At 42.8% G+C, this 117,540-nt stretch overlaps 1 protein-coding gene across 3 annotated transcripts; it reads right to left on the bottom strand.

Annotated features, from left to right (window-relative positions):
• Window positions 1–6,599: 6,599 nt before the first annotated feature.
• Window positions 6,600–100,702, bottom strand: LOC141107751 (gap junction delta-2 protein-like). Of its 3 annotated transcripts, XM_073598686.1 has the most exons (3): window positions 22,925–23,035; window positions 13,622–14,372; window positions 6,600–8,629 (listed from the first exon to the last, which is right to left on the bottom strand). In XM_073598686.1, exons 1-3 carry the CDS (start codon window positions 22,999–23,001, stop codon window positions 8,621–8,623), a joined length of 837 nt encoding a protein of 278 aa, XP_073454787.1. In that variant the 5' UTR covers window positions 23,002–23,035; the 3' UTR covers window positions 6,600–8,620. The 3 variants fall into 3 exon arrangements, with proteins under 3 accessions (XP_073454787.1, XP_073454786.1, XP_073454785.1); XM_073598685.1 differs by lacking the exon at window positions 22,925–23,035 and adding an exon at window positions 99,415–100,702 and having other exon boundaries at window positions 6,621–14,372; XM_073598684.1 differs by having other exon boundaries at window positions 6,621–14,372.
• Between the last annotated feature and the right edge of the window lie 16,838 nt (window positions 100,703–117,540).

The raw sequence follows: 117,540 nt of genomic DNA, 5'->3' as shown, positions 1-117,540 counted from the left end.
TCAATTTTTGGTCCAAGAAATTCTCCTCCTCCTCCTGTTCCTGGACTGGACTTGGGTCAAAGCAATAACTCCAAGGCCAATAATAAATAACACATTATCTCCTCCGATTCCGCATAATGGCTGGTTGACGAACGTCCGTTCAGAAACGAACTGAAAAGCGCGAAATGAAAAGCACGAAATGAAAAGCGCATAATGGAAAGTGCGAAATGAAAAGCACGAATCAACACTCACCAAACTTCTACTAACATAAAATTAGCAGAAGGAGCCCAAAGGGTGGCGCTAAAGACCTGAAAAAACACGTAGTACATCACTACGTTCATGTTTGTTGGCCGACAATTGTGTGCCGTTTGTATGCAAGACAAGTTTGGGGCCAACGACCTTCGGACAAAAGTCCGTGGTTTTGTCTGCAGAAAATTGGATCGTGTGTACGAGGCTTTAGTCCATAGGGTTCAATATTGAGTTGACACACCCTTTGCAGCTATAACAGCGTCTCTTCTTCTGGGAAGGCTGTCCACAAGGTTTAGGAGTGTGTATATGGGAATGTTTGACCATTCTTCCAGATGCGCATTTGGGAGGTCAGGCACTGAAGTTGGGCGAGAAGACCTGGCTCGCAGTCTCCGCTCTAATTTATCCCAAAGGTGTTTTTTCGGGTTGAGGTCAGGACTCTGTGTAGGCTGGTAAAGTTCCTCCACCCCAAACTCACCTATCCATATATTTATGGACCTTGCTTTGTGCACTAGTGCGTAGTTACATTGGAACAGGAAGGGGTCATCCCCAAAGTGTTCTCACAAAGTTGGGAGCATGAAGTTGTCCAAAATGTCTTGGTATGCTGACACCTTAAGAGTTCCCTTCACTGGAACTAAGAGGCCAAGCCCAACCCCTGAAAAAAAACACACACCATAATCCCCATCCACCAAATGATTTGAACCAGTGCACAAGGCAAGGTCCTTAAAAACACCTTTGGAGCGGAGACTGCGAGCCAGGCCTTTTTGTCCAACATCAGTGCCTGACCTCACAAATGCGCTTCTGGAAGAATGGTCAAACATTCCCATAGACAAATAACTAAACCTTGTGTACAGCCTTCCCAGAAGAGTTGAATCTGTTATAATTGCAAAGGGTGGGCCAACTCAATATTGAACCCTACGGACTAAGACTGGGTTGCAATTAAAGTTCATGTGGGTTCATGTAACTTTGTAAATAAAGGCAGGTGTCCCAATACTTTTGACAATATAGAGTATCTGCATGATTGTTGCAGGTCAACACAGGTAATGTCACACAGGGAATTTGTAAAGTCAAGCAATGGCATCTTACATATTTCTTAGTACATTTTGCTTTTAAATTAGATTTTCTAGATAACATGACTTTGGGACGCTATACAATATGATGTCACTTCAACTTGTTATATGGGGAGTATTAAGCCTGTAGCTTTAGCCTTGAATATATGTGAAAAAAGGTTTGCTGTCTTTACAGATATTGTATCCTAAAGGCTAAAGTGACCTATACTGTAGACATTGAGTGGCAGATGGCTGGCCATTCATTCAAATCCACTAAACAATCTTTTTAGCCAAACATCATTCAGCTTTGCTTATTCACATCATTCATAGAATGGAATGGTAGAGATTTAAAGACTTTCTTATAGGCCTTAGGTTCAACGCCAAAAATTAAAAATCCCCATGATGATTGCAAAAACTGACAAATATGGAATTTGTCAAATGTGGTGTGTTTGTAGGAGACCTTAATCACAACTGACTACATATTGGGGGAGATTTACTAAAACTGGTGCACACAGAATCTGGTGTAGCTGTGCATAGTAACCAATCAACTTCCAGGTTTTATTGGCAAAGCTTAATTGAACAAGCTGAAGTTAGAAGCTGATTGGCTACCATGCACAGCTACACCAGAATCTGTGCACACCAGTTTCAGTTAATCTCCCCTATTGGGGTTGTTTTGCATATAACAACCAATCAGATTACAACAGTCATTTTTCTGCAAGCTTGAAAGTGAATGGAAAGGAATAGTAGTCGTTATGAGCAGTCATCTTACTTTCATGCATAAGACATGACAGTATATGTGCTCTAAAGAAACAAAAAGAAAAATGTGACAAACAAAACAGGAAATCTTCTAATTAATATACAAGTGTAGTGCTCTTACTGTATACAGTTATATCAGTCCTGCAAAGCGATAATATCCCCCAAAAAGACAAAATGCTTAAATATTAATCTTCACTCATATCTATCACATTTTTAAAATGTATTAGAAGCACTAATCATATTTTGTCACATTTTAGCTGTTATATATTGTGTGACAGCTTTACGATTCACATTATTCACCGCACAGATTTATTGCGTGTTTTTTTAAGGCATGATACCTTTTTCTATCACACAGAGAATTCCTCAGTTCAGCGGTTATAGATTGACTGTCTTATTTCGGTGTTGCCTCTATTAATTACTGTAATGGCTCTGACAAGCTCAGTGTACACAGGTTGAATAATTTAGTTCCTGCATGACTAACCCACAATGAGCTTATAAACATAACATCAACCCTATTTGAGTTTGAATGGGAATTTCCCTGTCAAACAAGTGAAGGGGAAAGTGATCAAACCATAACCATGCCCGAGAAACTTTTGTAACCTCATGAGATCCTACTGAAGGAAGGAGGGACATAGGACTGGGCAATCAAGACAATTCATGGGCAATAAATGACAAGTCATGGTAATACATTGGCAATAAATGACAAGTCATGGTAACACATGGGCAATAAATTACAAGTCATGGTAATACATTGGCAATAAATGACAAGTCATGGTAACACATGGGCAATAAATTACAAGTCATGGTAATACATGGGAAATAAATGGCCAGATGTAATATGTCTGAGGGAAATCAATAGTTGTGGCTGTACATGGGCAACATACAGGCAATCAGTACAATATGTGGGCAAAGGGGACAATTTGTGAGCACCAAATGGGCATAATGACCAAATACATATTAACCAAGTCTAAGTCTTGTGTTGGATTCTGGATTCTTTAATGGCATCTCAGTCTTAGTCCGTAGGGATCAATATTGAGTTGTCCCACCCTTTGCAGCTATAACAGCTTCCACTCTTCTGGGAAGGCTGTCCACAAGGTTTAGGAGTGTGTCTATGGGAATGTTTGACCATTCTTCCAGAAGCGCATTTGTGTGGTCAAGCACTGATGTCGACAAGAAGGCCTGGCTTGCAGTCTCTGCTCGAATTCATTTCAAAGGTGTTCAATCGGGTTGAGGTCAGTCAAGTTCCTCTATCCCAAACTCACTCATCCGTGTCTTTATGAACCTTGTTTGTGCACTGGTGCACAATCATGTTGGAACAGGAAGGGGTCATCCCCAAACTGTTCCCACAAAGTTGGGAACATGAAATTGTCCAAAATGTTTTGGTATGCTGACACCTTAGTCACTGGAGCTAAGGGGCCAAGCCCAACCCCTGAAAAACAACCCCACACCATAATCCCCCCCCTCCACCAAATCATTTGGACCAATGCACAAAGCAAGGTCCATAAAGACATGTATGAGCGAGTTTGTGGTGGAGGAACTTGACTGGCCTGCACAGAGTCCTGACCTCAACCTGATAGAACACCTCTGGGATGAATTAGAGCAGAGACTGCGAGCCTATGCCTTCTCGCCCACATCAGTGTCTGACCTCACAAATGCGCTTCTAGAAGAATGGTCAAACATTCCCATAGACACACTCCTAAACCTTGTGGACAGCCTTCCCAGAAGAGTTGAAGCTATTATAGCTACAATGGGTGGGTCAACTCAATATTGAACCCTACGGACTAAGACTGAGATGCCATTAAAGTTTATGTGTGTGTAAAGGCAGGTGTCCCAATACTTTAGGTAATATAGTGTAACTTAAAATACAGTCTGACAGACAACTAGCATTTTTAAAAACGTGGTTTTCAGTGGTAGCCTAATGCCGCGTACACACGGTCGGACTTTTCGTCTACAAAAGTCCGACAGCCTGTCCGACAGACTTCCGACGTACCTTCGGCGGACTTGCGGCAGACTTTCTTACGAACGGACTTGCCTACACACGACCACACAAAAGTCCGACGGATTCGTACGTGATGACGTACACCGGACTAAAATAAGGAAGTTCATAGCCAGTAGCCAATAGCTGCCCTAGCATGGGTTTTTGTCCGTCGGACTAGCACACAGACGAGCGGATTTCGGGGTCCGTCGTACTTACGACGTAAAGATTTGAAGCATGTTTCAAATCTAAAGTCCGTCGGATTTGAGGCTAAAAAAGTCCGTTGAAAGTCCGGAGAAGCCCACACACGATCGGATTACCAGCCAGCTTTAGTCCGTCAGCGTCCGTTGGACTTTTGTAGACGAAAAGTCCGACCGTGTGTACGCGGCATAATAGTTTAAGGTGGACCTGAACTCAAAAAGAGAAGATTTGCTTTGTTAGAGGAAACATTTAGAAATGTTAAAGTGGTACTAAACCTTAATACAAAAATGGGTTATATTTCAGCTTACCAATTCTTATATGTAGAATTTGAAGAGCAAATATACATGGAATACATGGACTTGCCCAATAATTACAAGTTAAATATAAAACATACAAAATATATAAAAAAACAAGTATCCAAGTATAGATTAAAAAACATTGGTCTCATTGTGGGACCCAGTATTAAAGAACAGACAGTTGCATGTTACACAGATATTGTTAGAATAGCAGATGGAGAGATAATTAATCCTCAGTGAATGGTGAGTCCTCTACATGTTTCACGGATATTTCCACTTTTTCAGGAGGAGTAATAATAGACAAAATCGTTAACAAAAATATGATAACATGGTAACATATGAAAATATATCATAAAATATATACCAAGGAATATGAGGGACCATAATAACAACACTGTCGCTTACTAATGAGGACCGAAAATGGGGGGTAACCAAGACAGCGGCACCATCAAAATCCCCCCCACAGCACGGGGGGCTTGAAGTAAGTATAAGTTAACTGATACCCAAGCCAGAGACTACAAGTAAAAATAATGAAAAGATAAGAGATTGTGTATGCTGTTTATGTCCTATTGGGAAGAGGAAAAGGAGGGGGGAGAGGAAGGGAAAGGGGAAAAGGGAGGGCAATGGTGAGAGGGGACCAGGGAAGGCAGGGGAAAAGGGAGAAAAGAAAAAAGTAGGGAAGGAAGGGGAAAGAGACAGGGAAAAGGGGGGGGATAGGAAATAAAGGGGAGACATTGAGGGGAAAAAAGAAAGGGAGGGAAACAAATGGGATAAACACCAATTTTGGCCATGGTTCCATTGTTGTAATACAATAGTACGCTGACCTGAAATTAATATAAAGTGATTTAAATTACCGGGGGGGGGGGGGGGTAGCGCAATGAAGCCTGCCCCCACTTCAAAAGAGGAGGATGGATCTAATGCTCGAGGGGGTTCAGCTTGGCCAGCTCTCATTCCAAGGCCCAATCACCCCTATATATATAACAAGGGCAGCAAGGTATCCTAAAAGTATAATAAATATCAAATGAGCTAATGGTGCCTCACACAGATCATAGTATAAAATCACCACATCTCTCACATACAGTCCAACAACTCAGTCACATTGATTACTGGTGTGGACACTGCCAAATATATTTTCTGCAGGCCCTTGAACACTAGTATGTAATAAGGCAAAAGAGTATAGACCCACCTCGATAAAATACTGCCTCCAAAAGCCCCCCTGCAAACTCCACAACACAGGGGAATCACCACACCCTCAAGCATTAGATCCAACCTCCTCTTTTGAAGTGGGGGCGGGCTTCATTGCCCTACCCCCCTGGCAATTTAAATCACTTCTTATTAATTTCAGGACAGTGTACTATTGTATTACAACCATGGCTGAGATTGGCTGAGATTGGTTATGATCCCATTTGTTTTTTCCCTCCCTCCCTCCCTTTCTTTTTTCCCCTCCATTTCTTCCCTTTATTTCTCCCCCCCCCCCCCTTTATCTCCCCCCTCTCTTTCCCCTTCCTTCCCTACTTTTTTCTCCCCCCCCCCCCTTTCCCTGGTCCGTCCCTTTTCCCCTTTCTTCGCTTTCCCTTCCTGTTTCCTCCCCTCCCTTATTTCTTCTCACCCCCTCCACTCCCTATATTTCTCCCACTTACCACCCCCAACCCCCCCACTTCCCTTTTTTCAATAGGGCATAAACAGCATACACAATCTCTTATCTTTTCATTATTTTTACTTGTAGTCTCTGCCATGGGTATCAGTTTACATATACTTATTGCAAGCCCCACTAGCTTGCCATGGGGGAATTTTGATGGTGCCACGGTCTTGGTTGTCCCCCATACTCGGTACTTATTGGTAAGCGACAGTGTTGTTAATATGGTCCCCCACATTCCTTGGTATACCATTTATTATATATTTTTATATGTTACCATGTTATCATATTTTGTTAAAGATTTTTTCTATTATTACTCCTCCTGAAGAAGTGAAAATATCTGTCAAACATGTAGAGGACTCACCGTTTACTGAGGATTAATTATCTCTCCATCTTCTATTCTGAAGGGTACCAAGTATCAGTGTAACATGCAACTGTCTGTTCTTTAATACTGGGTCCCACAATGAGTCCGATGTTTTTGATGAAATCTATACTTGGATACTTGTTTTCTATATATTTTGTAGGAATAAAATTTGTTTTCTATTTAACTTGTAATTATTGGGTACCAAGAAAGTCCATTTATTCCAATTATTTGGGGATACAGTATATGGGGGAAACTAAGGAATGGTAAGCTGCAGTATGTTACATTTTTGTTTTTACGTTTATTACTTCCTTAAGTACCCTAAAAATGTCTTATATTTCCTCCTGAGAAATAGCAGTGAACTTTCTGGTATGTAGGAGTTTCTAGACACTCCTATGCCTATACCAACCATATAGCTATTTATCTGCAGCATTAGATCTAAGGCTAGCCATACAAATTTAGGAAATACTTGTTTCCTCACCAATGCTAAACAGTGTCCATGGAGGAATTTCCCCTGCCAGCTGTTGTATCCAGATAGACGTAGCACCTGTGACTGATTGAATACCCGAACAGTGATTGCATCTAATTGAATTCGTATGCACCTGACAAGTTTTTCAGCCAGGTTGTGCAGACAGCCACCCATATCTTTAATTTCTGCTTATTCAGCAAGGGCTAGAATTCGAGCCAGGTATGGCTAGCATTAGGTACGGCTGCCTCTGCCTGCTAGTCTCAGGTGATTTGGAGTGAGATTTGATGTGATGTGACTACTGTGTGCTGTTCACTGTCCTCCTTGCTGGAGGCTCTGACACAAGGAAGCAAAGCCCTGCCTACACCAACCTGGCTGCCTCCACACAGAGACAAAGTGCAGAACAAGGCATTGTAAGTCAGTAATGGGGAAAAATGAGCTGCAGGCAGACTGTGGGTAATACTGGTGACTAGTCTTGTTTTTTTTTTTTTTTTCCTATGGACAGCTTCTAGAGTAAAAGTCTGCTTTAAGTAAAAATTTGAACAATAAAGCCCAATATTATTTAACCTTTATGCCTTTGACATAAATTCATGACATTAAAAAGAGTCTTATCAGCATTTATTTATTCATGTTTTTTTTTTTTTTCCATTGGATGCCTGAGACTTAAGATTCTCTTAATATTGCACCTGTTTGACAGCTGAAACCTGCATTGCATTGTGGGACTTGACATGCGCTGCATCACAACTTCAAACCCTCCCACCCCCTTCCCCGTCAGAAATGTCACTTCTTGAATTCAGCAATTCATTGAGAGTTCTGTACATTTGGTTGATACGAGCACCGTTAATTAGCTTCCTGTTGGCTGTATCCTGAGTCTGACCAAGTGTGCCAGTTTCGTGCCAGGCGGTGACACCACGAAACAGCACTGGTTTGCTGATGAAGGTAGGAATAACGTGAAGCGGACTTTGTGAACTGACTCCGCATGGGAAATACCTCAAGAAATCCATAGTGCCCACTGTCATATCCCTCCAGAGGAAGAATTTGCAAGTTGCAGGCAGTGATTCTTTTTAGGGAACTTTTTTAATTGATCAAAACCCCATTAAATGTCCCCATAGCAGTAGTTCATCAACAAAATAAATAAACTATTATTCTGTTATAGTATTGTCCAACATTTCTTTTTTTTTTTTTTAGAAAACAGGCTAATAAATACATGCTTGCATACCAGGTCATAATAATACAAAAAGTTCAGGTTATGATGAATGTGGAGCCTTTAAATAATAAAAAAAGGACAAATATATATATTTTTATAATCGGAAATATAATAAATCTGGCCAAAATCTACTTTGCCTTCCACTAGAAGGTATTGTTATCTGTATGTTTTATGGATCAGCTGCTAGGTAAAGGTATGTTGCTCATGGGACAGATTGCATTTCTTAAAGCTCAACGCCAGCCAAATCTTTTTTTGTTTCTAGTTTAGAGCATAATAGGGATAGGATAGAACATCTGTAAGGTTTTTACTGCAGTCTGTGACCCCATTGTCAAAACGGGATGAGAGTGCGAGTCCACAGACTGCAACAGCAAAAATGGGGAAGGGTTAGAATCTCCATCAAGTGATTATTGCTGTATGTGTGTTCCTGTCCTGGTGGCAACCATTTCCCTCACTTAACCTGCACAGGAAGTAGGAGAAGAGGGTTACAGACAGCAATACCAACTTGAGAAATATATATATACACTCTTCCTAAGTCTATCCAGAAAAAGGTTTTGGCTGAAGATAGGTTTTAATTGTAACCAAACTGTTGAAGCCCAATTGTAGTTTGATAAAAAAAAAAATCCAATAACAGTACATTGAGGATACAGTAAAATGGTATATGGTTAATATCTTATTAGTTTAATTGCTTTTAATTGATCCCTTGCATCTGTACAACAGTCAGTGCCCTCTGCATGTGAACAGGAGTCTCTCTGCAGAGGTCCAACACAGAGGTCCCTACAGAGTCAGAGCTCTTGCTCTCCAATCAGCAAGGAGTGTGAGCTTCACTGATTGAAAAGTTCTAGCCTGACTTAATAAATGGGGAGGGGTGTTGGATCGATTTAGCAAAACTGCTGCTTCCACGCAGAGAGCACTGACATTTCCAAAGATGTTATTAAAACTAAATTAATACATTGACCATATACCTTTTTGCCATACTCTCAATGGATCGTAATTTTTATTTATTTATTTATTTTGGAAACTACATTTGGGTATTAATCTTAGGGCACCAAATATCATGAGCCCCATGGACGGTTGTTAAAGGGATGGTTCATGTAGAAGTGATATTTGGTTATAGGTAGATGCAAGTGGATCAAACCACTAAGTTCTTGCCCCTCCCAGTACCTTCAAGTTGGATCCTCCTATTACATTTTTTTGCCCTTCTTTTAGCCCATTGTGAAGTCTCTCTCCTCTTGCATCTACCATAATGTACAATAAATGGCGACCCAGGGTTGATTGATAAAATTGTGAAATAGCTGTGGCACATGGGCAGAGATGAGAACTCAATTGCAGATCATCATTGGTATCTTTGAGAGATACAGGGCGCTAGACCAAATCTGTAAGGTGGCTATAGCCTAAAAGTGATGACTACTCACATATTTTTCTTAAATTAAAGTGAACTTGTCATAAAAGTAAATGTTTTATTGATATTATTTTCAAAATGCAGGCACCACAAGGTACTTCCATATTCCTTTAATTGTATACATAAAATGTTTGGTGCAGTCAGTTCTAAACCAACTTTGGAAAGTACCCAAACCAGCATTTTTTACAAATACAAGGGATGTCTACATCCCACTATGCATTTCATATGCATGGAGTAATCATTAAGGTCACTGGAGGTCATGCCAATCGTGTTCAATCTGAATCTGAAAGTCAATTTCTTTCTGCTGTGTGGAGGTATCAAAGGAAATAAAAACGATAAAACTATAACTTTTCTTTTTTTTGGATTGGTTTGTTTCTAGTACCTTATAAATAACTGACACATAGAAGTATTGATCGGCCAGAAATTGAAGTCTAATTTATATGGATCTTACTGCTTGCATGGACCTTGTTGCAGTGATGATGTCAGCTAGGATAACATCATCAGCCAAGCTCAGTTGGAGCCTGTGATCATGTGGAAAGTGCCAATTATGACTTTTACTCAGCTTATCGGTGGAAACCTCAGACCCAACGTCAGGTCTTGTAAACAGGTACTCATAAAAGTATCTAAAAAAGAATAGTTCTTATTGCCCCTAACATAGTTTACTTCTCTTAAAATCCCTTAACGAAAATAGTCATCTGAATGGTTGGTATAAACAACAATAACTTTTACCAGACACTTTAATGCAGTAGGTCTAATACTTGAAGCCACCCAGTTCCCCTTTGGTGGTGGCCGTAGTGGTTGCAGATTGGTCATTATAAAATTCAAGACTTCTCATTTTATGAGTGCTGACACCAAACTCATCAAATTATTTTAATGCATGATCATGCAGTTCTGTTACCACCTCCTGATATGAATGTACAGATTACATGTACAGCTTGGGGGTTATCGAGATCTGTAACATTTTTTGTTTTTTACAATGGAATCTGACAAAAATTGATGGCCATGATGAAGGGTCCCAGTTTATCATGTAGAACTAGATTAAGCTGTAAAGTTCCCAAAACAGAAAATTCAGTAGGTCAGGCCACCATTATGCCATTGTTTGCCAAATGAGGCCTGTCAGATTCCTGGAGTTTGAAGGAATGTAGGAGACATAGCTGCCCATCTGCCCAAGCCATTACAATCTGGTGTGTTCCACATTAAAATTTATATCAATACTCCTTACTCCTGAGTGGGACCAAAATAAAGGATTGTAGAGTGGTGGTCGGACACAGCCAGCCAATCTAACATCTGGAGTCCCTCAGACACATAAGAAGCTGGAATGTTCTTCAACATTCCAGAATCCACCCATATACAAAATATTAGCTGGGTTGATCCCTTAAGAAAACCTATTACAGACCTGTCTCATGCATTATGCTGGTTAGGTTGTGACATCCTGGTCACTTTTATTGGTCAGATATTTTATATAAGATCATGAGCTGTAATGTGTTGAATATGCTGATGGTGATGTATGTAAAACACGTATACTGCATGAAAATGAAAATAGCACCACAACATGCAGACACGACCGCAAATGCACTCCAAGTTTTCTTGGCCCTAAGCCTAGGCTTTCATTATCTCAGAGACTTAACCTCAAAATTTCTTTTTAACATGCAAACATATTTACTTACCTTAATTTACTTATTTTCTTAACCTTTACCGCCGCACTTTTATCAATCCACACTGTATAAAATCTGCTCTGAAGCCTTATCCTCAAACTTTTATTGTAGCAGTGATGTCTCACATTCTTCATGTTGTAAGATTTCCTTGTCTACCTGCTAAGCATTACAACTTTCACCCTTTGCCCTGTACCCCCTCGTCTACTTCCAGAATTATGTAATGTTCCTTTCTTTTCCTGCTGAGTGTTGCAGTATCTATTGAGTTATGTTGTGTTCCGTTATGTTTCTATCCATCTTGTAGGTTTCCCTTCCTTGTTTAGTGTTGTACAATTCCCTTATTTGCCTACTCAGAGTCGTTGTCAGTTGAGTGAGCTGCCGTACTGTTGCCTGAGTGTGAAGAGCTGTACAGCTCTTAACAGTTGCATCCCACTGCCTACTGAACTATGTAGCATTACACTATATGCCCATCTAGAATTACACTTCTGCACATTACCTGCTTGGGGAGTGCTGTTGTGTATTTTTTAAATGATTGTTACATTTTGCGGCATTTCCCTACTTTTCTGTCTTCCTGCTGCCTACATATTCACTGTTGAAATGTGCCCTGCCTACAATGGACATTGCAGTGTTCCCCTCCTTGCATGTTGAACATTGTAATGTGCCCTTCCTGCCTAATGAACACTATAGTGTTCTCCTGCCTACTTATTGAATATTCTAGTGTCCCCTTCTTAGCTAATGAATATTGTAGTGTTCCCCTTGCTTACATGTTTAATGTGTAGTGTGTCCTGACTATTTAATCATGCCTCCCAACTTTCTGAGCTGAGAAAGAGGTACACCTTTAGGCACAAAGTATGTTAGTAAATTACATGCTTCTGCCACAGCCCAAGTTAAGTAGACCGAAGAGAATTAATAAGCAATAAAATCATTGGTTAAACCCAAAGATGATTTTTTTGTCAACATTACCATGATGTTATACTATGTTTAAAAAATAACAACTGCAATAAATCTCCCCTCTCTATATGTTGGAAGCTCTACTGTGCCCTGCCTGCCTGGTGAATGTTGGATTGTTCCCTTTCCTGCCTTCTGTATGTTGAGGTGTACTATTTACTTCCTTATTCAAATTTTTTTTGTGTTCTCCCCAGCTAGAATATTTAACCTTAAGTTCTGTGTCTTAAGAAAGATGTATTCCTATTTCTGCCTTTTGTGTTTGTGTATCCTTGCCTACCTTCTGAAAGTTGTAATGGTTTTTGGTCTTAGTTTTTTACTACCTGGCTTTTTAAGCTTTTCACTGCTTCATTACCTATCTGTTGCCAATTCCAATGTCTTTTTACTGAGTGCTGTAATGTTCCTTAACCTTGCTGGACAAGTGTTCATTGCCGTCTGGGTGTTGTATGGCTCCCAGTCATCCACTGTGTGTAGCAGTGTTCCCTCCTGTAACTAATGAGTATTGAAACATACCCATGCCTTCTAGTGCTGTAGCTTGTTTTCACCCTCTATGCGCTTGTTCTCACTTTGCCCTTCTATGTCTTTTGTCTGCTTTTTGAGTTTGTTTTTTTTTTGTTCCATTTTCTGGCTGCCAGTTTCCTCATCCCAAGAGTTTTCCTCTTTCTACCTAATGGCCTTTTCTCTTTGCCTCACCAGTTTGTTGTTGATGGCATCTGCTTGCCCCTCTAGGTCCTCTGTTATGGTGTTTGAATAAAAAAAAATCTGACTGCTTATCTAGTTTTGAAAGATCATTATGTTTCCATAGCGAGTGAGGTGTGAATGAGGATTTATTTGGCGGGGGGGGGGGAGTTTGCAGCGCATGGGAAGTGAGAGGTATATAACAGTCATGAGAGGCTTCATAAACTCCTCTCTAAAGTACCCCTATTTGCGTTATTTGTTGCTCCTCCCTGCCCAGTTTTTATGGCTTCTGAAGTGTTAGTGCAGATCTTTTAAATTGAAATACCCATCTAAGGACTCCACTCTATCATTACTCCATTTAGCAGCCGGCATAAAAAAATTAATGTAAGGTAAAGGTTACAACAGTACCAAGCAATATTTCTTCACTTTACAGTGACAAAATTGTCTTTATAAATAATGTCCCTATACTTGTGTCCCACCCTTTTCTCAAATATCCCACCCCACTGGAAGCTAGGTTCTGCTTCCTGTAATAAGCCAGCAACTCCAGTTATCAAAAGGCTACTAACAAAGTCTGGAGGGTCTCCACTGATGGTTGGAAGACGGAAGCCAAACGCAGCCATATTTAATAATCCTCCGATTACATTCTCTATAGTATAGAGGGGAGCTCTAAACCATTGGCGTGAACAGAATGGGGTCAAACATAAGCCGATTCACTGGACTGTGTCCTCCCCAATGTTGGCACTTGAGCCAGAGTGGATGGCTCCTTTTTACGCACCTCACACACTGACTTTCTGCGAGCCTGAACTCCCCTCATTGCTGTCTTGATTTTTCTCCAGCCAAGGTGGTTAAGCTCGGCTAAATTGAGAAGGACACAGATGCCGCTTACAGCAAACATGAAAACCAGGAAGACTGTCTTCTCAGTGGGCCGAGATACGTAGCATTCGACTTCCTTTACGCAAGGGTAACGGTCACACTCAAAAATAGGTGGAACACTGAAACCATACAGGAAGTACTGTCCTGCCAGAAAACCAATTTCCAAAGCATTCCGGAAGAAGACCTGGATGATGTAAAAGCGAGAGATGCCTTCCTGTCGCTTGACCTTGGGGCTCTTTGCTGCTTTTTTAGGCGTGCTTGGGATCTCTTTTACTTCCAGGCAGTCTGGCTCATCCTTGGACGAAAGGTCCTGATTCTGCATCAAAATTCCATTGATATTTTTCATCCTTCGGTTCTCTCGTGGCAGTTCCTTCTCTAAAAGGGGATAGAGGAAGGAATATCTCCGGTCCCTCTGCTTGGCAGACTGATGGACAGAATATGTGATAAAACAGAGGCTTGGGGTACACACTAAGATGATCTGGAAGACCCAGTACCGAATGTGGGAGATGGGGAACGCTCGATCGTAGCAGGCTTGGTTACAACCAGGCTGAAGAGTGTTGCACATAAACATGGTCTGTTCATCTTCATAGACTGTCTCCCCAACAATAGCCACAATTAGGATACGAAAAATGACAACCACAGTCAGCAGAATCCTGCCAAAGAGAAGTATATAATGAGTAATCTGTTAGGTAAAAAAATCATACATGCTTTGTAGTTGACCTTTTTTACAAAATTATGGACCACATTTATATACATACAGCTACACACACTGTATATATGACTTTATGGGCTCTGCTATAAATTACCAAGGAACAATTGCGAGCACTTTTTCTTTTTTTTAATATTATACATTTTTATAAGGCCTACAATGAAGATAGGAGTATAAAGGATGATACAGTACAGCAAAGACAAATGTAAGGAAAGCAGAATATGAGGCGAATATGGTTACAGCATTATGTGTTTGGATGTCAGGATATAATTTTTAAATATTATATATTTTTTTTCTAAAGTTCAGGTCCGTCATTCCCGCTTAGGTGAGGATGACACACCTGGACCTGAACGCATGTGCAGAAATGCTGCAGATATCTCCAGGCTCTGTTCCAGGATCTCTGCACATTTATTTATTTATTTCAGGTACTTATATAGCGCCGTCAATTTACGCAGCGCTTTACATATACATTGTACATTCACATCAGTCCCTACCCTCAAGGAGCTTACAATCTAAGGTCCCTAACTCACATTCATACATACTAGGGACAATTTAGACAGGATCTAATTAACCTACCAGCATGTCTTTGGAGTGTGGGAGGAAACCGGAGTACCCGGAGGAAACCCACGCAGGCACAGGGAGAACATGCAAACTCCAAGCAGGTAGTGTCGTGGTTGGGATTCGAACCACATGCATGCTGTCCTGTGAAACTGGCTGCTGGGATTTCTCATCCATAGTTTTCAGTTCTAAGAAAGCAGAGTACCCAGCACCAAATCAGGAGAAACCATAGTTTTCTTTTTTTTATAACTGTTTATTTAAAGAAAAATGTTCAAGTTTTACAAAAAAGAAATAAATTAAAAAAATTGAAAGGCATACCATAGGTACTAGAAATCACTGCAACATGAAATCGCACAGATGACAAAACTTAGAATAGCGAATAAACAGCTTCTCATGTAATGAAAACAGCAACTGGGGTGACCCACTCCGAAGCCACAGCAGTGACAGCAAAGCGGGTCAGCCCCTACAAAAACATGCAGTACTAAATCAAGTTGAAAAAAAAACGTAATGCATAATAGGAATACAATGCAGTAACATGGTACATAAAAGGGATGAAATATATCAAAAGCAAAGAGGATAAACAAAAGAGACAGGGTACCAGACCCCAAAGAGAGAGAGGAAAAGAAGCCACTCAACGTGCCATAGACCAAGATGATTAAGGCGCATTAAGGACTAAGTAATCATCCCAAGCATCCAATACAGCAGTAAACTTAGCTGGGCTATTGCCATAAGGTATTCCATGGATCTCACTTCTCCAACCCACTGTAGAAAGGCAGAAAATGTTGGGGGGGTGTCTGTTTCCACCGGGCAGTAATTAAACATCTAGCGGCTGTGAGAATGTGCTTCATAAATTTTTTAAGGTTTTTCTCTAGCTCTCGCATGGAAAGGCCCAAAAGATGCGTCAGCTGGTCTAGGTGGACGGGCCTGTTAACCACCTTGGAAAGGAGAAAATTAACCTCCACTTAAAAAGTTATAATTTTTTTGGGCAGGTCCATTGATCCCACCACCGAGTGAAACCATAGTTTTCAAATGTATATGTACATAAGGCAGGAATGGAGGAAACATTTAAAGGACAGCTTCACAAAATCTGGAGTTACGCTTTATGCTATATTCTCTCATATGAATATCCAAAAAAAACCCCAAAAAGCTAAAGTTACACTTTAAGCAATATTTCTTCGATTATATTTGCAGTTTCCTGCCTGATTTTCCATACTGCCTAGAAGTGATCTTTACTAAATAGCATTTCACTGTTGCACTTTAATTTTGGCAGCTAGGAATGAAACTACCATAGACAAAGAGATCTTTTTGAATGTGCTGCTTCATGTAATGCAAATACACTTGAACAGCTGGTACTACCCCTGCAGGTGCAGTCACCACACATCAGCAGAGCTGTCTCATGAAATATAACTTTTACTTACACATTAATATGGATTTACCGTTGAATGACATTACAGCATGCTTAATCCTGTTTTATACAACTCACCGAATACATTTTAAATATTTATTTTTCCAGTGAACAAATATGGATGATTATAGGAAGGAAACTATTGTACCAACCGCTGGGAGCAGGTCGTGTAATAACCATGAACCTTGTCCAGGTGTAATCAGAGCCTGTACATCTGTCATGTCCGTATGACGAGGGCTGTGGATATTAATGAAACACTCTCATGTCATTTCTCATTTGTGCTGGGCTGGTAAACACTTATACCAAGCTGATTTGACCAGACAATGCTTTCGTGAGAATGAATATCCATGCATTATGCCCCATACCCAGGATCAGACTTTCCGCCAACAAAACCGTGGATTTTTGTTCGAAGGTTGTTGTCTCAAACTTGTCTTGCATACACACGTTCACTCAAATGTTGGCCAACAATTACAAACGTGGGAACGTGGTGACATACAAGACGTATGACAAGCCGAGAAAAAGGAAGTTCAATAGCCATTTCGGCTCCTTCTGCTTGATTCCGAGCATGCGTGAACTTTTGTGCATCGGACTTGTGTACGCACGATCGGAAATTCCAACAACAAAGTTTTGTTGGCGGAAAATTTGAGGACCTGCTATCAAACATTTGTTGGTGGAAAGTCCGACAGCAAATGTTCGATGGAGCATACACATGGTTGGACTTTCCGACAACAAGCTCACATCCAACATTTCCCATTGGAAAATCCAACCGTGTGTACGCGGCATAAGGCAATATGGGTGAAAGACAGAGACTAAAGAGTAACTTACCCAGTTACAGCAGTTTATGAAAATCATGCTCCAGTAATTATGGAGATGAGTAAAATGACATTACGTTAAAACAGTATTCTGTGTAAAACTGATTTTTTAGAATGGATGAACTAGGACAGACCCCAAGGCCACATCCGGCTGTTTGGCTGTTCCTGTCTGGCCCGTGATGCCTCTACTGTCAGCATGCCTCTGTGAGCCTGTCAGCTTCACTGAACTCAATGGGTGGGTTTGAGAAGTGGTGCCGCTTGTCAAACTCTGCATCCCAAGTTAAAAATGCTGCGGTTGCGAAGCAAAACATCGTGACAGCAGCATGTGAACAGCCCCATCCAGTTGTTATTTTACAGCAAGGGAGGGCACCGGGGAGTGTTAAAACCACAGGTCAGCTGCCCATTTTTACCAAGAGACCTATTTCATGAGCAAATGTACATATTGTTCTTCCTAGCACCAGTTGTTTGTTTTCTACATGTTTACGTACTTATGGACCTTCCCAGGTTCACAATTACCTGGGTAGAACAGCATACGGTACTGAAACTTGAAGGAAGGATGAATGGAAAATTAAGACATTCTTGATAAAAATCTTCTGCCATCTACCAGGATGATGAAGATGAAATAAAGGTGGACATTTCAGCAAGACAATGATCTCAAACACAAAGCCAAGGAAACTTGGTTTCAAAGAAAGAAAATGAAGCTGCTAGAATGGCCCAGCCAGTCACCTGACTTGAATCCAATAGAAAATCTATGTAAAGAACTAAAGATCAGAGTTCATAGAAGAGGCCCACGGACCCTTCAAGATTTGAAGACTGTTTGAGTGGAAGAAGGGGCCAAAATCACCCCTGAGCAATGCATGCCACTAGTTTCTTCATACAGGAGTTATCTTGATGCTGTCATTACCAACAAAGGATTGTACGAAGTATTAAATAGATTTTAGTTAGCGTGTACAATACTTTTTCCCTGTGTCATTCAATTTGATTACATATAACTTAATTTCTAAATGTATTTTTTGGTTTCTTTGTATGCATGGATTGCATGGGTTGTTACCGCCATGTGGTGAAAATTTCAAGTAAATAGCACCTTTAGAAATATATTTATTTGTGTTCAATACTTAATTTACCCACTGTATATATAATACTACAGAAATGCAATTAGAGACTGTAAGTATGTTACAAGTATGGTCAAAGACTGCAAACATACTGTAAGGGTTTTTGGAGCCTGGGTTGTCATAAACTGGAGACCTAATACATAAGATTGCTAGAATTAAGTTGGGCCCTCCATAACAGTCCCAGTTTTCTCATGTGATCCCTTGGGAAAATGAATTACCCACCCTTGAACCAGGATGTACATTGATCTCACTACATCGGCCACTACAGAAGTGAATTCTCAACATTATCCCATCAGCTGCCCATTAGTGGACTTGAAGTCATCTTTAAAAACAAGCTGAGAATCATCTGATCCAAGCAAAATTGGGAAAAAAATCCTAGGTCTATGGGAAAAGCAGACAGCCTTGGCCAAAGACTTTTTTGAAATAAAGATCAATTGGACAGTTTTCAAAATCTTGTTTGGTCACTAGTCCCTGCTGACAGCAGAATGTAAACAAAAGAATTGTAATGTAAACAAAAGAATTGCCTGTATTAAATAAAACAAACCAAAAAAAAAAACAGCGTGGTGGTCCCATGCCGAGATTAAAGAAAACTGGTGTGGGGTCCCCCTAAAAATCTAACCCTGTGGGTGTGTGTGGGGGGGGGTGTTAGCGGCTTATCAGAATCTGGAAGCCTTCTTTAACAAGGAGATACTGCCCCCCCTTATGTGAATGAGTAGGGGGTACCCCTACTCATTCAACAATAAAGTCAAAGTTAATAAAAACACAACAGATTTTGACAAGTCATTTGTTTAAAAAAAAATAAAAATAAATCAAACATGTCCCCTGATGTAAATCCAGCTTCAAACGAGATGAACGTTGACCCGCAAGAAAAAAAAAAACCCTGAGGCCTGCCAAACACAAGTTGTCTCGTCGAGAGACAGTCGCCAAATGACAGCCGCTTACTGGTAAGTAAACATGGGGGTAGGGGTCGCTCGGTGACCACGCCCATGCAGACGTCACTCCTAGACTCCTGTCCATGACCAAAATTTGAGCCATGCACATGTCTATTGTCAAACCCCCAAAACACATTGGCTGGGGAATCTTTGTATTGTTCAGTGTATTGCCCTGTACATGTGCACCTTTCCTGTGCTAGATACAAAGATACATTGAGATTGCTTTACTAAATTGTAGAATAAAATATATTTTTTTATAATAATAATTGCTACAACAGAATCCGAATTCTCCGTGGCCATTTGGAAGAATATGGGTACAGTAAAAAAAAAAAATCAGCGCAGAGCAGGAGTCTCCAAAATTTTCAGTATGAAGACCCATTGTATATTTTACAAATCATCATGGACTGAGAAAAAAAAAACAAAAAAACATCAAGGTCCCTCTGTAGGCAATAAAGTTCTCCTTACGTCAGAGTTCCTCACATATTAGGGCCCCTATCAGAGCTCCCCTTACATCCAATCCCTGTCAGATTCTCCCCTTACATCAGGGTCCCCTCAAAGTCCCATGTTACATCAGAAGTGGAGACAATAGGCAGCGTCTGCTGACCTTAAAGCAGTATTAAACCCACAACCTATAATGTAATATATTGCAGCTTACCAATCATTAGATGTGGTGGCTGCATTTGTTTTCTATTTATAGGCTTCCCCCCTCTGTTTTCACCTGATATATGTATTAGGCTACATGTACACTGGCCTACCCTGACCGTGGCCTTGGGAAAACGCTGTAAAAAAGAAAAACGTGCTTTACCGTAATTTTGTCACAACTTGTGTTTTCCTGTGGTCGGTGTTCAAAGCGTTTTTTTCTTGAACGCAGAAGAATGGTTTAACATGACCTAAATGTGGCAGCTCCTAAACCCTGCTAAAAGCCTATGTGTACATGGACACATAGACTTTTATGGAGTCAAAGTGAATGTAAACCATTAAATTTGATTCATGAAATTTGAGCTGGGCACATATATCTGTAGTGTTTTCTTATCTCTCTCCAAAGCCCTGTCCTGTGGCTTTCTCCTGCTCTGTAGCTCTGTTATAAGCCTGATAACTTCTGACAAGTGCTCCGACACAGGAGATAAAAGCAAATTTGTGTCGTGGGAGGTTGCTATAACTATATAATTAAACTAATTATAACTATAATTAATTAGCAGACAGCTTGACTTGTCAGAGCACATCTCTGCACATTCCTTCCTTACTTTGCCAATGTGGGGTGGGGGTGTGTGCCTTTCCTCCAATCAGCTGTCTTGGCTGTATGCCCAGACTTCACACTCAGTGCTGAACAGGAAGAGAAAATCTGTAACACCTGATGTGAATTTTCTAAAGAATATATAAAGCTGAAGACAGCAGATATACATGTAAAACTTATATAGGGAGATTTGTTTAATCTTTGTGTATCATCTGAGGCTGTTCACTTAACTGGGTATGTGTGAGGGTTTACATCCAAGTTTAGGAAGTTTAGGAAATTTGGCAAATAAACTCAAGTTTAGAAGCTACCAGTGTACTTGAAGCCTAAAGCCTCGTACACACGATTGGACTTTCTGACGGGAAATGTGCGATGACAGACTGTTGGCGGAAAATCCGACCGTCTGTATGCTCCATCGGACAATTGTTGGCGTTCATAATGGAGAATTAACATTCGTGACTCTGCAAATTATGAGATCTCAAAATGCAGCGCACAATTCTCTTCTTCTTTAATGAGATAATAATGAAGCTGCTTTGCTGGTGATACTGATGGAATTATTGCAAATGAATTTTCAAAGGCTTTTTTTTTCTAGTGATAGCAAGAATAATATTATTATGCTTTTTTTTTTCTTTTTCTTTGGGAAAGTTACCACAACACCATTATCCTGTGGTTTTAAGATCAAAGATACAACTATGTTGGTGTCCCTTGTCAATTTTACGTTGTTTTTTTTTTTTAATGTAACTGCCTACTCCAAAACTGTCATTTGAAGTAAAACACAAGCCAAGTATTTTTCTCCACAATTTTTTATTGTGCATTAAAAAAAGAAAACAAATAAAATTAGACATGTTATCTGCCAATAGAACTTAACCAAAAAAGTGCATTCTATGCATCCAAAAATATAGAAAATATAACAAATCAAATCATTATTATTCAACCAAAAGATAAAATAAAAGCCTCATGCATGTGTCCTGCTTCTTAATATAGGGGGTCAACAATGCCAAAAGTTGGTGAAAGCAGGAGTCCGTCATCCGGAGATAATTCCGAAAATCATCCGGATTATTCTCCTGGAGCTCCCGCAGCAAAGGCATATGACATAATTGGTCACCATTAATAAAGAAACCGATTTTTGGTCCAAGAACTCCTCCTGTTCCTGGACTGGACTTGGGTCAAAGCAATAACTCCAAGGCCAATAATAATTGACACGTTATCTCCTCTGATTCCGCCAACATGTCTGGTTGACGAACATCCATTCAGAAACAAACTGAAAAGCACGAACTGAAAAGCGTGAATCAACACTCACCAAACTTCTACTAACATGAAATTAGCAGAAGGCGTAGTACACGTAGTACGTCAGTACGTTCCTGTTTTTTGTCCGACAATTCTTGTCGTTTGTATGCAAGACAAAATCCAGGCACACACCTTCAGACAAAGTCTGAGGTTTTGTCTTTGGAAAATCCGATCGTGTGTACGAGGCTTAAGAGTGTCTCCACTCTGGATAAAGGAGCAGAAGGGGCACCTTTGGACAGCAGCATTGTCAGTCTGGGGGAAGGTGAACGTTAGATGGACTATCAGATTTGGATACACTAACAATTTGAAGCCAAACTCCAGCTCACACTTTATAAGCAGTTACAGCAACATTTTCTTTCTTTTGTGATAAAGGTTTTACATAAATAAATAAATAAAAGCTGATCATTGCAAGCACCCGCATCAGTGGTAAATGGTTTGTCTCATCCCTCTAATTGCAACATCTGCAAGAGAGCTTGTTCTTTTAACAGCAAACCTACTGTCTAGATTACCAGGTATAAAATAAGCAAAGAAAGCCTAAAAAAAAAAATTAATGCAGTCACCACATCTAAGAATTGGTAAGCTGCAATAAAATGTATGTATATTATACAGTAGATGACATAATATTTGCTTTTGGATCTAATACTCCTTTAATCCTTAGTCAGCGCACACCCTACTGACCCTAACTGCAGGCCACATAAAACCTTGTAGCGGGCTGTATGTGGACAACGGGCTGTAGTTTGGAGACCCCTGGCATAGAGTATAAATTCTTACCAGTACGTGTTAATTTATGAAAAGCTGAGCAGCCACATTTGCTCAGCCTTGGGTTTAGTTGTGCTACACGATGATTTACTGCACCTTTTGTAGAGAGGACACAATAAACTCTATGCAGTCTCTAATCATGTGAATCATTTCACAACGCACCTAGTAGGCACAGACCATGTGATCCAGACTGCCTAGACTTTGGCTCACATGATGTTGGGGGCAGTAGTTTGTTTTTCATTCAAGGCAAGAAAATGGTCCTTTTTTTAACCTCAAAGCAATATGTTATTTGGGAATGCTGGCAAATGCCGCATGGATTCATATGAAGTATGAATTTTAATGCAGAAGCTGCCTGCTTGTAATCTATTGTCTTACTGACTGTAGTAAAGTGTGTACTTACGTATCCTTATTCCAGAGCAGCATGTTGGAGTCCACCGCCTCCTTCATCTTCTTTTCCTGTAAGCGGGCAGGTAGCATTGCCAGTTACTAGGCAACTAGTTGCGACACGTCGAAGTGGTGCTGTTCGATGGTGGGAGGACAGCACTGTCTGAGTCTTTAAAGGGGCAGCCCCAGCCCTGTTCTGCTGCACCCACTTCTGTGGTTGCATATCAATGTAGCAAATGTGAGGGGAGATGGATTGAGGAATACAAGGCAATCTTTTGTTGTACATTAGAGAAGAGATCTATCTATGCTATGCAAGCTGCTGTGAAAGTGGACTTCAAGTGTAGTGGCAGGACCAGCTTGCTGAGCATTTATTGGGCTGTAGTTATCTACAATAAGGATTTGCATCTATCACATGCAGAATATCTGATGTATGCACTATTCAAAAACTGCACTTTAGCATATCCACCGAGCCTTTGTACTACATGGTTAAGCATACTGTATATACAGTACATATGTGTATATGTATATATATATATATATATATATATATATATATATATATATAAAATATATATATAAATATATATATATAGAGTCAGAGTCTTCACTTGGAAATGCGATAACCCTAACTACCAAGACCTGAGGTGTGCCTTGGCCTAGCTGGTCAGTATGCCTAAAAGAGGGCATACGCTGAATGAATATGTAATAGATGTAAATGAAATAATGAAAGTATGGGGGAACAGGTGGGAACCCGAATGTGAGCCGATGAAGGATCAGATAGAGGAGGAGGAGGGATATATAGCCCTCAGACTCCTCCTACAAATTCAGGGTAGCCTCTGGCCAGCCTTCTAAAATATACTGTGTGTATATATATATATATATATATATATATATATATACACACACTATATTGCCAAACGTATTGGGACACCCTTCCAAATCATTGGATTCAGCTGTTCCAATCACCTCTCTATGACCACAGGTGTAAAAAATCAAGCCCCTAGGCATGCATACTACTTCTACAAACATTTGTAAAAGAATGGGTAGCTCTCAGGAGCTCAGTGAATTCAAGCGTGGTACCGTGATAGCTTGCCACCTGTGCAATAAGTCCATGCATGGAATTTCCTTGCTACTAAATATTCCACAGTCAACTATTAGTGGTATAATAACAAGGTGGAAGCAACTGGAAACAACAGCAACTCAGCCATGAAGTGGTAGGCCACGTAAAATGACAGAGCGGGGTCATGCTGAAGCGCACAGTGCGCAGAAGTCGTCAACTGTCTGCAGAGTCAACAGCTACAGACCTCCAAACTTTATGTGGCCTTTAGAACATCACAACCACAGTGTGTAGAAAGCTTCATGGAATGAGTTTTCATGGCGCAGCGGCTGCATCCAAGCCTTACATAACCAAGTGCAATACAAAGCGTCAGATACAGTAGTGTAAAGCACGCCACCACTGGACTCTAGGGCAGTGGAGACGTGTTTTCTGGAGTGACAAATCGCGCTTCTCTGTCCGATGGACATGTCTGAGTTTGGCAGTTGCCAGGAGAATGATACTTGCCTGACTGCATTGTGCCAAGTGTAAAATTTGGTGGAGGGGGGATTATGGTGTGGGGTTGTTTTTCAGTGGTTGGGAACTCTTAAGGCATCAGCATACCAAGACATTTTGGACAATTTCATGCTCCCAACTTTGTGCTAACAGTTTGGGGATGGCCCCTTCCTGTTCCAACATGACTGCGCACCAGTGCACAAAGCAAGGTCCATAAAGATATGGATGAGCGAGTTTGGGGTGGAGGAACTTGACTGGCCTGGACAGAGTCCTGACCTCATCCCGATAGAACACCTTTGGGATGAATTGGAGTCAGGCTTTCTCATCCAACATCAGTGCCTAACCTCACAAATGCGCTTCTGGAAGAATGGTTAAACATTCCCATAGACTCACTCCTTAAACCTTATGGACAGCCTTCCCAGAAGAGTTAAAGCTGTTAAAGGTGCAAAGGGTGGGCAACTCAATATTGAACCTTACAGACTTATGCCCTGTACACACGGTCGGATTTTCCGACCGGAAAATGTGTGATAGGACCTTGTTGTCGGAAATTCCTACCGTGTGTATGCTCCATCACACATTTTCCATCGGATTTTCTGACACACAAAGTTTGAGAGCAGGATATAAAATTTTCCGACAACAAAATCCGTTGTCGGAAATTCCGATCGTGTGTACACAAATCCGACGGACAAAGTGCCGCGCATGCTCAGAATAAATAAAGAGATGAAAGCTATTGGCCACTGCACCGTTTATAGTCCCGACGTACGTGTTTTACGTCACCGCGTTTAGAACGATCGGATTTTCCGACAACTTTGTGTGACCGTGTGTATGCAAGACAAGTTTGAGCCAACATCCGTCGGAAAAAATCCTAGGATTTTGTTGTCGGAATGTCCATTAAAGTTCATGTGCGTGTAAAGTCAGGCGTCCCAATACTTAGCAATAGCAATATACTATAGCAATATATATATATATATATATATATATATATATATATATATATATATATATATATATATATATATATATATATATATATATATATATATATATATATATATATATATTTATTTATTTATATATATTTATATTACTGTGCAAACATTTTAGGCAGGTATGAAGAAATTCTGTAAAGTAAGAATGCTGTTAACAATTTGTATTTTAATTGTATATTTTTATCAATTTAGAAAATGCTAATTTAGCAAAGAGAGTAAAAATCTAAATCAATTCAATATTTGGTCTGACTACCCTTTGGCTTCAATCAATTATACCAAGCAGGTGCTAATGATCATCAATTTCATATGTAGATTGAAACACAAACATTAACTGAAACAGAAACAGTTGTGTAGAAGGCATTAAGCTGAAGGAACAGCCAAACTCTGCTACTCTACTAAGGGGAGGTTATGGAAGACAGTTTCATGTCACAGGTTATACACCATGGCAAGACTGAGCACAGGAACAAGACACAAGGTAATTATACTGCATCAGCAAAGTCTCTCCCAGGCAAAGATGTCAAAGCAGACTGGGGTTTCAGGATTTGCTGTTCAAGCTCTTCTGAAGAAGCACAAAGACATGGGCACCGCTGAGGACTGTAGATACGTCAGCCAGCCTTCATGCAGCAGATGAAAGACACATCATGCTTACCTCCCTTCAACAATGGAAGATATCAAGCAGTGCCATCAACATAGAACTGGTGGAAACTAGTGGGACCCAGGTATACTCATCTACTGTTTTGGAGAAGTCTGACCAGAAGTGGTCTTCATGTAAGAATTGCGGCCAAAAAGCCATACCTTCGAAATATGGAAACGAGGCTAACCGACTCAATTATGCAAGACAGCATAGGAACTGGGGTGCAGCTGCTCTGGACTAATGAGTCAAAATTTTAAATATTTGGCTGTAGAAGGAGGCAGTTTGTTCACCGAAGGACTGGAGAGCGGTACAATAATGAATGTCTGCAGGCAACAGTGAAGCCTGGTGGAGGATCCTCGCAAGTATGGGGCTGCATTTCTGCAAATGTTGGAGATTTGGTCATCAATGGTGTCCTCAATGCTGAGAAATACAGGCAGATACTTATCTATCATGCCATACCATCTGGGTGGAGTGTGATTGGCACCAAATTTATTCTGCAGCAGGACAACGACCCCAAACATACAGCCAATGTCATTAAGAATTATCTTCAGTGTAAAGAAGAACAAGGAGCCCTGGAAGTGATGGTTTGGTCCCCACAGAGCCCCGATCTCAACATAATCGAGTCCGTCTGGGATTACATGAGGAGATAGAAAGATTTGAGGTAGCCTACATCTACAGAAAATCTGTGGTTAGTTCTCCAAGATGTTGGAAATAACCCACCTGCCGAGTTCCTTCAAAAACCGTGCAAGTGTACCTAGAAGAATTGAAGCTGTTGTGAAGGCAAAGGGTGGTCACACCAAATATTGATTTGATTTGGATTTCTCTTCTATTTATTTACTTTCCATTTTGTTTACTGATAAAAAATAAACTATTAACACTTCTATTTCTATTTCTAAAAGCATTCTTAATTTACAGCATTTTTCACACCTGCATGCATCATATTACTACTATGTGCTTTGCATGCAGACTTTATCAATCAACTCAAGTGAGAAATCTGGGGAATTTTTCTATCCCCTGTAGTTCTCTTTCTGTACAAACTTATCACTAGTGAAAAAAATAACCAAATCCAAAAAAGTAACTCCAAACTTTAACTTAACCCCTAAATCCAACCTTTACACTTAACCACTTGACCTCCGGAAGTTTTACCCCCCTTTTTGCAATACGGCACTGCATTACTTTAACTGACAATGGCATGGACATGCAATGCTGTACATAACATTTATGCAATTTTTTTCCCCACAAATAGAGCTTTCTTTTGCTGGCATTTGATCGCCTCTGCGTTTTTAATTTTTTGCGCTATAAACAAAAAAAGCCAGACAATTTTGAAAAAAAAAAAAAAAAAAATATATATATATATATATATATATATATATATATATATATATATATATATATATTTTTTTTTTACGTTCTGCAATAAACATATTCAATAAAAAAAATCAAATTTCTTCATAAATTTAGGCCAATATGTATTCTGCTACATAGTTTTGGTTAAAAAATCCCAATAAGGGTATATCGATTGGTTTACCTGAACGTTAAAGCATCTATAGGGCACTTTCACACTTACAGCGCCCGTGCGTCAGCAGTAAACCGGACATCTTGTTACACCCACTGAAGTTTTGCATTTCACACTTATTTTTAACAGTAAACTGAGCTTATATCTATTAGATTGTAAGCTCTTCTGAGCAGGGCCCTCTTTTATTGTATTATAACTGTATTGTCTCCTTTTTATATTGTAAAGCGCTGCGTAAACTGTTGGCGCTATATAAATCCTGAATAATAATGATAATAATAATAATAATATAGTGAAATACAGCATTTTTAAATGCGTCTGACAATTTGGATATTGAATTTTAAAAGCAGTGGCAAGTAGTTTGCTGATCTCACAGGTTTGCTAATCTGACAGAAGACCACTGCTTTGAAAATTCAACATCAAAACAGTCAGACGGATTTCAAAATACTGAATTTCACTATATAAAATGAGTTTACTGTTAAAAATAAATGTGAAATGCAAGACTCCGGTGGGTGTAACAAGATGTCCGCTTGCCGCCTTCTCACTGTATCCTTACTGTGGACAAGTGCGGGGTGTAGCAAGATGGCCACGACGGAACGTCACTTCCGTTACAAAATCTGATGGGTCGCCTAATGTGATGAAACACAGACCACAGGCAGCGAGCATGCGCCCCCCCCTAGGCGGAAGTGCAGAATAACGCATATATACGTGATTCTGCACAGAAGAGCCTCCCTGTCGCAGTAAATCTGCTATGGAGCGGACTGCAAGTGGTTAAAGAGACCCCATCACCAGTTTAAAAAATTGCACATAAACGACACTTACCATACTAGCCCATTATGATATAATATACTTACCTTAGATCGATGCCCCTGCAGCAGTCCCGGCACACCGCTTTGGCTAGTGAAATGTCTCCCGGAGTTATTTCCGGGTATCGTGGGCTCCAGCGCTGTGATTAGTCGGAGCCGCGATGACGTCACTCCCACGCATGCGTAGGAGCCAGCGGTAGCAGCACGTCATCTGAAGCAATGGCATGTGCAATGGCAATGTGCCGTTGCTTCAGCGCACATGTGCCGATGACGTCAGCACATGCTGATACAGGGGATATCTCCTAAACTGGTTTAGGAGATATCCATGGTAGCTACAGGTAAGCCCTATTATAGGATTGCCTGTAGTAAAAAGTGGTTGTAAAGGGTTTACAACCACTTTAAAGCTGCATTAAACCCAAAAACAAAAATGTAATATATTGCAGCATATATTGCATTTTTTTTTTTTTTTTTTTTTTTTTTTTTAGCATTTCCTTTATTTTTACCTGGTTATCCGGCTAGTAATTCTGTTACTTTTCAACTTCCTTTAACAGACCAAGCCATCCAACAAAACTAGCAGTTAGATGGCTGGGACAAACCATTGAACATTGATGGGGGTGCTTATAAATGATCAGCTTTTATTAATTTATGTAAAACCTTTATCCCAAAAAGATAACCGCTGTTGCAGTAACTGCCTAAAAAAGTGTTAGCTGGAGTTCAGCCTTGTTATTCAGAAGTGAATAAGGAGAAGAATCCTGTATTTTTGTAACTGCAGATTACTCTTATATATAACATTTAGCCCAGGTTCACACTGAGCTGCGGCAATGAAGCCGTGCGAGTTCAGCTAAACTCGCACAATTTCACTCCCGTGTGTCAGTCCCGATTTCACAGACATCTGTGCGGATTTCTGCACAAATGTCAATGGAAATTGCAAGCTGAAATCGCAAAAAGTAGTACAGAAACTACTTTTTGAAATCGGTGTGGCGTCGCACCGATTAGGACGGTGCCATTGCCAGCAATTGCCGCCAATTTGACATGTGATTTGAGATGTCAAATCGCACCAGTGTGAACCAGGGCTTAAAGGAGAAGTTGTGCCCCTATTGACCTCTGCAAACAGTAAGCACCCTCTACAAGGAGACATGGTAGTGACGTATTCTTCTGCCTCGTACACACGATCGAACTTTCCGACAACAAAACCGTGGAATTTTGTCCGAAGGGTGTTGGCCCAAACTTGTTTTGCATACACACGGTCACACAAATGTTGGCCAACAATTACGAACGTAGTGACGTACTAGACGCACTACGTGGTTCTTCAGCTCTTTAGCGCCACCCTTTGGGCTCCTTCTGCTAATTTCGTGTTAGTAGAAGTTTGGTGAGTGTTGATTTGTGCTTTTCTTTTCGCGTTTTCATTTCGTGCTTTTCAGTTCGTTTCTGAACGGCCGTTCGTCAACCAGCCATGTTTCGGAATCAGAGGAGATAACGTGTTATTTATTATTGGCCTTGGAGTTATTGCTTTGATATTATTTTTGTTGGTTGAATAATGATTTGATTTGGTATATTTTCTATATAATTTTGGATGCATAGAATGCACTTTTTGGTTAAGTTCTAATAGCAGAGTGTCTAATTTTATTTGTTTTCTTTTTTTAATGCACAATAAAAAAACTGTGTAGAATAATACTTGGCTATGTGTTTTACTTCAAATGACAGTTTGGGAGTAGGCAGTTACATTTAAAAAAATATAATGTAAAATTGACAAGGGACACCAACATAGTTGTATCTTTGTTCTTAAAAACTACGGGATAATGGTGTTGTGGTAACTTGCACAAATAATTTAAAAAAAAGCATAATAATATTATTCTTGATATCACTAGAAAAAAAAAGCCTTTGAAAATTTGTTTGCAATAAATCCATCAATATCACCAGCAAAGCAGCTTCATTATTATCCCATTAAAGAAGAAGAGAATGTGCGCTGCATTTCTGCATTTTGAGCTTTCATAATTTGCCACATCACGAATGTTAATTCTCCATTACGAACGCTAGTTTACAAGACCGACCGATTCTGCTTCCGAGCATGCGTTTATACTTTGGACTTGTGTACACACGCTCGGAAAATCCGACAACAGACATTTGTTGGCGGAAAATTTGAAGACATGCTAGCCAACATTTGTTGGCGGAAAGTCCGACAACAATTGTCCGATGGAGCATACACACGGTCGGATTTTCTGCTAACAGTCTGACATCCAACATTTTCTGTCGGAAAATCCGAGTGTACGGGGCTTTAGTCTGCACGCTTTTTGGTAAAAGATGCCCCTCTCTCTCATCTCAGAAAATTGGTAAGGTATGGTGCAGTATATAATAAAAACATTTCTATATGTTTATATAAGAATTTGTTGTACGCTTGCCACTATTGCTTTTATCACTGTATTGCAGTGATTGATATAAGCTGTCTGTCACATTGTAGACAGTAGAAGGGCAGTAGAAGCAGATGGGGTCCTGAAACGTCCTATACATAATAAAAGAGTACATCTATGACTGGAGGACTGCAGTTCTGTCATGCAGAGAGCGATGGCCGCTTCCTGACTGCGTGCAGCGAGGAGCAGATGGAAAGGCCAGTCACACATGTGCCAGACTGTACCACAGGGCTCTAGACATGCAACGCACACACACAGTGCCACTGACTGCACAATGCCCTAGTGGGAGCGGAGAGGAATTCGCACGAAGATGTGCCGGAGCAGCTGATGTCTGACTTTCCCTCTGCTAGAGATTGCTTGCAAACTTCATCCACGCTAACTTTCCCATGGTCGAGAAGTCACTGACAGGACAGCAAACTATTCGCAGTACTTCACTGACAGCTACTGACGGGACGATTTCAAACCAACCCTCATTTGAAAAAAGGGGTTGATTTATTAAGGCAAGCAGGCTGTTTACTTTGAAAATGAATTTCCCCAGAGCTTAGTGAATGTGGTGAAATTTCACTTTGCAAAGACTACCCAAATCACATGCAAGGAAAAAAAACAAAAAAAAATTTTTTTACGTGCACACCATTGGATGATGGAAGTCAGCAGAGCTTCACCTCATTCACCAAGCTCTAGGGAACATTCCCTTGCAAAATTGCAAGATCCCTTGCAATGTGAGTAGTACATTTGCCTTTAGTAAATAAACCCCACAGGCGTCCTGTCACCAAGTGCAAAGGCTTTATTTCAATACACGTGTGAGGACAATAAAGCCTCACTACGGTACGATTGTTGGACAACCGAGCATCTGATTTTTGTCAAAAGGGCGTGTGCCAGGATCTTGTTTTGCATACTAACGGTACACAATTATCGTGCCACAAACATGAACGTAGTGACGTACTATGAGGAATTTCAGTTCTTGAGCGCAGTGGCGGCTGGTGCTCAAAATGTTTTGAGGGGCACAAAAAAACTGAAAAATTCTGAAAAAAAACCCATCAATTGCAGCCTTATTGTACCATCAATCGCAGCCACTGTGCCATTAATCGCAGCCACTGTGCCAATCAATTGCGGCCACTGTGCCATCAAACGCAGACACTGCCATCAAACACAGCCACTGTGCCCATCAAACGCAGCCACTGTGCCCATCAATTGCCGCCACTGTGCCCATCAAATGCAACCACTGTGCCCATCAATTACCGCCACTATGCCCATCAATTACCGCCACTGTGCCATCAAACACAGCCATGGTGCCATCAAATGCAGCCACTGTGCCCCATAAAATGCAGCCACTGTGTCCCATAAATTGCTGCCACTGTGCCCATCAAACGCAGCCATTGTGCCATCAAGCGCAGCCACTGTGCCATCAAACGCAGCCACTGTGCCCATCAATTGCCACCACTGTGCCCATCAATTGCCACCACTGTGCCATCAAATGCAGCCACTGTGCCCCATAAAATGCAGCCACTATGCCCATCAATTGCTGCCACTGTGCCATCAAACGCAGCCACTGTGTCATCAAACACAGCCACTGTGCCCATCAATTGCCGCCACTGTGCCCATCAATTGCTCCCACTGTGCCCATTAATTGCCGCCACTGTGCCCATCAATTGCTGCCACTGTGCCCATCAATTGCTCCCACTGTGCCCCATCAAACGCAGCCACTGTGCCATATCAAATGCTGCCAGTATGCCCCCCACCGGCCCCCTGTCTGCACTTACCTGTCTCAGTGGGACAGCTCCTCGATGTCTTCTCCCGTCTTCTCTTCCCGTCCTCTGCTATGATTGGACACCTGGCGTCCAATCACAGCGCCTGTGGTTTCAGCCAATCAGGTGACCGGTAACAGATCCGAGCACCTAATTGGCGGAGAGGCGGTTTAGTGTTAGGAAAGCAAATATTCATTCGCTTTTCTAACAGACAGCTGAGTGACCTGCGAGCGCCCAGCATGGTGCTCGCAGGTCACCTGTTTTGACGCCTATTAGAGCCCATGGCTCTAATCAGGTGCTTCAAAATCACCCCCTCCGCTGTAATTCAGGCACCCTGCAACCAAAAAGGGGCTGGGCGCCTGAATAGGGGGTGGCAGCGGCGGCCATAGATAAATTCATGCAATGCACGAATCTATCTAATGGTGAAAGGGGGGGGGGGGTGGCAAGAGAGAGGGGGCGGCGCCCTTATGGACGCACCGCCACTGCTTGTGCGCCACCCTTTGGACCCCTTCTGCTAATTACTTGCTTTGGTGAGCATTGGTTCTGAGCATGCGTGTTTGTACTTTCGACTTTTGTGTGGCGGATTTGTGTACTGACCATCCGAAAATCTGACGTGGAGCTGTCGTTTGACAAATATTTACTACCCTGTCATCCAACATTTGTTGGCCAAAAATTGAAAAGCAATTGTTGAAAGGAGAGTACTAATGGTAAGAACTTCGGACAACCGTCTGTCAAATGACAAACCCCTTCTGATTTTTGTACCGTGTCTACGAGGCTTTAGAAAGAGGAGATTGTTCTGACCTTCTACGGCCGATACATGGGATTTTAAGGCAGCTAAATTAGCATAATTAAGGACTTATATCACAAACTGAGCAGGCCCAGATGACTAATAGGGAGCACGTTAATTAGTTCAGATACTATAAGTTTAAAGGTAAACTCCGGGGGAAACAAAAATATTCCCTTGCACTGGGGCTGTTTCTGCACTGCAAGGGTTAAATGCTCAATTAGGTTCCAGGAAACCACAAGAAGTGCTTTTACTTACCCGATCCTCCAGGCTTTAATTCCAGTCCCCACAGCCTCCTCTCCCCTATGCCCCGGCGGTCGCAGGTCCCCTGATATCATCAAGTCCAATATAGAGCCCATAGCCCTGCATTGGACTTAAAGCGGGGGTCCACCTATCTATCGTTTTTTTTTTTTTTTAGTTCATTCACAAACTTTTCTTCTCAGCATTACATACTCACATATTGTGTGTAATATGTCCGCCTGTGTCAGATTTTGTCGAAAAGAATAACTTATATTATTCACTGCAGGCGGTTTCCATCTTCATTGTGGGCATTTGAAGCCCACAAGCATTTATTTCCTGGATGTGGTGAATGCTGTGCTCCCAGCATTCACCGCTCGTTCCCGCACATGCTCAGTGGCATCCTGGGAAGCCTGAGACTAGCTCCCAGGAGTCTGGGAGAGGCTAGAAACACGCCTACTCCCATGGGAGGAGAACCAGGAAGTGCAAAGAAGAATAGAAAAATAAAAGGTAATTACGGCGATTTAAATTTTTTTAAACAGCATGTCAGCATCTAGGCAAGGAAGAGAATACATACAGATATTGTTCAAAATTTGGGTGGAACCCCGCTTTAAGGACTCTGAGAGGCAGTCCACCACTGGAGTAGTGCAGAGCCCCGGCTGCCAGGGGGAGCAGAGGATCAGGTAAGTTCCCCAGACCCAAATGAACATTTAATCCTTGCAGTGCAGGGGCAGCCCCATTGCAAAGGAGGATTGTTCCTTTCCCCGGAGATGGGCTTTAATCTTCCGATGACTGCAATTTTAAGTAAAGAAGACCTATTCTACAGTCTTGAAAGTATATTCAATGACTTGGAGAATGTTGTTTGGAACTACTTGCTTTTAACATTTGATTTTGGAATGAATGGACTTTACATAATGGAAACCACATTTACTGTTAGAAATTTGTTCGTTCGAGAAAAATTTTCCATCCTGCTACTACCGTAAAAAACAAATGTCAGTTTGACCCCACCAACAATTTAAAAATAGAACAAATGTTCTTAAACCAAAAAAAAAAAATTCTACCAATGTATGTCCAGCTTAAGACCCCTTTCACACTGTGCTGCCACCGGCGTTAGAGGCACCGCTTTACCGTCATTTTAGCGGCACCATTCGGCCGCTAGCGGGGTGGTTTTAACCCCCCACTAGCGGCAGAAAAGGGGTTAAATCCGCCCGAAAAACGGCGGTATCGCAGTGCTGCCCCATTGATTTCAATGGGGAGCAGCGGTGGAAAAGCGGTGAGTTCACCGCTCCTTCACCGCTCCAAAGAAGCTGCTGGCAGGACTTTTTCTGATGCCCTGCCTGTGCACCGCTCCAGTGTGAAAACCCTCGGGCTTTCACACTGGAGTGAATAGAACAGTTGTTTTGGGGCGGTTTGCAGGCGCTATTTTTAACGCTATAGTGCCTGCAAAACGCTCCAGTGTGAAAGGGGTCTTGGTCTAGTTCCAGATATATCTGACATATGATATGTAAATTATGAAGCACAAAACGGTCAAAAATTCAAAAGTATTGGAAGTGGCAGTGGGGTGGATTTACTAAAGGCAAACATGCTGTGGTCTTTGCAAGTGCAGTTGCTGCAGAGCTTAATAAAAAATGCACACACAAAAAAAGAAAAAAATAGCAGGTGAGCTGATCAACAATTTAGAATAGCCCTTCAGCTGGCTATTGATGACAAATAGACAAGTCTGAGGGTGCTGCTGCAATTTTGCCTCCATCTGATATATCTCTTATACAGAGAGAGATATAGATATGCAAGTTGTTCATTATCACAATGGGTTGTTCCTAATCATAGATTATTTCCCCCCCCCCTCTGTTATATTTAAATTTTATTTTTCTATATATCTTCATATGAAATATGAATATGTATTTTATAAGAGAGTAAAAAAAATATATATTTTACATATACATATTTTTTATATATATAGAGTTCCGCTTTGTTTAAAATGGACTATTAGTGAAAATGTGTAATAACGGAGGTCATTTCAGTGATCGAAGCAGTATGCCCTCTGTCTCATGATCAATCACTTAATTAAGCATATTCAAATTATAATTGTTTTATATATTAGTATTCACTGGGAGCAGATACATCTTTATAATAGTTTAACTGTTTTTATTACCACCTGTCAAAGAATTTTTTATGATGTTCGATCAGTTTAGCTACTACGGTCCCAACATTGTAACCAATGCCTACAAGTAAGCCTCTCCTACCCCTGTGTTCTTTTAGGATCCGAGACAGGGGAGGTATCATCGTGAGCGTATCTTCCCCTATAAATTGGCAAGTTACCATTGAGCGAGCGTGATCTGAGGAAGGAGGCCACGACTCTGAAACGCATTGTCATGGCAACGTGCACACTCTTTTCCCCCCCTGTATCCTGCTCGTGTGGGTTTGTGTTCCCTCAGAGCGCAGAGCCGCCTGGACCGGGCGCATGCGCGTTAGGATCTGCACGCTGAGCGTGGTGGTGGTGGACAGCCTTGGAGGTGCTGCCAGGATACGGGCAGCTAGGTTGAGCATCCACGGCTCCCCCCTCCCCTGTCGGGATTTTGAGGTGGTATATAGGAGTGCGACCATGGTTGGATCCTTATGCTGTATGAATCTTCACACAATGTGAGTTTGATCATTGTAGTATTGTTACAATATTAAAGCCGAGTTACACTAGGGCGGCTTTGCGCTCTCTTCTTTTGTGTTTCTATCTAGAGCTTAATAAATGAAGTAAAGCTCTGCTGACTTCCATCATCCAATCATGTACAAGCAAAATTGCTGTTCTTTTTATCTTCTTTGCATGTGATTGGAAATTCTTTGCAAAGTAAAGCTTCATCTCATTTACTAAGTCCTGAAGCAATTGTAATTGCAAAGTGCATTGTCTGTTTGACTTTAGAAAATCCACCCATAGGGGTTGATTTACTAAAACTGAAGAGTGCAAAATCTGGTGCAGCGGTGCATTGTAGCCAATCTTCTAACTTCAGCTTGTTCAATTAGCCCCTTCCCGCCGAGCGTACGCAGATGTGTGTACTCGGCTTTCCGGGGTTATACCGGGATGATGCCTGCAGCTGCAATCATCATCCCGGTACCATTTTGTAGAGCCGGCGATCGGCTATCAATGTATAACAACCGATGCGGCTAAAAGCCGCTCGGCTGTTATACCGGAGAAGCGGGAGGGGATGTCCCCCCCTCCCGCCGCTCTTACCAGGCCTCCTGATCCACCGGGAGGCCCGATCGATGATCCGCCGCCTCCGGCGGCTGCTGACAGTCTGGAACGAAGCTGTTCGGCTTCGTTCCAGACTTCTAATTGTCAACACGGAAGCGATGTCATGACGTCACTTCCCGTTTACTCGACTTAAACGCATACGGAAGTCGCGCCCGCATATGTAAATGGTGTTCAAATCACACATGTGAGGTATCGCCGCGATCGTCAGAGCAAGAGCAATAATTCTATCACTAGACCTCCTCTGTAACTCTAACCTGGTAACCGCAAAAAAAATTTAAAGCGTCGCCTATGGAGATTTTTAGGTACCGTAGTTTGTCGCCATTCCACGAGTGCGTACAATTATAAAGCGTAACATGTTTGGTATCTATTTACTCGGCATATCATCATCTTTCACATTATACAAAAACATTGGGCTAACTTTACTGTTTGATTTTTTTTAAATTCATGAAAGTGTCCCTTTTCCCAAAAAGTTGCGTTTAAAACACCGCTGGATCAATACCGTGTGATAAAAAATATTGCAAAAAACACCATTTTATTCTCTAGATTCTCTGCTAAAAAAATATATATAATGTTTGGGGGCTCTAAGTAATTTTCTAGAAAAAAATACGGATTTTAACTTGTAAACACCAAATGTCAAAAATAGGCTTAGTCATGAAAGGGTTAAGCTTTGACAATAAAACCTGGAAGGTGATTGGTTTCTTTGCAGAGCTGCACCAGATTTTGCACTGTACAGTTTTAGTAAATCAACCTTATAGTGTTGCAGGCTAGCAGAGTATATGATGTTTGAATAAACTGTGTTGAAGACAAAGGGGGTTTGTTTACGAAAGGCAAATCCACTTTGCACTACAAGTGCAAACTACAAGTGCAAAGTGCACTTGAAATTGCACTGAAAGTGCACTTGGAAGTGCAGTTGCTGTAAATCTGAGGGGTAAATCTGAAATTAGGGGAAGCTCTGCTGATTTTAATATTCAATCGTGGCAAGCTAAAATGCTGTTTTTTATTTTCCTTGCATGTCCCCCTCGGATCTACAGCGACTGCACTTCCAAGTGCACTTTCAGTGCAATTTCAAGGGCACTTTGCACTTGTAGTGCAAAGTGGATTTGCCTTTATTAAATAACTCCCAAAGTGTTTCTGAATGTCTCTGTAACAAGATGGTGAATAGAAGTCTGTCATAAAATGAAGATGTAAGCCTTGCAAGTCCAAAACTCCAACACAATACAAGCCAGAGAGTTACAGACAATTTGTTAAAAAAAAGGCAAGCTAATTAAAGATGGACTCCAGGGAAATACATGAAAGCACCTTATCATTCATTAATCTTTTCCATCACAATTCATTTTGCAGTTTTGATCTAAAATCTTGACTTATACTGAACTGTCAAATACAAGAATCCGCAGCTAATGGGCTTCAAGGAAATATAATTAGCAGGTAGGGCTGCCAACCATTCCGAAATGTATTGACCTAAAAATAATTACAAATTGACTAATTGAGGCTGTCCTAAAAAGTATTTTCTGATGCCAACATCCATATGATATAGCGCTGCCCCTATCTTCCCCCACAGGACCAGTTTAATTCTATAAAAGGACGTAAATGGAGACCCTCCCTATGTCTATGTCTCAACATTTTGGGCAGTGCATGCAAGATGTCTTTGGAGACCATCTGCAAAGCAGCAGGCTGGTTATTACAGCGCACCTACTTCAGGTGCTACAAGAAAGAGACGGGGGCTTGTAAGTTAGTGGACTTCGGCTAAATGATGGTTCAGGCTTACATATCCATTGTAATTAAATTTGATTGTGCATTATATCCCTTCCTGTTTAGCTTGTTAGCTATCATATGTATGCTGCCATGTTGGCGTCAGGAAAAATTAAAATTGTATCAAATACCACAATTTTCCTTTCCTGATCCATATCTATAGTAGCATTTGGACCCTCACTTTTGATCTTGTTAATTTTACGGAGAATGGGACGGGTTTCCCTTTACTTCCTTTTATAGATTTAAAGTGGTCCTGTGGGTGGAGATAGAGGCGGAGCTATATCATATGTATGCTGCCATGAATTGGTGTCAGACAAAAGAGGGGAGTTGGGACTTTAAATCAAGCAATGGAATAGTGGAGGTGAATAACAATAAAAATTGTTTATTGGATGACATAAGTCTAGAGACATAAAAGCGTAGTTCATTTCAATACATACAAGAAAACGTGCACAAAGGCTAAGCATGGTAAATGGAGAAATACATGCATAACAACACATGATCAAAGTGCTAGATGTATATAAAAAATGACATGCACGTGCCAATGATAACATGCCCAGGCACCAGCATATGCATCCACATGGTGTATATGTGTCCACCAAATGATATAAAAACATCCTAAAATATAATAGTAGTAAAAATATACTAGTAGCAAATAGATATCTATCAGTCCATATGGGGTGTAACTGTGGCATCGATTAAAGCTCTACGCGTTTCGTGGGTATTCCCACTCGTCAGGAGCAGATGTGACAGACATTCCTATGGAATATAAATATAAAAAAAGATTTGTAGAACCATACTTCTAAAGATGAAAAACTCTCAAAAATTATTATATGTATGTAGATGGTATACCAACAACACTCACCAACCCAGACATAAAATGCAACGCGAGGTAGCCGGCACAGGGCAGGTCGAGAACACTCTCTTCACGATAGCATACACCACTCCCTCTGCCTATGGAGCTCTTACTTTCATCTTGCACGCTCTTGGACTGTTTGATGTTGCATACCTGTGCTATGCCGCCTCAGCTCCCGTGGCGAGGTTGTGTTCTCGACCGGTCCTGTGCTGGCTACCCCGCATTGCATTTTATGTCCGGGTTGGTGAGTGTTGTTGGTATACCATCTACATACATATAATAATTTTTGAGAGTTTTTTATCTTTAGAAGTATGGTTCTACAAATCTTTTTTATATTTATATTCCATAGGAATGTCTGTCGCATCTGCTCCTGACGAGTGGGAATACCCACAAAACGCGTAGAGCTTTACTCGATGCCACAGTTACACCCCATACGGACTGATAGATATCTATTCACTATTAGTATATTTTTACTACTATTACATTTTAGGATGCTTTTATATCATTTGGTGGACACATATACACCATGTGGATGCATATGCTGGTGCCTGGGCATGTTATCATTGGCACGTGCATGTCATTTTTTATATACATCTAGCACTTTGATCATGTGTTGTTATGCATGTATTTCTCCATTTACCATGCTTAGCCTTTGTTCACGTTTTCATGTATGTATTGAAATGAACATCGCTTTTATGTCTCTAGACTTATGTCATCCAATAAACAATTTTTATTGTTAATCACCTCCACTATTCCATTGCTTCATTTAAAGTCCCAACTCGCCTCTTTTTCCGGCATATAGTACCGGGATGGAGGCACCTTAGGGTGCTTCATTTAAAGTCCCAATTCCCCTTTAATATATATATATCGGGATGGAAGCAGTTGAATAAATGGGATGGCAGTGCTCCCCTGCCATCCCTGTGTGAGGCTTTCCCTCATTTATAGGGTATCTTCATTAAGGTGTATTATACTGTTACCAATATTAATTTATACTGTTTATCTACATTCATACTTGTATGCTCTGTACATGGTATTCTCTATATGCAGTGTCCCCTGCACCAGCTTAATGTACCCACATGGATTGTTTCCATCCAGATGTCCAGCGCACTCCCTCTGCCTGATCAGACATCTGCCATGCGTGGATTGGCCGGCACTTGGGTTTGGCTGGGGTCTCTCTTTGTCGCGGGAGCTGCGATGCGCTTAGCGGACCCCCCCTCTCCTCCCTTTACACCCAGCATGTTTGGGAGGACTGGGTGGGTACCCCTTTGCGCATCGGCGCCACACTTGTCACGCCTTATGTGTGATGGCAGTCGCGCTGTACGTGCAACGTCAGTTTTGACGTCAGCGCGCCGGCGCGCGGCCTTACCAACCTGTGTCTCTGCATGGGGGAATTTTCGCACCTGTTGCTGAATGGATGCTCGGTTCAGGTGTGATCCCCTCTCCTCCATTGGTTCACCGGCGTGGCGTTGGCGGCATATACCCACATTCCCCAGTGGGGTGAGCTGTCCCGGGACCGGTCTCCCTCTGGGGGTTACTGCACACCAGCTACATCGATCTGCTGTTTGTGCCTTGTTGCAGCATCGGGGTAGGTCCTTTTCCTGGCTTAGACCTCTTTTCCTTGTTCTTTTTCTTATTTCCTTGGTGGATCAGCTTTTTAGTTTACCACTCGTTTATTTTTCTCACCTGATATCTTTACAGGTCTCTACACCTTTTTGGATCTACCTATTATCCTATACACACACTGGCACATTCTTTGGCACCATCGGTGCCACTTGTCACCTTCCTTGGTAGTGTTGCACTGGGTTCATTCACAAGTATCACTACTAATACATACAATACGTTATCATCAATATCATATTTATACAAATACCCAACATTTTGTTCCCAGATACTCTCGCTTCACGATAGCATACACCACTCCCTCTGCCTATGGAGCTCTTACTTTCATCTTGCACGCTCTTGGATTATCTAATGTTGCATCCCTGTGCTATGCCGCCTCAGCTCCCGTGGCGAGGTTGTGTTCTCGACCGGCCCTGTGCTGGCTACCCCGCGTTGCATTTTATGTCCGGGTTGGTGAGTGTTGTTGGTATACCATCTACATTCATATAATAATTTTTGAGAGTTTTTCATCTTTAGAAGTATGGTTCTACAAATCTTTTTTAAATTTATATTCCATAGGAATGTCTGTCGCATCTGCTCCTGACGAGTGGGAATACCCACGAAACGCGTAGAGCTTTAATCAATGCCATAGTTACACCCCATATGGACTGATAGATATCTATTTACTACTAGTATATTTTTACTACTATTACATTTTAGGATGTTTTTATATCATTTGGTGGACACATATACACCATGTGGATGCATATGCTGGTGCCTGGGCATGTTATCATTGGCACGTGCACGCCATTTTTTATATACCTCTAGCACTTTGATCATGTGTTGTTATGCATGTATTTCTCCATTTACCATGCTTAGCCTTTGTGCACGTTTTCTTGTATGTATTGAAATGAACTACGCTTTTATGTCTCTAGACTTTTGTCATCCAATAAACAATTTTTATTGTTATTCACCTCCACTATTCCATTGCTTGATTTAAAGTCCCAACTCCCCTCTTTTTTCTGCATATAGTACCGGGATGGAGGCACCTTAGGGTGCTTCATTTAAAGTCCCAATTCCCCTTTAATATATGAATTGGTGTCAGGAAAGGAAAATTACAGTAAGCATTTGATACAATTTTCTGTTTTTTTCCTGCATTTAATTATCAGCTAGTAGTACAATTTCTATCACATCTAAACATGACACAACTGAAAGCATTTGTCAAAGTCATAAAGTTCAATCAGTTTGGTTTAAAGCACAAAGGTGTGCTTTGCCCGTTCAAGGCAAAGAAAAAAGTTGGCTTTATTCTCCAAAGTCTGAGGCCGGGCTCACATACTGTATGTCCAAAATGTATGCAGGTTTCCCCACATCCAATTTGTATGACATGTGAGTGTGACCGGCTCTCAATGGAGCCAGCTCATACAGGTCTGGGGCAGCCACGGTCCACATTCCAAAAGGGTCCTGTGCGTGTTTGGGTCTGGTTCAGGTGCAAATTCAGGCAAAAATTTGCACCTCATTCACACCTGAACCGGTGAATAGGAACAAACCAGACCCCATGCTGGGAACCGCGTGCGCACATATGTGAACCTGGCCTTAAACAGCATATCGTCACCCTTCACTCCCTCCACCACTGCCCCATTCAGCGGCAGGAGCTGATAAAAGTACCCCATACAGCACTAGCCAATGAAGGGAGAACATACCCATGTGCAAGCTTCTACTGATGTGGCCTGTAACTTATGAAGAGCTTTCTGTTCACTTCCAGTGGCTAATCAGAGCGCTGGAGGAGTGAAAAGAAGGTAAGTACAGTATATGCTTCTTTGGCAAAGCATCAATTCACTTTATTACTTTTGCTGCCAGGGCTGGTTTTGCATTTTTAAAAATTTTTTTTTTTTGCACACATGTTAAAATAATCAATTTATGCCTAAAGATTATTTAAAACTCCCAAACAATATATTTTCTGAAAGCAGAGACCTGGTAAATAAAATGGCGGCAGTTGTAGTATTGGTGGAGACCAAAAGCTCCCTATGGGATAGCATACTTATGCCCCGTACACACGGTCGGATTTTCCGACAGAAAATGTTCGATGGGAGCTTGTTGGCGGAAATTCTGATCGTGTGTTGTATTTTCCATCGGAATTTCCATGACACAAAATTTGAGATCTGGATCAGATTTTGTTGTCGGAAATTCCGATCGTGTGTACACAATTCCGACGCACAAAGTTCCATGCATGCTCGCACAATCAAGCAGAAGAGCCGCACTGGCTATTGAACTTAATTTTTCTCGGCTTGTCGTACGTGTTGTACGTCACCACGTTCTTGACTTTCAGAATTTCCGACAAGATCTGTGTGACCGTGTGTATGCAAGACAAGTTTGAGCCAACATCCATGGATTTTGTTGTCGGAATGTCCGATCATGTGTACGGGGCATTAGAGTGGCAGGTTCTTTTTCATGTGACATCAGGGGCTATTAGATTCCACTGAGGATTTTGACATGTTTCTGCTGCCACTTTCCCCAGCTGCTGTGAATGGGGACAAAGCTAATGGAACACAGGAGCGGTCCGTCCTTTAAGGGCGCACAGGTGCCTCCTCCCCTTTCTGTCGCCACCTCCACCCCCTAGTCATGCGTCTGGCCCCCTTCAGGATGCATGAATTACAGCGGCAGGGTTTTTTTTCGCTCTGCCCCCAGAGCTTAGTCACTGCAACACTCGTCATGCAGTTTGTGGGCCCACATGTGGTACAGTGGATCCTGTGGAACATGGGGGGGGGGAGGGTGTTGCCTGTTCAGGGGGTCTGCGGAAGCGATATGGTGGCTCTACAGCATTCAATTTCATTTTAATACATCAGCAGTGAAATTGAAATAAAACATTAATTATTTTTGACTTTCAAATATAGCCTTACTTGAAAAATCTCCATCCATATTGTGAGTGCAGCCTGTTTACTGGCCATCACTTTTCACAACTTTCTGGATACTTTGCAGCTTCTCCTCTGCTGTTTACTGATGATTTCTGAGGACTGTATTTCAGAAGGCAGGCTCTATGAAATGTGTGACACAGCAGTGCCTACTCACAGGGCATAGTGAATATGTGTCACAGAATAAAAAAAAAAGTATTAGATTCTTCACAAAGTAAGTTTACAAACTTCAAAATCATTCTAAAGCTGTTCCCAGCTGACATCACAGTCCAGGCTCTGCAGGGATCCCAACAATAATGTTGGGATCCACCCAGATGCCTGGACCGGCAGCTGGATCAGCTTCTCAGCGTACCACTCAGAGCCTGAACCAGCTGCTTCCACCCCCTCTCCTGCCTGGCACTCTAGTGAGTAGTGAAGGGACAGAGCAGGGAGCCGGTGACTGACAGTCACCGCTCTCTGCTCACTGAAGACCGAGTAATGAGCAATTAGTGGTCCCGTGATCGCTCAGTTCCCAGTGATGGAGCTAGCGGGGGACAGCAGCAGCCACACAGGTTAGCATGAATGTTTTTTTTTTTTTATTTAAAGTGACACTAAAGTTAATTTTTTTTTTTAAATAACAAACATGTCATACTTACCTCCACTGTGCAGCTCGTTTTGCACAGAGTGGCCCCGATCCTCGTCTTCTGAGGTCCCTCGACGGCTCTCTCGGCACCTCCCTGAATTAGCTAACCCCCTAGGAGAAGCACTCTCCCGGGGGGTTACCTCCCGAGTCCAGCATTCGGCGTCCATAGACGCCAAATGCAGGACTTGGCCCCGCCCCTCGGGGGCCGCGTCATTAGATTTGATTGACAGCAGCGGGAGCCAATGGATGCGCTGCTATCAATCTATCCAATCAACAGCTGAGTACCCCCTAGCCGACAGACGGCTAGGGGGTTCAAGGGTTCAGGTAAGTAAAACGAGGTGGGGGGGCTGGTCACTGCCAGATGTTTTTTCACCTTAATGCATAGGATGCATTAAGGTGAAAAAAACACTTACCTTTACAACCCCTTTAATCTCGCACTTCTCTTTTAATAGTAGTAGGCTAGAAATAATTGAAACACAATGTGGCAATAAATATACGATTTAAAATTTTGACCAAAGATACACTTTAATGGTGTTTTTTTTTTTAACATCGATGTGCAAGGCAGCAAGAAGGACGTTTCAGCTTGACCAGCAGATGTGTTTCAGGATCATCAGATTGCACAGAGTGATGTGGAATGGTGCAGAACAGATGAAAAAAAAAACCATAGTCAGCGGGTAGACTATGCTCCCTGTATTTACAGTGCTGTGCATAAATGATAACACCCTAACAGATTTGTCAGAAAAGGTTTACTTTCCTTTCAGAATCAACATTTTCTATGGGACACTGTACTACAAAATACTCCCACAAATGCGGGCCATTGATTGCAACCAAGATTTGTTAATTTGCACGTGCAAAAAAGTATTTTTCCTAACAAATTCATGCAGGACCATGTTGCAAAAATGAAAACACCCCAATGAAAGTCTTAGGAGCAAAGCTAAATTTTAGACAACACAATCCTAATTAACAAGAATTCAACTACAGGTGAGTCTAATTATTCTTTAAACAGGTGTCCAGCAGACAGTTGATTATAGAAGGGCGTTGCTTAACAATGAAAACCCCTTCCCATTTCATGCTGTCAGCAATGGCACCACAAGGAAGAGAAATGTCACAAGGCCGGAGAAAGAAAATGATTTCTTTACACAAGAAAGGTGAAGGCTACATGAGGATTAGCAAAGCTTTACTTATCAGTCACAATACTGGAGCAAAAGTGATACAAAAATGTAACAAAGATGGAACTGTAACTATCTCACAGATACATCCAGGCCGTCCACAGAAGTTAACACCTCGACAGGAGCGTCTTCTGATGGAAAGGGTTGAAGAAAATCGCCATGCAAGTTCACTGCAGTTAGTTAAAGAAGTAGAAAGCCAAACTAGAGTGATTGTTTCCCGTGTCTGGGAGCTGGATTTCATTGATGGTATCATGAATTCACAGATGTACTGCTCTATATTGAAAGAGAAGGTGCTACCATCACTCCGTGCCCTTGGTTCTAGTGCACTTTTCCAACATGACAATGATCCAAAACACACATCTAAGGCCTCTGTTGCATTTCTGAAGAAGAACAGGGTAAAAGTGATTCAGTGGCCAAGTATGTCACCGAACACCTATGGGGAATTCTGAAGAGACAAGTTGAGCATCACTCCCCATCCAGCATCCAGACTCTAGGTCGTTCTTGAAGAACGGAAAAAGATAGTTGTTGCAATATGTCACCAACTTGTTCATTCCATGCCTAGAAGACTTGGTGCTGTTCTTACAAACAAAATACTAGATGTAGTAGTTTTTGTTGTGGGGTGTATTCATTTTTTGCATCAACTAATTTGAGTAAAACTGAAGATTTTGAAATTTAACCCCTTCAGATACGCGCTATAGCTGCATGACGGCTACAGCGTGGACCTACTTTGTCAGGAGGCCCTCAATAGACGTTCTCCCCTTTGCACGCTCCACTCGCGTGCCCCCTGCAGGGCGCACGTTGTAATCACTGAGTCAATGAGACTCAGCCCCTTACCACGTCAGCCAAAGACAGCTGTTCACGTGATGTAAACAGAAGATCGGCAATCTTTTTTTTTTTTTTTTACGCTGACAGCATGAGGAGACAAAAAAGCCGATCACCGGCTTCTGTGCAAGGGACATCGGTCCCGAAGAGGAAGATGCGCAGCCATCTCATTTGTGCCCACTAGTGCCCACAGTGCCACGAATCAGTGCCCACCAATGCATAACAGTGCTAGCAATCGGTGCCACCTATCAATGCCCAGGAATGCCAGCTATCAATGCCCACTAGTGGTGACAATCAGTGTCACCTACCAGTGCCGATCAGTGCCCATTATTGCCACCTATCAGTGCCCATCACTGCCAGCTATCAGTGCTACCTATTAGTGCTCTTCAGTGCCACCTATCAATGCCCTTCAGTGCTACCCATCAGTGCCACCCATTAGTGCCACCCATCAGTGCCACCTCTCAGTGCCCACCAATGTCACCTATCAGTGGCCACCAGTGCCACCTCATCAGTGCCCACCAGTGCCGCTTATCAGTGCCCATCAATGCAGCCTATCGCTGCTCATCAGTGCAGCCTATCAGTGCCCATCAGTGCAGCCTCATCAGCGTAAATCAATGAAGGAGAAAAATTACCAGTTTGCAAACTTTAGTAAAAAAATATAAAACGGTTTTGTATTTTTTTTTTTTGTCTTTTTTAATTTTTTTAACAAGAAAAAAAACCCCCAGAGGTGATCAAATACCACCAAAAGAAAGCTCTATTTGTGGGAAAAAATTATAAAAATTTCATTTGTGTACAGTGTTGTATGACCGCGGAATTATCGTTCAAAGAGTGACAGCGCTAAAAGCTGAAAATTGGTCTGGGCAGGAGGGGGATTTAAGTGCCCAGTAAGCAAGTGGTTAAGTTATAATATTAACCTCACTTTTATGTAATGGAGCTAAACAAATGTTCTACGAAACTCTGTTTTGTCAAAATGTTGGAAATTGTTCTTGTGTTCATTGAGATATTGATTAAAATCTTACTTTTTAAAAGGGGTGCACTCATTTATGCTGAGCACTGTATCTCAAAGTTTAATTTTCAGTTTTGACTGGAGTGTACATTTAAAATATATTCAGTATTAACCTACCAAATAGTGGGCACTCGGGGGAGCTCTTTATATCTCACCAAGATCACTACAGAGTAATACCAACCTTCTCAGGCACTGTCACACCTAAAGCCGCGTACACACGATCGGATTGTCCGACAGAAAAAGTCAGACAGAAGCTTTTCATCGTCTATTCCGATCGTGTGTAGGCCTCATCGGACTTTTATTTTTGGAAACTCTTACGGACCTAGAAATAAAACATGTTCTAAATATTTCCGACAGAACCAATTCCTATCGGGAAAACCGATCATCTGTATGCTGTTCCGACGGACCAAAAACAACACTTGCTCTGAAGCAAGTACGAGACGGAAGCTATTGGCTACTGAACTTCCTTTTTCTAGTCCCGTCATACGTGCTGTACATCACCACGTTGTGGATGGTCGGACTTTGGTCGGACTTTGGTTTGACCGTGTGTAGGCAAGACAACTTGAATGGAATTCCGTCAGAGTGCCGTCTGAGGAACCTTCGGAGTTTATTCTGACGACAAAACTGGTTGTGTGTGCGCGGCATAATAGGTACACTTTCGTTGTAGGTAGTTTAGCATTGTTCTGAAGATATATCTGCAAAAGCTTTGAACTGTCCTTGATTTTTTTAGGCCAGTTGTCCATGCAAAAATAAATTCATTTAGAATTATCAGCCTGTTAGGTAAGTTTGCAGGATGGAGACAACTCTTATGCCCTGTACACACGACCGTTTTTTCCGTCGGAATAAACTCTGAAGGTTTTTCCGATGGAGTTCTGATGGAATTCCGCTGAAACTGTCTTGCGTACACACGATCACACCAAAGTCCGACCGTCCAGAACTCGTCCAGAACTCGGTGACGTACAACATGTATGACGGGACTAGAAAAAGAAGGTTCAATAGCCAGTAGCCAATAGCTTCCATCTCGTACTTGCAGAGCATGCATCGTTTTTGGTCCATCGGAACAGCATACAGATGAGCGTTTTTCCCCATAGGAATTGGTCCCGTCGGAAATATTTAGAACATGTTCCATTTCTAGGTCCGTCAGAATTTTCGAAAAAAAAAGTACGATGAGGCACACGATCGGAATATACGATGAAAAGCTTCCGTTGGACTTTTTCTGTTGGACATTCCGCTCGTGTGTACGCGGCAATAGAGTAGAGTTCACCAAGCAGGTGTTGGGACAATTGCAGACATCTGAAAAATACAACGACCTTTCTTGAGTATTATACAGTCATAGAATAAAAAGCGTGGGTGCATCACAAGTCTATAGGTCTTCCTTTATAAATCTTTTAGCAGCTAAAAACAAACCTGTATGTGGATTCTTTACTCTGTTTTGACTGGAGATGTCCTTTAAACATAAACTGCTTCTATGCCCATTCAGGGCAAAGTGACAGTGTTGTCCTATAGCCCTCCCCCCACCCTCCCTCCAGATATGTATACATAAGTCTGGTACATACTATTCGTTTTTTCCATTCAACCCGACAGAACACTCTGGTTGGATGTTGATCGGCTGTCGGCAGACCTTTTTTGGTCAGAACAGCTGACTTCTGTTGGACTAGCTGCCTTTACACACGGGCCGAATGTCGGACGGCTTCTATTGAACCAGCCAATGCCGCCCAATATTCGGCCCGTATTTACTAGGCTTTACCCAGCTACTGTATGCTTCCTTAATGCAGCTTCCCCTCTTGTCTAAGCTCCAGCGTTGATTGGTTTTGGAGCTTAGACAGTGGGAAGATGCCATGGCCCCTTCAACATGACAGTGATTGGCTGCTGAGGCCTGAGCACTGTCACATAGGTGAGGTCACATACTCCCCCATAAATGGAACCCTGCTCTTTACACTCTATTAATTATACATGCCCCTTGACAATGTCTCTTTAAGAAGGTCAATTATTTTCAGTGAATAAGTAAATGTCTGTAGACAATGTATTGATTTTAACTTAAATTGCTAAACTTAATTATTTATTGCGTGGTAAGCGCCAAAATGCTGGGGAGTTCTCTATACGCAGCATTCCGCAGTGTGATGCCAACCAGTCTGAACACAGCATTCGCCGTGTAAACTATATTTATATTTATATTTCCCTGTCATCATATATACATTGCCAAAACTCTGAGCACATATAAAAAACACAAATTCCTGCAGTTTTGCATTCAATATTAAAAAAAAAGAAAAAAAGAGCTCCAAAAACATGTTGGTAAAGTTAATTGGCTCCTGTCTAAATTGTCCCTGTTGCGACTCTCTCCTCTTGTTAACCACTTCAGCCCCGGAAGGATTTACCCCCTTCCTGACCAGAGCACTTTTTACAATTTGGCACTGCGTCGCTTTAACTGCTAATTGCGCGGTCATGCAATGCTGTAACCAAACGAAATTTGCGTCCTTTTCTTCCCACAAATAGAGCTTTCTTTTGATGGTATTTGATCACCTCTGCCGTTTTTATTTTTTGCGCTATACACGGAAAAAGACCGAAAATTTTGAAAAAAAATGATATTTTCTACTTTTTGTTCTAAAAAAAATCCAATAAACTCAATTTTAGTCATACATTTAGGCCAAAATGTATTTGGCCACATGTCTTTGGTAAAAAAAATGTCAATAAGTGTATATTTATTGGTTTGCGCAAAAGTTATAGCGCCTACAAACTAGGGTACATTTTCTGGAATTTACACAGTCTTTAATTTATGACTGCCTATGTCATTTCTTGAGGTGCTAAAATGACAGGGCAGTACAAAACCCCCACAAATGACCCCATTTTGGAAAGTAGACACCCCAAGGAAATTGCTGAGAGGCATGTTGAGCCCATTGAATATTCATTTTTTTTGTCCCAAGTGATTGAATAATGAAAAAAAAAAAAAAAATTACAAAAAGTTGTCACTAAATGATATATTGCTCACACAGGCCATGGGCATATGTGGAATTGCACCCCAAAATACATTTAGCTGCTTCTCCTGAGTATGGGGATACCACATGTGTGGGACTTTTTGGGAGCCTAGCCGCATACGGGGCCCCGAAAACCAATCACTGCCTTCAGGATTTCTAAGGGCGTACATTTTTGATTTTACTCCTCACTACCTATCACAGTTTTGAAGGCCATAAAATGCCCAGATGGCACAAACCCCCCCCAAATGACCCCATTTTGGAAAGTAGACACCCCAAGCTATTTGCTGAGAGGCATGTTGAGTCCATGGAATATTTTATATTTTGACACAAGTTGCGGGAAAGTGACAATTTATTTTTTATTTTTTTTTTTTTTTGCACAAAGTTGTCACTAAATGATATATTGCTCACACAGGTCATGGGCATATGTGGAATTGCACCCCAAAATACATTCTGCTGCTTCTCTTGAGTACGGGGATACCACATGTGTGGGACTTTTTAGGAGCCTAGCCGCGTACGGGACCCCGAAAACCAATCACCGCCTTCAGGATTTCTAAGGGTGTACATTTTTGATTTCACTCTTCACTGCCTATCACAGTTTCGGAGGCCATGGAATGCCCAGGTGGCACAAACCCCCCCCCCAAATGACCCCATTTTGGAAAGTAGACACCCCAAGCTATTTGCTGAGAGGCATGGTGAGTATTTTGCAGCTCTCATTTGTTTTTGAAAATGAAGAAAGACAAAAAAAAAAATTTTTTTTTTCTTTTTTTAATTTTCAAAACTTTGTGACAAAAAGTGAGGTCTGCAAAATACTCACTATACCTCTCAGCAAATAGCTTGGGGTGTCTACTTTCCAAAATGGGGTAATTTGGGGGGGGGGTTGTGCCACCTGGGCATTCCATGGCCTCCGAGACTGTGATAGGCAGTGAAGAGTGAAATCAAAAATTTACGCCCTTAGAAAGCCTGAAGGCGGTGCTTGGTTTTCGGGGTCCCATACGTGGCTAGGCTCCCAAAAAGTCTCACACATGTGGTATCCCCGTACTCAGGAGAAGCAACAGAATGTATTTTGGGGTGTAATTTCACATATTCCCATGGCATGTTTGAGCAATATATCATTTAGTGACAACTTTGTGCAAAAAAAAAAAAAAATAATTTGTCTCTTTCCCGCAACTTGTGTCACAATATAAAATATTCCATGGACTCGACATGCCTCTCAGCAAATAGCTTGGGGTGTCTACTTTCCAAAATGGGGTCATTTGGGGGGGGTTTGAACTGTCCTGGCATTTTATGCACAACATTTAGAAGCTTATGTCACACATCACCCACTCTTCTAACCACTTGAAGACAAAGCCCTTTCTGACACTTTTTGATTACATGAAAAAATTATTTTTTTTTGCAAGAAAATTACTTTGAACCCCCACACATTATATATTTTTTTAAAGCAAATGCCCTACAGATTAAAATGGTGGGTGTTTAATTTTTTTTTTTCACACAGTATTTGCGCAGCGATTTTTCAAACGCATTTTTTGGGGAAAAAACACACTTTTTTACATTTTAATGCACTAAAACACACTATATTGCCCAAATGTTTGATGAAATAAAAAAGATGATCTTAGGCCGAGTACATGGATACCAAACATGACATGCTTTACAATTGCGCACAAACGTGCAGTAACAACAAAATAAATACATTTTTAAAAGCCTTTAAAAGCCTTTACAGGTTACCACTTTAGATTTAAAGAGGAGGTCTACTGCTAAAATTACTGCCCTCGATCTGACCGTCGCGGTGATACCTCACATGCATGGTGCAATTGCTGTTTACATTTGACGCCAGACCGACGCTTGCGTTCGCCTTAGCGCGAGAGCAGGGGGGACAGGGGTGCTTTTTTTTTTTTTTTTTTTTTTCTTTATTATTTTTTTGCTTTTTTATCTTATTTTAAAACTGTTCCTTTCATTTTTTTTTTTTTAATCATTTTTATTGTTATCTCAGGGAATGTAAATATCCCCTATGATAGCAATAGGTAGTGACAGGTACTCTTTTTTGAAAAAATTGGGGTCTATTAGACCCTAGATTTCTCCTCTGCCCTCAAAGCATCTGACCACACCAAGATAGGTATGATAAAATGCTTTCCCAATTTCCCAATGGCGCTATTTACATCCGGCGAAATCTAAGTCATAAAATGCTCGTAGCTTCCGGTTTCTTAGGCCATAGAGATGTTTGGAGCCACTCTGGTCTCTGATCAGCTCTATGGTCAGCTGGCTGAATCACCGGCTGCATTCTCAGGTTCCCTGTTGAGACAGGAGAGCCAGAGAAAAACACGGAAGACGGTGGGGGGGGGGGCATTCTCTCCCACTGCTTGTAAAAGCAGTCTAGAGGCTAATTAGCCGCTAGGATTGCTTCTACATGAAAGCCGACCGCTGGCTGAAAAGAATGATACCAAGATGATACCTAAACCTGCAAGCATAATTCTGGTATAACCACTCAAAGTCGTGAATGCTGTACCTGAAGACAAAAATATGGTTAACAATAAAGCACAGTAAACGGTAAAGTATAAAAAATTGCAGACCTGAAAAGCAAACATGATAAAACATAATAACAATAAAACATTGCAGAATAGAATACAGTAAAAAAGAGCAGAACAATAGAGAGAATAGAGAAAGAGAGAATAGAGAGAGAACAATAAAACGACAACTATTATTTTTTATTTTATATTTTTGTTTGTGTTTTTTTTTTTTTTTTTTTTTACACTTTTTTTGTAACTGTAACTTTTATAACTGTAACCGGTTCCAGGTTCGGGTCTCTCAAAATGCGATGGCATCTTGGGAGACCCTGTGAAAGTGTGCCTAGTCTGTGGAATGCTGTACCCTACGCTAATACTCAGCTAGTGAATGGTAGCGTTCAAAACATTCACCAATGCAAAAACCAGGATTGTCAGGACAGGGGGGACAATAATAGCGGGTGTCACGCCTATATCCGCGCTTGCTGCAGACACAACATCTTTTTTGGGGGGGTTCGTTGGGTAGGGGTACTCGGGAGGACATAAAAATGCCTCTCATGCAGCCGACTGCATTTGGTTGGGGATGTGAATGGGGGAAGTACGGGCGCTGCAGAAGTGGTGGGTTCCCAATTAGGATTGGCGAATGCAGCAGGAAGGGCACTATGGGCATGACGGGCCTGTGTTTGTCTTCTTGGTGGCAGCGGGACACTATTTGTGCTTGCCACCTCACCAGCTTGAACTGCACTTATGGGACTCGCCACGTCACCAAGTGTTACTGCAGTGCTGGTTTGACTACGACCGGGGTGTACTAGGCCGCTGGCGCTTGCCAGTTCACCAAAACGCTACCAAAAAAACTGTTAACGATCGCAGGGATCAGGCCTGACTCTGCGAACGCTGCAGTTATGCATTTAGTGTTTTGTAAGTGACAGTGTTTGATCGATACTGCACTTGGGTGGGCTGGGCTGGGCCGGGCGGAGGGGCAAAACGCAGGTGCTAGCAGGTATCTGGGCTGATCCCGCTAACACTGCGTTTTTGGGAACCCTAAACTGCTGGGGACGCCAGTATAGATCTGATCGGATCAGATATTGATCAGTTCAGATACTATACCACTAAGGGAGGTGTACAGTGCGTGCGTGGGTGTTAGCGCTACTGGCACTAACCTGACGCTGCCTGGGGCTGGTGCTTGCCAGTTCACCAAAACGCTACAAAAAAAACTGTTAGCGATCGCAGGGATCAGGCCTGACTCTGCGAACGCTGCAGTTATGCGTTTAGTGTTTTGTAAGTGACAGTGATCGATCGATACTGCACTTGGGTGGGCTGGGCTGGGCCGGGCGGAGGGGTAAAACGCAGTTGCTAGCAGGTATCTGGGTTGATCCCGCTAACACTGCGTTTTTGGGAACCCTAAACTGCTGGGGACGCTAGTATAGATCTGATCGGATCAGATATTGATGCGTTCAGATACTATACCACTAAGGGAGGTGTACGGTGCGTGCGTGGGTGTTAGCGGTACTGGCACTAACCTGACGCTGCCTGGGGCTGGTGCTTGCCATTTCACCAAAATGCTACCAAAAAAACTGTTAGCGATCGCAGGGATCAGGCCTGACTCTGCGAACGCTGCAGTTATGCGTTTAGTGTTTTGTAAGTGACAGTGATCGATCGATACTGCACTTGGGTGGGCTGGGCCGAGCTGGGCGGAGGGGCAAAACGCAGGTGCTAGCAGGTATCTGGGCTGATCCCGCTAACACTGTGTTTTTGGGAACCCTAAACTGCTGGGGACGCTAGTATAGATCTGATCGGATCAGATATTGATCTGTACAGATACTATACCACTAAGGGAGGCGTATGCTGCGTGCGTGGGTGTTAGCGGTACTGGCGCTTATCTGACGCTGCCTGGGGCGACGCATATCACCGCCGGGCGATCAGGGGGCTAAATCTTTATTCGGTAATAAACGGCGGGTGCCCTGACACTATAAAAAATAAACAAACTAACCAGCGTCACCCGTAACGGTTATACAGTGATCAGTGGTGAAAGGGTTAACTAGGGGGCAATCAAGGGGTTAAAACATTTATTAGATAGTATATGGGGGTCCCTGTCGCTATAAAACTCTGACGGCGAACCTAAATATTTACGTCCCTAACTAGCATCACCAGCGACACTAATACAGCGATCAGAAAAATGATCGCTTAGCGACACTGGTGACAGGGGGTGATCAAGGGGTTAAAACTTTATTAGGGGGGGTTAGGGGGGTACCCTAGACCTACAGGGGGCCTAACACTCACTGCCCTGACACTGTAACTGTCACAAACTGACACCAATGCAGTAATCAGAAAAAAAAAAAAAAAAAAAAAAAACCTGCTTGGTGTCAGTTTGTGACGAGGGGGGGGTGATTGGGGGGCGATCGGGGGGCGATCGGGGGGGGGATCGGGGTGTTTAGTGTGCCTGGCATGTTCTACTGTGTGTAGTGTGTTGGTGCACTTACATTGCAGTCTTCTCTCCTCGGCCCGGAACGGAAAATACCGAGCCGAGGAGAGATGACATCATTTCCTCTGCCTCTGTGTACAATACAGAGGCAGGGAAATGATCCCATTGGCTGAGAGCGATCGCGAGGGGGGGGCCACGAATGGATGGCCTCCCCCTCACCTCCAAACGCCGGGGGAGATTTGCCGACCGCCGCAGGCACCGGGGGGGGGTCCGATCGGACCCCCCACCCGCGGGCAGGCAAGGACGTACATACACGTCCTTTTGCCTGCCCGTGCCGCTCTGTCGACGTATATAGTCGTGCGGCGGTCGGCAAGTGGTTAAGCATGTTTAAAAAGATTTTGTCATGAATGTTTTTATGTGAAAAATATCTTAATAAAAATAATTAAAACTAAATTGTCCCTAATATGTGTATGTATGAATCTGAGTTAGGGACCTTAGATTGTAAGCTCCTTGAAAGCAAGGACTGATGTGATGTACAATATATGTGAAGCTTTGCATAAATTCACAGCACTAAATAAATGCCTGTAATAAATAAATAAATGCAGCTAGCATACATATTTCTAGATTTGGTTTGGCCTGTCATTCACTCTGTAGCAGCACTCTGATTGGAAGAGGGAAGGACAGCACAAGGAGCCAATCAGTTGTTCTGCAATGTGTGCACAGAGGTGACCAGGCTGTATTGCCTATCTGCCGCAGAGAGAAGTCATGTTTTTGCTAGCAGAAATGTAGCACTGGTAGATTTGCAATCTACCGCAGGTCAGGTAAATTTAGTAAATTGTGTGTTAGAAAGGTTAAAAGTTCGCCTCTGTTCCAGCTTGGCTGACGTTGTGTGTGCTTCCATGCTGACCGGTGGGTGTCGCTGTTACCACTGGTCGGTGTTGGAAAGGCAACGTGTCGAAGTGTATAGATGCTCCTCTGTCTTGGAGACAAGCTCAGTGGAGGTGGTCCTCAGAGTTGCATTCTGGGAAGGGGATATTTATGGGACAGACGCCATGTTCTAGGGTTTTTTTACAGCCACCTGCTGGCCCTCCTGGCCGACAAGTATGCGTTAAGGAGCTACCTCGTGGTCCTCCGATCGGGAGGCCCACGATACAGCGGCGCAGAGGTGGGTCCAGAGGCTTGTCTGGGGCCTACCACCGCAGCCGAGGAATGGTCCTGAGCTGTCGGTCCTGTGTGACGAAGCTGGACAACCGAGGAGATCCCAGGGGAGGACCTGTCTTGGAGAGATCACGCGGTGATCTGGTCTATAGAGGGGCCTGGTGACTCAGTTGGAGGACGTATCCAAAAGAAGTAACCATACAGCATAGTGTTGCTGGTTCGGCTTAAAGGTTCAAGCACTGTGACTGACTTTCATTCCAGAAAAATCTGATACATCCTGTGGCAGAGGATCGTACGGATTTACCCTCCAAACAAGTCTGTGGCAGAGACTTTTGATTTGTGCTGCGTGCTGGCTGCTAGGCAAGTGAGAGAGGCCTATCCAGACGAGCAAAGAGTGTGTCCCATGAGGGGAGCGCATTCCGCCTAATTATCTGAATTCTACCAGGACATTTGTCGCTAAGATTCTATAAGAAGATATTTGAGTGTCTCCTGAAAGTTTCCTTTTCTGCCTCTTTCCTGCTACTTCCTAAAGTTTCTTTGTTCAATAAAGCATTAAAAAGTACTCCAGTGTTGGAGCGTGTGTCGTCCAGAAGTAAACTCAACAGAACCCCTAGACCCGGTGCCGGTGAAACCAAGGGAAGCAAAGTGAAGGTAACAGACCCGCTTAAACCAGCAGCTCCACAGAGAGTTAGTGCTACAGAAAGGTTCCTGCTTAATGATCAGTAAAGTACTTGTGTATAAACAGGTACTGATGCGTACGCAGATAAATGCATAAATTCCTCACCCATGTTTGGATGTTATTACTTACATGCTTACGCATGTGCATGTATATATAAATGCATGTAAATTCGTAAGTGTGTTCATCGCATGTACTCAGATTTTATGGTTCTGTGTTACAGATGTGAAGGCATTTTTACACACCTGTGTGAATGGCTGCATTGAAAACAATGCAGCTGCTTTCACATCTGTAATTTAAAAACGCACGTTTATGCTTTTTTTTTTACAGCCATGTGAATGAAGCCTTAAAGGCCAAGTTCAACTTTTGGAGCAAGTTACATGTTACACCCATGTTTAGGGTGTAACATTAGGCCTCATGCACACTGGACGTTTTTACAGCTGCTATTTTTCACTTCAGACGTTTTTTCTGCAGCCAGTAAACTCCTCAGCATGTTAGCCTATGTGTCCATGCACACATAGGCCGTTATCAGCGTTTTTTGGCAGGCGTTTTCTGACTGGAAAAAAACTCCAGAAGTAGTGGGTTTTCAGAGGAGTTTTTCAGCTGTAAAATCGCTCCAAAGCTTCGTACACACGATCGGATTTTCCACAGACAAAACCTCTGACATTTGTCCGAAGGGTGTTGGCCAGGAACTTGTCTTGCATACAAACGGCAAGGAATTGCCGGCCAACAAACAGGAACATAGTGACGTACTATGTGGTTTTTCAGCTCTTTAGAGCCACCCTTTGGGCTCCTTCTGCTAATTTCATGTTAGTAGAAGTTTGGTGAGTATTTCTTCGTGCTTTTCATTTCACGCTTTTCATTTTGCGCTTTTCATTTTGCAAGTTTCAGTTCGTTTCTGAATGGCCGTTCGTCAACCAGCCATGTTGAGGAATCGGAGGAGATAACGTGTTATTTATTATTGGCCTTGGAGTTATTGCTTTGACCCAAGTCCAGTCCAGGAGGAGGAGGAGTTCTTGGACCAAAAAATTGGTTGCTTTATTAATAGTGACCAATTATGCCATATGCCTTTGCTGCGGGAGCTCCAGGAGAATAATCCGGATGATTTTCGGAATTATCTCCGGATTACAGACCCCTGCTTTCACCAACTCTTGGCATTGTTGACCCCCTATATTAAGAAGCAGGACACATGCATGAGGCTTTTATTTTATTTTTTGGTTGAATAATAATGATTTGATTTGGTATATTTTCTATATTTTTGGATGCATAGAATGCACTTTTTGGTTAAGTTCTATTGGCAGATAGCATGTCTAATTTTATTTGTTTTCTTTTTTTAATGCACAATAAAAAAATTGTGGAGAATAATACCTGACTATGTGTTTTACTTCAAATGACAGTTTGGGAGTAGGAAGTTACATTTTAAAAAATTCAATGTAAAATTAACAAGGGACACCAACATAGTTGTATCTTTGATCTTAAAAACTACGGAATAATGGTGTTGTGGTAATTTGCCCAAATTAAAAAATAACAAGCATAATAATATTATTCTTGATATCACTAGAAAAAAAAGCCTTTGAAAATTAGTTTGCCAGAACTCCATCAGTATCACCAGCAAAGCAGCTTCATTATTATCCCATTAAAGAAGAAGAGAATTGTGCGCTGCATTTCGAGATTTAATAATTTGCCGCATCACGAATGTTAATTTTCCATTACGAACGCTAGTTTACAAGACCGACTGCTTCCGGCTCATCCTTGAAGAAGCTTGGCAACAAGCGAAAGCGCTCAGCATTTGACCCATGTGCAGGTGGCACACAGACTCTCAAACTCTAACTACAATATCCTTCCAAATTGGATGTGAACATCCCTAACGATCCTGATCGGATCAATCAAGATTTGGGATATCAGGTGAAACCTCTGCGGTGAACACGGACGCCGAGCGTCTCTCCGGATTGTTTATACCATTGGATATGAGACACTAACAATCTTGACCCTTGTGACTCACCTTACCTTCTGCCGGAGGATACCCGGAAGTAACCCGCTCATGCCCACAACAAGCTAATACCGCATGAACGTGTTTTCAAACCCACACGAACGCGGCCATCAGCAACTCCTTTGGGCTCTACTCCTTCTTCACTGAAGACGTCAGACGGTGAGCTAAAATGTACCCTCACATTCATGAGGCATTTTGTTTATGGCCATTTTCCGTCCATCCTTAAAAGCCCTCTATGTGAGGTTGCTTGAGTTGCAATTGTTCACCACACAATCAGGACACCGTTTCCTTCCTTGGCTCTGGTTGAATGACACATACATATGTCTAACCAGCCATTGGTTCACATCCGAGGGGACTTTTGTTGTGTATTAGCACTTGCACTTTACCTACAAGGACCTAGTCTACCCACTCATGTAGCCAATCCAGCTCTGGAATTCCAGTGAAATAGTATAGACCCGGGTCTCTAGTGACTTTAATTGATGAGTGTGAGTGCATGAATGCATGAGATATATGTGTAATGTCTGTGGTGGCCACCAGCACACAATAGGACTTTTATCTGCCCTATTTTTTAAATACACATGGTTGTTGGATTATGTTTCTACATATTGTGACACAATAAAGTTTTTGTAGGTTCAACTGTTTGTTCTTGAGCGGACCATCTTTTTTTGGGGGGATCTCCTCTTGACCCCTTCCTTCCCTTTCTTACATATGCTTTATGGTCCATTGAACAACCGTTTGACAGCTAGTCAGCTACATACCACTGAGTTATATGATTAATGATACGGGTGACATGAGAGACATATTAATCTGATTAATTACCACAGTGGGAGGGAATTCCCCTCCCCCCGTTTGTCACCCTAGAACCTACTATTGGACGACTTTAAGGTGTCCTTCCCCCCCTTTCTTTTCATAGTTTACAAGACCGACTGCTTCCGGCTCATCCTTGCTTCTGAGCATGCGTGTTTGTACTTTGGACTTTTGTCTGACGGACTTGTGTACACACGCTCAGCAAATCCGACAACAGACATTTGTCCGCTGAAAATTTTAAAGCCTGCCATCCAACATTTGTCCGTGGAAAATCCGACAACAATTGTCTGATGGAGCGTACAAACAGTCAGATTTTCCACAAACAGTCTGTCATCACACAATTTCCGTCAGAAAATCTGATCGTGTGTACGGGGCTTACATCTTAAAAACGCTGGAAAACTTGGCTATTCAGCGTTTATGAGCGTTTTTTGAGCCATAAACTCTTGTGGGAGTATAGCTTTGCTAAAAAACGCAAACGATAAAAACGCTGAAAAACACTACTGCAAAAACGCTGCAAAACTCATTTTACAGCTACATGTTTCTACAGCTAACTCTACTGGTGTTTTTATAATGTCCAGTGTGTATTAGGCCTTAACATGTTATACAGCTCCTCCTCCTGAACCCCTGATCCCCTTCCCCGGATCAACTTCCCGCACCCCCTGTCACATTTCAAAATCGGTGCAGCTGTTAGGAGCTCCAATCGCACTGCTGCATTATTGGTTCACAGATCCTGTGAATGAAGAAATACAAGTCTTGTCTACCACTACGGCAGACGGCTTGTAGTTCTCAATGAACTGGGAGGGTGCTGATGAGCACCCTTGTAGCTCATTCACACTTCCTGCGGCTTTGTATGGAGGGACAGGCACAAAGCTGGAGGATGTGTCTGCAGCAGCCTGATGTTGCACCTGCAATCCACAGACTGCAGGTGCAATGCTTTGCAGGCTCCTGGGGGGGAAATAATACAGGTAAATAGACACCATAACTGCTTTTGCTTAGTTTTAGAAATGATCCTTCTTACCTTTTTTACAAGGTAAAATTTCTGTCATGTGACTAAGCATCTCTTCTTCCTGATAGTAGGGGTGGGGTTACAGGACACCGGGCAGACAAAGAGCGTGCCTGTATTCCATAGTCTGTTCAGCCTAAGGCAAGATGTAGGTTGTTCTTAAGCAGAGGGCATATTGAAGAGGCAGGCTGTGATTGGAAGAGGGGGTGTGCCAGAGTGTCCTGTACCTTTGAATGACCAACCAAAGGATGAAAACTGATCACACTAACACAGATCAGCTTCTGCACTTTGTGTGGTCAGTTTAGAACCAGGAAGAAAGGTGTCTGGCAGGATCAATGAGGTACTTCATATGGAAGAAAAACATGAAAATGATACACTATAATTTATAAAATACACATACACAATATTGCCAAAAATATTGGGACGCCTGCCTTTACACGCACATGAACTTTAATGGCATCCCAGTCTTAGTCCATAGGGTTCAATATTGAGTTGGTCCACACTCTGCAGCTATAACAGCTTCAACTCTTCTGGGAAGGCCGTCCACAAGGTTTAGGAGTGTGTCATTTACCATTCTTCTAAAAGCACACTTGTGAGGTCAGGCACTGATGTTGGACGAGACAATGACCCTTCCAACAAGACAATGACCCTAAGCACACAGCTAAAATAATGAAGGAGTGGCTTCACAACAACTCAGTGACTGTTCTTGAATGGCCCAGCCAGAGCCCTGACTTAAACCCAATTGAGCATCTCTGGAGAGACCTAAAAATGTCTGTCCACCAACGTTTACCATCCAACCTGACAGAACTGGAGAGGATCTGCAAGGAGGAATGGCAGAGGATCCCCAAATCCAGGTATGAACAACTTGTTGCATCTTTCCCAAAAAGACTCATGGCTGTATTAGATCAAAAGGGTGCTTCTACTAAATACTGAGCAAATGGTCTGAATACTTAGGACCATGTGATATTTCAGTTTTTCTTTTTTAATAAATCTGAAAAAATGTCAACAATTCTGTGTTTTTCTGTCAATATGGGGTGCTGTGTGTACATTAATGAGAAATAAAAAATGAACTTAAATGATTTTAGCATATGGCTGCAATATAACAAAGAGTGAAAAATTTAAGGGGGTCTGAATACTTTCCGTCCCCACTGTGTGTGTATATATATATATATATATATATATATATATATGTATGAACTAATATTTTTATACTCATTTATTGTTTACCACCGTGTGCTTCATATAAAGTCCCAATCTCTCGCCCTTTTTTCTCTTGATTAGGGATAGAGGCATAGGACCACAATAGGCCTTGCTTCATTTAGGCTCCATTCACACTAGCGCGTTTTTTGATGCATTTTGCATTTTGCAGAAATGCACGGGAATTTTTTAACATGGGTTCCTATGGAACATGTTCACATCAATGCTTTTTTGTATCTCTGCGTTTTTGGAAAGGGTCGGGGACTTTTTTTCATGCAAAAAGCAGCGTTTTGCATGTAATGGATTTCAATGGACAAGCATCAAAAACGCAAGTGCACCGTTTTTGCAGCGTTTTTGCAGCGTTTTTGGTGCGTTTTTGGTGTGTTTTTACCGTTTTTTTTTTTTTTTTTTTTTGTAATTTTTTTTTAAGACTGTAAAAAAAATGAAAAAAAAAAAAAAAAAAAACGCAAAACGCAAATCGCGGCAAAAACGCGGCAAAAACGCCGCAAAAACGCTACAAAAACGCTGCTCAAAAACGTGCCAAGCATGAAAAAAAAACCTCCAAAAACGCTCAAAAGCAACATGCATAGGTGTGAATGGAGCCTTAGGCTCCATTCACACTAGCGCGTTTTTTTTTTTTTTTTTTTTTTTTACTAGCGCGTTTTTTGATGCATTTTGCATTTTGCAGAAATGCATGGGAATTTTTTAACATGGGTTCCTATGGAACATGTTCACATCAATGCCTTTTTGTACCTCTGCATTTTTGGAAAGGTTCAGGGACTTTTTTTCATGCAAAATGCAGTGTTTTGCATGTAATACAATTCAATGGACCAGCATCAAAAACGCATGTGCACCGTTTTTGCAGCGTTTTTGATGCGTTTTTGGCATTTTTTTTTTGTTTTTTTTAAACTGTAAAAAAAAAAAAAAAAAACCTGCAAAACGCGGCAAAAACGCTGTAAAAACGCTACAAAAATGCTGCTCAAAAACGTGGCAAGCATGACAAAAAAACCTCCAAAAACGCTCAAAAGCAACATGCATAGGTGTGAATCGAGCCTTAGGCTCGATTCACACCTATGCATGTTGCTTTTGAGCGTTTTTGGAGGTTTTTTTTTCATGCTTGGCACGTTTTTGAGCAGCGTTTTTGTAGCGTTTTTGCGGCGTTTTGCCGCGTTTTTGCCGCGATTTGCGTTTTGCGTTTTTTTTTTTTTTTTTTTTCATTTTTTTTTTACAGTCTTAAAAAAAAATTACAAAAAAAAAAACGGCAAAAACGCACCAATAACGCACCAAAAACGCTGCAAAAACGCTGCAAAAACGGTGCACTTGCGTTTTTGATGCTTGTCCATTGAAATCCATTACATGCAAAACGCTGCTTTTTGCATGAAAAAAAGTCCCCGACCCTTTCCAAAAACGCAGAGATACAAAAAAGCATTGATGTGAACATGTTCCATAGGAACCCATGTTAAAAAATTCCCATGCATTTCTGCAAAATGCAAAATGCATCAAAAAACGCGCTAGTGTGAATGGAGCCTCAAAGTCCCATAAACCCTCATCTTTTTAAGGCTGGATTCACACCTATGCATTTTCAGTGCTTTTTGCATTTTGCAGATTTGCACTACATTCCATTTAACATGGTTTCCTATGGGTCAAGTTCTGTAGTTAAATTCTGCAAAATGCAAAAAGCACTGAAAATGCATAGGTGTGAATCCAGCCTAAATGCTCCATACAGATAGTGGAGGCCGGGGTCTCTGTGTGTTATGCAGTGCTCTGCAATGTGATATAACGTTCCCGAGGGTTAATCATCATTGCAGGAATGTTACCAGCACATTATTACTAGTATGATTAGATATGAGATCTCTGTGGGCAGAATAATATTGTTAAGCTTCTGCATCTGTACAAACGCAGAGCTATCCATATTTAAAATTGAATTAGCTATTTAATTTCTTTGGCAGGCCTGCCCAAGCACTGCAAGTTGGTATGCTTTGTAAGTAAGTGATCACTGTACACAATCATTTTCTTTGATCCAATTTTCTATAATTTATATAAAAAAAAAACAGTTACTAACAAAAGACCAAGAAACAATACAAAAACAATAGACTACATTCACAGAGCTGCATAGGTGCAGATAGTTTGCTACATTCAGAGACGGCTGAACACTCTGTGCTATGGATGCATAAACGCTGGCCGATTAGCTGTGGCCAGAACTCTATAGAAACCATAGGTGTGCGCAGCCTATTGCATTAGGCCTGATTCACACCTAGGCATTTTTAGTGCTTTTTGCATTTTGCAGATTTGCACTACAGTCTATTTAACATGGTTTCCTATGGAACACGTTCTGTAGTGCAAATCTGCAAAATGCAAAAAGCACTAAAACTGCATAGGTGTGAATCCAGCCTATTAGGCTGGATTCACACCTATGCATGTTGCTTTTGAGCGTTTTTGGAGGTTTTTTTTCATGCTTGGCACGTTTTTGAGCAGCGTTTTTGTAGCGTTTTTGCGGCGTTTTTGCTGCGTTTTTGCCGCGATTTGCGTTTTGCGTTTTTTTTTTTTTTCTTTTTTTTTTACAGTCTTAAAAAAAAATTACAAAAAAAAAGAATAAAAAAAAAAACTAACGACAAAAACGCACCAAAAACGCACCAAAACGCTGCAAAAACGCTGCAAAAACGGTGCACTTGCGTTTTTGATGCTTGTCCATTGAAATCCATTACATGCAAAACGCTGCTTTTTGCATGAAAAAAAGTCCCCGAACCTTTCCAAAAACGCAGAGATACAAAAAAGCATTGATGTGAACATGTTCCATAGGAACCCATGTTAAAAAATTCACATGCATTTCTGCAAAATGCAAAATGCATCAAAAAACGCGCTAGTGTGAATGGAGCCTTAGGCTCCATTCACACCTATGCATGTTGCTTTTGGGCGTTTTTGGAGGGTTTTTTTTCATGCTTGCCACGTTTTTGAGCAGCGTTTTTGCGGCGTTTTTGCTGCGATTTTGCCGCGATTTGCGTTTTGCGTTTTTTTTTGTTTTTTTGTTTTTTTTTTACAGTTTTTTTTTACAGTCTAAAAAAAAAAAAAAAAAAAAAAAAATGGCAAAAACACATCAAAAACGCTGCAAAAACGCTGCACTTGCGTTTTTGATGCTTGTCCATTGAATTCTATTACATGCAAAACACTGCATTTTGCATGAAAAAAAGTCCCTGACCCTTTCCAAAAATGCAGAGAAACAAAAAGGCATTGATGTGAACATGTTTCATAGGAACCCATGTTAAAAAATTCCCGTGCATTTCTGCAAAATGCATCAAAAAACGCGCTAGTGTGAATGGAGCCTTAGGCTCCATTCACACCTATGTTGCTTTAGAGCGTTTCTGCAGTGTTTTTTGCATTGCTTGCCGCGGTTTGAACATGTGTTTTTGACGCGTTTTTGACGCGTTTTGCGTTTTTTTTTTTTTTTTTTTCGTTTTTTTTTTTTTTTTTTGCTGTACGCAGTGTTTAAAAAAAAGGAATGGAAAAATACACAAAACACGGCAAAAAACGCTGTAAAAACGCGGTAAAAACATGGTACTTGCGTTTTTGGATGCGGGTCCATTGAATTCTATTACATGCAAAACGCTGCATTTTGCATGAAAAAAAGTCCCTGACCCTTTCCAAAAACGGAGAGGCACAAAAATGCATTGATGTGAACATGTTCCATAGGAACCCATGTTAAAAAATTCCCATGCATTTCTTCAAAATGCAAAATGCATCAAAAAACACATTAGTGTGAATCGAGCCTAAGGCCCGTTAATAATATCCCCCAAAAATATATAAAGTTTAGGCCGATACGTATTCTTCTACATATTTTTGGTAAAAAAAATCGCAATAAGCGATTATTGATCGGTTTGCGCAAAAGTTATAGCGTTTACAAAATAGGGGATAGTTTTATGGCATTTTTATTAATTTTTTTTTTTTTTTAAATGCCGGCGATCAGCGATTTTTATCGTGACTGCGACATTATGGCGGACACAATGGACATTTTTGACACATTTTTGGGACCATTGTCATTTATACAGCAAACAGTGCTATACAAATGCACTGATTCCTGTGTAAATGACACTGGCAGTGAAGAGGTTAACCACTAGGGGACGGGGAGGGGTTAAGTACCGTATTTATCGGCGTATAACACGCGCCGGCGTATAACACGCACCCCAAGTTTAGGAGAGAATTTTAATGAAAAAAACTTTTAGGAGGGAAGTTTAAGGAAAAAAAACTTACATTAAAATGCCCATCAATGCAGCCTCATCAGTGTTCATCTGCAGCCTTGTTAGTGTCATTGCAGCCTTTTCAGTGTCAGTGCAGCCTTGACCCAGTGTCCATTGCAGCCTTGTCAGTGCAGCTTTGCCCCAGTGCAGTCTTGTCAGTGCAGCTTTGCCCCAGTGCAGCCTTGTCAGTGCAGCCTTGCCCCCAGTGATCAGTGCAGCCTTGCCCCCAGTGTCCATGCTTGGACAGATCGCCGCCGACATACACATAGCTGCATGTAGTTTTAAATATGGCGCCGCGGAGTTCGGAGAGACTCGGCGGAGCTGAACGAGCGCCGCCAAGATACACATAGTCGAGTGTATTCGGCTCTTTCCGGCGCCGCTCACAGTCCCGCCCTATGATGGACATAACACAGGTCCAATGGCGGGACTGGGCATGACTGTGAGCGGCGCCGGAAAGAGCCGAATACACTCGACTTTGTGTATCTCGGCTCCGCCCAGTCACTGTGATTTCGGCGGCGCTCGTTTAGCTCCGCCGAGTCCCTCCAAACTCCGCGGTGCCATATTTAAAACGACACGCTATGTGAATGTCGGCAGCGATCGCCGCTGATAGATCACAATTAGCGGGGATCGGCGGGGATCGGCGTATAACACGCACCCACGATTTTCCCCTGATTTTAAGGGGAAAAAAGTGCGTGTTATACGCCGATAAATACGGTATGTCCTAAGGAATGTTTCTAACTGTGAGGGGGTTGGGCTGTGTGTGGCACGTCACTGATCTCTGCTCCGATGACAGGGAGCAGAGATCCGTGACACTGTCACTAGGCAGAACGGGGAGATGCTTGTTTACATTAGCATCTCCTCGTTTTTCCTCCCTGTGAGGCGATCGCGGGTATCCCCGCAGCGTTCAAGTCTGCGGGACCCGCGACCCGACTCACGGAGCTTGCCGCGCATGCCGCTGACCGCCTCTTTAAGGGGAACGTACAGGTACGTGATTCTGCCTGTATGAGCCCTTCTGCCGAAGTATATCGTCGTGAGGCGGTCGGCAAGCGGTTAATATTGTAGACTCATGGTGTCACACTCTAATCAGCTAATTAAGCCTTTAAATGGTCTCTCAGTCTGGTTCAGTAGGTTACACAGTCATGGGGAAGACTGCTGACTTGACAGTTGTCCAGAAGACAGTCATTGACACCCTCCACAATGAGGGTATTTTACAAAAGGTCATTGCTAATCAAGATGACTGTTCACAGAGTGCTGTATCCAAGCATATTAATGGAAAGTTGAGTGGAAGGAAAAAGTGTGGTAGAAAAAAGTGCACAAGCAACAGGGATAACCGCAGCCTTAAGAGGATTGTGAAGCAAAGGCTATTCAAGAATTCGAGGGAGATTCACAAGGAGTGGACTACGTCTGGTGTCAGTGCTTCAAAAACCACCACACACAGACGTATCGAGGACATGGGCTACAACTGTCGCATTCCTTGTATCAAGCCACTCCTGAACCAGAGACAACATCAGATGCGTCTTACCTGGGCTAAGGAGAAAAAGAAGTGGACTGTTGCTCAATGGTCCAAAGTCCTCTTTTCGGATGAAAGCAAATTTTGCATTTCATTTGGAAATCAAGGTCCCAGAGTCTGGAGGAAGAGTGGGGAGGCACAGAATCCAAGTTGCATGAGGTCCAGTGTGAAGTTTCCACAGTCAGTGATGATTTGGGGAGCTATGTCATCTGCTGGTGTTGGTCCGCTGTATTTTATCAAGTCCAAAGTCAGTGCAGCCCTCTACCAGGAGATTCTAGAGCACTTCATGCTTCCCTCTGCTGACCAGTTTTATGGAGATGCTGATTTCATTTTCCAGCAGAACTTGGCACCTGCCCACACTGCCAAAAGTACCAATACCTGGTTTAATGATCATGGTATCACTGTGCTTGATTGGCCAGCAAACTCTCCTGACCTAAACCACATCTGTGCGGTATTTTCAAGAGGAAGATGAGAGACACCAGACCCAACAATGCAGATGAGTTGAAGGCCGCTATCAAAGCAACCTGGGCTTCCATAACACCTCAGTAGTGCCACAGGCTGATCACCTCCATGCCACGCCGCATTGATGCAGTAATTCATGCAAAAGGAGCCCCAACCAGGTATTGAGTGCATACTATGGTGTACATGGACATACTTTTCAGTAAGCCAAGATTTCTGTATTAAAAATCTTTTTTGTATTGGTCTAATGCAATATTCTAATTTTCTGGGATACTGAATTTTGGGTTTTCACTAGCTATAAGCCATAATCATCAAAATTAAAAGAAAGAAATGCTTGAAATAAATCACTCTGTGATAATCTATATATTATACGAGTTTCACTTTTTTAATTGCTAAATTATGTATTTGACCTGAGTATATTAGTAAAAGACCTCCTTAACAATTTCACATTAATCTGAAGATTTATTTAAAGTTTAAAAAAGTGCAAAGCACATTAGAGGCTTTTTTAAACAGAAGTATTCTTTAAATGTCTCACTTCCTTGCGTAATCGCAAAGAAAAGACCTCATTTTAAAATAGTGGTTTGAGCTATGTCCCTGGGTTAACTGTACATTCAGGTTCGCTGGTCTACAACACAGATAACGCCTTTTATTATACTGCCATTTATTCTAAACTGCATACAGCTGTTTCAGGCTTTTTGGTTATCAGCACTACAGTGCATGTAAACAATTGCTTCTATGGACTAGGGCTTATGGAGCAATAGGAAAGTATACCCATATGGGTTATGGTGAGATGGCCAAAAATAACTAACAAAATTAACTGAATTGAATTACTGAAATAAATGACCTTTTTCATGATATTCTAATTTTTTGAGATGCACCTGTATATGTCCTCCTTTATATCACACTAGAGGCTACAACTCCTTTTGCAAAAAGGGCTTCATCATACCAGAACTCTTATATTTGCATTGACAGCTATTTCAGAAAGGTTCGCCTTAAAAAGAACCAAGCACAGTTGGTTTTATGAAAGAATCTGAATAGTCAGGCCGAAATTATTGTAACAGTCTAACCCAGTGGTTCTCAACCGGGGTTCCGCGGAACCCTAGTGTTCTGCGAGAAGTCCCCAGGGGTTCTGCCGCGATCTACTCATCAATCACAGACAGCTGACGGGTAGATCTAGTCTCAGCCAACATGCAGTGTAGCACAGTAATAAATCATAGCGCGATCCTTCCCGCCGGCCCCTCCTTTCCTCCCGTCTACCTCAGGTGCTTGTATATGACATCACCTTGGGTGGACGGGAGGAAAGGAGAGTTCGTCGGGAAGGATCACGCTATGAGAGAGGTCTGATTACAGCCGCTTCCTATGCTACTAAAAAAACTCCTGTACCCTGACGTGTGCTCCACTACCTGCACCCTACTGTACCCTGCTATGTGACATTTACCTTGCACCCTCCTGTACCCTGCTATGTGACATTTAACCTGCACCCTCCGGTACCCTGCTATGTGACATTTAACCTGCACCCTCCTGTACCCTGCTATGTGACATTTAACCTGCACCCTCCTGTACCCTGCTATGTGACATTTAACCTGCACCCTCCTGTACCCTGCTATGTGATATTTACCCTGCACCCTCCTGTACCCTGCTATATGACATTTACCCTGCACCCTCCTGTACCCTGCTATGTGACATTTACCCTGTACCCTGCTATGTGCCATTTACCCTGTACCCTGCTATATGACATTTACCCTGCACCCTCCTGTACCGTGCTATGTGAAATTTACCCTGCACCCTCTTGTACCCTGCTATATGACATTTACCCTGCACCCTGCTATGTGACATTTACCCTGCTATGTGACATGTACCCCGCACCCTCCTGTACCCTGCTATGTGACATGTACCCTGCTATGTGACTTGTACCCTGCTATGTGACTTGTACCCTGCTATGTGACATGTACCCTGCTATGTGACATTTACCCTGCTATGTGTCATTTACCCTGCACCCTCCAGTACCCTGCTATGTGACATGTACCCTGCTATGTGACCTTTACTCTGCTGTGTGACCTGTACCATGTTGTGTGCCCTGTACCCTGCTATGTGCCCTGTACTGTACCCTGTTGTGTGCCCTGTAGTGTGTTGTGTGCCATGTATCGTGTTGTGTTTGTGTGTTGTGTGTTTCAGAAGAAAAACTGCACGTTTCACATAAAATAGGTAAGTTGTAATATTTATTTATATTATTTAATGCTATTTCTTAAAATAATTGTTGTTATATCACAGCTCACTAATCACACCAATGTTCCGTGAGCTGTAGATCTGAACGCTATTTTAGAGGTTCCCTGAGATCTCAAACCTTTTGCCAGGGGTTCCTCGACGGTAAAAAGGTTGAGAAACACTGGTCTAACCTATTAAGGATTTACCGTATATTTCCTCCCCCTATTTATCTTTACTTATGATGTCTGAGTCAGTGTGACAATTCAGCTTGGGAGGGAATTCGGAGGTCCTCTGATGTTGCTGCATGTTGACTTCACACACTGCCCACTCAGAAGCTGGGAAACAATGTATGAGGCCAGGCAGTCCATATGGAAGCAACTGTAAGAGAAGACAAATAGAACATCTTTCACAAGTAAGCCCCTAATACTGCAATTCATTAAGACAAATACATTGGGGGGGATTTACTTAAACTGGTGCACACAGAATCTGATACAGCTGTGAATTGCAACCAATCAGCTTCTAGGTTTTATTGTCAAAGTTTAATTGAATAAGCTGAAGTTAGAATCTGATTGGTTACTATGCACAGCTGCGCCACATTCTGTGTGCACCAGCTTTAGAAAATCTTTCCCAAAGTGTCTTAAATACAAAGCTCTATAATGGGCTTTCCTGAATTTTTTAATTGCACAATAGTGATAAATTGAGTATTTGGTACAAATGTAGGTTTAAACCCAACATTTGCTGTTCGAACTTGTAGGGCATTTAGGCATTAGGGATGAACATTACAACTGTCTGCTGACAATGGCTGCTAAGGAAGCAGTGAGTGCCCCCTGCAACCATTGACGTCACCCCCATTTAATTATGTTTTCATTCTTGTTTTAGGATGTATCACAGCACTACTTAAAAAAAAACAAAAAAACAACACTTTTAAGCGCTTAAGGACCAGCTGCCGTCATTATACTGCGGCAGGTTGGCTCTCCTGCGTGAATTGCCATAGGTGTACGTCGACCGCTTTAAGAGCGATCTGGGGTGCGCACGTGTTAGCGACGCTGGAGCCAATGTGCGTGGCCGCCGGGCCACCCACGAACACTCCACAGAGAGCTAGAACGGGGATCTGTCAATGTAAAAAGACAGATCCCCGTTCTGACAGGGGAGTAGAGAGAGATCCGCTGTTCCTAGTGATCAGGAACAGCGATCTCTCTCCTCCAGTCAGTCCCATCCCCCCACAGTCAGAAAAACCTCCCAGGGAACACATTTAACCCCTTGATCACCTCCTAGTGTTAACCCCTTCCTTGCCAGTGACATTTATACAGTAATCAGTGCATTTTTATAGCACTGATCGCTGTATACATTTCAGTGGTCCAAAAAAAGTGTCAGAAGTGTCTGATCTGTCGGCCGCAATGTTGCAGTCCTGCTAAAAATCGCAGATCGCCATTACTAAAAAAAAAATAAAATAAAAAATGCCATAACTCTATCCCCTATTTTGTAGACACTATAACTTTTGCTCAAACCAATCAATATACTCTTATTGCGATTTTTTTAAAATAAAAAATATGTAGAAGAATACATATTGGCCTAAACTAATAAAGAATTTTTTTTTATTTTTTTTAAATAAAAGCTACAGAGGTGATCAAATACCACCAAAACAAAGCTCTATTTGTGGGGAAAAAAAATGACATCAATTTTGTTTGGGTACAACGTCGCACAACCGCAGAATTGTCAGTTAAAGCGACGCAGTGCCGTATCGCAAAAAATAGCCTGGACATTAAGGGGGCAAATCCTTCAAGTCCTTAAGTGGTTAAATTACTGGGAAATTACGTTACCAGAAAGTTTTAGAGATGAGAATGGGGCTTAACTGTTGACTTATGACACCATGCCAAAAATTGCATATTAGTACCAGCGCTGTTTAGTCTGCATAGGGAAATATGTATAAAGCAGTGAATGTCACATTCAGCAAACCATAGGCATGCACACAGGATGTGCCAGGTGTGCCTGGGCACACCCAAATCAGCCTGTGTGCTGCAGACTACCCCTTTTTAAAACGCTAATATTTCACCAAAGCCCCCTAACAGGGCTCATAAAAAAACCAAAAGTAATAAAATATAAAAAATAATAAAAATAAAAACTACTGACACCATCCACTGCCCTACTGACACCATCCACTACTCAACTGACACCGTCAGTATAAATACACATGCACACACATGTATGTGTTTGAGCTTTGAGGTGCACACCCTAATGCAATAGGCTGTGCACATCTATGCAGCAAACATTCACTACAACTGCATGTATTTTAAACTACAGTGATGGATAGCTCCCACAGTAAATGATTGGTGGGTGTCTCATGCACTGCTTTATAAATATGCTCTATTGTGTTGCCATTTAAAAGCCCCCAATTCCAATGACAAAATATAGGAACTAAAATGCATTGAGCTGGACTTTTTTAGAATGCGCTGTACAGAAACAGATTGGTAGGAATGCGAGGAAAATTGTACAACAATGCATCCGAAGATGCCTTGTATCATTAATAACAGCAACAGGATGAGCTATGGCTCGGCCACCTCAACCCTCTTGTAGAGGTGCCAACACGTGGTGAGACTTCTCTCACTAACTAGAAGAGGTGTTGAGTGCCTATATGGTGTTAATGAGCTACAAGCTATTGATAGTAAAAGCCAGCACCTTTTCTATCCTCACCCTGTGATCTGAGAATCAGCGATACAACGCAGGCAGTTGGCTTATCTCCTGTATAACAAATCTCTATCTACTTTACAGCACAAGTGAGTGGAGAACAATGGTTCTTATTTATAAAAAGAGTCTAAAATAGGCCTTGTCTAGGTTGCACATGGCCAGCCACTGTATTATATTTTTAACCTCTGATTTCAGTGAAGTTATAATATTATCATCTGGGTTTGCATCCAGCAGTGACCAATAACCCCTAATCCAGGGGTCTTCAAACTTTGTGAACAAAGGGCCAGTTTACTGTTCTTTAGATAAGCCAGACTGTAGCCAGTGGGATTAAAAATGCTCTGGTTTCAGTGAGAGTAAACAGTGCCCTGTCATTAGTTTTAGTGGAAGGAATAGTGCTCTATTGTTGGTATCAGTGGAAGGAATGGTGCCCCATTATTGGTATCTGTGTGAGGAAGGGTGCCCCATTATTGGTATCTTTGGGAGGAAGGGTACCCCATTATTGGTATCTATGGGAGGAATGGTGCACCATCATTGGTGTCTGTGGGAGGAATGATACCTTATTATTGGTATCAGTGGGAGGAATAGTGCCTCATCATTCATAGCAGTGGGAGGAATAGTGCCCTGTTATTGGTATCAGTGGGAGGAATAGTGCCCCATATTTGGTATTAGGAGAGGAAAGCCTGCAGGCCGCAGTTTACAGACCACTGCTCTAGTCAATGACCAGTGGAAACTTGCTGGCTAGGATCTAATCAGACAAAACCTCACAAAACCACCTGCAAAGTTTCTTCTTTTGCTGCCCATGCGAATTCAACCCTAAATGCCTACAGACATTAACAGCCTAGACCAGGGGTGGACTGACAACTCATGGGGCCCCCGGGCAATAGGAGATTATGGGGCCCCCCAGCCAGTGGCGTAGTGTGGGTTGTCAGCGCCTGGGGCAAGGCAAGTAATTTGCGCCCCCTAACCTGCGGACTTTTAGCACTCCCTGAGTCCCTTCCTACAACAGTACTGACCAACCTGATTCCTACACTGACCACTGCACTGACCTACCCGATTCCTACACTGACCACTGCACTGACCTAGATTCCTACACTGACCACTATACTACACTCTACACTGTCCACTACACTACACTACACTGTCCACTACACACTAAACTGCCCACTACACTACACACTAAATTGCCACTACACACTAAACTGCCCATTAAAAATGCTCTGGTTTCAGTGAGAGTAAACAGTGCCCTGTCATTAGTTTTAGTGGAAGGAATAGTGCTCTATTGTTGGTATCAGTGGAAGGAATGGTGCCCCATTATTGGTATCTAAACTGCCCACTACACTACACACTAAATTGCCACTACGCACTAAACTGCCCACTACACTACACACTAAATTGCCCACTACACTACACACTAAACTGCCCACTACACACAGTAAACTGCCCACAACACATTACACACTAAACTGCCCACTACACACTACACACTAAACTGCCCATTACACACTACACACTAAACTGCCCACTACACTACACACTAAACTGCCCACTACACACTAAACTACACACTAAACTGCCCACTAAACTACACACTACACACTAAACTACACTACACACTACACTGCCCATTACACTACACACTAAACTACACTACACACTAAACTGCCACTACACTACACACTAAACTGCCCACTACACTACACACTAAACTGCCCACTACACTACACACTAAACTGCCACTACACTACACACTAAACTACACTACACACTAAACTGCCCACTACACACTAAACTACACCTTACGGCAGAGCCCCCAGAGTTCCACCCTACGGCAGGGCCCCCAGAGTGGCACCCTATGGCAGAGCCTCCAGAGTAGTAACTTACGGCAGAGCCCCCAGTGTTCCACCCTACGCCAGGGCCCCCAGAGTGGCACCCTATGGCAGAGCCTCCAGAGTAGTACCTTACGGCAGAGCCCCCAGAGTAGCACCTTACGGCAGAGCCCCCAGAGTAGCATCTTACAGCAGAGCCCCCAGTGTGCCACCCTACGGCAGGGCCCCAGAGTGGCACCCTATGGCAGAGCCCCCAGCGTGATACCTTACGGCAGAGCCCCCAGAGTGCCACCCTACGGCAGCACCCCCAGAGTGTCACCTTCTATTAGTGTCCCCTTACACACACCTTTCCACTTTAGTGCTTGGTGTGGTAGGCAGCTGGCGGGAAAAGGCTTTAAAAAAAATCCACTTGTTGCAGGCTCTGAACTGCGCAAGTGAGTTGTGGAGCCAGCGGAATAGGGAACTGCTGTGGTTGGCCTCAGATCGTGCATTGAGGCTTGTGAATAAAAGCCATGCTTGATGTGTGCCATGATATCACTGCACAGGTGTGCACCCAGCCCTGCCCTGCTGCCTGATCCGAGGCCGAGCTCAGCAGTGCACCAATCAGCTGCCTCCAAATGGCAACAAGTGGATTTTTCACGGGCATGGGATTGTTAGATCGACTTCTGTTGAGTGGCAGTAAGCACACATGGATCATACAGTATACACACACATAGTATACAGACACACACACAGTATACATACACAGTATACACACAGACACATGCACAGACACATGCACGCACAGTATACATAAACATAGACACACAGTATACAGACACATAGACACGCACACTGTATACAGACACAGTATACACACAGACACACGCACGCACAGTATACATACACATAGACACACACACGACAGTATACAGACACATAGACACACACACATTATACAGACGCATAGACACACACACAGTATACAGACACATAGACACACACACAGTATACATACACATAGACACACAGTATACAGACACAGTATACACACAGACACACGCACGCACATTATACATACACAGAGAAACACACAGTATATATAGTATACATATACACACACATAAACACACACACATTAAGCATATACATACACACACAGTATACACACACCAGAACTTTTCATCTAAAAATCAGCCTAATTGAACACACTGCTGCTGCCCCCATCTCCTGGCATGCTGGTACTTGTAGTGCCCCAGCAGCTCACAGACACATTCGGTAGTAATACAGGAGAGGAGAATGATGTGTCTGTGTACTGCTGGGCAGGTAATCAGTAGGGAGGTGTAGCAGAGATTGGGGGAGAATTTCAGAACATCCTTCCTCCAAGAGCAGTGAAAAACGATCTAACAGCCTCAGAGACAGGAGGAGCCATGCTAGAGGAAACACAGCCTCCTCCTCCTGCTCACCAGAAAAAGCACTGATAAAACTACATTTAACTGCCCGAATGGTCAGTCTGCCCCTGGCCTAGACATTAAACTGCAAGAAGTCAGGTCATCAATGTTTCAATAAGCACTGTACAAACATCCAGAGAAAGCAAACAAAGGCCACAAGCCCAAATTTCGCATAGCTCCCAACTGTCCCTAATTTCAGGGGACTGTCCCTGATTTAGAACAAAGTGCCTCTGCCCCTCTTTTTGGTCTGATCTAAATAGTTGCATATAAAATATATAAAAAAATCTTTCAAAAAGTGTTTCCCAGAGCTAAACCGTTCCTTCAATTTCTAAATAGCTGCATTTGTAAATTTCCAAAGCCTATATACAGGAATAGTAGGGGTAAAAAAAGCACTCGTGGGTTTAACTAATAATTTTTTTGAATAATTCTCCTTTAAGGGGGCGTGGCATGAGTGTGTGTCCTATACCTACATACTTTTGCTAATTGGTGTCCCTTCTTAACATTTCAAAAAGTTGGGAGGTATGCTTTCACTCTATTATGCTGACAAGCTCCTGGAAGGGGTTCACTCTATTTTAACCACTTCAGCCCCGGAAGGATTTGCCCCCTCAATGACCAGGCCATTTTTTGGGATACAGCACTGCGTCGCTTTAACTGGCAATGGCGCTAAGGCTCTCAAAGTAGCCGACGGACCTATATGGCGTTTCGCACAGGGCTGTCAACCTGCCACAGTATATGCACATGAGCTGGTGGGGAAGTGATTAAACCCTTTAACTTTGGCCTAATGCGGGCAAAGAATGGTAACCAACTAGGAAAAATATATTCTTCCTAACCTTAATGCTAAACTCTAGGCAGATATGAAAGAAATTAGTAGAGCTCTGTGTTAGACAGCCCATAGATGAAAAAAAAAAAAAAGACTTGATTCCCCCATTCACACATTTGAGGTTGATGGGGGAATCCTCCCCGCTAAGCTATTGAATTCTAACAGCGGGGAGACTTACCCGCCATCAGAATGCACAGATCAGTGTTGCCGGCTATAGCCAGTGGCACTGATCAAGCTGGGAAAATTTGACAGGCTGGTTGTACAGAAGTCAATTGGTAGATCAACTTCTGTACAACTTCCCTGTCCATAATTTGATCGAAATTTGTCCCATCCCTGCTGAACCAGCCAAATTTCAATCCATGTATGGCCGGCTTAAAAGAATAAAACACAATGTATTTTGCAAAATGAAGGCAGTGTTTGACTTGGTGTCAGCTTCTTGCAATCCCCTGTACAGCAGCACTCAGACAGACATACTAAAATATTTACATAAACTGCTATATCATAAAATCAATAATTTAGTGATACATTGCATTAAAATCCTCTACATAAAAAGACATATTATACGGCTGGTGTTATCCCGTACAAGGCTTTGACCTACGTAGGTTACATTCCCCATCCATTACTGATCGTGCCGATAGAGCCTTAAGCCCCGTACACACGATCAGAAAATTGTACGAAAAATATCGCTTCGTACGATAATCGAATCGTTAGTACAGAGCTTTAGAGAGCCGAACATGACAGTTCATCCGATATTATTAACGGACATACACGAAAAAAAAATTTTGTGCGATGCCAGATCTTGCGATTTTCGTTTAATCAGTACAGCTGTCATTCGTAAATGCAATACAAATGCATTACAACATGTCATGACATCACTTCCGAATTTTTTTTCTGTCGTGCGAGAATTTTTGTGACTTCAGTAAACTCTTCAGATTTGATCCGAGATTAGCATGCAAAAAAAAAAAGGGACGATCATTCGTTCGATAATCTCATTGTGTGTATCGGGCATTAAAGTGGATGTAAACCCTCACATATACCCAGTGAAGTGAACAGCCTCAGATGATACACAGACATGAAATAAATCTCCCTACATAAGTTTTACATGTATATCTGCTGTCTTCAGCTTTATATATTCTTTAGAAAGTGCACATTGTGTTAGAGATTTTCTCTTCCTGTTCAGCACTGGGAGTGGATTCTTGGCATACAGCCAAGACATCTGATTGGAGGAAAGGCACACACTACCACTCCACATAGGCAGAGACTTGTAGAGCTGTGCTGTGAATAGACCAGCTCTCTGCTAATCTATGTATAGCAACCTCCCTCGACAAAAATTTCAGGCTGGTTTTATCTTGGTTGACAAAGAACTTGTCAGAAGTTATCATGCTGATAACAGAGCAACGAAACAGCAGAAAGACACGGGGCTTAGTGCTTTGGAGAGAGATAAGAAAACACTACAGATATATGTGCTTAGGTCAAATTTCATTAATCAGGTTTACATCCACTTTAATGTTCACATATTAAACATTTCTTAGCAACTCTATACACATTTCATGGACAATGTTCACTCCTTCAGGAAAAGGTTGGTATTTGCACAAATAGCCAGCCTTATGTTAAAAGAAGCATATGCCTCACACTACAACCGCCGACCCCAGACCTCACAGAGAAGCCACAAGGCATACTTCTGGAGTGCCTCTCCTTCATGACACAGGTAACCTCAATTTGTTGATCCACCCACATCTCTACCCACCTCTGACTTCTTAACCCCCCTGGCGGTATTCCCGAGTCTGGCTCAGGGTGGATTTTTCATACCAAAAGTGGTAACCCCGAGCCAGACTCGGGATCGCATCGCAGGATCCAGGGAGAGTTTACTTACCTTGTCTCCTGGATCCTGCGATGTCTCCCCGCTGTGATCGGCGAGCCGCTGTGTCTCGCTCGATTCACAGTCCTGAACTCCGTTCCCTGCGAGCGTTGCGACGCACGGGGACGGAGTTCGGCGGCAAATTCAAAAAGTGAAACACACAGTACAGATACAGTATACTGTAATCTTACAGATTACAGTACTGTATCAAATAATGACACATCCCCTTTGTCCCTAGTGGTCTGCCCAGTGTCCTGCATGCAGTTTTATATATATAAAAACTGTTCTTTCTGCCTGGAAACTGGAGATTGTCCATAGCAACCAAAACTGTCTCTTTACATCAAAAGTGGCTTTAGACCAGCTAGAAAACAGCGATAATAAAATAGAATCACTCGCAGAATTGAGCGATAGTGATTTGTGGGGAGATCCGTCATCAAGCACTAAAAGTAACGAAAGCGACAATTCTGCAACTGAGCAAATTTCAGTGTTTTTGATTTGATTACATTATTGAATAATTTTTATTATTATTATATTATTATTTGTTATAATTATTTATAGTTATTTATTATATTATAATTTTTTATTTCGTTTTTCAAACTTTATCATACCCGGGATGTCTACTAGACTCTTGTTTGGACAGATTTAAGTGAACTATTCCTAAGAATTACAGGCCTACAATATAAACCGCCAAATTTCTGTGCAAAATAATGGTACCGCTTTCAGCACCTAAAATCTGAAATAATCATACCGTCAGGGAGGTTAAAGGAGAAATCCAGCCTGAGCTTTTTAGGATGGGCTTCTCCTCTGGGTCACAGGAGTGCAACTAGTTTTGCACTCCTGTGACCCGTTTTCAGCGGAGAGCGGTCTGAAGTCTGCTCTCCGCTGACATCACTGCCATCAGTCGAGGCAGAGCGTCATCCTGACTTCCCAAGTCTGGATCCGCCAACTGCCTTGATTGATGGCAGTCTCAGCGTCTCAGCGAGCCGCTGAGATGGCTGCTCCCTGCCCCTCCACAGCTCAGCGGTCCAATGAGCGTGGAGAAGCAGAGAGGAGAGACACTGACTGACAGTCAGCAGCTCTCCTCTCGGGGATCTGTTGAAACCGAGCCATTGATGATGTTCGGTGGCTCGGTTCCCAGTGCAGAGATGCTGGGGGACAGTTGCAGTATCTGTCTGATGCTGCATCCACATAGGTAAGTATGAATAGGAAATACAAAAAAAAACATACTTCTCTTTTAAGCCATCATCATCAAAATTAAAAGAAAGAAATGCTTGAAATATACCACTCTGTGTGTAATATATAAAAAAGGAGCATACAGCGCTGTGTATGGTGTAGGTAAACAGCAGCCAACACAGCTATAGACCCAAGCAATAAATGTAAATGTGAAAGTGTAGTGCTATAAAACCTAAATAAACTGAAAATCTAAAAATAGAGGTTATAAATAACAATAAAATAGGAATGTCGGTGAGAAAATTCACAATACAGAAATTTCTATAGATATGGTATGATCATATCCTGTGCAAAATATACAGTACAATATATATGTGCAAACTGGTGAAACAATAATAGTTTAGAGGGGAAATCACCAAGGTGAATAGGAATACTAAAATACCCAACTAGAAATAAATGATAAATATAAGCAGCAGTCCAGGCATATGTTGGTAAAAACCAATCTATATTAAAGTCCAAAGATATAAAGAAAAACCACGGAGGTCTGGACAGATGTTTGAAACCAACAGCATTTCAGGAAAGGCTAGAATGGTGAAGAGGCCGCCACCAAGGGTCTTAGGAGGCTTACCAGATGTTATTGACTTGGGGAGGCTTATGCCACCCAAGTCACAAAGGCTTTGAGACCCGCTGGTTAAAAGGGTACATCTCCTTGGACAGCCACGAAGGATCCTAGGTCAGGACGGCAACTAAGCTTCCACGATCGCCCGCGGCGGCATATGGATAGTGTTCCAATAGGGGGCCACAAATGGGTGTTCACATACCATGCGAAAATGAATGAAAAACTCGCATAGCGTGATAACGTAAAAGCTAATTTATTTGAAAAAGTATAAAAACAGACTCACATGTTTAAAGATCATCGAGAGCACGTAAAGGCAAGTAGCGGTAATTGTAATGGGTCCACCCGACGCATTTCTGCTAAAAAGCCATCATCTGGACTCTGTGTGTAATGAATCTATAATATATACGAGTTTCACTTTTTAAATTGAATTACTAAAATGAATTAACTTTTTGATGATATTCTAATTTTTTGAGATGCACCTGTAGTTCCATGCTAAATTATGTATTTGACCTGAGTACATTAGTAAAGGTCCTCCTTTACAATTTCACAATAATCTGAAGATTTATTTAAAGTTTAAGAAAGTGCAAAGCACATTAGAGGCTTCTTTAAATTGATTTTTTTTAAATGTCTCACTTCCTTGAGTAATCCCAAAAATAAGACCTTGTTTTAGAATAGTGGGTAGAGCTATGCAACTCATTCCTTAATGTCCCTGGGTTAACTGTACATTCAGAATCGCTGGTTTACAGCACAGATAACGCCTTATATTATACTGCCATTCATTCTAAACTGCATACAGCTGTTTCAGGCTTTAGGAAAGCAATAGGAAAGTATACCCATATGGGTTATGGTGAGATCGGCCAAAAAGAACTATAAAGCCCCTCCATGAACCAGTGTGGTGCACAACCAGTAGTGCTGGATGGACAGTTGGCCCAGGGACATCAAGTAATGATTTATTTGACTATGTGTTTTCTCTGTATTCAAACTGATACTAGCTTGTTAGAAAACAATTAACTAGTTTAAAAGAACTATCTGGAAGAATAAGCATTAAATGTTGTAAATTAAATTTAGCAAGAGTGCTTGCAGAGATGGCAGAACTAGAGAGGGGAATACCATGGACAGAAGAACTGACTTAGGTGTAGTCAGCAGCTGATTACAGAAAAAGAGCTTAGAACAGGGCAAACATATTGGAAATCTCTCTACTTTACAATGCATCAGCAATGAAAGGGGGAGTAATAGACAACTCCTCATTACAACTGCCAAGCAAGCTTGCTTTGAACTAAGATGGCTTTCATTTGAAGACACAGCAGGTTAAAGCTTGATAGCATTGAACTGAAAACCTTTGCTTGCAGCTAGGGAACACTTAATTAGGACACTCGAGAATCAAAGCCCCCTACCTTTGCTAACTTGAGAATCCCATATAACTATATGCTGAGCCATTATACATATAACAAAAAAACTGTTTTTTTTTTAATTTTTTTTTTAAATAAAGTTAAAGCAAATTTGTACTTTGCCCATACAGGGAACCATACCAAAGCAAGCCTTCTACCTCTACCTGGGGGAAAGATGAGGGTTCCTCCATATATCAGCACTCTCCTTTACCTGAGTGGCCATCAATGCCTTTATCTCACGGAGATCTTGCTCAGAACAGTGCTTATGCCTAGTACACATGATGAGATTATCGGACGAATGATGGTCCATTTTTTTTTGGATGCTAATCTCATATCGAAAATTAAGTGTTTACTAAAGTTACGAAAATTCTTTTACGACAGAATAAAAATTCAAAAGTGATGTAATGTGTTTTAATGATGTAGTGATTTTAGTGATGTAGTGTATTTGTATTATATTTTCGTACGACAACTGTACTGATTAAACGAAAATTGTACGATCTGGTATCCTACGAGAAAAATTTTCGTGCTTATCCCATCGGATAATTTTGCATCAACTGTTGTGATTGGCTCTCGAAAGATGTGTAGTAATGATTATCAGTCAGATTACTGTATGATTGCTTTGAGAGCGGTATTTTTCGTACGATTTTCTGATTGTGTTTACGGGCCATTAGACCTGAAATCCACAGGGAAGTGTTGGCTGGCTTCTAGAAGGAGGAATGAAGAGGCCTAATCCTTCCACCAGGTATTTGAAGTCTATTATTGGCCATTTAAAGTAGAAGGCAGCCCGGGGGAAGGGATGTGAAACAATATGGTGGGTTTGGGTCCACTTCAAGGGTTACGTTAAACGTTGAATGAATATGCAAGGTCCGCTTTGCTGCCAGCCCCTTCCCCGCCAAATAAAAAACATTTACACTATTGCATTGTGGTAACACGTGACTTAACGCAACACAAATTTCATGTGTTGGTGCAATGCAGTACTATTTATTCTGAATGAAGAGTGCTAAATGCTAGGTTCTAGGTCCTTGTAGGATTCATTTTTAGGAGAGGGCTACATGTCAGCAACCTGGCTACACACACTTTTTTGACTTTTGTTTTTAAGGCAACAAAAGTCCCAGGCTAGAAAGAACAATGCACTACTAGACTATTATTACAGAGGTCACCTTATCCTTAGATAATAGTAACTATCTACATATTAGAACGATAATCCCTTATACAACCTACACAGGCTGATAATGTTGATAATCCCCCATATGCAGAGTTTATCATGAATAGATTTCAACAACAATCTTCTATTACCCACTTCTCCCATGCCCCCCCCCCATGACCACAAATACCTTATATATAAAGATTGTAAGCTCTAACGAGCAGGGCCCTCTGATTCTTCCTGTATTGAATTGTATTGTAACTGTACTGTTTGCTCTAACGTTGTAAAGCACTGCGTAAACTGTAGGCACTATATAAATCCTGTAGTATTATAATAATAATAATAATAATAATAATAATAATAATAATTAAGTCACGCAGCTGCCTCTGGATTAAAATAAACATCATATCCAATAAATAGAGTATTTTTTACTTCAAAGCTTACAGGATAAATTAATTTAGGGAATGCCCTCCCACTCGAAAATTTCAGGGCGGGTCTTAAACAGCAAGGGGTGTGGCCTTGACAGGAAGGGGTGGGTCATATTTAAATTAGGGGGTGCACGAGTTTAGTCAGGCCTTGGGCAGTACAAAACCTAAATACACTACTGGGTGTGGGAAAGCTGTTATGAAATACAGTAGATGGGTTGTTATTACTGAATCCTCCTGGAAATGCTTTTTGTCTGGTTGTCATATAAATCCCCTTTTATCAAGGTGACAACCTTGATAAAGAGGGCCTGCTTTTCATTCTGGCAATTCTTTTTTTCTACTGGTTATTTATAATTCCCCTATATCAGTGATGGCGAACCTTGGCACTCCAGATGTTTTGGAACTACATTTCCCATGATGCTCATGCACTCTGCAGTGTAGTTCATCATGGGAAATGTAGTTCCAAAACATCTGGGGTGCCAAGGTTCACCATCACTGCCCTATGTAATATGGAAGCCCATTTTATGTTCTGTGTGATATGTGTATATTGTGTATATGACCAAATTTGTTAAAGCTCAAGCTGGTTAAGATTAAGCCTGAACTGAATTTTGCAACTGGATTGTCTGAATGATAAACAACCTACAGGTACCCTTTGGACTATTATAGATCCATTTCTATATCACCAAAAGGTCACAATTTCTAGACCTCTAGTCAGTTGCTGGTCTGTATTCAAAAGGCAGTACCAAGCCAAATGATATCACCGACTGAGAAAAGATGTGGAAAGCTTAAACTGCAAGTTACATGAGCCATGAAGTACCCATCACCCACTACTGCAATTAATTCTGTCTATTTATTACTACACTACACAGTGACGGGTAGCTACGATCTTCCGCCAATAACTCATACAATGCTGTATTATATGACATGAATTGCATATGGTCTTGCAGTGATGCACAATTAATTGTAGATGCTTGCAGTTAAATTTCATCCTTTTTAGATCACTATGGCAGTGAAAGGTCATAATCTAGTACCCAAACCTTTGTTTTTTGGAACTCCGTCAGGAATATTTTCTTTTTCTTTTTTTTAAGAAAAATGTTTTTTGATCCATATAATGAGCAATGAAAGTATAAAAGGTAGGCATTATAGAATGTTGACTGCAAACCTTGGAATGCCAGAAACAGAGAAAAGGCAAGGGAGCCTAGAAAGGAAACGCTAATGAGAAGAAAGGGGCAAGACAATGGAGGGGAGAGGGAGTGGCATGGTGGGCCAAGCTGCATGTCGTAGCCCAGCTTAAAGCAGCAATTAAAACGACAATTAAACGGACCAAGAAAAGGCCAGTAGGCCAATCCTAAAGGGGTCAGGCTGTGGAGCACGATGCTTATTAGAGTCAGTTGGAGTGATTTAAATGCTTGTGTATCTATAAAGAGAACCTAGGGGATCCACAGAAAAACATAATTACCTTGTCTGTCCAGAAAATAGACTGTTAGGTTCTCCATCCTTATCAGGTGGCAAGGTTCAGCAACCCAATCTTTGACATGAGGTACAGTCATGGACCTCCAGTTCCTAGGCACCCCCTCAGGATTTTATTGATGTCTGTGACCACAGTCACAGGAACAGCAAGTGATCAGTAATCTAAGATTTAACAGGTGTCGGTGGAACGGCAGGTGAAGAGGAATTTTGCCATAGGACACATGTTCCAGTGACAGCTATATAACAGTCTGGTGAGATTTTACCTCAAGCCCTGTAGTGTCTTTGGAAAAAAAAGAGAAAGCTCTCCACTGGGAAACAAAAAAAAAAACAGGAGTTCCCAATCAATAAAGTGTAAGAAGTACAATACACAGAACCAACCTTTACATCTCCACAACGATAGTAGGGTAGGAACATAATAGTTCTAAGCATAAAACGCAAAATATTCTCTAACAATGTATGCGGCCACAAAGTTTAAACTAAATTCCAGCCAGAAGCCTCTAGGTGGAAAGATAACATAGCATAAACATTTCCAGGCAGTAATGTAAATACTAAAGATGTTATCTACTGCAATAAAGAGCATGAAAGAGACCAGAGAACAGGAAAAGAAAGGAAAGAATAAGAAGTGACAGGCCTAGCGATCTCCATATGTAAATGGATCTACAATGGACCAAGGAGATAGCTGGACCTTCACATATTGGGCCCATGGATCCCAAATCTTTTTAAATTGTTAGTATACTGACTCATCCACCTTACCAACCACTCTGTCTCTGCTATAATCCTCTCTGTCAATCCCTCCACTAGTTTTCGCTCACCCAACGAATTAAATTCAAAATACTAACAACTACCTACAAAGCAATCCACAACTCTGCACCCAGCTACATCACTGACCTAGTCTCAAAATACCAACCTACTCGTTCTCTTTGTTCTTCTCAAGACCTCCTGCTCTCTAGCTCTCTCACCTCCTCCCAAGCTCGTCTCCAGGACTTTTCCAGAGCCTCTCCAAGCCTATGGAACTCCTTATCCCAATCTGTCCGTCTATCTCCTACTCTATTAGCTTTTAGACGATCCCTGAAAACTCTCCTCTTCAGTGAAGCCTATCCTACCCACACCTAACAACTGTAATTTCATTTTGTCCATCTGATCATCCCCCACAGCTACTCCCCTTTGTTCCACTTGACCCTCCCTTCTAGATTGTAAGCTCTAACGAGCAGGGCCCTCTGATCCCTCCTGTATTGAATTGTATTGTAATTGTACTGTCTTCCCCGATGTTGTAAAGCGCTGCGCAAACTGTTGGCGCTATATAAATGCTGTATAATAATAATAATACTAGCAATCTTCCCATGTGTCATAATCCATGAAATCTTGTGCTTGGCCTGTGCTAGGGAAACCAAGGGTTTTTTCCCAAGCCCCAGCTATAGGGATTTTGGCTGCCAGAAAAATACAAACCTTCAGTCGTTGTGAGCTATGAGGTACATCCCTTACTGGTTCAACAAGTAAAGCTATTTGGGGCTATTGCTGTATTTCCAGCCCTGTAAATCTCCAGAGCAAGCAAAAAAATTGTGTTCCAAAACCCCCTAATTCTAGGACATTCCCATAAAACGTGGTGCAAAGGGGTTCATTTACTAAAGGCAAATAGACTGTGCACTTTGCAGATAGACTCTGCAGTTGCTCCAAAGCTTAGTAAATGAAGTAAAGCTTCACTTTGCAAAGAATATCCAATCACGTACAAGGAAAATAAAAGAAAATAGCATTTTTGCTTGCACATGATTGGATGATGGAAGTCAGCAGAGCTTCTGCTCATTTACTAAGCTCTGGAGCAACTGCTCTTGCAGAGTGCAACTGCACTTTGCAAAGTACACAGTCTATTTGACTTTAGTACTATGTAACTATGTAACCCCACAGTGTCCTTGTAAAGCACATCCTGAAAGCAAAATGGGGAAGAGCTCAGATACAGTTTTGCAAGGTGGGATATATTTGAAATATTTGAAACTAATTTCTTCTGAAGAATAACTAATAATGTTTACACCATTGACCTAGGTCCAAGTCAACCAAAAGATCTCTGTCCCATTCCGCCATGTAAGACAACTTATATAACTTATATAACGCCATCAATTTACGCAGCGCTTTACATATACATTTTTACATTCACATCAGTCCCTACCCTCAAGGAGCGTACAACCTAAGGTCCCTAACTCACATTCATACATACTAGGGCCAATTTAGACAGAATCCGATTAAGCTACCAGCATGTCTTTAGAGTGTGGGAGGAAACCGGAGTACCCGGAGGAAACCCACACAAGCACAGGGAGAACATGCAAACTCCAGGCAGATGGTGTCATGGTCGGGATTTACTTGACTATCCGCATAACGCCATCAGTTTCCGCAAGTGTATGGGGGGTGCTTTAAGCATAAAAACAAAGTGGATGAAAGTGATCCAACATCAGAAATTTATATACACTATATTGCCAAAATTATTGGGACTGCCTTTACACACATATGAACTTTAATGGCATCCCAGTCTCAGTCCATAGGGTTCAATATTGACTATTCTTTCAGCAGTGCATTTGTGAGGTCAGACACTGATGTTGGACGAGAAGGCCTGGCTCACAGTCTCCACTCTAATCCCTTCATCCCTAAGGTTTTCTATCAGGTTGTCAGGACTCTGTGCAGGCCAATCAAGTTCCTCCACCCCAAACTCGCTCATCCATGTCTTTATGAACCTTGCTTTGTGCACTGGTCCAAATAATTTGGTGGAGGGGCGGATTATGGTGTGTCGTTGTTTTTCAGGGGTTGGACTTGGCCCCTTAGTTCTACTGAAGAGAACTCTTAAGGAATCAGCATACCAAGACATTTTGGAAAATTTCATGCTCCCAGCTTTTTGGGAACAGTTTGGGGATGGCCCCTTCCTTTTCTAACATGACTGTGCACAAAGACATGGATGAGCGAGTTTGTGGTGGAGGAACTTGACTGGCCTGTACAGGGTCCTGACCTCAACCTGACAGAACACCTTTGAGATGAATTCGAGCAGAGACTACAAGCCAGGCCTTCTCGTCCAACATCAGTGCTTGACCTCACAAATGCGCTTCAGGAAGAATGGTCAAACATTCCCATAGACACACTCCTAAACCTTGTGGACAGCCTTCCCAGAAGAGTTGAAGCTGTTATAGCTGCAAAAGGTGGGCCAACTTTATATTGAACCTTAAGACTGGGATGCCATTAAAGTTCATGTGCGTGCAAAGGCAGGTGTCCCAATACTTTTGGTAATAATCAAAGCCTATCACATCACCTAGGACCCCCAGGTCCTTTTCCATCCTAAATTCCCCCAGAAGTTCTCTCCCCCCCCCCCCCCCCCCCCAGTGAGTAGATTCATATTTTTGCCACCCAAATGCATTATTTTACATTTTTCTACCATTAAAAGGGGGTGGGGTATGCCTATATATCAAGAATAATGTACAAGTGAATGTGAGAGATGACATCACTGAGGGGGCTAGGGAGGATGTGGAATCCTTATGGGTAGAGCTCCAAAGGGATGAAGCTAAGGGGAAAATAATACTGGGAGTATGCTATAGGCCCCCTAACCTGAGGGAGGAAGTGGAGACAGATCTCCTATCACAATTTGGATTAGCAGCAAAGATGGGAAGTGTTATCACAATGGGGGATTTTAACTATCCAGACATAGACTGGGCGGAGGGAACCGCGCATTCATCTAAGGCTCGCCAGTTCCTAAATGTCTTGCAGGACAATTTTATGGGTCAGAAGGTAGACGCACCAACTAGAAATATAGCGTTACTGGATCTACTGATTACCAACATTACAGACCTGATCACGGGTGTGGAAATACGGGGCAATTTAGGTAACAGCGATCACAGGTCAATTGGCTTCAGTATAAATCACACAAATAGGAAACATAAGGGGAATACAAAGACACTGAATTTCAAAAGAGCCAACTTCCCTAAACTACGAGCCTTGCTAGGAGGCATAAATTGGGATAGAATCTTAGGAACAAAGAACACGGAGGAGAGATGGGTTTGCTTTAAGAGCATATTAAATAAGGGCATTAGCCAATGCATCCCATTGGGTAATAAATTTAAAAGAGCGAACAAAAGTCCTGGATGGCTTAATTCCAATGTAAAAATGCATACAAAAGCAAAGGAGAAGGAATTTAAAAAAAACAGGGTTGAGGGATCATCTGCAGCATTCACACTTTATAAAGAATGCAACAAGAAATGTAAGGGTGCAATTAGGACGGCTAAGATAGAACATGAAAGACACATAGCGGAGGAGAGCAAAAAAAATCCCAAGAAATTCTTTAAGTATGTAAACAGTAAAAAAGGAGGACATAAAGAATGAGGAAGGACATCTGGTTACAAAGGATGGGGAGATGGCGAAGGCACTGAATTTATTCTTCTCCTCAGTCTTCACAAGGGAATCGGGGGGCTTCAGTAACCAAGACTGCAGTGTTTATCCTCATGACACGTCACAGGAAGCACCTCCATGGTTAACAGAGGACAGAATTAAAATTAGACTTGGGAAACCTAACATTAATAAATCACCGGGACCAGATGGCTTGCACCCGAGGGTACTTAGGGAACTCAGTCAAGTAATTGCCAGACCATTGTTCCTAATTTTTACTGATAGTCTACTGACTGGAATGGTACCAGCTGATTGGGGAAAAGCCAATGTAGCACCAATATTTAACCGCTAAGCCACCGCCCACCGTCATATGACGGCTGGACGAGGCTTCTATTGTTCTGGGAGGACGTCATATGACGTCCTCGCCTTCCGAGCCACTAGGGGGCGCGCGTGCCCGCTGCGTCGCTCGGGACCCGGTGCGCGTGCCCGGCGGCCGCGATGTCCGCCGGGCACCCGCGATTGCCGGGTAACAGAGCAGGAGCGTGGATCTGTGCATGTAAACACAGATCCACGTCCTGTCAGAGAGGAGAGGAGACCGATGGCGTGTCCCTTGTACATAGGGACAGCGATCGGTCACCTCCCCCAGTCAGTCCCCTCCCCCCACAGTTAGAATCACCTCCTTAGGTAATACATTAACCCCTCGAGCGCCCCCTAGTGTTAACCCCTTCCCTGCCAGTCACATTTACACAGTAATCAATGCAATTTTATAGCATTGATCGCTGTATAAATGTGAATGGTCCCAAAAATGTGTCAAAAGTGTCCGATATGTCCGCCGCAATATCGCAGTCACAATAAAAATTGCAGATCGCCGCCATTACTAGTAAAAAATAAATAAATAATAAAAATGCTATAAATCTATCCCCTATTTTGTAGACGCTATAACTTTTGCGCAAACCAATCAATATACGCTTAGCGCAATTTTTTTTTACCAAAAATATGTAGAAGAATACGTATCGGCCTAAACTGAGGAAAAAATTTGTTAAAAAAAAAAAAAAATTGGATATTTATTATAGCAAAAAGTAAAAAATATTGTGTTTTTTCAAAATTGTCCCTCTTCTTTTGTTTATAGCGCAATAAATAAAAACCGCAGAGGTGATCAAATACCACCAAAAGAAAGCTCTATTTGTGGGGAAAAAATGATAAAAATTTCATTAGGGTACAGTGTAACATGACCGCGCAATTGTCATTCAAAGTGCGACAGCGCTGAAAACTGAAAAATGGCTTGGGCAGGAAGGGGGTGAAAGTGCCCTGTATTGAGGTGGTTAAAAAGGGCCCAAAATACATCCCTGAAAATTACAGACCAGTTAGCATAACATCAATAGTATGTAAACTCTTGGAGGGGATGATAAGGGACTATATACAAGATTTTAGTAATGAGGTATCATTAGCAGTAATCAGCATGGATTCATGAAGAATCGTTCTTGCCAAACCAATGTTAACCATCTATGAGGAGGTGAGGTGAGGAGGTGAGGAGCCATCTAGATAAAGGAATGCCCGTAGAAGTTGTGTATCTGGATTTTGCAAAAGCATTTGACACAGTTCCCCATAAACGTTTACTGTACAAAATAAGGTCCGTTGGCATGGACCATAGGGTGAGTACATGGATTGAAAACTGGCTACAAGGGTGAGTTCAGAGGGTGGTGATAAATGGGAAGTACACGGAATGGTCAGGGGTGGGTAGTGGGGTCCCCCAGAGTTCTGTGCTGGGACCAATCCCATTTAATTTGTTCATAAACGACCTGGAGGATGGGGTAAACAGTTCAATCTCTGTATTTGTGGACGATACTAAGCTAAGCAGGGCAATAACTTCTCTGCATGTGGAAACCTTGCAAAAAGATCTGAACAAATGAATGGGGTGGGCAACTACATGGCAAATGAGGTTCAATGTAGAAAAATGTCAAATAATGCATTTGGGTGGCAAAAATATGAATGAAATCTATACACTGGGGGGAGAACCTCTGGGGGAATCTAGGATGAAAAAGGACCTGGGGGTCCTAGTAGATGATAGGCTCAGCAATGGCATGCAACAAAACAGAATATTGCCATGCATTAAAACCGGGATCAACTCCAGAGATAAAATGATAATTCTCCCGCTCTACGAGACTCTGGTCCGGCCGCACCTAGAGTATGCTGTCCAGTTCTGGGCACCAGTCCTCAGGAAGGATGTACTGGAAATGGAGCGAGTACAAAGAAGGGCAACAAAGCTAATAAAGGGTCTGGAGGATATTAGTTATGAGGAAAGGTTGCGAGCACTGAACTTATTCTCTCTGGAGAAGAGACGCTTGAGAGGGGATGTGATTTCAATATACAAATACCATACTGGTGACCCCACAATAGAACTAAAACTTTTTCGCAGAATGCAGTTTAACAAGACTCGTGGCCACTTATTAGAATTAGAAGAAAAGAGGTTTAACCTTAAACTACGTAGAGGGTTCTTTACTGTAAGAGCGGCAAGGATGTGGAATTCCCTTCCACAGGCGGTGGTTTCAGCGGGGGGGCATTGATAGTTTCAAGAAACTATTAGATAAGCACCTGAACGACCACATCATACAGGGATATACAATGTAATACTGACATATAATCACACACATAGGTTGCACTTGATGGACTTGTGTCTTTTTTCAACCTCATCTACTATATAACTATGTAAACCTCATTTGCCATGTAGTTGCCCACCCCATTAATTTGTTCAGATCTTCTTGCAAGGTTTCCACATCTTGCGGAGAAGTTATTGCCCTGCTTAGCTTAGCATTGTCCACAAATACAGAGATTGAGCTGTTTATCCCATCCTCCAGGTCGTTTATGAATAAATTAAATAGAATTGTTCCCAGGACAGAACCCTGGGGAACCTCACTCTCCACACCGGACCATTCCGAGTACTCCACATTTATCACTACCCTCTGGGTGGATCAAGCCTACCTTTTGGTACACAAAGTCACAAGTTCTTATTGTGCAGCATTACAACCTTGGGCACCGTGCATAAGGAACACGCCATCCTCTGCCCCTCTCTGTGTATGGCCAGCTTAAAGGATAAGTTCACCTTTAGGAACATGTTATGTTCCACCCGTTTTTAGGGTGGAGCATGTAAAATGTTCCCAATGCTGCAGCCACTGACCACTACCCATTTCCCTGTGGCAGCAGTACGGGAAGACGTTTTTGGAACTAGCTATCACATAGCTAGTGATAGCTACACGGCCGTGTCATTCATTCACACAGCTCTGTGTGTGAATGAACTACAAGCCCCAACATCCTTTGCGGTTGTCAGCTTGTAGTTCTCAATGAACTAGCACGGCGTTGTGGAGCGCTGTTGTAGTTCATTGGTTTCTTCCTGTGAGTGTATCTGCTTGCCCATACGGGATGTACAGCACAGATATACTGACAGATCTGAAGGAGACCTGCATGGCACCAGTGATCTTCTGATCGCTGACGCAAAGCTTCACAGGTTACAAAAGAAAAGAATAATAAATGCACATTTTTTTGCCTGCAAAAGTGAACTTATCCTTTAAGGCTAGGCTGTGGGTATCGTAAATATCTCCTAAACATGCACCATTTAGGAGATATTTACATGTGTAGCAGCCGGTGACATCATCGGCATATGAGCACTGCTCTCTCAATGGATGGCATGTCATCCATGGAGAGAGCTGTGCCACGGCCGCAGCACGCAAACCCGGAAAGGAAGACTGAGTAAAGATGGATTCCCTGTCAGCGGTGACAGTATGCAGTGCATTGGATGTGAGATTGGGTATAATATTTTCCACAGCATGTGTATAATCATATTCAGCTACCGCAGCAGTTTAAAGGATATCTAAAGTCTTGTTTAACCACTTAAGCCCCAGACCATTTGGCTGGCAAAAGACCAGAGCGTTTTTTTTCGATTCGGCCCTGCGCCGCTTTAACTGACAATTGCGCGGTCGTGCGACATGGCTCCCAAACAAAACTGACGTCCTTTTTCCCCACAAATAGAGCCTTCTTTTGGTGGTATTTGATCACCTCTACGGTTTTATTTTTTTAAACAGTTTTGAAAAAAACACATTATTTTTTACTTTTTGCTATAATAAATATCCCCAAAAAATATATAAAAAAACATATTTTTTCCTCAGTTTAGGCCGATACGCATTCTTCTACATATTTTTGGTAAAAAAAATCGCAATGTTTATTGATTGGTTTGCGCAAAAGTTATAGTATCTACAAAATAGGGAATAGTTTTATGGCATTTTTATTATTTTTTTTTTTGTACTAGTAATGGCAGTGATCAGCGATTTTTTTATCATGACTGCGACATTATGGCGGACAGATCAGACACTTTTGGCGCTATTTTGGGAGCATTCACATTTATACAGCGATCAGTGTGATTAAAAATGCATTGATTACTGTGTAAATGTGACTGGCAGTGAAGGGGTTAACCACTAAGTGGCGCTGTAGGGGTTAAGCGTGTCCTAGGGAGTGATTCTAACTGTGGAGGGGAGGGGCTATGTGTGACATGACACTGATCACCGCTCCCGATTACAGGGAGCGGTGATCAGTGTCACTAGGCAGAATGGGGGAAATGCTTGTTTACATCAGCATTTCCCTGTTCTTCCTCTCCGTGAGACGATTGCGGGTATCCCCTCGGACATGGAGTCCGCGGGACCCGCGATCACACTCACGGAGTTCGCGGCGGGCGGCGCGCCCGCTTCTTAAAGGCCAACGTTCAGGTACGTTAATCTGCCTGTACGTGCCCTTCTGCCGACTTATATCGGCATGAGCCAGTCAGCAAGCGGTTAACCACTTCAATACAGGGCATTTTCACCCCCTTCTTGCCCAGGCCAATTTTTAGTTTTCAGCGCTGTAACATTTTGAATGACAATTGCGCGGTCATGCAACACTGTATCCAAATGACATTTTTATCATTTTTTCCCCACAAAGAGAGCTTTCTTTTAGTGGTATTTGATCACCTCTGCAGTTTTTATTTTTTGCTCTATAAAAAAAAAAGAGTGACAAGTTTGAAAAAAACACAATATTTTTTACTTTTTGCTATAATAAATATCCCAATTTTTTTTTCCTCAGTTTAGACCCATATGTATTCTTCTACATATTTTTGGTAAAAAATAATTGCAATAAGCGTATATATTGATTGGTTTGCGCAAAAGTTATAGCGCCTACAAAATAGGGTATAGATTTATGGCATTTTTATTATTATTGTTTTTTTTTGCTAGTAATGGCGGCGATCTGCGATTTTTATCGTGACTGTGACATTGCAGCGGACAGATCGGACACTTTTGACACTTTTTTGGGACCACATTTCACATTTATACAGCGATCAGTGCTATACAAATGCACTGATTATTGTATAAATGTCATTGGAAGGGAAGGAGTTAACACTAGGGGGCGATTAAGGGGTTAAATGTGCTCCCTAGGGAGTGATTCTAACTGTAGGGGGAGGTGACTGACTTAGGGAGGCGACCAATCGGTGTTCCTATATACTAGGAACACACGACCTGTCTCCTCTCCCCTGACAGGACGTTGATCTGTGTGTTTACACACATAGATTCACGGTCCTGCTCTGTAACGAGCGAATGGCGAGTGCCCGGCGGACATCGCGGCTCCTCAGTGATGCGGTTGGGTGCGTGTGCGCCCCCCTATACCGACGGGAAGCCGAGGACATCATATGATGCCCGCCCAGGATGGGAGATCCCATCTGCGGACGTCATATGACAATGGGGGGGTAGAGAAGTGATTAAAAAAAACAAAAAAAAACAAACATATCATACTTACCTACTCTGTACAGTTGGTTTTGCACAGATTGGCCCCGATCCTACTCCTCTGGGGTCCCTCAGTGGCGCTCCTGGCTCCTCCTCTTGTCGAATGCCCCACTAGAGAGCCGCTCTCCCTCGGGGCACTCGTGCGGGGCGTGCTCCCGTGTCCTGCTGCTGCATCTATTGATATCAATTGATAGATTGATATCAGTCTTTCCAATCAGGACCCAAGACACCGACCCCCCCCCCCCCCCCTCCGCTGGGAAAAGACAATGGCTCTGCAAGAGGTATTCCCACATCAACGCTGTCTATGTTGAGGGGCGGATTGAGCACATTTCTTTCCTGCAACCCGTGGTTGCAGGAAAAAAATCTGCTCCATGTTTGGCTGGCCTTACACTTCTGGGTGGAGTACATAGTGGCTTGCTTGTTTTACAGTGCAACTATTCACTATATCACTATACTGTGATTGGTAGAGGGAAATCCTTACATTCATCCATGTCTCCTCCAATCAGAGAACACCTTGAATTCTGTGAAAAGAAGGCAAGGCATTTAATGAATGGACAAGCTGCTGAGCAAGCTGCCTGCTATGAGAGCTGTATCAAAGCCAGAAGCATAAGTGTCAGTGCCAATATCTGGTGCTTACCACACTGTATATGTTGCAGTCTACACATATGGCATACAAGTCATTAGTGCTCATTTATTTTTACAGTGCACATGTCCAAATATTGTTGCTGGCTGGAGTTCAGCTTTAACTTCCTTAACCCTTTTCTGCCTGGGCCTGGTGGCCCTTTAGATGGATCTTTATGCTCGGGGGGGGGGCAGGAAGGATTGCAGATCACATGACCACTGTGATTGGCTGTCATGGTAGTCATATGATCAGGAGCCAGTACCACCAGCTCCCGATCATTACCACCCCCTCAACCGCTAGTATGGACAAGCCCTAAAGGTAAATGGCGGTATCTTACCATAGGTTTTTGCAGGTGTATGGGAATTCTGGTCAATCAGGGCAAGAGTAGACATTGGAACATTACTTTGAACATATTTGTTTTACTGAAGGCTTCCAGGGCTTTTTTTCTGCAGGAACGCGGGGGAACGCATTTCTGGCACCTCCAGAACTGAATGTATGTAATGGCAAGGGGTGCTGGGGAGTGCTGGAGGGTCTATTGATAATGGCTGATGGGAAATCTATTGTTTCTGGAGGGGATGTATTTTTTCATAGGGTGAGGGAGGGGTCTTCTGTTTTTTTGTGGGGATCTATTGTTGCTGGGGATGGGTATTATGTTGCTGGGGTGTCAATCGTTGATAGGGAGGATGTACTGTTGAGGGAGGGGTCTATTGTTGCTGGCTGCTGGTGAGTCTATCGTTGCTGGAGGGGATCTATTTTTGCAGAGGGGTCTATTGTTGCTGGTGAAGATTATTGTTGCTGGTGGGGGATCTCTTGTTGCTGGGGGTAAATCTTACGTTGCTGGGGGGGTCTACTGTTGAGGGAGTGGTCTAATTTTGCTGGCTACTGGAGATGCTGTCTGCTTGGAGTCTGTTGTTGCTGGGGTGGATCTATTGTCACCGTGGGGGGGGGGGGGGGGTCCATTGTTGCTAGATCTATTTTATTGTTTTTCTTGTTGTTATCATTAACACATTCCCTACAAATTACTTAGCACCACAAGATAATACTTGGTTCTGTATCCTCTAAAAGGGGTGGTAATGAGAGGTGGGTAGGGGTGGAATTAAGGTACATTGCTCGAAGGTGGGTAGGGGCGGAGACAAGGGGTGACTCGGTAGGGAGGAGTTCCTGCACCTATTCTTTGAGAAAAAAAAAAAGGCTTTACCAGAGATAGAATTAAAAATAATGCACCTAAAATGGAGTTCTCTTTCCAGATCTCAGCATCACAATAGCAGCATTGTAGTTTCAGATCAGGTGAAACCTAACCTGGCAGCACAATACTGTACATATTCTCCCTGAGCAGCATTGTACCTGAATGGTTGGTTTACCAAGCCCTGTAAACAAGAGTGTAATGACGGTCCTACTATTGTTTACGTGGGTGATGCAGGAATTGTTACTTAATGGAAGGGACCCAAATAAAAAAAGAGAATGCACCATATATAAAAATGATCATTGTAATAATCAGACCCCCTCCATTTGGAAAACTCTTGCATTGAGACCCTTGCGCCTTCATTATCTTTTAACAAGGACCCCAATTGTAAAGCCTTTGGTCTGATGGGACTATTTGATATGACAGGGCTAAGTGAAGGTATTTAGGTTTACTGTAGTCAGATCAGTAAAAAAGATTCTGATTGGTTGTTATAGAATACTGCACCCTGCATTGCCTTATTAAATTAGAGCATAAATGTGTAACAACCAGCAAAATATGCAGCGACAGCAGTAATAATACGCTATGTATTATTCATCATATAGATATGAGATCAGAGTTGTAAGAGACACTGCTTAGCACAGAACTGGTTCAGCCACCCAGCCACCTATTAAACATGAAAGGACCAAATGAAGCACCATCAAATCTATTCAGAGCTGGCATACTCATAACAGATTCCTCCCACCTTCCCCCATTCCTTGTAAAACCTCTATCCAAAAAAAAAAAAAATAAGCCAGGGTTACGAGCAACTATAATGTGCAAAGCGGAGTAACCCACATCGACCAATCAGAATTCAGTTTCCAGCAGTCATATTAATAAAAGATGACTGGTTGCCATGGGTTACCGCACATATTATTTGATAAATTAACTTCATATTGAGAAACACTGTCAAAAACAGATTCTGGGGAAAAAAGTACATTTAAAAATTTTGTAAAAAAACAAACAAACAAAAAAAAAACACAGAGACTACACAGGGTTACCAAATAGCCAGGAAAATGGCAAATGGAGTGTGACATTTCAGGCGGGGAGATAGAGAAGACTGCAGGGAACGAGTGATCTTTAAGAGATGGAAATTAACGTGTGTACATGAATATACAGTGTAGCGTCCATACATCACTCAATGACAGGTTTGCACGGTTATGCTAGAGCTTATACGTTACCCTAGCAACACACAAGACATATAGTAAATAGTGGGAACGATGGTGGACACACCTAGTACATTCACAGAGAGACTGCCGTTCTGTGAATGCTCGCTTCAAACAGCTGTCGTTTTGCCATGTGCCAATTTTTCCCTGCAAGCACCTGTCGGTGGGTGCATTGAGATGTGTGTTATGATGGAGGCATGGCGCGGGGCTCTGATTCCCAGGACAGCCCCGACCGATGAATTATTTGAGCTGCTTTAACCCTAGAATGCACTGCTGATATGACAAAAAAAAATGCTATAACTTCCCCAGGTGATGTGTTCGACATGTATATGAGAGCGCCAAATCCAGGCATTCAACCTTGTATTCCACATATGCATACCAGTCACCACACCCACTCCTCAATCTACCTGTCGGTGAGGATATCTGCAGTGCTTCAGTCTAATTTGGAGTACGGTAGGCCCCCTGGAGGAGAGAAGTAGGCCATGTTGCCCACTGTGGTGGCATGGGGCTGTATTGCTCAGTAGGGTAGCATGGAGCCATATGGTACGGTAGAGCAGAAGTGGGCCAAAAGCTCGATAAGGGGTCATGTGGGTAATATGGGTTGTGTTGCTCTGTAGGGTATTGCTGCAAGGTGTGGGCTAGGCAGTATGCATTGTGCAAGTGTTGTCTGAAAAATACAATCTCCATCCATGCCGATGATCCCATGGACTCCAGCCCTCCCCCCCTTCAATGGTGTACCAGTCTCTTACCTCCCTATCATGGTGGAGTGCTGCTGTACCGCAGCCTCCAGCAGGCGCTCCAGGATAGTCCACTCGCCCATCACGTCCGCCTCTTGCCCCGCCGTGCTCAGCTCGGACACCGGAGAGGAACGAGCTGGCTCCCCTCTCCAAATCACCTTTCCCAACAACTGATCTCCTCCTGTCGATTTTTTTTTTTTTTTTTTTACCGATCGCTCCTTGGCAGCATCATCAGCCTGGGGGGACGGGGAGAGCCAAAACTCCCCTGCTCCTCCTCCACTCTGGCCCCAAGTCCTGTCCTCAGCTCACCCCAAATCTTTGATATGGGGCAGGTAGCATTTCCTTGACCACTAGTCACCCTGCCCCAGGAGATGGCTGCAGGCGCTGCTACACAGACCAGTGCACACCCCTTAGCTTAAATGATTGCTCTAAGCCTAAAATCAATAGCTATCCTGCACTAATAAATTAAAAGGATCCCTGGGTGAAGCAGCCGGCGAGCACCTCTTCAGTTTCTTAGAATATTTAAAATAAAAAAAAAAGGCTGGCTTGACTGGTTAGAGAAACCCCTTTGCCTTGTACATGGGAGCCCAAGCTGCACTGCTGCCTAATTTTTCTGCATTTCCACCTTCCCCAGCCAGGTCGCTGTCCAGTGCTGAAACAGCTGCTGCTCCAGATTAGTATTCTTGCTGCCAGTGATTAGCATCAGTTCCAGGTTATCTCCTCTCCCTCCCTGCCATCTCCTCTGCTTCTGATACCTTCCAGCTGCCTGCTCCCCATTCATTCCCTGAGACTACCTGCTGGCTCCCCTCCTCTCCTTGTGTCAAAGCATCCTTCTATCTGCTACCTTCTATGCCTTCCCCCTGCTTCTCCCTTTGTCTCCCCCCCTTCGCTCCTTACTGATCCCTCCCTTTTCCTATTCCTCCAAAGCCTGATGTCTCTCTGTCACTTTCCCCTCTACGTTCTCTCTCTCTCCATCGCTCTCTCCGTCTCCTACATACCGCCGTCTCATTTAATCCGGATAAATGACTCTGTCTCTATTGGATGGGAGGAGATTTTCAGCCATATTATAAGCTGATTTCATCCTGCATCCTTCCCCAGTTTCTGCAATGGCTTGTGTGTAGGAATGTAGTCAAGTGATTGATTGTGGCTGTCTCCAATAACCAGGGGATGCTGGGTGCCTCCAATCGTCATTCATTCAGTAGGGCAAAGAGCACTGTGCAAATTGTAGTAACCCATAGAAACTATTGAGGAGTCAACATCCCCTGATATGACCCCAGGAGATCTAATTGGTTGATATAGGTTACTGTATTTTATGCATTACCATTGCCCTTTGTGCTGCTTTACCAAATAAGCCCATTATGTGTCTCTGTGTTGTCTCAGCCTGGCCTTCTGCATTATGTCATCTCTCCTTTTTTAGTGACAATATAGATTTTTACAATTCCTTTGTTCTGCTCTGTTTCTTTATTAGCCCACCCATTTATTTGCATCACATTCATCATTTGATCCTCATCTCCCAATGATTCGTTCTCCACATTTATCAATCCGTGAGCCATTTGCTCACACTAGCATTCTTAAAAGACCAGTATAACCATTGTGCCTGTATGCAGAAAGTTAATAATAACATAAATATGTATGTAAAAGTTCTTACTATATGCCGGTGCAGGATTTTAGATTGTAGATTGTACATAATGGGGATGGATTTTCTAAAACCGGAGAGTGCAAAATCTGGTGCAGCTCTGCATAGAAACCAATCAGCTTCCAGTTTTTTATTTTTTGTCAAAGCCTAATTGAACAAGCTGAAGTTAGAAGCTGATTGGCTGCCATGCACCAGATGTTGCACTCTCCAGTTTTAGTAAATCAGCCCCATTATGCTTTACCTGCTCGGGTTATTATCTGCCTTTTTAGGCTATAAAAGGCTCTAGAGATTGATAGGGGTTCCCTGAGCTGTGGCTAGTTGACCTCCCATCTGTAGGTGGCTTCCAAGTTCCAGGTCCCTTACCACTTGGCATGACTGTATGCCGGTGCACGATTTTAGATAGTAGACATTGGGATGGATTTACTAAAACTGGAGAGTGCAAAATCTGGTGCAACTCTGCATTGGAACCAATCAGTTTCCATTTTTTTTACACCAATGACACCAGTAATCTTTTTATCTGTCTGTATGGTTAGTATTCAAACAACTACTATAATGGGTGGGGGGAGGGGAATTCTTCCCACTGACCACCAATGTAAGGGGCATTCTTCCCAATGACCACCAATGTAGGGAGCATTCTTCCCACTGACCACCAATGTAAGGAACATTCTTCTCACTGACCACCAATGCAAGGGGCATTCTTCCCAATGACCACCAACAATGACCACCAATGCAAGGAGCATTCTTCTCAATGACCACCAATGTGAGGAGCATTTTTCCCAATGACCACCAATATAAGAAGCATTCTTCCCAATGACCACCAATGTAAGGGTCAGTCGTCCCATAGTCCACCAATGTAAGGAACATTCTTCCCACTGACCACCAATGTAAGGAACATTCATCCCACTGACCACCAATATAAGGAGCATTCTTCCCACTGACCACCAATGTAAGGGACATTCTTCCCACGGGCCACCAATGTAAAGGACAATCTTTCCACTGACCACAAATGTAAGTGGCGTTTTTCCAACTGACCACCAAAGTAAAGAGCATTCTTCCCACTGACCACCAATGTAAGGAACATTCTTCCCACTGACCACCAATGTAAGGAGTATTCTTCCTACTGACTAACAATGTAAAAAGCATTAACTTTAATGAGTTAGGGCCAGTTCGCACCACATGCAGCCCAGTGCATTTTTCTTCGGCATCAAAACTGCAGGGATAGTATGTTATATGGTTTTCAATGGCATAGTTCACAGCAGTGTGGTCAGTTATGGTGAGGAAAAAAAGGGGGTGGGGTGGAGGATGCACCGGAATACGTCAAAAACGTGCATGCAGAAAAGCAATTGGAAGGCATTTGGGCTGCATTTCGACGATGCCATTTAAAAAAATATTTTCAATCTTTTAAAATAACAGCATTCACTTAAATAATACCTGGTGATCCTGCCATGTAAGTCCTTGTTTAGGTGCCCCCTGTTGTCAATGCTCTGTCCTTGTCTCTCTGGTGTTCTCCTGTATTTTTACCCTGTCATATGCACATCCATTAGAGGCTATAAGTCTAAGTCACTGTGCCACTTTCAGAAAACATGTGCCCATTCCTAAAGCAAGTCCCTAAAAAGAGGCAGCAGGAGATCAGCAGTGCCAAAATGCAGGAAAAAAAAGAAAAAAAATAGAAAAAGAAGATGACAATAAGTTAAATTTAGTATTTTCTAAAAGAAAAAAAATGTTTATGATACACAGTGCTTAAATATCAGCCAGTTAGGGTTTACTTATACTTTAAACAGTATATCTATGCAAGACTCTCATTACATGCTATATAACAGAATGTTATTCGCAAAAGCCACTCAAGCATTTCTTTTGTATAGAGTAGAGTGAAATATACCTGGTTGATCCTGCTTTGAGCCGTCCCTCCTATCTTCTCTGTGTTCCCATTGCAGGCTGAAATTGTAAAGACCAGCTGGTGTTCTCTACAGAGCATGCTGATATTTCAGTTCCCTTCTAAGCTCTTCATTTCCTCCTTTCTCTTTTCTGTGCAGCCCACGTGACTATAGAGTCACACATGTGGGCATATCCTCAGTGGTAAATGGCACTCTCCTCCCTGATGATTAAAAGCTAGTGTCAATCATCTTTGACTCTGTCTACACCATATTAATGCACAAAAAATACACACCTGATGTTCAAAAAAAGGGAATTTAAAACACACACTCAAACATATATATATACAGTGCTCAGCATAAATGGTAACAGCCCAACCAATTTGTCAGAAAACCTTTACTTTCCTTTCAGAATCAACATTTTCTATGAGACACTATACTATAAAATACTCCCACAAATGCGGGCCATTGATTGCAACCAAGATTTGATAACTTGCACACACAAAAAAAGTATTTTTCCTTACAAATTCATGCAAGACCATTTTGCAAAAATGAAAACACCCCAATGAAAGTCTTATGCCGTGTACACACGGTCGGATTTCCGACGGGAAATGTTCGATGGGAGCTTGTTGTCGGAAATTCCGAGCATGTGTAGGCTCCATCAGGCATTTTCCGTCGGAATTTCAGACAAACAAAATTTGAGATCTGGATCTCAAATTTTCCAATAACAAAATCCGTTGTCGTAAATTCCAATTATGTGTACACAATTCTGACGCACAAAGTTCCATGCTCCATGCTCGGAATCAAGCAGAAGAGCCGCACTGGCTATTGAATTTCATTCTTCTCGGCTCATCGTACGTGTTGTACGTTATCGCCTTCTTGGCGATCGGAATTTCAAGGGGCAGGCCCCCTAAATACCTGGGATCAGTCCAGCTGGGAAGGAGTTGTTCTGTTGGAGAGATGGAGAGATGGAGTGTTAGGCTGTCGAGGCCTTGGAGGGAGTCCCCAGCCTGAGGGGGGGTGGCCTTGGGCCGGGGGCTCGTAGCTGTGAAGGAACCCCACACAACCCAAGGGGTGTCCTGAACATGAGCAGGAGAGGACAGTGAGGAACACTGCCAAGCAAGTCTTCAGGAGGGATCCACCAGGTGTTGGTGAGAGACAGGCACAGTCGGGAGAGCTGAGAGAGGCATGGCCAGGAGTGGATGTAGAGCCAGCGGGAGAGCCTGTGATGTTACTGGCATAGAAGTCAGGTGCTGCGGCCAGGAGGGCTGTCAGAGTCTGCACAGGACTGACTGGGATCAGCAGTCCACCTCAATACAGCTAGCACTAAAAGACTTTCTTTCTGCATTGGTTGCTACACCAAAGGGCCCGCGGTCCCTGCCTGCAAATGGTGATTTCTCAGGTCTGACTGGATTAGAGTTGGGCCTACCATGTGCTAGCTATGCCAGGAACCAAGTATTGTACAGGAGAGAGAGAAACAGTCTACAAATAAGCATTGTGCTGGAGGAGGCTGGAGCTCTAGAAGATGTAAATAGAGGTTCCAATTGATCATCATATTGATTTCTGCTATTGATTCTGAGCATCCCATAATTTTCTTACCCCATCCAAATTGAATCCTTCAATAAAATAACAAAAACAAAGCTGATGAACTGTTCATTGTCTTGGAGTGTCTGGAAGTGAATGCCAGGTTGGGCAGGGTGACAGGTGGAACTACTACTTTCTGCAGCCCCTACGGGGGGTACCGCTACATACACAAGAAAGGTGAAGGCTATAAGATGATCAGCAAAGCTTTACTTAGCAGTCAGAATACTGTAGCAAAAGTGATACAAAAATTTAACAATTATGGAACTGCATTTATTTCACAGAGACATCCAGGCCATCCACGGAAGTTAACGCCTCGACAAGAGCGTCTTCTGATGGAAAGGGTTGAAGAAAATCGCCATGCAAGTTCACTGTAGTTAGCTAAAGAAGTAGAAAGCCAAACTGGGGTGATTGTTTCCCGTGACACAATACGGCGTGATGAGACCAGGATAAATGTTTTTGGAACTGATGGCTTCAAAACTGTATGGCGTTGCGAAGGTGGGGAGTACAAAAAAATATGCATAGTGCCTACAGTGAAACATGGTGGTGGCAGTGTCCTTCTGTGGGGCTGCATGAGTGCTGCTGGTGTCGGTGAGCTGCATTTCATTGATGGGATCATGAATTCACAGATATACTGCTCTATATTAAAAGACAAGCTTCTACCAATACTCCGTGCCCTTGGTTGTCATGCACTTTTCCAACATGACAATGATCTAAAACAGTGTTTCTCTCCAGTCTCAACTCCAGTCCTCAAGGCACCCCAACAGGTCATGTTTTTAGGCTTTCCATTATTTTGTACAGGTGATTTGATCAGTTTCACTGCCTTAGTAATTACCACAGCCGTTTCATCTGAGGGAAATCCTGAAAACATGACCTGTTGGGGCGCCTTGAGGACTGAAGTTGAGAAACACTGATCTAAAATACACATCTAAGACCACTGTTACATTTCTGAAGAAGAACAGGGTGAAAGTGATTCAGTGGCCAAGTATGTCTCCTGATCTGAACCCAACCAAACACCTATGGGGAATTCTGAAAAGACAGGTTGAGCTCAGTGGCGGCTGGTGAAGTTTTAGGATGGGGGGGTGCCAGACCCCGCCCTTCTTTTTGACCCCTCCCACGTGGTGAAAATGGGCGTGGTTTCAGCTAAATAGTGGCCGTGGCTCTAAGGTGGTGTGGTTAGTGTCTGAGATGAACGAGAGATGGAGGGAGAGGGATAGAGGGATGGAGGGACAGCAGGCCCAGATCCTATACAACAAAAGAAATATGTGTATTCTAGAAAGTTTAACAATCAGCAGATAAAGATACTCCAAGCAGCAGCAGCATGTGTTACCACCAAATTGCAGCAGCATGTGTTACCACCAAATTGCAGCAGCATGTGTCACCAAATTGCAGCAGCATGTGTCACCACCAATTGCAGCAGCATGTGTCACCACCAAATTGCAGCAGCATGTGTCACCAAATTGCAGCAGCATGTGTCACCATCAAATTGCAGCAGCATGTGTCACCAAATTGCAGCAGCATGTGTCACCAAACTGCAGCAGCATGTGTCACCACCAATTGCAGCAGCATGTGTCACCACCAAATTGCAGCAGCATGTGTCACCATCAAATTGCAGCAGCATGTGTCACCAAATTGCAGCAGCATGTGTCACCACCAAATTGCAGCAGCATGTGTCACCAAACTGCAGCAGCATGTGTCACCACCAATTGCAGCAGCATGTGTCACCACCAAATTGCAGCAGCATGTGTCACCAAATTGCAGCAGCATGTGTCACCACCAATTGCAGCAGCATGTGTCACCACCAAATTGCAGCAGCATGTGTCACCAAATTGCAGCAGCATGTGTCACCATCAAATTGCAGCAGCATGTGTAACCAAATTGCAGCAGCATGTGTCACCACCAATTGCAGCAGCATGTGTCACCAAATTGCAGCAGCATGTGTCACCATCAAATTGCAGCAGCATGTGTCACCAAATTGCAGCAGCATGTGTCACCACCAATTGCAGCAGCATGTGTCACCACCAAATTGCAGCAGCATGTGTCACCAAATTGCAGCAGCATGTGTCACCACCAATTGCAGCAGCATGTGTCACCACCAAATTGCAGCAGCATGTGTCACCAAATTGCAGCAGCATGTGTCACCATCAAATTGCAGCAGCATGTGTCACCAAATTGCAGCAGCATGTGTCACCAAACTGCAGCAGCATGTGTCACCACCAATTGCAGCAGCATGTGTCACCACCAATTGCAGCAGCATGTGTCACCACCAAATTATAGCAGCCTGTGTCACCACCAAATTGCAGCAGCATGTGTCACCACCAAATTGCAGCAGCATGTGTCACCATCAAACCCCCCTCCCCCGGTTACTTACCTTGCTGTGTGTTGTCCTCTCCAGCGGTGTCTCCTGTGGAGAGATCCGTTCTTCTCATACTTCCTGTTTCTCTCTCCCAGGAGCAATTGGAGATAGAAACAGGAAGTGACATCATACTCAGATGTCAATCAAACCACCCGACCATAGTGATAGATACTAGCGCTGGGCAGAAGCTACTTGGCGCTTCAGAAAGCTCTGCAAGGCAGGCTAAACGCCCGCAAATGAGGTGCCACGTATGCAATCTTGTGATTGCATAGACGTGGCGCTTCCCATAAGTGCCCTGTGTCCGGCGTCTGAACACAGTGCACTTAAGGACCTTTTTTTGTATTTTTTTTTTTAAAGGGCCAGCTTTAAAAAAAGGGGTTTTTTTTGCGCATCCAGGCTCTAAAAGAGGTCGTTCTTGAAGAATAGAAAAAGATAGATGTTGCAATAGGTCACCAACTTGTTCATTCCATGCCTAGAAGACTTGGTGGTGTCCTTACAAATCATGGAGGTCATACAAAATACTAGATGTAGTAGTTTTTGTTGTGGGCTTGGATTCATTTTTGCTTCAATTAATTTGAGTGAAACTGAAGATCTTGTAATCTAAGTTATATTATTAACCTTACTTTCATGTAATGAGCTAAACAAATGTTCTATAACAGTTTTGTCAACATTTTCAAAATTGTATTCATTGAGATATTTATTAAAATCTTACTTTTCGAAAGAGGGGTGTACTCATTTATGCTGAGCACTGTAGATATATATATTTCCTGACAGGCTCCATGGCAGCATACGTGTGGGTAGGCTCCGCCTCCATAACTACCCAATAGGACCCCCTCTCCCATAAATCTTTGCTCTAGGCTGCTATCCATGTTCCTTTTTTGTCTTCCTCCGTAGGACCAGGTGTTGGTTCTCCTACCTGAAGATAAAACCTCCCTACGATCGATGATGCCGAGTGCCAAAGATTCCTCCGATAGGCCCTGACTATTAGCAGGGTATGGAGTGTATAGCAGAGTAGCGCTGAAGATTGGATCGGTTCGTCTATGTGCGCACGGTCTGTTTGCCTAATGTTTCAGGCGACCATTATCTACTGCCAAGTCCGGTGTGTGTGTGTATGGATGGCGTTTCTCGGCCCAGGTGATCGTAGGTGGAGGGGTAAGTTTTTACATTTCATTCACATATGGCAGCAGTGTTTATGTGTATCATATCTGTGTGTGTTTTTTTCCTGCTTCCTGGTGTCCTAGAGTGGCGCTGACGCTCTGCGTTCCAGCAGCCGCTCTCTCTGTGACTTCCGGGTACTAGCGTACGTTCTGCGCATGCGCGGACCCAATACGAAGTCGAGGCTTGGTTCGCGCATGCGCGCGAGCGTCTCGCGTCTGACGTCGGCGATGACGTCACGGGCGCCACTTTTAAAAGCTGTGGAAAGCTTTCAGAGCCCTGGGAATGATCTGGGGGATACAGCGACTTCCCGGGGCTACTATCTTGGCGGTTCAAGGTAAGACAATCTCTATTGTCTGGGGGTGGAGGTCTGTTGTCAGTCAGCTGATCCTGTGAATCTGTCTCTGCAGCTTCCTACTGTATTGACACTATGGACTCCTCACTGCCCCCTAGTGGCCAGCCCGCTTGTAGCAGGTATGTTTGCAGTTTTGCTTTTCTGCCTGTACAAGGAGTGAGAGTAGGATTTTTAGGACACCAGCTGATTTTCTTTCTCTATCTTCTCTGTGTTTCTTTCCTCACAGCCCTACTAGGTCTGATCCACACCGTAGTTCCCATAAAGGAAGTGGATCATCAAAATCACACCACCGGCAATCTTCCTCCAGGTCTAGCCATTATAGATCTCCTTCCAGATCTGAACAGCGCAATAAAAATCCTTCTTACCCCCCTTCATCTCACTCTAAAGAGAGTTCAGGAAAATCATGCTGGGGATGTAGGATGCCTGTTCCAACAGACAAATCTCTCTGTGATCACTGCTTCTCTAAAGCTGCAGATGAGAGGGATGGTGCAGACCAGCGTTTGGAATCTATGGTTAGGCGGGTTGTGAAAGAATCTCTACAGGAGAGAGAAGCCCAGCAGCCCCGTGATTCCCCATCAGACCCATTATGCCCTCCAGTGGGTGAAGGTTCTGTGCATGAGACATGGGATTCTTCCCAACCAAGTCACCCTTCTGCTCCTGTTTCAGACGGCGAATCGGATCTGGAAGATCCTGGCGTGGGGTTTGAGTTCGCTTTAGTTCCTTCTTTGGTGAAGGCAGTAAAAGAGGCCCTGAAGTGGGAAGATCCAGTTACTCCCCCCCCAAAACAGAGGAAGTTTTTTAAGCAGCTCAATAAGGAGCGACAGTATTTTCCTTTTCTCTCTGAGCTGGGTGAGGTCATTTCTGAGGAATGGAGCAAAATGGACAAGAAAAGTTCCATGCAGTCAAAGGTCTTGAAACTATATCCTTTCAAGGAAGAGGAAGTAAAGCACCTTGAATCAGCCCCATTAGTGGATGCAGCTTTAATGAGACTAGCAAGATATGTAACGCTACCCTTGGAAGACACTGTATCTTTTAAAGATCCTTTGGAAAAGCGAATTGATTCGGATTTAAAGAAGATCTACCTGACGTCAGGAATGGCATGTAAGCCAGTACTTGCGATAGCTGCAGTTTCCAAAGCTTTGGAATCTTGGTCTGATAATGTGGATGAGTTCTTAAGAGGTATCTCTACTGAAACAGCTAAGGATTCTCCTATCCAAGAGATCAGGCTGGCATCAGCCTTTCTTGGGGAGGCATCTATTGATGTCATCCGCCTGATGTCCCGGGTTATGTTGGCAGCTGTTTCAGCTCGTCGTGCCCTATGGCTCCGTCCGTGGTTGGCGGACCCAGCTTCCAAGCAAGCTTGGTGCCGAATTCCGTTTGAAGGTTCTTCATTGTTCGGCAATAAGCTCGATAGTGCCATAACCCGGGCCACAGGTGGGAAGTCTGGTTTCCTCCCTCAAGACAGACGCCTACAAAATCAGAAACGCAGTTTTTCTAGAAGACAAAACTCTGATCGCGCTAGGGATGCGCGCAGCTACAGACCTGGTCGGGAGTTCTCTAGATCCTGGAAAGCCAGGCAGTCTTCTTTCAAGAAACCCGCAAAAGGGGGTTCCTCTGGCAACCAGGACGCCACAAAGTCCTTTTGAGATTGGGCCCGCTCAGGCATGCCAGGTGGGGGCTCGTCTTCGCCACTTCGGGCATGTCTGGGCGGCCTCAATCCGAGATTACTGGACCGTTAAGACGGTCTCCTCCGGTCACAAGTGGGTTTTCAGCGATACCCCAAGACTCAGATTTGTTCCCACGGCTCTTCCAAGTTCAGAAGAGAAAAAGCAGGTCCTATTAACCTACGTGAGCTGTTTATTGGATCAAGGCGCAGCCGTCCCTGTTCCAGAAAACGAACAAGGCAAAGGCATGTATTCTCCTCTGTTCATGATACAGAAGAAAAACGGTACATGGAGGCCAGTAATAGATTTAACACATCTCAATTCTTTTATCCGAAAAGAAAAGTTCAAAATGGAGTCTTTAATTACGATCCAACATTCAATACATCTGGAAGATTGGATGATTTCAATCGATCTGAAAGATGCATACTTTCACGTGCCAGTGGCAACAGAGTTCCAACAATTCCTCCGCTTTGCGGTCGGTAATCAGCATCTGCAGTTCACATGTCTACCCTTCGGCCTAACAACGTCACCTCGGGTCTTCTCAAAGGTCCTGTTGTCGGTTGTGGCTCTACTCCGTATCAAGGGGGTTCGTCTCCACCACTATTTAGACGACCTACTTCTCCTAGCTCAGAACGAAGATCAACTGTTAGAGCACAGGAGCTTAGTCATCTCCACCCTGCAGAAATTCGGGTGGCTTCTGAATCTAGAGAAGAGCCATTTAGAGCCAACACAATCTCTGGTGTTTCTAGGGGCTCACTTCAACACATTGGAAGGCACCATCTCCCTTCCAGAGGAGAAGATTGGAGTGATTCGAGACAGAATACACGCGGCCCTTGCGTCGTCTCACCTCTCAGCTTTCCAATGCCTGAAAGTAATTGGCACAATGACAGCTACCATTCCTATGGTGAAGTGGGCCCAATGGCATACACGACCCTTCCAAAAAGGGTTCCTTCAACAATGGGATTCTTCCAGCCAAGTCTAGCGCATACATCTTACGTCATCCATGAGGACGTCTCTTCTTTGGTGGCTTCAAGGGAAGAATCTGCGCAATCACCATTCAATCGTGCCCATCTCATGGGTCACGTTAACTTCGGATGCCAGCAATCGAGGTTGGGGCGCTCACTGCCTTTCAGAAGTGGCGCAAGGCCGATGGGGTTTCCCTGCTCGAGGGATTGTCTCCAACATTCTGGAGCTGAAGGCCGCCTTTCAAGCACTCCTGTCATTTCGCCATCTAATAGAAGGTTCATCTGTGATGCTAAGGTTGGACAATACAACCGCGGTGGCTTACATAAAGAAGCAAGGTGGAACTCGCAGCTGGTCTCTGCTACAAGAAGTGGAGCCAATAATGAGCTGGGCTCTGAAATATTTGTCCAACATCTCGGCAGTTTACATTCCGGGGATCCAGAATGTACAGGCGGACTTCCTCTCGAGAGTGCAAATGGACAACAACGAGTGGTCTCTCCACAGAGAGGTGTTCGAGTGGCTTCTGACCCTGGGAGTACTTCCAGAGGTCGATCTATTTGCTTCTCCATGCAATCACAAGATGCCCAGATATTATTCGAGGTTCAGAGACCCTCAGGCTTACGGGATAGATGCTCTCTCAGATCATTGGAAGTTTCAGAAGGCTTATGCCTTCCCTCCGGTACCAGTGATTCTGCAATTCCTTCGGAGGCTCAGAACAGAGAAGGTGGAGATCATTGCAGTGATTCCTTTCTGGCCCAACAGGCCGTGGTTTCCTCTGTTATCACTCCTGAGTTATCAAGACCCAGTTCCCCTTCCTCTCAGGCCGGATCTACTGTCGCAAGGCTCGACGTTACACCCATGCCCATCTTGCCTACACCTCAGGGTGTGGTTCTTGAGAGGGAAAGGCTTGAATCCCTAGGCTGTCCGGAAGAAGCTATTCCAACTCTTCTTAGTGCCCGGAGGGGAAGTACGAACAGAGTATACGAACGGATATGGTCTAAATTCTCTGATCACATGTCTTCCCGGTCAAATCCGTGTAAGTCTCCAGCAGTAGAAGACATTCTAAGTTTTCTCCAATCAGGGCTGGACCTATCTTTAGCAGTCAGCTCACTAAGAGTGCAAGTTTCAGCCATCTCAGCCTTCACAGGAGTATCTTGGGCTAATCACACATTAGTCCGTCAATTCTTTAAAGGAGCTATCAGGCTTAAACCTCAAAGAAGACCTAGGTTCCCCAAATGGGACCTTCCTATTGTCTTGCATTTTCTCTCCAATCTCGGATCAGATCCTGACAAACCTCTTTCCATGAGAGATCTCACGCTCAAGACCACCTTCTTAGTAGCTGTGACATCGGCTAAAAGAGTGTCAGAGATTAGAAATTTAGGTTCAGAAGAACCTTTCCTAACCTTCTTTCCAGATAGGGTAGTGTTGATTCCCATGCTTGGGTCAAACCCTAAAGTGACCTCAGTCTTTCATGAAAATCAAGAGATTGTACTTCCTACTTTCAGAACAATGGACGATCAGGATGTTCATCCACTTGACGTTGGCCACACTCTAAAGCAATATCTGGAGGTCACAAGTCCATTCAGACAAACGGAATTCCTTTTCGTTCTTCTCCATGGTAAAAACAAAGGAAGGCGAGCTTCGGTCAGATCAATTTCTTCTTGGATTGTGCAGACCATTCAGAGGGCATACAAGGCAAAGGGCTTGGCTCCTCCAGAGGCAGTGACGGCTCATTCGACCAGGAGTATCTCGACCTCGTGGGCAGCTTCACGGCATGTCGCGCCTGAAATCATTTGTAGAGCGGCTTCCTGGTCTTCTATTAACACATTTGTTTCTCATTATTGTGTTGAGCCTGCGGCTCTGTCATCTATTACTTTTGGTTTACAAGTATTGTCGGTTGACAATGTAAAATAAATTTGGTTTCTTTGCTCAAACATTTTTGCCCGCCCGTGTGTATTTTTGGGCAAGTTATTTCCCACACGTATGCTGCCATGGAGCCTGTCAGGAAAACGGAAAATTTATATCAAATACTTACCGTAATTTTCCTTTCCTGATAGGCTCCATGGCAGCAGGAGTCCCTCCCAAAATGTCTGGAGTAGGCTAGTTACGGAACATGGATAGCAGCCTAGAGCAAAGATTTATGGGAGAGGGGGTCCTATTGGGTAGTTATGGAGGCGGAGCCTACCCACACGTATGCTGCCATGGAGCCTATCAGGAAAGGAAAATTACGGTAAGTATTTGATATAAATTTTCCGTTATATATATATATATATATATATATATATATATATATATATATATTTTTTTTTTACTGTTTTTTTTTTAGTCATGTGACTGACACAGACTCATAAAAGAGGAAACCACCGCGCTATATACTATACACAATGAACACAATCAAGTGAATAAATAACGAACAATTGAAAAGAGAGCAGCTGCTTAAAGGTGAGATACACACACTCAAATTAAATAAACAAAGGAAGCAGCGCTATAAATCAATTATGTGATACTAAACCACAAATAGTGATTAACAATATAAAAAGTTTTGTGAACAATCCAGTGATACAATAAAGTTCAATCAGTGAATAGAAGTCTTCAAAGGTGCAATGGATGAAACACCGGACAACTAGGTCCCTTGTTAGGCAAATACAGATGGGACTGGATATACCTTCACCACACCACAGTGTTATGGATAGAATGGACGCTTACCAAATGGCAAGCTTAAAAAGCTTGTGACCTTAACCCGGTCGGGGCCTTTCTTGAGATGGGACACCGTTAGACCACTCTTCAGGCCGTGGATGGCTCACTATCCTCCACATGGAAAACCAGGATACAGAGAATACTAAACTCCTAACTTGGAGTTGTTCTCACAAACATAATGCAGAATCAGTGGGAGCCCCGAGTGTGTCACTTGCCACGTCACCTGTCACCAGATGCAGATTGTCACTTGCCACGTTGCCTGCCACATGTTGCGGATTGTCTCTTGCCACGTCGCCCTACCCACATTGATGAAGTCCGAGCAGGTGGAGCGCGAGGAGTAGTGTCTGGAACCTCCTCAGGAGATTTACAGCCTATATGGGGGGTCTTCTGAATCGGGAGAGGCTGAACCCGACAGGATGGATAGATAGATAGAATTAGACTTTAAAAGGCGTCCGGACTCATCTCAATACCTAACATTGAGAAGGATGTGATCGCCTCTGCCGCTACTGACTGGCACTGGAGCGCGGTGGGAAAGGGGGGCTCCTCTCCCTCCGCTGATAAAAGTGATCTTGCGGCGAATCCGACGCAGAGATCACTTTTATCTGAAAGTGGACCGCCCGCTGAAGAAGAGGATACTGGGGTTATGGTAGCTAGCTGCTGCCATAACAACGATCTCACTATCGTGTTTTATGATCAGGCAACGCACTGATACCTTTGCAGCCATTGTGCTATATGCTGGGTGTTCAGTGTACCCCTGTACCTTTAAGAAGGGGTGGCTCCCCTTCAGTCCATCTGCTCTCACCTATCCATCAGAATGCATGTATCTTCACTGTGGAGAGACGTATAAGTTAGTGTTAGGTACCACAGATGCCAGGGTGCCTTGACAAGGCTCTGTATGCATGCATACTGTTAGACAGGTTATTTGGTTGTCTGCGGGGCTGGTGGTAAGTTAAGCTTGGTTTTTCCCTTGGATCTCTCCTTGGTCTTGTTTATGCCCATAACAACGATAACCCTCTTCAAAGTACCGACGTATAACGACGGCGGGCGGCCTGTAAGTGGTTAAGGCTCCTTTCACGCTTGTGCGACTTGGGATCCGACTTGTGAGACCCCAAATTGCAGAACACGTGAAAATCAATGTATTTCTATTAGAGCCATTCCTCCTGACAATACAGAAGTTGCTGCGACTTCAGAAAAGGTTCCTGCACTACTTTGGTCAACATTTTGATGTGACTTTGGTCCAGAGAATCTACTGTCTGATTAAAGTCGCACCAAAAGTCGCATCAAAGTCACACTGGAAATCGTGAAACTTTGGAGACACGCTAAAAGGAGCTGAAGTCACTGTCCTGGAACAAGTATGCAAATGAAGAGTTCTGACTTTACTCTGACTTTCCAGATCCTGTATACTTGTTCCCTGTCACTGACTCAAAGAGTAGCATTTTCAGAAGCAGACAGTGGTGGGCCATCCATTAGGGGCGCCGCCCCCTCTCTCCTCTCCACCCCCTATATGCGGCCGCCACCTATTCATGTGTCCGGCCTCTTCGAGGGCACCGGGCACATGAATTACAACGGCCAGAGGTTTTTTTAAGCACCTGATTAGAGCCATAGGCTCTAATAGGCTTCAAAATAGCATGGGCTCAGGTCGCAGAGGATGCGTCTGGAGCCCACCCAGGTGTGTTACAACAGCGAATGGATATTCGCTGTTGTAACAAATGATCCTCCTCCCGGCCAATCAGGAAGCAGGTATAAAACCCCTTTTACCGACTGGCCAAAGAGTCAGGCGATCCTATTAGACACCTAGCACTGGGAGGAGCCGAGAGGAGTCGCACCGTGGAGAGGACTCCAGGAGATGACACTAGAGCCCGCCACGCTGAAAGATGGCCACAGCAGCTCTCACTGCATCCACCGTAAGGACAGTGGGTAGAGAAAGGGCTGCACCGCTCCGGTAGATTTGCTTGTGATAGAAACAAAAACAACTATAAATCCTTCAGGAGAAGAGTTCCAGGTGCTGGCTGATGTTAGATGAAGCCGAGGAAAACGAGGAAATCTGGAAGCCGCACACCGGTCTGATGATAAGCACCTTTATTATCAAAAGCTAGGTCACAGAAGTATACAGAACATCACAGCAGAAGTGTACAAAGATCAGCTGACGCGTTTCGCACTCATAACGAGCGCTTAATCATAGCTCAGTGAGTGGTGGAGGGGGGGTGTTAGCGCCACACCGCGGGGGGGTAGCTGGCAGCTGTGCTAGTGCCGCTCCACTGGCAGCCCTGGGGGGGGGGTTGTTTGACAGGCTTTCATTAAAATGATCTCTTTTGTAATTATAACTCCTTTTATTCATGGCAAAACAGTGTAGAAGGTCCAAAATCGCTACCTCATATTTTATACCTTTGATAGTAGTTTTCTGTAAGGAGGAAGAGTGGGTGCCAACTGAGTAGACCTCCTTCTCAGTACGGACATATGCTTGTGAGTGAGGCCTAACTACTCTTCTTCCTGTCTCCTATTGTCACATGACATATCACATGACTACAGACGGGAAGAAATAGAAGCTGCATTCATAGCCAGGCGGGCGTTGTGCTACGGAGGTTTGAACTGTGTATACGCGGAGGATGGGGGGAACAACTCAGCCCCAGAGCTTCCCTCTACCCCTCAAATCCTCCTAAGAGCCTTAAAGCCCCCCTCCTTTTCCTAGAGCCAAGCAGGGCCCTTTAGACTAATGCACCCCACAGAGCCCCCCAGCCATCCAGCTCCCTTCCTCTCAATGACACCACCAGCGCAGAAGCATTTTTTTTCCCACTGACACCAACACAGCAGCATTTATTCCTCCTACTGATACACATCATTTTTTTTTTCTTCCCACTGGCATTGATGCAGAGGTATTTTTCCTTCCAGTGACACTACAGATGCAGTGGCATTTTTTTTCTGCAGTGACGCCACCGACACAGTGGCAATTTTTCCTTCTAGTGACACCACCAACACAGGATCAGTTTTTCCTTCTAATGACACCACCAACACAGCGGTATATTTTTCTTCGCAACTGGTAACCTCATATTTTTCAGCGAGACAGTATGTACAACTCTTCAACTCTACAATTGTCCTATTTGCTGCGGTGTGGAAGCAGAGATCTTTGTATTTATTCATGATATAGTTTTTAGGTATACACATTTTCGGGGATGTAACATTCACAGAATTCTGTATACCTTTCAGTTCTCTGACAGTTATCATTGTAAGGCAGATGGAGCTATTGCAGACTGAATATCTTTATCTACTAATTGTCAGCTTCAGTATAGCCTGTGGCAATAAAAGAAGGAAAAGTGGAGATTCTGCTGACATCAATTGATCAAATTCTGTATTTAATGTTCTAGTTTGGATCCCAAGGGCAGGAACTTAACGTTAGTTCCACTTTTGCTCAATTTAGTTGCTCCAGATTTTATATAGCGTCCCCAATCTCTATTCTGAGGCCTGTCCTTCGGTGGCCATGTGACATCATATATTGACCGTGGTTTACTAACGGATATGCTATGGCTTTATGTTTGTGGGAAAGAGTGCAGTAAAGCTACAATGTGTGAACACTAGGGTATCATCCCGATATAGTAGCAAAAGGACAGAGAGTATTTTGGGGCTTTGAATATATCCCAGTGTGCACACTTACCACGCAAAAAGAAAAATGATTTTCCTATATCATACAGTTTGTATAAAAATCTTTTTTTTATTTTATACAATATAAAAACGCATATTGTTGTCTGTGAAATACATTACAAAGATAAGCGCATTAAATCTTCTGAGAAGGTCAACGTGTTTCGCGGATCATCCGCTTCATCAGGACCAACAGAATTGGGTGTATTGAAAACAAGTAAATCACA

The sequence above is a fragment of the Aquarana catesbeiana genome, linkage group LG09, assembly GCF_042186555.1.
Source record: "Aquarana catesbeiana isolate 2022-GZ linkage group LG09, ASM4218655v1, whole genome shotgun sequence".
Classification (NCBI taxonomy): Eukaryota; Metazoa; Chordata; class Amphibia; order Anura; family Ranidae; genus Aquarana; species Aquarana catesbeiana.
The sequence above is the reverse complement of the archived record's forward strand: the minus strand, read 5'-3'. Positions and strand labels throughout refer to the sequence as shown.

Excerpts from the sequence above, each read along its gene's own strand:
- LOC141107751 (XM_073598684.1), bottom strand. The coding sequence starts at position 23,001 with ATGCTACCTGCCCGCTTACAGGAAAAGAAGATGAAGGAGGCGGTGGAC. Across the intron at positions 14,373-22,924 it reads CTGCTCTGGAATAAGGATAC|GATTCTGCTGACTGTGGTTG; the intron begins GTAAGTACACAC and ends TCTCTTTGGCAG.